The following is a 144,179-nucleotide window of genomic DNA, read 5'->3' as shown; positions in this document are numbered from 1 at the left end:
CAGTTCTGATGTCCTCAATGACTATGGTTCTTTTAAATTTAGAGAGGTCATATTGAACGTTTTTGAGTGTTCACATTTTGCCACATACAAAACCAGGCTGGCAGACAACTTCAAGTCATTTACAAAGAGAGTTCACATTAACCCCAAAGAGAGTTCACATTAACCCCAAAGAGAGTTCACATTAACCCCAAAGAGAGTTCACATTAACCCCAAAGAGAGTTCACATTAACCCCAAAGAGTGCTCACATTAACCCCAAAGAGTGCTCACATTAACCCCAAAGAGTGCTCACATTAACCCCAGAGTGCTCACATTAACCCCAGAGTGCTCACATTAACCCCAGAGTGCTCACATTAACCCCAGAGTGCTCACATTAACCTCAGAGTGCTCACATTAACCTCAGAGTGCTCACATTAACCTCAGAGTGCTCACATTAACCTCAGAGTGCTCACATTAACCTCAGAGTGCTCACATTAACCTCAGAGTGCTCACATTAACCTCAGAGTGCTCACATTAACCTCAGAGTGCTCACATTAACCTCAGAGTGCTCACATTAACCTCAGAGTGCTCACATTAACCTCAGAGTGCTCACATTAACCTCAGAGTGCTCACATTAACCTCAGAGTGCTCACATTAACCTCAGAGTGCTCACATTAACCTCAGAGTGCTCACATTAACCTCAGAGTGCTCACATTAACCTCAGAGTGCTCACATTAACCCCAAAGAGTGCTCTCATTAACCTCAGAGTGCTCACATTAACCCCAAAGAGTGCTCTCATTAACCTCAGAGTGCTCACATTAACCTCAGAGTGCTCACATTAACCTCAGAGTGCTCACATTAACCTCAGAGTGCTCACATTAACCTCAAAGAGTGCTCACATTAACCTCAAAGAGTGCTCACATTAACCTCAAAGAGTGCTCACATTAACCTCAAAGAGTGCTCACATTAACCTCAAAGAGTGCTCACATTAACCTCAAAGAGTGCTCACATTAACCTCAAAGAGTGCTCACATTAACCTCAAAGAGTGCTCACATTAACCTCAAAGAGTGCTCACATTAACCTCAAAGAGTGCTCACATTAACCTCAAAGAGTGCTCACATTAACCTCAAAGAGTGCTCACATTAACCTCAAAGAGTGCTCACATTAACCCCAAAGAGTGCTCACATTAACCCCAAAGAGTGCTCACATTAACCCCAAAGAGTGCTCACATTAACCCCAAAGAGTGCTCACATTAACCCCAAAGAGTGCTCACATTAACCCCAAAGAGTGCTCACATTAACCCCAAAGAGTGCTCACATTAACCCCAAAGAGTGCTCACATTAACCCCAAAGAGTGCTCACATTAACCTCAAAGAGTGCTCACATTAACCCCAAAGAGTGCTCACATTAACCCCAAAGAGTGCTCACATTAACCCCAAAGAGTGCTCACATTAACCCCAAAGAGTGCTCACATTAACCCCAAAGAGTGCTCACATTAACCCCAAAGAGTGCTCACATTAACCCCAAAGAGTGCTCACATTAACCCCAAAGAGTGCTCACATTAACCCCAAAGAGTGCTCACATTAACCTCAAAGAGTGCTCACATTAACCTCAAAGAGTGCTCACATTACCCTCAAAGAGTGCTCACAAACAATTCTAAGGCCCATATATTTTTATTAAGCAAGATATCAGTGTGTATTGATCATTGATGGTATAAAGTTAAGCCCCCTTAACAATCGTTCATTTCATCCTGCAGCCAGGTCTGTCTTGAAGAAGTCAGATATTTTTCGCTTTGACATTTTTTTCTGGCGCGGAAAGGTGACATTCGCTTGCGATCCAGAGTGACGCTGGGCAAATCCAATAGTTTTAAACTTCAACAGAGTAACGTTACCCGCCTTCAAGGAAGTTAACGTTTGTCAGTGGAAGGGGACAGACAGACCTGTACAAATGAATGACGTTAACAAAACAAATGAAGCGATAGGCTGCTGGTTATAAAACATGCACGTAGGATGCACATTTTACAATCAAAGAGAGTAAATTTGTATTGTCGCCAATGGCGACCTTGACAGAAATTTCACTCGCAAATAAATATATTTGGTCGCAAGTGCCACCATTTTAATCGCAGTTTGGAGCCCTGCAATGTGTACATTTTATTTTGTTAAAACAATAAAATGGCCCTTACTTTGCAGGATTATGTCTACTTCTTTCTTGTCTTCTATCTCAGTTGAACTCATCCTCCATGGTTTCCTGCAATCGACCAGACGCACAGACACCCTCTTCAGAACCAGCAGTAAGGTGTTGTCAGGAGACACAAGACCCGGAGGAAGGCTAGCAATGTCCTGGTAATAACAAAAAGACCAAGAGAGACACATTATAATAGATGCTGACAGCACCGCTGTAATAAAGCGCTCAACAGAAGGTGGTCTCTGCTCCTGATAGAGCTGTGCAGAACCAGACCCAGCTGTACCATGTGGTCTTCTGATCTTGAGTAACACTTCTCGGCCTTGGTAGCATAAGGATGTTGTTGAGGCTCCTCAGAGGATCCTGCTGTGTGAAAGAGAACGTCAAAACAGATATCAACTGATGACCTTCTACTGCAAACACAGGGTCTTACAATGGGCATATACACTCACCTAAAGGATTATTAGGAACACCTGTTCAATTTCTCATTAATGCAATTATCTAATCAACCAATCACATGGCAGTTGCATCAATGCATTTAGGGGTGTGGTCCTCGTCAAGACAATCTCCTGAACTCCAAACTGAATGTCAGAATGGGAAAGAAAGGTGATTTAAGCAATTTTGAGCGGGGCATGGTTGTTGGTGCCAGACGGGCCAGTCTGAGTATTTCACAATCTGGTCAGTTACTGGGATTTTCACGCACAACCATTTCTAGGGTATACAAAGAATGGTGTGAAAAGCGAAAAACATCCAGTATGCGGCAGTCCTGTGGGCGAAAATGCCTTGTTGATGCTAGAGGTCAGAGAATGGGCCGACTGATTCAAGCTGATAGAAGAGCAACTTTGACTGAAATAACCACTCGTTACAACCAAGGTATGCAGCAAAGCATTTGTGAAGCCACAACACGCACAACCTTGAGGCGGATGGGCTACAACAGCAAAAGACCCGACCGGGTACCACTCATCTCCACTACAAATGGGAAAAAGAGGCTACAAGTTGCGCGAGCTCACCAAAATTGGACAGTTGAAGACTGGAAGAACATTGCCTGGTCTGATAAGTCTCGATTTCTGCTGAGACATTCAGATGGTAGAGTCAGAATTTGGTGTAAACAGAATGAGAACATGGATCCATCATGCATTGTTACCACTGTGCAGGCTGGTGGTGGTGGTGTAATGGTGTGGGGGGATGTTTTCTTGGCACACTTTAGGCCCCTTAGTACCAATTGGGCATCGTTTAAATGCCACGGCCTACCTGAGCATTGTTTCTGACCATGTCCATCCCTTTATGACCACCATGTACCCATCCTCTTATGGCTACTTCCAGCAGGATAATGCACCATGTCACAAAGCTCGAATCATTTCAAATTGATTTCTTGAACATGACAATGAGTTCACTGTACTGAAATGGCCCCCACAGTCACCAGATCTCAACCCAATAGAGCATCTTTGGGATGTGGTGGAACTTGATTCAGGATAATGGGGAACAAGTCAGCACAAGGAGCAGGCTAAAGCAGAAGGATTAGTTGCCATAGAAATGGACACAGGTAACTGGTAAGCCACCTTCAGCAGTTCAGTTTGAGTTAAATTCAGAATTGACCAAAGTAAGCTCACTAGCACCTTTATCCTGCTACCTAGTACAGCCCTCAGAAGTAAAACAGTTCTGCCCACTTGGGATATTTCAGTTATATTATCCAGCAACCAATGACTAGGCCTCACTTTTGTGTATCCTTTCCCCAGAATTCTCTCATGCTTTTAACCTCCGCATCTGTGTGATACTCTCCAGACTACAGGTAGGCTGAAAGTTCCTTCAGAGGAGCAAGTCAAGTTAAACAACACCTCTCATCTGCGGTGCAAATGTACTGGCTTTTCTCAAGGAACTGACCTCTCCAATCTTCCCAGTGTTATTGTCTGTAAACACCAATGACCTAATAATAAATGAATCAATTGTACCAACAGCAGACTGAGGAAGTTGAATGTCAACACCCGGATGTTTCTTATGGAGAGGGTGTTGACACTGGCCTCTTATGGTGGGCTGTCAGCAGCTGGTAAGACTATTGTCAAGCGGACAATGAGCTTCCAAGCACTGTGGACAGCAGTGCAGGGGGCTTTAGGTGCCACGCGCTATAGAGTACCAGAGCGTGGTTATAAGTTACCTTGGCACTAAAAAAAATATTTGAGTACAGTAACTTTTAGAAAATAGTAATAATTAGGCCAAACACCTGGACTACTTTTAAATTCTGAAAGGATGGTGGTGAAATATATTTTCAACCCTTTCTGTATTTCTTAGAACCCATCTTAGACCGTTTCTATATACAGACCTTTTCAGGATCCTTGAGATACTTTTGACTGCACTTCTGGACTGCTCTTTTCATGTCAGGCACAGGTTCTCAATGGGATTCAAGTACTTAATGTTGCAGTCAATTATACATTTGATTATGGATTTTGATGTGTGCTTGGAATCATTGTGGATAATTGTTCTGCATACATTCTTTTTTTCAATACCAAACCCACTGATGCAAGTTTAGCACTAGTACTTTATTTATGGTTGCTGGTGTAATACTCACCGCTGTCCATTGGATCTTTAGTTTCCTCCTCTATTTCTTCTTCTTTCACGTTTAAAACGTATTCCTCCTGATTCTCTGCAAAAGTATCTTTCTCTTCCTTCATTGTAACAAACGTGATCGCCTCCTCATTCACTTTTGTGTTTCTCAAATCGCCATCCTCCTCTTTCGTTGGGATAGTCCCTCTCCCCTCTTGCAACCGAAACGTGTATTTCTCTTCAACTGTAACATCCTCCATTCTGAAAGCTTGTCCCTTTTCCACTGAGACAACCTTAATCAGCTCTTCCTCTTTCACTTCAAAGTGTACTTTATCTTCTTTCAGTGTGCTACCCGATAATAACTTATCTTTTTTTTCCATTCTGAAACATTCTTCGTGTCCTTTCGCTGTCATATCTTCGTTTTCTCCTTTAATTAAGATGCTCCGCCTAAGAGTTTCTTCCTCCGTCCAGCCCATCTCCCCTTTAGTGGGGTCTAAGTAGCTCACTGAGCTCATGTAGTCACGAATGTTGGCTAGTTAACATTAGCAATTACCCTTTGCTCAGCAATGTGGACATATTTAATAAGCATCTAAAGCTAACGTTTCCTTGCAGTAACGTCCACATACATTTGAGTTGACATTCACAAGACTTTTTTTTACATACACCATTTATCGGTTTTACATTTACCAACAAGCTATCGAGGTGGCTGAATGAAGAAAATGTACATCCAGTCTTAGTTTAGGCAGGTGTCCTTTAAATACGTCACTCTGCTTCCATCCCCACATCAACATACCCACAAAATGGGGAAAACTTCAACGGTCGTCAAAGAATGTCTGTTAGAAACGCTTTATTGAGTATTACACATTGTCTGGAAACATAGCAAGGCATAGCAAACGCGAATCGAACAGCCCAGTACTGCTTCCGTGTATCTTCTACCTTTCGGATTGGGCGCACACCTCGCCAAAACAATCCTCACAGCGCCCCCATAAGGTCGGCGTTTTAGTAGGTACAAATCAGGAGATAAAATTGGGAAGGACATCTACTTAAGGTGTTTTAAATTTTTCAGGTGGACAGATATTTGAGCTATATTCCCACCCCATTCATTGATAAAGATAGGCAAATTTAACAAAACTCAAACTAAATAAACAATGTATACAATTAAAATAAACAGAAAGGCAATCTCCCTACTTGAAAAAAAAAAAAGTACAGCCCAACATTTACATAAAATGACACAAATGAGACAGTCACACCAAAGAAAGGTGGAAATTATTAGAAAATCATTAGAGGAACATTAGAGAGTCAAGCCGTCAGGTAAGATTAGAAAGTTGGTCTGGTTTGGTATTAACCATAGTGGTGTGAGGTACCACAGACTACCTAGATCAAAAGGTCTACCTGTGGCCCCTCAGAAGCGTGATTACTGATGCTCATGAGTCTGGGAGGGGTTACAAAGCCATTTCCAAGCAATTAACATGACATCCACTGTCTGACAAACCACCAACAAATGTAGCAAATTCCAGACCACTGACAGTCTACAAAAGGCAGGTCATCCCACCAAATTGATTGACTGCACAACTACTAGTATATTTGTTTCTGGGCACTATAGACAGCGCTGTAGGGGACTCAGTGTGCCACACGGCATGTCTAAAGGCAACCCACTGAAAGGATCAGAGAAGCTTCGGTATCCATTTGAGTCACTGAGATAGGTGGCATTTGGGCCTTTTGTTGGTAAAAAGGCATTTGGGCCTTTTGTTGGTAAAAAGGCATTTGGGCCTTTTGTTGGTAAAAAGGCATTTGGGCCTTTTGTTGGTAAAAAGGCATTTGGGCCTTTGGCTGGTTTTCAGTCTTCCCTGCTGTGCCTGCTACAACATCTATTTTCATACATTTATTTCATTTACTCGAGGCTACTGAAGGTACCATCAACTTATGTCAATAAAGCAAAACAGGAACTAATCAATAACATTTTCATAGCAGTCTAATATTTAATCAAAAGCTTTGTTCTGAAGTAATCTAGGCTACAGTCTTAATAACTAGAATGGAAACAGTGTCAACAAGAAACCCATATTTTTCAATACTATCTAAGCATCAACACAACCATCCAAGTGGCCTGCTAATGCGCTTTTTGGAACATTCCTAAACTGTAGAATAGAATGTAAACTAACCACTCGGGGCATCATCACAACTAAACTTCACAACTAAATGATTTCTTGCCAGTGTGAATCTTAACATGCCTGGTTAGGTAGAGCTTTTAAATGAAACCTTTACCGCATTCATAACACTGCATTGTTTCTTAATGTAAATCAATATATGTTCAATTCAAGTCATGTGGGTCTTGACTCTTGTGACAGAAACAGCACCCACATTCACAACTTTGTTTCTCTACTGTGAGTCAGCATATGGCGCTTTAGGGCCTGCTTGTAATTGAATGAGTTCCCACACTCTCCACAACGTAGTGGTTTCTCTCCTGTGTGTGTCCGCATATGATCGGTTAGGCTCTCTTTGACTCTGAAGCTTCTCCCACAGTCATCACATTTAAACGGTTTCTCACCTGTGTGAATTAGTTGATGCCTGTTTAAGTTCCGCTTCAGACTGAAGTTCAAACCACAATCATCACAGTGAAAAGGTTTCTCTCCTGTGTGAATAAGTTTATGCCTGGTTAAGTTCTTTGTGACACTAAAGCTTTTACCACAATCTCCACAGCTAAAGGGTTTCTCTCCTGTGTGAGACCTCATGTGCTTAGAAAGATCTCCTTTGTGTTTGAAAGGCTTGCCACAGTATTTGCAGGGGCAAGGTTTCCCACGGTGTAAGAGTCTGACATGGGCCTTCAGTTTAGATGTGGAGTTGTAGCATTTTCTGCAGTAGATGCATTCAATCGGTCTTTCCTTGGGAGCAGTCACTCGCCCCTGCAAGTCAGCTTTCAGTGCAAACATTTTACCTTTGTCATGGTAATGGTTTTTGCTCAACATAATGCTGGTTTGGTCTTCCTGATAACTTACCCTTTTCACACATTTGTCATGAAAGAGCTGTTGAACTGGCTCTACCTCTTGACCGATATGGCGTTCCTCTTTAATTTGTGTGGGCTCTGGGTCCTCCTGCCCCAGACTGGGGCTCCACTCTTGCTTGCAGTGGTGCTGCTCAGGGGTAACCTCTTTAGAGGCAAGAGAGAATTGCATATAATTATAAAAACAGTATTATTATTGTGATCTTATTGAATAGAAATATAGCTGCAGTGGTTATCCAGTATCTTATTAGTAACACAGCTTTTGTTTACACCCTTTTGCAAGACAAAGTTTGTGAACCCTTATGAATTACTTGCCAAAATGGCCAATGTGTGGTCTTTGTTAATCACACTGTATTTTGGTAGGCATTCATACAGGTATGCATGTAATTTGTAAGTGTTCACAAACTATTTTCATTAAAAAGCTGAAATTAAATCATGTCACACCTTTTCTTTTGTTTAATTTTTTCTATAATAACATTGTTTAACCAACCATATTTAAGTGAAGGAAGTCAGGGGAGAATTTGATAGCGTTCAAGCATACATTTTAAGTAGAATGCATTGGCTGAAATTTCAAAAGATCTGTTTGGCGAAAAGAGCACACAGCACCTACTGGTGGCGGATGCATCATGCAAATATTTTGGCACAAGCCCTGCTTTCATCTACCAGACAGCTGAAGTTAAAGAGTCATCTCTCAACATAGCAACAATCCAAAGAACACAGCGAAATCAACCACAGATTGGCTTGCAAAAGGGAAGATTAATGTCCTGAAATTTCCCAGTCCGAGCCCAGACCGTAAATCAATGGACTGACTTGTGGGCTGTGTACAGGAAATCCCCTCAAAATGTATCTGAGCTTAAACTCTTTTGCAAAGACAAGTGGGATAAAATGGCAAAATCCAGCTTGGTAAGGTCTCAATAATTAGAACAGCAGACTTGCTGCTGAAATCCAAGACATAAAGGGTCGCTTGCAAAAGCATTAGTTAAGGCGTGTGAACGCGTACGCCACCAAGACATTGACAGTTTATTTAATTTTGTCTTATTCATCTCAGAAATTATCTGTTTTTCACTTCAATATTGTCAGTTGCAAATTCTTATCAATGGTGAAAAAAGGTTTAACATGATTTATCTTGATTTAAGGCTTACATAAAGCCTTAAATTACATAAAAAAAATGCTATATTTTCAATTAGTGTGTTTAGACATACAAACCTATTCTGCATAGTCTTATCTCTGGTGTGATCCACAGCATTCTCCGTAGCCAGTCATTCTCCCGCTGGTACTCAGTTAACATTTTCTCAACAACCCTGAAAACCCCTCCAGCAGCTTGTGCTTGTGCATTGAAAAGCACACAAAACGACCGTAGTTTAGATATTTTCAGTTGATTGAGAGTTGGGAATTTTTGGCATGGATCCTTCTGATCACAATCATTTTTCACACAGGGAAGAGGGAAAACTAAGTCTTTTGAATCAAAGAATGGCTCTTCATCCTGACCGATCCGCAGTTCCTTCTGTCCCTCTTTAATCTGAGTGGGTTCTGGGTCCTCCTGCCCCAGACTGGAGTTCCACCCCCGCTTACAGTGCTGCTGCTCAGCTGGAACGTCTTTAGAGACAGCGAGAAATAACTGCAGGGCATCTGGATGTATAAATAGTAAAGAATAATAACTGTAACAAATAATACAATTTATAAAGAAACCTTAAAAAAAAAAATTGTGATGCTATCTGCCTAATAGTGTCATTTTCTGTGGAACCCTTTAGTCACTCATCAGACATTGTACATACAAACCTGTCTCACATGGTTTGGTCTCTGGTGTGATCCGCATCAGTCTCCGGAACAGATAATTCTCCTCCTCATACTTTGCTATCCTTTTCTCAACTGCCCCAAAAACCTCAACAGCAGCAGACACAGTTAAATGGTCATTAAAAAGAACACGAAACGACTCTAGCTTAGAGATTTCCAGTCGACTCAGAGTTGGGAAACCTGCTGATATTGGTTCAGACAGAAGGGAATCTTTTTGACGTTCACTTTTCACACAAGGTGGAGCGAATATGAAGTCTTTGGTATCAAAGAGCCCTTGAAGCTGCTCTCTCTCCTGACCGATCCACAGTTCTTTCGGTTCCTCTTTAATCTGTCCGGGCTGGGGGTCCTCCTGCCCCAGACTGGGGCTCCACTCTCGCTTGCAGTGCTGCTGCTCAGATGGAACCTCCTCTTCAGAGACAGTGAGAGAGATCTGCAGGGAGTCTGGAGGGAAGAGGAAGAGCAGAGATTGTGAGAGATTTTTTTTGTCTTTGACCATGTTTAAAGCTATACCAGTTAGGGATGTGCATGAAAAATATTTCCACTATCGATAATTCGTCAGCTTTTGTCATTGAATAGTTGACCCCACCCACTTGTGACAAAAAGGTACTAAATGACAAAAGAATATGTAAATTGTAATGTTACGCAATAAATTAAACGTTTATTTAAAAATGTAGTTAACAACCTAAATAACATTTTAGTATAAACAATTGGGCTAGATATACTTTTACTCAGGAGACATTCATATTCAGAAATGCCATAACAGCAGAAAACAACCTAATGCACGTCTTTAGTATTTTATAACAAGCAAGTACACAGCACCTACTGGTGGCGGATGCATCATGCTTTGGTTCTGTTCTTCAAATGGGGACCAAAGTTCTGGTCAGGATACAAAGGACAACGAATAGCTAAAAAACACCAAATATTTTGGCACAAGCCCTGCTGTCATCTACCAGACAGCTGAAGTTAAAGAGTCTCATCTCTCAACACAGCAACAATCCAAAGCACAAAGCGAAATCAACCACAGATTGGCTTGCAAAAGGGAAGATTAATGTCCTGAAATTTCCCAGTCCGAGCCCAGACCGTAAATCAATGGACTGACTTGTGGGCTGTGTACAGGAAATCCCCTCAAAATGTATCTGAGCTTAAACTCTTTTGCAAAGACAAGTGGGATAAAATGGCAAAATCCAGCTTGGTAAGGTCTCAATAATTAGAACAGCAGACTTGCTGCTGAAATCCAAGACATAAAGGGTCGCTTGCATAAAGCATTAGTTAAGGCGTGTGAACGCGTACGCCACCAAGACATTGACAGTTTATTTAATTTTGTCTTATTCATCTCAGAAATTATCCATTTGATTTTCATTTCAATATTGTCAGTTGCAAATTCTTATCAATGGTGAAAAAAGGTTTAACATGATTTATCTTGATTTAAGGCTTACATAAAGCCTTAAATTACATTAAAAAATGCTATATTTTCAATTAGTGTGTTTAGACATACAAACCTATTCTGCATAGTCTTATCTCTGGTGTGATCCACAGCATTCTCCGTAGCCAGTCATTCTCCCGCTGGTACTCAGTTAACATTTTCTCAACAACCCTGAAAACCCCTTCAGCAGCTTGTGCTTGTGCATTGAAAAGCACACAAAACGACCGTAGTTTAGATATTTTCAGTTGATTGAGAGTTGGGAATTTTTGGCATGGATCCTTCTGATCACAATCATTTTTCACACAGGGAAGAGGGAAAACTAAGTCTTTTGAATCAAAGAATGGCTCTTCATCCTGACCGATCCGCAGTTCCTTCTGTCCCTCTTTAATCTGAGTGGGCTCTGGGTCCTCCTGCCCCAGACTGGAGTTCCACCCCCGCTTACAGTGCTGCTGCTCAGCTGGAACGTCTTTAGAGACAGCGAGAAATAACTGCAGGGCATCTGGATGTATAAATAGTAAAGAATAATAACTGTAACAAATAATACAATTCATAAAGAAACCTTAAAAAAAAAAATGGTGATGCTATCTGCCTAATAGTGTCATTTTCTGTGGAACCCTTTAGTCACTCATCAGACATTGTACATACAAACCTGTCTCACATGGTTTGGTCTCTGGTGTGATCCGCATCAGTCTTCGGAACAGATCATTCTCCTCCTCATACTTTGCTATCCTTTTCTCAATTGCCTCAAAAACCTCAACAGCAGCCGACACAGTTAAATGGTCATTAAAAAGAACACGAAACGACTCTAGCTTAGAGATTTCCAGTCGACGCAGAGTTGGGAAACCTGCTAATATTGGTTCACACAGAAGGGAATCCTTTTGACGTTCACTTTTCACACAAGGTGGAGTGAATATGAAGTCTTCAAAGAGCCCTTGAAGCTGCTCTCTCTCCTGACCAATCCACAGTTCTTTCGGTTCTTCTTTAATCTGTCCGGGCTGGGGGTCCTCCTGCCCCAGACTGGGGCTCCACTCTCGCTTGCAGTGCTGCTGCTCAGATGGAACCTCCTCTTCAGAGACAGTGAGAGAGATCTGCAGGGAGTCTGGAGGGAAGAGGAAGAGCAGAGATTGTGAGAGATTTGTTTTGTCTTTGCCCATGTTTCAAGCTATACCAGTTAGGGATGTGCATGAAAAATATTTCCACTATCGATAATTCCTCAGCTTTTGTCGTTGACCCCACCCACTCGTGACAAAACGGTACTAAATGACAAAGAAATATGTAAATTGTAATGTTACGCAATAAACGTTTTATTTAAAAATGTAGTTAACAACCTAAATAACGTTTTAGTATAAACAATAAGGCAATATATACTTTTACTCAGGAGACATTCATATTCAGAAATGCCGTAACAGCAGCAAACAACCTAATGGACAGGCACGTCAAGTCTTCAGTATTTTATAACAAGCAATTTATTTTTTCTAATTCTTGTTACAGGATTTCCCATTAATTACAATTGCAAACCAACTAAAAACGTCATCAACGCGCCTTCTCTCCAGAGTTACGTTACATTCTGCATTACACCAAACAAACCTACCAATGCCTTCCAGTGAATAAAAATATCCTTTGAAGGAAGCTTAATAGAAATCAATTACATAAAATGAATGAACAAAAACCAAACAAAATCTGTCTAGCCAAACATTTTAAGAATCATTAGGCAAAGTCCATATTATGATAATTTATTCTTGTTTAGAAAAATGTGCATATGCACATGCTCTGGGAGTACACGAGTAGGCTTACTAAGTCTGTTGACCATCAGGCCCGCAGCCGAAAAAAACCTTTCAGCCGGTACAGATGTCGCCAGGATGCACAGGTATGGTTTCGCTAGCCTTGATCATTTCCTGTACTTCGCTGTTGGCCAGATTTGTTTAGTCTATAAGAAATAACCCATTGTTAGTGCCGCCAAGTGAGTCAATTGGTAGTACAGATAAGATTCACTTCTCGATAAATGCCATCCTTGTCGAAATGTCGAGAACTCGACTATTTGTTCTCACCCCTAATACCAGCTGCTCTGTAAAGGAAGTGCTATAGATTGGGCATGTTTGACTTTAACTGGAATTTGCACTGGTTTCTTCATTGGTCATGTGACATTGATCAGGATAAGTGTACAGAAACAAGAAAATGTCTCCAAACTAATTTGTCTAAATCATGTAGCAGGACAATAACGGTCTGAACTGCAGCTCCAGAGCCAATGTATAGTTTCAAATTCAAAGTGCTGGAATACAGAACCAAAGATGGTTTAAGTATAAGGAACTAAATAGCTTCCTATTTTACTGTTATACATATGGGGTAACAAATGAGGTAATCACAGTAATAGGGTTAGAAAACCAATAAGGTTAGGTTTAGGTATGTAACAGAAAATTTAGCTATTTACATTAATGAAAAACCAGCATGAATACATGGAAAAGTTTGGATGTAGCCAGGTAAAATAGAATATGTGCAAATGCGGTTTCTGTCTTAAGTGAGAATGAGGAAGATGCATTGCTAGACTGAAGATTAAGACTTTACAACGAAGTTCAGGTATATGTCATAACCTATGTTGTAATTGTTCCCAGTAATGAGCTGTAAAACTCATTAAAAACTATGCTCACTGAGAAATGCCTCAGAGCAATCACCAATTTCGAATTGACTGCATCTTTCTACTTGCAAGTAATTCACTGATTATTGTGTAGGACTTTGGGACTCTGTCTTGATTATTGAGTTGGGGTATGAGGAAAACCTACATTTCCACCACAGGTATCACACTACTACTGCGAATAAGGTTTGGGTTCTAATTACAATGAAACAACAAACATTTGCCTCACCATGGATTCTAAGTTTCAATCCAACCATTCCCAGTAAACCACAGCTGTGTGTCGTATCCATGCATTACTCAGTGATGCTCCTAAGAATGGATCCTAGCCGTGGAATAATAATAATAATAATAATGTATTATATTTATATAGTGCTTTTCAACGACCCAAAGACGCTTCACAAAATGAACATGGAACAGAAACAAACAAAAGAAAAAGAAAATACAATGAGAAAACAAAGAAGATTGAGAGAATGGGATTGGGCATGGCTAGTGGTAGGCGATATTGAACAGGTGAGTCTCGATGCGTTGCTCGAAGATGGGGATCTCAGAGTCACGGATGGTCAAGGAGGAGATGAGGTCCTGGTCCACACCTGCGGATTACCTGGTTTGGGGGGCCCGTTGCTGTCCCTGTCCTTGTCCATCTGGTCATAATTCTGACCTAGCCTAAAATCAAAAACTCTGGATTTAGCCCAGAGAAATGTATTAATGATTCCAATTGGACTCAATATCTCACCTGGCACAGCCAGAAGAGGACTGGTCACCCCTCTGAGCCTGGGTCCTCTCTAGGGCCGAATTTTCCTAAAATTCTGCCTTCTTAGGAAGTTTTTCCTAGCCACTGAAATTCAACACTACTGTTGATTGTGCCTTGGGGTTTAAGGCCGGGTGTCTCTGTAAAGCACTTTGTGACAACTACTGTTGTAAAAAGGGCTTTATAAATACATTTGATTGATGGTTTTGGGGAGAGAGTTCCAGAGACGAGGAGCAAACCTTGAGAATGCCCTGTCACCAAAGCCTTTGAGCTTGGACTTGAGCTTGGATTATGAGGTAGCCTACAGTACTGGAACGGAGTGTGTAGGTTGATATGGAAGAAGGTCAAAGAGGTAGGCAGGGGCAACTACACTGCTGTCAGAGCGAGAGGATGCAGTCAAAAAATTGTCACTAGGTTTCGGCGGGCTACACTGGAAACGTGAGTGGAACAGCTACACACAACTAAAGCAATAAGAGAGATCCCGCTTTTCTCGAAAACTACAAACTAAAGCAATACATTTTGGCCACTCCTACTCTATGCTCATCTAAGTTGGTAGGCTATATGTTTAGAAACAATATAATAATCATGCTCATTATGAGGCTAAATTATTAATTTAAAAACAAATACATCCTGAAGCCGTTCATTTGTGATTTTGATTATTACAAGAAGATACACACATGTAGTCTCCACATAGGATGCATAGTTTAGAAAGCACATTAAGAATCGCACACTGAGGATAATTGGGTGACAGGAGGATTGCTAAGATGATTGCATGATTGGTGACCCCTGAATGCATAACTGAATTCATTATTGTCTTATTCTGATTGATGACAGCATACGGTTTGCATTGCCAGTTATCATGAACAAACAAGGACTGGTGATGCAAAAGCATGATTGTTTTCATAACACAGCATTCAGGATCAATCCTGTTACTGGAAAAATACATTCCAAAGCATTTAAAGCAGGTGCAGGGGGCAACCTTGTGCTTTTGACCGCACGCCTAAATTCCTTTTCCACAACTGCAGGAAAGCATGCAACTACAATCCATTATTGCGCATTATTCCACCCAATTCACCCACACAGCACATCCAATCCACACCATCTAGCAGAAAATAAAAAAATACCCAATATCTAGAAGGGAAAGTGAGTCAAATTAGAAAATTGCCAAACTCTTGTGAGTGTGGGTATTGTTTCCCCGGCCCACATTAAACACAATGAAACTAATTGAGCCACATTGGAATTCTATTTTCAGTACCAGTCAAAACTTTGGAAACACCTACTCATTCAATTATTTTTCTTATAGTGATACAGGCTTTAGGTGGGTAGGTATTTAAAATGATCCATCCCACGGCCCAAGACTTACACGAGTTGGAATCTGATGATACATTTGCATGCTTCAAAAAGGGTATAGACATGTTCAGCGTAAATTAGTAGAACGCCGATTTTTAAGACAGTACTCACTTGTGTTCGGAGTGTCAGTGCCAATTTCTTCCTCCACCCCAGAGAGGTTGTCCGTGACAGTCATCTCTTCTATTACTGCATCCTCTTCTTTCACTGAAGGGCTCTCTCTCACTGTAACAGCCTCGCCTTCTACTTTCACTAATGTGCCATTCTCCATCCAGCTGAAATCTTTGGCGTGTGAGCAGTTGTTCATGGTCGTAGCTAGCACATTAGCGACTAGGCTATTGCTATTGTTGAAGTGTGACCTACACTTCCCCGAGATGGTTGATGAGAAGAGACCACTAGGAAACCAAGACCATTAATACAAGCAATTACCTTTATTCGCCCTTTACAAGCAGCTCTCTCTCTCTCTAAATATATATAACTAGAGACACTGTGGCACTCAGTCCAACAGAGTCTGAACATTGTACTTTAGCAAGCAGTATTTATACCTGTTCACACTATGTTTGGGTAGCGTTACTCTCCTAGTTTCTGTTTGACTAGTTCAAACTGGTTCTGCTTAACGACTCACAGCCCCTTGTGGTCGGGGTGCGGTCAGCCTAGCTTAGCTCGTTGCCTCCTAGACACTTCCCCTACAGCTATTATTACCCCACTTACAATCCCGTGTTGTTTTGCCATCCTCTGCTTATCTTGTTGCACACCTTCTTCTTTTACTTCTTCTTCTTCTTCTACTTATACTTGTTTCCGGCAGGCTAGACGCATCCATGGCGTATTGCTGCCCTCCACTGGTCTCTGCTCGCTATTAACAACTTAATAAGAAACAATTAGAAATAGCTATATCTTATTATATACTACAATACGTCGCAAGTACTCCATCAGTTTCTTCAATTTGCTCCAACTGTCCAAATTCAATAAAGTGCTTAAAGTAAAAACAGTTTCTCCAGTTGCACCCAGTTCTCTGAACAATTTCTTCCTCTGACAAGAGTACTTCCTGCACTGCACGAACACGCTTCACTGTTTCCTCGTCTCCACATTCACACTTTCCATCAGGATGTTTATTAATCAGAGCCAGCCCACTCCTCAGACCACAATGCCCAAGCCTCAATCTGGATAAAACTACTGCTTCGCTTCTCTTCTCTTACATCTATAAACACATTTTTCTTTTTTCTACCATACCTTGTACTGAATAATAAGTTCTCCCCTTCCTTTCACCATCCCATGAATTTTGCCACATTTCTTTTACTGACCTATTCATTATTTCAGTGTAGTCTGGTAGCCCATACTTCACATTAATTTGAACTCTTTCCTCCTGCACTGCTTTCTTTGCCACCTCATCTGCCTCCTCATTACCCTCCACACCCATGTGTGCTGGAACCCAAAGAAACCCCACCTCATTCCCTGCTTTATGTATTCTATACCTGCAAAATGTCCACAAGCACATCAGGCCTTGACTTAGTTTTGGTACCTTTAATTGCAATTAGGGATGCTGCTGAATCACTACATATGACAGAATGTGTCACGCATGAGGTTGTGGTAAGACACAGGCGCAGAGTCAATATAGTGGAAATAATCCATGTTTAATGCAAAAAAAAAAAAGAAGCCAAGACAAACGCAGCAACCAGTGACGTGGGCTATCCTATAAAGAGACAAAACCAAAATGAACAACAATGGTGTGGCAAAAAAGGGAACAACCAACACCTGCCTCCAATTGGGGAGACTAAAAGGATTGGAGGTGGCCAGAGGCGCCACCTCCTGTCCTATCCTGACTATGCCCCCAGCCCAGCGCAGAGATGGCTAGGGGCATAGCCAGGACGTGACAGTATGTTCCTGCTTGTTATCTTCAACCCACCTTACTGCCCATAAACTGCCACCAACTCTGCATTAGACACAGATAAGTTATCTGGAATCCTACAACCTTTTTTATAGCCGATTTCAGGTATGCTAATACCAAAAGCCACTTTACCACTCTCAGGATCCTTCGACCCGTCAAAATAAATTTGTAGGTAGCCACCCCATATTTGACCCTGCTGAGCTTTTATCTCATCCACTACCTCCTCTGACATCTTTCTTTTGCTTGTTTTCAAAAAATATAAATCAACAATGGGATCTGGAATCAAGCACAAAGGTACATCTGAACGACATATTGGTGGACATACATTTAAATCCCAATACCAATGTCACCTGCCATAGATTAGTGTCTCTACAAAGTTTGTTTTGACCAGTCTTGCTGTTCCCATAAACTCCCAATGCTGACTCAACAGATTTTTTGTTGGTAATTTTCCAGTCTGTCCTTTTAGTTTCATTAAATACTTCAACCCTAGTTTATGTCGTCTTATAGCAAATGGCATCTCCCCTGATTCTATTAATAGCGCTGGTATTGGAGTTGTACGAAATGCCCCACTACACACTCTAAGAGCTTTTGCTTGGACTATATCAAGTTGACCAATCAGTGAAGGGGCTGCTGCCCCATATACCATACAGCCATAATCAATAGTTGATCTTATCATTGCTCTATATATCATCATCATAGTGTCATTATCAGCCCCCCAATCAGAACCAGCCACACACTTTAGAACATTAATCATTTCCCCACTGTAGCGTTTACTACGTCACGGGTGTTCAACAGCAATGTAACGCAGGTAACTAGGTGGGAGGTTCACTTACCTGATTAGAGCACGGGCCAGTCAAGAGTTGAAACGTGGACCAGTAAAATCCGCGTTTCAACTCCAGTACTGAATAAGCACGGGCTATAAGCGGGAGCGAGCATTGGTTTTGACATGTCTCGTCAGGAGAGATGCGCCACCGGTAAGCTGTTGTTTCTCTACATTGAGCTACGTTTTAGGTTTGTTTGTCTGTTGCGCTGCTACTGTGCTGCGGTTATGTATGTGCGGCTTGTATGCTTGATAACTGTTACGTTGGTCACGCTGATAAAACCTTATTTGCGGTCTGATGTTCAACGCTGTCAGCTCGATATATCCGTGACTATATTCTAGTAAATGTTTGAAATTGGAGCGTTTTACTGTCACACGAGTTACTTCCTGGTTGCGGTGCTGAATGGGTAATGTAGTCAATCGCTTTACTTTGGTAATGGATTGCTATGCACAGCAACTACACTCACTGTATTCACTTTAGACCAATATACACCTTTGTGGTTTTGGGCTATTAGTTCAATATGTAACATTGACATTGCTGTACATTTGATGTGTTTTACATTGATGTATATTTCTGTGTTTAGAGAAATGTGCTGTGTTTAGTCATTTTTAAACACTAAGTATATTATAATATTTATAATACTGACTATATTGAAATGTATATTCTATTCATATTAGTATGTTCAGAATTTGGTATATTATGTGGCTAATGTTGTTGTTTATACTATAGCCTTTGTATTTCTACAGGTTTATAACCTGCTATTTGTGGACTAATTAGCTGTTTGTGGAAAATCAATCAGTTTAAATAAAAAACCACAACGAGTCATAACAACGTGTCCTCTCCTGATGCCCCGTTCGGTGGGGAGATTCTTAAAGAACCGAACACCCACACTTAGATGAAACCATCTCAATATGCTTTTTCCATGTCAGCATTTCATCTAACCACATCCCCAAGAATTTAAAATGTTTTACTCAATCAATAGTCGTACTATATATTTGTATCAGCTGTGTTGGCATTTTTTTTCTTATGTCCAAATACCATGCATTTTGGAGATACCTTCTCCAAAGCAGTTTGAATTTGACCAAAAACATAGGACAGGTTCCTCCCTCGCTTCCAGAGGGCCCCATCATCTGCAAATAGTGAAAACCGAAATTCTTTTCCCACTCTACTAAACATACCATTAACTAGCACATTAAAAAGAACCGGGCTAATAACACTACCTTGAGGGGTGCCATTCTCTATCCCAAGCTCCTCTGATAATTCCCCTCCCACCCTTACCTGAATCGTCCTATTACTTAAAAAAGTCTTAATCCAGCTAAACATTCTTCCTCTGATTCTTGCATCATAAAGTGCAATAAGCAACCCCTCCTTCCAAAGCATATCATAAGCTTTTTCAATGTCCAGAAACACTGCAACAACGGCTTCTATATTTGCAATGGCTTTTTTAATGTCAATATCTAAATCTAAAACATCATCCATTGTGGACCGCCCCTGCCTAAATCCACTCTGATATTCCACAAAATATCCACTTTTCTTCAGCTTATCCACAAGTGTGTCTGTAATCATGCGCTCCATAATCTCACATAACACACAGGTTAATGCAATAAGTCTATACGAACTAGGGTTATCTGTTTTTTTCCCTGGTTTTCCAATGGGAATATTTACAGCATGTTTCCACTCCTTAGGAAGACATCCACTCTCCCATACATTATTAATTAGGGCAATAACTTCTTATCCAACCAAATTACCAGAATTTTTCAATAACTGTGATCCCAACCCATCCCTACCAGGCGAGGTATCTTTACCCTGAGTAATAGCTTTTTGTACTTCTTCTACAAAAAAATACATTAATATCATCAGAATTATCACAGTCAGCAATTTAGCCATATTTGTTATTGATATATCTCCTTCTCCTGTTTGCGTCATCTACATTTTTGGAGCTGTGTACTTTTTTGAATTACTTGACCAACATACTTGCTTTCCCTTTATTATTTACAGCTTCATCCCCATCACAGTGGAGGGCAGGAATTTCTGTCAGCTGAAAGATACCTTTCATTCTATGAACTAGGTTCCTCATCTTTTGTAAGGGCGAATCCGGGCCTAATTTATTACAGAGCATCTTCCAGCTTTGCTTCTTTGCTTCCTTAACTACACGTCTGGCCTTAGCTCTAAGCCTCTTATATTCAACAGCCCAATTCTCTAATAGATGTTTCCATAAATTTAAATGTGCCCGATTCCTATCCCGGACCGCCAAATTACATTCTACATACCACGGTACCATTACTCCTCTTACTCATACTTTTTTCTTAGGGATACTCTTTACTGCTGCACCCCACAGCACTTCGCTAAGAGACCTATTCCAATCATCTACTCCTTTTTCACTATCTATCATTGATACTCCCATATTCACTTGATCCTCAAACTTGATCCAGTTAGCTCTTTTGTAATTAAGCCGCAGGGAGCTTTGAACTGGCTCCTCAAGCAGACACCTACCAATTTGACTAATTATTGGCACATGATCACTACCCACTGTATATAGATCCATTGTCTCCCACCTACTGATCGATGCTAACTCTGCCAATACAATCGTAATATCTATGGAAGATGACATTGACCGATTTATACTAAACCATGTTGGACGACCATCATTTAACACAATTAAATTATTTTTATCTATAAAATCTTCTACAATTTGTCTCTCTTCTCACCTCCCCACAATTCACTATGAGCATTAAATTCCCCAACCCAAATCCCCGGTACACAAATCTCATCTACATTTTCCTGAAAGTAACTCTCTTCTAGCTTAATGCACAGATTATATACATTTACAATAGAGATTTTCCCTCGATCAGTCCAAACTTCTGTAATAACACACTCTAACACTGTTTTTATTTCAATTCTTCCATACTGAATCCCATTTCTAATAAATGTAGCACAACCCCCTCCTGTTATATTCTCCCTATCTTTCCTTTCACATTTGTACCCCGGTATTCTAAAATCTAATCTCGGATTCAACCACGTTTCCTCAATACAAATATCAGGTTTTTCTCCAAGACAGTCTATGAAGTGTTTAAACTCTTGCACATTCGCAATAAGACTCCTAGCATGTAAAACATAATACAAAATACACTAATCACCATCATAGTCTTCATGTTTGCTGTCCATTTCCTCTTCCTCATTGTCGACTCTCTGTTGACTCCCATTTGGTCTTGGATCTGCACTGTCCTGAGTTTAAGTAAATTCCCACAATTCCTTTGGATTGATCCACTTAAAACCCAAAAGTTTTTTTGCAGCAGAAGCAATTTCCTGTGCCACATCTGACTTTTTGTTTGCCACCATTTTAACTCTCCACATTGCTTCAACCATGAATGCCAGTAGTCCTTTCTTGCTAATCACAACAGTTGTCAGTAAAAGCATGACCCTTTGCTAGATCTTTTGCTTTGACCTCACCTTGACCTTGATTAACCTCACGCTTACACTCCACCCTTCTCACTGCATCAGCATAAGATATCTTCCCCTCTTTTTTCATTTTCTCCACATTTTCTGCTTTGATATAGTTTTGCCACCCCCTGAAGGAAGCTGGATGTTCACCCCCACAGTTACAACATTTCACAGGTTCATTACAATCTTTCCCATCATGCTCCTTGCTACATTGTCTACATCTTCTCTTTCCATTACACACAGCTGCCACATGCCCATAGCTCTGGCACTGAAAGCATCTCAAAGGGGGTCTGTCATACTCTTTTACTGGGTAGCTCATAAAACCCAACATGACCCTCTTCTGTACCACATCGTCTTTAAAGGACAGAAGGATAGGGATGGTTCCTCTACCATTCTCATTTCTACCAATACGTTTTACAGCTACAACATCACTACCTTTCAAACTAGTCAATATCTCTTGCTCAGAAATGTCCAATGGCACATTATACATCACTCCTTTTACCTCTGTGTTTAGTTTTGGCTTGAACACCTCCACTCCCTTACCAAGCACAGTTTTAATTTTGAGAGCCTTCCCGACTGCCATTCAAGCTCAGGGAATGATGGAGAGCCAAAGCTCATGACATTTGGGGAGCCTCAAATGACAGAGCTCCTTCCACAAACATTGTTGCATTTCTTGAAAGACATGTAAGAATCTTGTCAGACCCAATCTTTGGAGATATTGAGGGTGTAAACCTACTACAAAAGGCTATCGGCTTAAATGCTTCCAACAAGTTTAAACCACAGTCAACGAGCAGAATGAAAGCAAGCAGCAGTTTTGCTACTACAGTAATCCTAATTGAAAACAATGAGAACAAAACTCCAGCAAATTGCCTTAAGAAGGAGAGCTTGTCTTGTCATTGCTATACACGTGCTCATCCTTTAGAGAAATGCCAACAATTTAAAGGTAAGAAGCACATTTTCTAAAGGAAAAAGGCGTTTGTTTTGGATGCTTATGTATTGGACACATACAGGTGCTGTTCATAAAATTAGAATATCATCAAAAAGTTGATTTATTTCAGTAATTCCATTCAAAAAGTGAAACTTGTATTATGTATACATTCATTCCACACATACTGATATATTTTGAGTGTTTATTTCTTTTCATTTTGATGATTATAACTGACAACTAATGAAAACCCAAAATTCATTATCTCAGAAAATTTTTAATATTGTGAATAGGTTCAATATTGAAGACACCTGGTGCCACACTCTAATCAGCTAATTAACCCAAAACACCTGCAAAGGCCTTTAAATGGTCTCTCAGTCTAGTTCTGTAGGCTACACAATCATGGGGAAGACTGCTGACTTGACAGCTGTCCAAAAGACGACCATTGACACCTTGCACAAGGAGGGCAAGACACAAAAGGTCATTGCTAAAGAGGCTGGCTGTTCACAGAGCTCTGTGTCCAAGCACATTAATAGAGAGGCGAAGGGAAGGAAAAGATGTGGCAGAAAAAAGTGTACAAGCAATAGGGATAACCGCACCATGGAGAGTATTGTGAAACAAAACCCATTCAAAAATGTGGGAGAGGTTCACAAACAGTGGACTGCAGCTGGAGTCAGTGCTTCAAGAACCACCACGCACAGACGTATGCAAGACATGGGTTTCAGCTGTCGCATTCCTTGTGTCATGCCACTCTTGAACAAGACACAGCATCAGAAGCGTCTCGCCTTGGCTAAAGACAAAATGGACTGGACTGCTGCTGATTGGTCCAAAGTTATGTTCTCTGATGAAAGTACATTTTGCATTTCCTTTGGAACTCAAGGTCCCTGAGTCTGGAGGAAGAGAGGAGAGGCAAATAATCCACATTGCTTGAAGTCCAGTGTAAAGTTTACACAGTCAATGGTGGTTTGGGGTGCCATGTCATCTGCTGGTGTTAGTCCACTGTGTTTTCTGAGGTCCAAGGTCAACGCAGTCATCTACCAGGAAGTTTTAGAGCACTTCATGCTTCCTGCTGCTGACCAACTTTATGGAGATGCAGATTTCATTTTCCAACAGGACTTGGCACCTGCACACAGTGCCAAAGCTACCAGTACCTGGTTTATGGACCATGGTATCCCTGTTCTTAATTGGCCAGCAAACTCGCCTGACCTTAACCCTGTAGAGAATCTATGGGGTATTGTGAAGAGGAAAATGCGATACGCCAGACCCAAAAATGCAGAAGAGCTGAAGGCCACTATCAGAGCAACCTGGGCTCTCATAACACCTGAGCAGTGCCACAGACTGATCGACTCCATGCCACGCCGCATTGCTGCAGTAATTCAGGCAAAAGGAGCCCCAACTAAGTATTGAGTGCTGTACATGCTCATACTTTTCATGTTCATACTTTTCAGGTGGCCAACATTTCTAAAAATAATTTTTTTGTATTGGTCTTAAGTAATATTCAAATTTTCCTGAGATACTGAATTTTGTGTTTTCATTAGTTGTCAGTTATAATCATCACAATTAAATGAAATAAACACTTGAAATATATCAGTCTGTGTGGAATTCTTGTATACATTATACAAGTTTCACTTTTTGAATGGAATTACTTAAATATATCAACTTTTTGATGATATTCAAATTTTATGACCAGCACCTGTAATTGAAATCATTCCATTCTGCAGAACAGAGGCATGCACTATGTCACCAATCCCTTTTTTTAGTTCATTTGTCAATTTAAGGGGACTGACTGTAGAAAATCCAACCCCTCCTTTTACTTTAATCGGAACTTTAAATCCCTCATCTCTGTTTGGATCAGGCCTTGTTGCTTTAACCTGTGGGTTTTCCATATCACTATCCTGAGAATTATACCCTTGCGGTCTTCTGTGTTTTGTTTTAGGCCTACTCACTGTGCTCCATTCCTCCCCATCCCCACCCCCATCCACTCCCCTGGGCATGGGCTGACTCTGAGTTTGAGGCATCCCCACCCCCATCCACTCCCCTGGGCATGGGCTGACTCTGAGTTTGAGGCATCCCCACCCCCATCCACTCCCCTGGGCATGGGCTGACTCTGAGTTTGAGGCATCCCCACCCCCATCCACTCCCCTGGGCATGGGCTGACTCTGAGTTTGAGGCATCCCCACCCCCATCCACTCCCCTGGGCATGGGCTGACTCTGAGTTTGAGGCATCCCCACCCCCATCCACTCCCCTGGGCATGGGCTGACTCTGAGTTTGAGGCATCCCCACCCCCATCCACTCCCCTGGGCATGGGCTGACTCTGAGTTTAAGGTATCCCCACCTGTGTGAGAATGTAACATTTAAACAAGGTTCACTGAAAGTTTTTCCTTTACAGAAAACTCACCACCCGACTACCTTTCCACTTCGAATCAATCTACTGAGTTTGCTGAGACCTGCTCAGGGATACCGTTCCCAGACCTATACAGGCTGTCGGGGCAATACCCCTTCAAACAGTTCCTCACAAAACCCACACTATCCAATCCAAAATCACAACTAGTCACAAAGTTTCCAACACACAACTCTCCGGTTACCCGGCACATGAGAATGTAACGTAATGTATTCAACAAATTAATACACCAGAAACAAACCAACTCATCTCATCGTGCTGGAAATTCACATATACTGAGACTGGTGTCCACGCAGCGATATCCTGAAACGTTTCGGTGAATGATGTGTGACTTCAATGCTAGTACTCTGTCGTCCCCTTTCTCTTCTCCCACCGAACTTGAAAAGGGCCGTGTTTTTCTTGCACACCATCTTTTACACACATTAATCTTGTAAAATATCTTGCATAGTGCATGCCCCGCTCCCGCTTCCAACCCATAGCATATCTGATGTATCCCATGTACCCCTTCCACACTATGTTACAGCAACATAACGTTAACATGTTATTAAACTGTAGTAACAAGCTGGTATATACGAAATATATTCCGTTCCCAGGCCAGCCGGGAGACATAGTCCCTACAGCGTGTCCGGAACACCTTCCCGTCCCACCGGGAGGAGCATAGTGCAACATTAAAAAAATATATAACAGCTCTCTTCCATTAAATTAATATTTAGGTTTTCACTAGTTTAATTGCTAAGGCAATCAGAATCCTCAGTGTACACTATTTAATTAGTCACTTTGTTTTCAGCTGATTTCATCGAATTTGCATGATCTAACATATTTGTAGTCTACATTTGACACTTGACACGTTTCTTTTTTTTTTTCTTAAGCATTATGAATGAAAAGCCATTTGCCAAAACAAATAAGCCAGCTCCATGAAGAAGACACAGAATGCCTATCACTACAACTCAGGTTTTTTTAATTGATAACACATCACACACAGGGGCCGGATTGCCTAAAGTTATCTGTTATTATCCATTCACACACACAATCACAACTCTCCTGGTATCTTTTTGCAATTTAGTTATCCATAACATCATAGATTTTTATTGACTCCTGGTCCCTATAGGCTCTGTGCACAAGCGTATGGACGAACTTCCGTTTTAGCCAGATGTCGGCATATCATTTTCCGGTTTACATAAGGTGATCACCCACGTCGCCCAAAATTTCAGTTTTTAGTAGATGTCTCCAAGACCTGCCTAAAATAAGCATTAGTGATGTCCATCGAATTGTTGATGCCTGGTCCCCTGCTCCAACTAGCAAGCGGAACAAGGCATTCAAACTACGTATCGAGTTATCTGCACAACTACGAGGGTAAGTAGTCGGCTAAGCTAGTTAGCGACGTGTTCCTTTTTAGTGTAGTATTAGGCAGGACAATAGAACGCATAAAAATTTACTCAAGCCTTAAGAACAGCAAAAGAACGCTGGCTCAGCTGGAACGCTAGCATGTCCCCATAGCAAGTGAATTGAAACGAACCTTCGTTCAGCCTCTTCTAACCTGAATGAAGCTTAAAATTCCATAGCCTCAAAAAAGCACCAAAACAGGTCTCCTCTTTTATTTTACTACTGCAACCTCATTTCACAACGAAACTGAAAAATAACAACTGATATAGGAAGTAAACATCTGGTCCTATATGGTATTAATTGCGCTTAAACCTGCATTACGTGGAAGTATATAAAAAAATCGCCTTTTCTGACTATTTCTAGTCTAGCGTTTGAAGTCATTGAAATGCGCATTTTAATCAGGACATTCTCCTGATTAAAATGATGCCCCACTTGTATCTTGAAACTTAAATGAGTCACGTACGTTATATATATTTTTTCCCGTACAACAGCATCACTCATCTTGTTATGAGTTTAGGTGTTTACTAATGCGGATGAGCATTAGTAAGTAAACCGGAAACTGCAATGCAGAGTCTATTGGTTGAGCACTGCACTACAGACACACAAATATGAAGAAAGCTTAACGAAATGCATGGAATGCATGAAACAACAACTAGGACAATGGTAGGACATGTGATACATACAGTCCATACATTCTGCAAGAAGACATTGTTTGTGTGTGTGTGTCCTTATTCTTTCTCCAAACACGGCGAGTGGAGTTTAGACCAAAAAGCCCTATTTTTGTCTCATCAGACCACATGACCTTCTCCCATTCCTCTGGATCATCCAGATGGTTATTGGCAAACTTCAGACGGGCCTGGACATTCGCTGGCTTGAGCGGGGGGACCTTGCGTGCGCTGCAGGGTTTTATTCCATGACGGCGTAGTGTGTTACTAATGGTTTTCTTTGAGACTGCAAATACCTCTCGTTGGAAGGTTGGCTTGGTGGTTCTCTAGTGCTCTCCCTCCCAAGTCTCACTCTGGTGTGGCTGGACCTGGGATCCTTTCCCTTTTTTCGGTTATCATCTAGCCCTTTGATATTGCTGAATGACGCGAGTAGGTTTGGAAGACAGCCACTTCGGTGACAAAACCTCAATGATGTTTTGTCTTCGTTGCCACTCTCATCTGATATCAGAGACGCAATGGCTGCCTTGAGGTATGCTAGATCTCCAGGGCAGAGGATCTTCTCCCCTATCTTCGCTCTTTTTGTACAGCTGAAACAAAAGTATGCATGGAAATGTTTGGATCAATGTCATATCAAAAAACAGGTCGCAAACTAGCATGTTTGTTCAGTTGAAAGTACAGAAATGGCCATGCCTAATTGCCTATTCGCCGGCTAAAACCTATTTACACCTCAAAAAGCACATATTTGAATGTAAAATCCAGTCATTCCAACGGGAAAAACGGCAAAACCAACTAAACATTTTCTGAAAGCCAGCACATAACTTAGTTGACATACACCATTTGTAGAGGCTAAGCCCAAGCTTTAAGCCCCTGAGGTGCTGTTCCACGGATAGAGTAATTGACGCACTTTTAACCTTTTTTGATCAATGAAAGTCCAAGTCATATATGCAGTTAACACCATTGGTTCCATTTATTTCCATGAGATATTAGTTAGTAGTCCAGACAAATTACTGCTTGTATGTACGCTTGTGTGGTGTGTGTATATGTCCGTGGGTGGTGAGCGCATGTGTATGTGGTCATAAACTGTATGTGCTTCCGGGTTGCACCCTGAGGAACCAAAGATTGGTTCCTATTTATACAAAGGGCACTAATTGGCTCTTACACACCAGCCCCTAATTGGAAATGGCAGGCAGACATTACTATTCAAAACAAACAATAGAAGAGCCACAAGTGCAAAACATTAAAACCCATACATATGTAAATCACCATTAATCAATCTACCCTTCTTTGATTAAGCACTGCTTAGTTATAAGTCTCTCAATAATGTTGGTTTTTGTCTGTAGCTTGACAGAACATACCAGGCCCCTTTTGTCAGGATGAACCTCCAGCACTTTGCCAAGAAGCCAAGATCCACGTGGAGCTGTGGAGTCCATGATGACTACCACATCTCCAGCAACTAGGCTCCTCTTTCTTTGGTTCCACTTTTGTCTTTCCTGTGCAATAGCAGAAACTCCCTGATCTCCTCCAAAACAAATCTGCGAGATATTGTTTCCATCGCCATTTCATGTACATGTCGGAATGTTCAAAAAGACCAGGTGCCAATGCTTGTTTCCCCTTTAGCAGCAGGAGATGATTTGGTGTGAGAGGTTCCAGATCGTTTGGATCGTCAGATAGCCTTGTAATAGAACGATCGTTAAGAATAGCCTCCACTTCACACAGAATAGTGTGGAGTCCATCATCATCCAAGGTCTGCTGGTTCAACAATGATCTGAGAATACGGCGTACCATTCGTATCATGCGCTCCCAAACACCACCATGATGAGATCCCACCGGGGGATTGAAACTCCATTCAAATCCAGCTGGAATGAGAGCTCTTTGAATTTGCTCATGATTGAATGCAGTCAAACCCCTCTCAACTCTCTCTCTTCGCTCCAACAAAGTTGGTCTCGTTGTCCGATTTGATATGGACAACTTGACCCCTCCTGCTGATGAACCGTCGTAATGCATTGATGCAGGCATCTCATGTGAGTTTGCCACCTCTAAATGAACTGCTCTACAAGCCATGTAAATATTACTCCATATCGTTTGCAAGTTGTTCTTCCTTTCTTTATTTCAACCGGAACAAATTAGTCCACTCCAACATTGGTAAATGGAGGTTGATCTGGGACTATTCTCTCCATCGGAAGGTCTGCCATCTTTTGCTCCATAGCTCTCCCATTGTAGCATCTGCAAAAGCTGCATTCAGCTATGATTTTCTTCACTGCCGAGTTTGTTTTAGTTGTTATCCAATATTTCCTTCTCAATGCAGAGAGTGAATGATTTCGACAACTGTGACCCAATAGTTGGTGAATATCCTTTAGATTTCCATGAATCTGCGATCTTCCCTAGACATCTGTCTTCTGAAATCTTTTCATTAAAATCATGATTGTACTGATTGTTCAGCATGAGCTCCAAGTTGGATACTGAAATCCTATTTACCACCACAGAAGGAAGCTCCATGTTGACACTGTTGCCATTTCCATTTAAAGGACCATTGATGACCCATCCCAACATTGTTCTTATAGCCTATGGGCCACCTCCACAGCTGTTGACAATTTCCCATGGTTCCAATAACTTGGGAGTGTTGGTTCCTATCAACATGTCAACATTGGCCTTTAAGATGGGGATATAAACGTTTGACAAATGAGGCCACCTTTTAACATCTGCAGCAGTAACAATGTTGTCTATAGTGACTGGCATTTTCTTCTGTGCAAGGACTTCTGGGAGAACATAAAAGTTGTTTTCCTCCAAGCCAGACACCTCCAATCCATGTACGGAGTATGCTGGAACAACCTTTTCCTGACCCATCGTTTTCAAGAGAAAATCTGTCATCAATCGTTCCACAAGCTCCTCTGAACAGAACGTAGCTGAGCTTCCAGGGTCCAAAAATGCATAGGTCTGTATGAAGTTTTTTTCCTTTAGTGGACTTGACCTGTACCGGAACAATGGAAAGAGTTCGGCTGTCCTTTCCGGCCCCTGTATGTCCACGTCTGAGATGTAATTGATGATTTAACTCTAAGTGGCTCATAAGAATGTTCTGACTCCACATTAGTTTTCCAGATATGGGATGTTGTTTATCACAAACTTCATAGGTCAAGCGATTACCACAATCCTTACTTACAGGTGCTGGTCATAAAATTAGAATATCATCAAAAAGTTGATTTATTTCAGTAATTCCATTCAAAAATTGAAACTTGTATATTATATTAATTTATTACACACAGACTGATCTATTTTAAATGTTTATTTATTTTAATTGTGATGATTAAGTGACAACTAATGAAAATCCCAAATTCAGTATCTCAGAAAAGTAGAATATTACTTAAAGAGCAACGTGCAGGTTGAATTCATAACTGAATTAATACTTAATGTTGTCTGAAGAGGTCTTTTAAAAACACATGAGTAGAAATTGCTGTTACACAAACCCTAAAGCAGAAATTTTGATAAAAGAGTGCCCATTTTAAGCTAGGTTCTGAAATACGCCTTTCCCGCTAGCAACGCGTCATATGACGTAGGCAGAGGTAAACAATAGGTTGTGCTCCCGCTCGGCTTCTCAGTCTACAGAGAGCGAGATATAAAGTTTTAGAGAAGTCAAGTCATAATGGTAAGTTATTGTGTTTGTGCTGGTTGCACAAATTCCAACCTGTCTGGAAATCGTGTACATCATTTTCCTTCTAGGAAAAGAAAGGGCTTTCGTTTTTGGGTGCGTTTTGTGCAGGTGAAGAGAGCAGACTTCACTGCCACGTCTGTCACCACACACTCGGCCGTTTGTGGTGCTCATTTCACTCCGGAGAGTTATAGACCTGGAGATTTATTGGAGTCTCGGATGGGATTTCGGAGTAAGGACCATGTGATGCTGATTACCGATGCTGTTCCCTCGGTGCACTCGATGGAATCAAGTCCACCACCATCAAAGCTTTCACCTGAACCTGGCGCGGCAGGACTGGAGGACCAAGTGCTAGCACTTGCAGAAACACACTGGGAAAAAACTGAAAGCTGCTAAGTCCTGTCTGGTGTGTCTGGCCTCTTACTGTGAGACTCACCTCCAGCCTCACTATGAATCTCCTGCCTTTAAAAGGCACAAGTTGGTCAAAGCCTCCAAACAACTACAGGAGAAGATCAACTGACAAACTACTGGAGATTTACTGTCGTACTGATCAGCAGTGTATTTGTCTATTCTGTACAATGGATGAAAATAAAGGACACGATACAGTCTCAGCTGCATCAGAAAGGACTGAGAAACAAGTTAGATGGGAACTCCACAATATAGGTTCAAACATATATGTTGTGTTTGATAAGAAATAATATTTGGTTTGTGTGTGTGTTTGTTATAGCAATCTCTGCAACTTACCTTAAGTATTCCTTTTTTACCTTAACAATTTTACACCACTAATGTAATCCTCATGCTTTGACTAGAATCAGTAGAATTCGGTAAGAATCTGTTTAAGGAATAAGAGGGTTTGGTGTATTGCAGATGGACATGGGTAAGGGATGCTTTTACAAGCGATGTAATGCAGAGTTGTGTAGAGACTCTAACTAATGTCTGAAATGTCCCTGGTTCTGATCCCCAAACGTCAAGGTGATACTGTATCTATGTCAGTCAGTCCCTGATCAAGACAGTTCATCCTAATTGCTTCTGCCTCCCCTGTAACATTTCCCCAGGTGGTTGATATGAAAGGAACTGGATCATAATCAACCTGCCTGGTTAAACGATGGTTAAAGTAAAGCCTTAATCTGTAGTATATTGGCCCTGTACCACAAACTAGAGGTACTCACAGTTATGTTCAAAATACGACATTCCCACTGTTATCCGTCTAGTTCTAAAATGGTGGCCAAGGATCTGATATCAGAGTGATAATATGTACCAACTATATGTACCGACTATATATGCCAACTGTAAATACTTATTAGTAGTTATTTGGGAGGCATGACTAAATTCAGTAGTTATTAATTAGTTAATTGTTACTTAACACAATAAAAAACTCGATATTACATACTGATTAGTTAACACATGTTCCTTAGTAGTTAATAGTAGTTACTGAAGTGTTCATAGATAAATACTTATTAGTTCTGCAATAATTCCTTATGAACTATGCATTAAGTAAGATACAGTATTCTAAAGTGTTACCGATAAACTAAATAGCTTTCAGCTGTGTTTGATATAATGGGTTAGCAAATTAGTGATTTAGCATGATTACTTAGGTGTTGGCGTGGTGTTGGCGTGATGGCTGCTGGAAATGGCACATGGCTAGATTGAAAATTAGATTTTTTTTTTTTTAGATTTTTTTCACATAGTGATGGGGCTGTTTTTTACAACATTAATGTCCTGACTATACTTTGTGATCAGTTGAATGCCACTTTGGTAAATAAAAGTACCAATTTCCATCAGAAACAGCAAAATCTGTACATTATTCCAGACTTTTGGCCGCCTATATACATATACAGTAGAGTACCGATCAAAGTTTGGACACACCCACTGAATGGATTAGTGTATCTAAACATTTATATTTACTTGCTGTCTGTAATCCTGGTGATAACAGAGTGAATTAACTTATAATGGACCCCCTTCTCTCCCTGTGTCCTAACAGCACTCAGCACAGGCAGCAGTGGAGGACAGTGAGAGGATCTTTACTGAGCTGATCTGCTACATTGAGAAAAGACGCTCTGAGTTGAAGGAGCTGATCAGAGCTCAGGAGAAGACTGAAGTGAGTCGGGCTGAAGGACTCTTGGAACAACTGGAGCAGGAGGTTGCTGAGCTGAGGAGGAGAGATGTTGAGTTGAAGCAGCTCTCACACACAGAGGATCACATCCATTTCCTCCAGGTGATATCACTAACTTACCTTACAATACTCTGTAATGGAGCTCTCTTTACTTCTTTACCAGTGAAATGGACTGGAACATAATTCACTGTCTGTATGTCAAAACCTATTGCTTCTTTCCCTCTCTGTAGAGTTTCCAGTCTCTCTGTGTCTCTCCTGGATCTGAGGTCTTACCCAGTACTGTCTATCCACATATCTCCTTTGAGCATGTCAAGAAATCAGTCTCTGAACTGAAACATCAAATACAGGATGTATGCAAAAAGGAAATGGACAGGATATCTGGGGAAGGTTGGTCAAAATTATTTTCAGCTAATATTATTTTTGGGAGGACATTATGAAATGACATTCATATATGACAGCAACAACACAATATCAGTAGATTATTGTAATATCTGAATTGTCTGTGTGGGTAACAATTAGACTAAACAAAAATGTTCCATAGACAGTACGTTGTAATACAAAAGAGGACTAAAGGACCAAAAGAGGAGGAGCAGAAGGAGAGGAACAGAAGAGTATGAATGACCTCAATATCTTCACTGAATCAATGTAGTTATCAAGTAGAGATCTGTCATCTGTCAACAGTCATTGTCACCATAACATCTTGGTTCTAGTCAGTGACCAAAATCAAAGCCATGACAGACTGGCCTGAACCACTGGAACTCATGTACATTTATATGCAAATATTGAGTTTTTGTCATGATTTTTAATATCCAGAATCAAACATTTTGAAGAAAGATGCAAATCCATAGGGAAAAAGTAGGACAAGCAATGACAATGATGGGAGCATGTGAGTAATATGTAGTTGTAAATAAAATAAAAAACAGTAACTTAATAGATCTTGTACACTTCATTTTCTCATGATGTGTCACTTTTGGATGATTGATTGACAGTTAGCGGAACTTCCGTTTTGGGGAAAGGACTTCCAGTTTGGTAGTCCTTTCCCCAAAACGTCTTCCTGTGTTACTTATACAGGGGTGGGACTTTCGCGGTACTTCCAGTGTGACATGTGTTCCGGGGTGGTACCTCCGGTGTGACGTGTGTTCCGGGGTGGTACCTCCGGTGTGACGTGTGTTCCGGGGTGGTACCTCCGGTGTGACGTGTGTTCCGGGGTGGTACCTCCGGTGTGACGTGTGTTCAGGGGTGGTACCTCCGGTGTGACGTGTGTTCCGGGGTGGTACCTCCGGTGTGACGTGTGTTCCGGGGTGGTACCTCCGGTGTGACGTGTGTTCCGGGGTGGTACCTCCGGTGTGACGTGTGTTCCGGGGTGGTACCTCCGGTGTGACGTGTGTTCCGGGGTGGTACCTCCGGTGTGACGTGTGTTCCGGGGTGGTATGTTAGGGGTTGTAACTTCTTTGATGTTTTGATGTTTAACAATAGGGCACCAGGGTTTGGGGATGTTAAATTATCCAGGCATAAGATGTTACAATATGGAGTGAGATGTTTCCTGTTCATCAAAAGGGCACCAGGGTTCTGGAATGTTTAACCCCACAGGCAATCAGTGTTACAACAAGTTCAACAAAGAGGTGTTTAAACAGGGTTTGACTGATCAAATGACCTTTAGTGCTAGTTTATGGAGCAAAAAATAAAATAAATATTTGGGGCCAAAACAGGGCACACATACAGTGGATATAAAAAGTCTACACACCCCTGATAAAATGCCAGGTTCTTGTGATGTAAAAGAATGAGACAAAGATAAATCATCAGAACTTTTTCCACCTTTTAATGTGACCTATAACGTGAACAATTCAATTGAAAAACAAACTGACATTTTTGAGGGGGAAAAAAATTAAATAAAAACTCACAATAACCTGGTGTTCAGAATTAACCAATCACATTCAAACTCATGTTAAATAGAAGTCATTACACACCTGCCAACAGGTATAGAATAGTTCAACTATTCTAGTAGGATTTTCCTGACATTTTCTTAGTTGCATCTCAGAGCAAAAGCCATGGTCTGCAGAGAGCTTCCAAAGCATCAGAGGGATCTCATTGTTGAAAGATATCAGTCAGGAGAAGGGTACAAAATAATTTCCAAAGCATTAGATATACCATGGAACACATTTAATACGGTCATCATCAAGAGGAGAAAATATGGCACATTACAGAGACATTACCAAGAACTGGATGTCCCTCCAAAATCAATGAAAAGACAAGAAGAAAACTGGTCAGGGAGGCTTCCTAGAGGCCTACAGCAACATTAAAGGAACTGCAGGAATTTCTGTCAAGTACTGGCTGTGTACTACATGTGACAACAATCTCCCGTATTCTTCATATGAATGGGCTATGGGGAGGGTGGCAAGACGGAAGCCTTTTCTTACAAAGAAAAACATCCAAGCCCGGCTGATGTTTGCAGAAACAAATATCAAGTCCCCCAAAAGCACGTTGGAAAATGTGTTATGGTCTGATGAAACCAAGGTTGAACTTTTTGTCCATAATTCCAAAAGGTATGTTTGGTGCAAAAACAACACTGCACATCACCAAAAGAACACCATACCCACAGCGAAGCATGGTGGTGGCAGCATCATGCTTTAGAGCTGATGTTCTTCAGCTGGAACCGGGGCCTTGATTAATGTTCTGACATGATTTATGTTTGTCTCATTCTTTTGCATTACAAAAACCTGGCATTTTGTAGACTTTTTATATCCCTTGTAATACGGTAGATGTGTTGTTTAAAGTCATCCAAGGAATGCATCAGTATGACTGTTAGATTGTAACAATTTCCTGACAATGTCGGTGTGTTAGAGTGTGACTGCGACCGTGCACTGTTCGACTGACGTACAACCCTGAAGCCCTGTCTTAAGCTAACACAGTCCTCAACACAGCATAAGAACGGACAGTCTGCCAGTGACTATCAAGCAGTCGGCTGACTTTACGAAACGTCTCAAGAATACAACCAACCGGAGTTTGAAGAACCCAAGGCTGAGGACTGGCTGGGTGACGCCTTGGATGACAGCGCTGAATCCGGCTATGCTGCCCCAGACCCTGACCCCTCGACTCAAACGTTATACCTACCAAGAAACTACCATTGGCTTGACCGGCTTGGAGCTCTGCTAGGACCTCTTAACCTATCAGACCTATCAGATGCTGACAAGAGTAACCACAAAATGGACAAACGCCTTGCACCAAAAGTTTTAAAGATCATCATAGCAACATCGGGTACGATTCTGGAAAACGTTGTTGCGGCAATTCTCCACAAAGCATGCATCGGATGTGAAGTGGACCACCCGAGCCAGAGAAGACATTCTTGTCTTGATAATTCTTTTTGGGTCTCAAAAATAATTATTGGCAAATGGAAGAAACACAAAAGAACTGTCAATCTCCCTTGGTCTGGGGCACCATGCAAGATCTCACCTCGTGGAGTTGAAATGATCATGAGAACTTTGAGGAATTGGCCCAGGATACATACATACTACACAGGCCTGTAGTTATGAAGTTTCAAATAAATAGAGTTATTCTTCATTATATAAATTCAAAATTTCAGCTGGATGTGGTTGACATGAGTGCTTATAGTGTTGAAAATGATTACATGAAATGTATGTTAACATGTATACAGTGTGGGGGGAAAAGTATTTGAAAAACGTATTTGCTGATTTTGTACGTTTGCCCACTGACAAAGAAATGATCACTCTATAATTTTAATGGTAGTTTTATTTGAACAGTGAGGGACAGAGTAACAAAAAAATTATGTCAAAAATGTTATAAATTGATTTGCATTTCAAAGAGTGAAATAAGTATTTGACCCCTCTGCAAAACATGACTTAGTACTTTGTGGCAAAACCCTTGTTGGCAATCACAGTGGTCAGATGTTTCTTGTAGTTGGCCACCAGGTTTGCACAGGCCATCTCGTGGAACGCAGGTAACGGGATTCATCATGGCAACAGGAAAAAAGATCTCAGACCCTGTACTTCTTCCCAGTGGAGTTGGATATATTAATGAATGCACATGCAGAATGAGTATATATTGAGTATATATTCAAAAAAGTAATAAAGTATCAGCAGCAAAAGAATGTGAGCTAGTGGCAGAAAAATGCTGACAGAGAATATGCGTGATTATTAATTGAAAAAATATTATTCACATCTGGAGTCTTCCACTCTTTATATAATGTGTGTGTGTGTGTGGGTTTAATATGAAGTTCAGAGTTTATTTATCAAATGCACTGAATTACAAAGCGCCATTCTGAACAGTGACATTCTTGTGAGTGACATGACACACATCAACGTAGTAAGAATTAAGAAATATATAAAGCAAAAATATAGCAATAAAACGTTTACATAAAATGTAAACTAGCAACAATTTTAAAGAGAGTAGGATGGGATATGAACAATATGGGTAGAAGTATTGAATATTATAAATATAATGAGTGTAATATGTCTATGAATGGTACATAGAAAATAATATTATAATGTAAATCAAATGTAAATAGAAAGCCATCTGAGCATTAGGATTTTTAATGTGTGATCAGTACGATCATAGATCATTGTTGCTGGTTGAGGAGCCTTATGGCCTGAGGGGAAAAAACAGTCTGGAAGTGCTCCGATGCTCCGGTAGTGTCTACCAGACGGCAGCAGTGGGAGCAGACCATAGCCTGGGTGGCTGTAGTCTTTGATGTTCCGTGCTTTCCAAAGGCATCATGTATGGTAGATGCCTTGTACGGAGTGGATATGGCAGCCGATGACACGCTCCCCAGACTTCACCACCCACTGGAGGGTCTTGCGATGGGGGCGGCTGCCGTATCAGCCAGTTATGCAGCCTGAGAGGATGCTCTCAATGGTGCACCTGTAGAAGTTGGTGAGAGTTTTTACAGACACGCCAAACTTCTTGAGTCTCCTCAGGAAGTTAAGTTGCTTTTGTGCAGTTTTCACTGCTGAGTTTGCTTGTCTGGACCAAGTGAGGTCATCTATTTATGCTGGCTTTCTTCTAATCAAATAAGTGCAATGTATGTTCCGACCTCCTAAAGTGTAGAGAAAATGTTTCGGTGCGAGAGTCACATCTCTGACAGCCGACAGCGACGGTTGCGTTGGACATATGCTCAGTGTCACTGATGTTATACAGAAAACTGCAATACAAAGAATTAGTTCCAAACTGAGAGCATGTCAACAATGTAACATAGGAATCATATGAGGGCTTAGAATATTGTTCAGATAAATGATTGTGCAGAAAAACGGTAATGCTCAAACAGATTATCATTAGAGAATGATTAAACATCCAAGTGGGGTCTGATCACTTTTCCGAAGGAAGACTTCTGCGCAGTATTTGACACATTCGGACAGCGTGTTTCAGTGTAAGTGTAGGACAAACTCATGGTTAGTTGGCTTCACGGAGTCTAATGCCGTATCAACTGAGAAACAATGAACAGGCTCTTTGAAACCGTAAAACCAGAGTTTCCATCAACTCTGAGTCAACTAACTCTAGGTTTTCATTAACCTGCTTTCTGAAATACCCCTGTGTCTTATATTAGTCCATATTCATGTGGGTAATGATATTAAACTAGTTGTTAGTACTTGGTATCTTATAGTCCATATTTAAATGGGTAATGGGATTAAACCAGTTGTTATTACTTGGTATTTCTAATAGTTAATCTCCCCTCCAGTTACCTGTATGTAGATTACTAGTAGATACAGATTATGTGGACCTGTGATATATGAGTCTGTCTGTCTCCATAGTGACTACAGTTCAGATTGGACCACCTGCTGAGCCCAAGACCAGAGAGGATTTCTTAAAATGTGAGGAAATACAATGCCCTTTATGTAAACATACACACAACCATAGACATGCACAAAAACACTTGTTTCTTTGCATGCAATTACAATCTTACAGGGAGAGACAGATACACACACACACACACACACACACACACACACACACACACACACACACACACACACACACACACACACACACACACACACACATACATGCACTCATAGAAACAAAGAGGCTAAGCAGAACCATTTTGGGTTCTTCAGCTTGTCCCCATAGGATAACCCTTTTTGGTTCCTGGTAGAACCGTTTTCTAACAAGAACCCAAAATAAAGGGTTATACCTTGAACTGTCTGTGAAAGGTTCCACCTAGAACCCAGATGAGAGGTTCTACAGAGAACCCTTCTATGGTGTGATGGTTTCCCCCAGAACCCCCTCTGGGGGTTCTGTCCAGAACCTTTTAGCTTCAGAGGGTGCTTACAAGATCCCACCTGAGGGGTTATACCAAGAATAGGGCTGGGTTAAAATAATCTATTCTCAGATTAAAATCGATCTTTGTTTGAGTGGTCTAATATCGATTCCCAAATTCAATCTTTTAATATATGCCTTTTCAAGTGGATGCGTGAAGCTTTAACCCAGTTAACGAGATCTCATGGATAGGCTGAGAATATTCAACATTGCAAAAGTTGCACCACTGAAGGCACCGCCAAGCCTAAAGGCAGAAAAACTATGAAGACAGAGAAGAACTGGACAAATGCAAAGCCATATGTAGAGTCCTATCATTTCCAGTTGCGGAATCCAGACATAAACCCGGAATTCAGACAAATACGGAACTGAAATAATTAAATAAATATTTGTTTAGTTTTTAATGTTTATGCTAATTTGTGATGCACCGCCTGTGATGGCAATTTCATCAATCAGAACTCTTAAAGGAGGTTGTACAGAGACAAAATTCTCTTGGCATAATTAACAGTTTATTTGCAAATAGAGAGACCCGTCAAACGCTTACAAAATAATCATCAGAGGAGTCTCTGCAGTAGATACATGAACAGTCCGTATTTATTACAGTAAAAAGGGGTGTGGCAAGATGCTTCCCATCTGTCTTGTGTCACATAGGTTTTACCCAAAGGGAGGGCTGTCATCTTATCCTTCCTGCCATAATGTTTACTTATGACCTTACTTCCCCCAAGGACCACATTCCTAAGAAACAAAGGACTGTTACCCTTCTTGGTATAGACAGAAGAACAGATGGTCAGAGTACCTAGTAATCTTTTGATATTATGCAGACATGTTTGTCACAATCAAAGTAAAGATTTACGTACCAGGCAATAGAACATAACACGCCACAGAAAAACTGAATATTTTACCAAGCAGAGCACAGTTTACATTCATGCAGTTTACTATTGCACGAGCATCAGAGCAGAGCAACATCCTGCACCCGATGTTTGGAGTATCAAACTAGCAAGTGACATCAGATAAAACGAAACTGACTGTGTCTGTGCATGCATACGTTTGTGTGGAAGAGTCAGTAAGTGGCTGTCACATTCGATATAAAGATGGGAGCCTATCGTCTGAGCCACCTATAGTCTGAGCCACAATTAACCACAAGTAGCTAGCTGTCAAATCTCGATAACTCCAGTCAGCTACAATTGATTTGCATCATGCAGGCAACATTAGAGATTCAGCAGCAACTATTAGACCACGGTTTTCGTATTTTGCCTTCAGAATAAAAGTTTGTGGTGAAACGTTATACATTAGGCAGCAACAATAGGAATTACATTAATCTTATTGTGCCTTCAAAATAAAGGTCTGCGGTGTGTATATATAGGGTGTATTCATTATATTTTCAAATGAAAAACTATTTTGGAAAAATATAATCAAAGCGAAACAAAATGAAATGTAAAAGTGATTATTTTGTGGTGGAAAAACTATTCAGCACCGCAGTGAATGTATTGTATAAAATACTCAGGAGAGTTTGAAAATAAGAGCTCGCTTTGCCAGCTCCTCCTCTTTAAATGAAATGTAATTTAAGTTTACTAGTTACACTGAATTGTACAAGTACCTTTTCTGAAAGCACTTACTGAAATATACTTCAGAATGTCTTTATTTTGTGTTGTTTGTGTATGAACGGAATCACAGAAACATTTATTAGAATTGTCCAAACAATATAATGGATTTTATAGGGCCTTGCATATGTAATATATGCAAAATGCGGGTGAAATATTGTGGAAATACCAGATAGGCCAATGCAGTTTGCAAAAATATCAGATCCGAAGTCATTTGTCAATGTTAAGTAAAAAGTACTCCAACGTAACTTTTTCGGGGTCAATTCTTAATGTATACATTTACCTGATCCATTATAAAAAATATTTGAGGGTTGCTTCTTGCTTGTACAATTTACAGCATAAGTTCTCTGAGAATCTCTTTTATATCCAAGCAAAATTGGTATTGTAACGGAAATATCCCTAACCTAACTGATATCAAATGTGATCGGTAATGTAATCGAATTGGGAGCTTGTGAATCAGAATCAAATCGATTTGGGAAATCTGTGGTGATACCCAGCCCTAGTTAGTAACACCCCCAAAACAGTAAACATGCCATATTCATTGATCTCATGGTTCTTGTCATGAAGTCACAAAGGTCATGCATTCACAAGTCGGACAGTTTGTATTCCCATAATGCAACACATTTTGTAAGTCGGTGACCAGTGTTGATGCACATCTAGAAAATCAGATCCACTCGAACGTGTCCAATGTGTGGACAGAGTCTAGGGGTGTAAACAAATTTGTAATCAAGAGTAGTTATTCGAATTACAGAGACACCAAACTAATCCCTATTGATATGGCACACCTGTTTTGTAGAGGAGGACATGTGATGACCTGAATGTTTCTCTTTGAAACACTTTAGAACACAAAATGACTTGATTGAGGGGATTCCACATCTACATTTTAAACACCCATTTTTTAACACCCATTATTTCAACAATCCTTGAAGAACTCTTTCATCCAAAAAGGGTCTTTGGATTAAAATGGTTCTTAATAAAACCCTTGTCTTACAAAAAACCCTTGAACACTTTCTTCAAAAAAGGGTTTTTAAGAAGCAAATTGTTCTGGGAAGAACCTCAGCCCTTCAAGAAGAACCCTTTTGGAAACCTTGTTTCTAAGAATGTACACAGAGTATGTGACACAGAGAGACAGACAGACAGAGACAGACAGAGAGAGTGAGACACTGTCACTAACTTTGTTTTTCATCTTCTTAGACTCCTGCCAGCTGACATTGGATCCCAATACAGCAAATCAGTACCTGTGTCTGTCTGAGGGGAACAGAAAGTGAAATGGAGTGATGAGGTCCAGTCCTATCCTGACCATCCTGACAGATTTACCTCCTATAAACAGGTGTTGTGTAGAGAGGGTCTGTCTGGAGTCTGTTACTGGGAGGTAGTGAGGAGTGGGAAAGAAGTTGTTGTAGCCGTCTCATATAAAGAGATCAACAGGAAAGGAGATGGTAATGAGTGTTGGTTTGGTAATAATGTTCAGTCCTGGGTGTTATTTTGCTCTACATCCAGATGTTGTTTCAGCCACAACAATACCAGTACTGATATCCCTGTCCCCTGCTCCTCCAGAGTAGGAGTGCATCTGGACCACAGGGCAGAAACTCTGTCCTTCTACAGTGTCTCTGACACAATGACCCTCCTCCACAGAGTCCAGACCACATTCACTCAGCCACTCTATACTGGGTTCTATGTTTTTAATGGATCTGTGAAGATACTGACACCTATTCAGTGATCCATCTATCAGTCTGCTGGTATCAATGTATGAATGATTAACTGTGACTAAAGTTTGATTTAAGATTACAGATATCATATAGAACAGCATGATAAAGTTACACATTTTCATGTACACAGGTTTCAATCATATCAAGTGGAATAACCGGAGCTATTGGTTCCTGAATGAACATGAGCACATAACGAGACATGCACCTTAACAGTGAAGGGAGTTGATTGACAGCTGAAATGAACCAATCATCTTGGAGTTTAGTTTAGTCAGTGTCTAGAACCCTGCTGAACTATTTTAACAGAAGTTTCTTCTTGATACATGGTAAGTGTTTTGATCTGGTTGTTTATCTGTCAACAGTAATATATTTGTACATATACAGTATCTCACAAAAGTGAGTACACCCCTCACATTTTTGCATATATTTGATTATATCTATTCATGTGACAACATTGAGGAAATTACACTTTGCTACAATGTAAAGTAGTGAGTGTACAGCTTGTATAATAGCGTAAATATGCTGTCCTTTCAAAATAACTCACACAGCCATTAATGTCTAAACCACTGGCAACAAATGTGAGTACACCCCTAAGTGAACATTTTCTAATTTAGCAGTGGCAACCTTTGAAGCTCTGGTGAACTCCATGCCCAAGAGGGTTAATTAACATTTACCTTTGGTTCATGTTCAGCATACATCTGTTCAGTATTTTACGTGTGATCATAGATTTGGGAATCTTTCATAACTGTCATTTGTAGACAAAGTTATGCTTTGTAGTATATTCTACCTGTACTGTCGTTTTTCAATTTCAATGAAACTTAATAAAGAATTTGCTGTAACTTTCATCATTATAAAGACCGTTTGATTGCATGTTTAAATGGCCCCTGTATGTCCTCATATGTCCTGTCAGGTGCTCTTGTTGATTGAAGCATTTACCCACAGTTGCTGCACTCTTACAACTTATCTCCTGTGTAAATTCCTGGCTAAGTTTAGTTGATATCAAAATGATCAGTTTCTCTTTTATTACTACTTATAGGTACGTGTTTGAGCAAAATGAAAATGTTTGTTTTATTATATGAACTACTAATCATTACTTCCAAATAAAAATATTGTGATATTTGTATTTGTTTACAACAAATGTTCAAAATAACCAATAGAATTATGCATTGTTTTCAGACCTCCAATAATGCAAAGAAAACTAAATATTCAGTTTAAACAACAAAATACTAAATGTTTTAACTTAAGAATAGTTCAGAAATCATTATTATGTAGAATAACCCTGATTTTTTTATTACATCTTTCATGCGTCTTGGCATGCTTTCCACCTCTCTGTCACATTGCTGTTGGTTGACGTTGTGCCACTCCTGGCACAAAAATTCAAGTAGCTTGGCTGTGCTTGATAACTTGTGACCATCCATCTTCCTCTTGATCAAATTCTGGTGGTCCTCCATCCACACCTTGATTGACCTGGCTGTGTGGCATGGAGCCTTGCCCTATTGGAAAAAACAATTCTCATTGGGGACCATTGTCAGAGCAGAAGGAAGCAGGTGTTCTTCCAGGATAACCTTGTACTTGGCTTGATTCATGTGTCCTTCTCTTTGTAGGTAACTTGATGTCATCCTATGGTTGTTGAGTGACATTCAAATTAGTTGACTGTCATCTCGGTCAGTGGACAGTCGTTTTTGCCCTCTGCCAGTCTGTAGCTTTGTTGTCCCCAATGTCTGTTGATTGACCTTGTTCTTATGAACCGCCATCTTTGAAATTTTCAGGATGGAAGCAACCTGACACTCACTGTATAACCGTTCTTTTCCTCATTCAAAACTTTTCTTTTCAACACTTTTAAATTACCTTTGAGGTACAACTTGCACTGTTTTTGCCGTCCAGCTGGTCCTATTGCAAGAGGATAGTGAGGACCACAGCAGTGGTTTTTATACTTTTCCTTGTTAAATTAGATTTGGTTCAGGCAATCAGGACCTCATTAAGTAAAATGTATGGGAATTTAACAGACACTGGAATGGAATAGCTGCCAGACATGTAGAGATGATGATTTAAGTAAAATTTGGAGTGGTCTTTTAATTTTTGTCGGACTGCATAAGCGTAGCCGGCCTAGAAGAGCGAATGTCTCTTACAGACTGACTGACTGACCTACCTTGTAAAATAACGCAGTGGTTAGAGAAGCGGACCAACAAACTTTAGCTCCCGCGTTTGACTCTCCTCACAGTATACATTTAGATTTGTTCCCGGATAGACAAAAACATTGCTGATTAAAACCTTCAGTATCTACATTATAGTAAGTCTAAAATTAAACTGTTTACAGTTATATTGCGACTGTTTCTGGTAGATTTTTCAAGTACACATCCATGCATTCGTTTTTTGGGTGAGGATACGCAAAAACTTAGCTGGCTACTACATTCAGTGGCTACCTTATAGTAAGCCTAAACTGTTTACGGTTATAAGGTATTGCAACTATTTCTTGGTGATTTTCCAAGTGTGCATCCGTGCATGCTTTTTGGGTCAGGATAGAGAAACATTTTGCTGGCTACATATAATATTCTGTAACTATTTCATAGTAAGCCCAAACAAAAATTGTTTATGGTAATATTGCGACTGTTTCTGCTGGATTTTCAAAAATACGCATCTGTGCATCCTTTTGGGGGTAATTATATAGGGTTTGCTCAAAACACCTTGGGCAGTAAATGAGTTGGGGTTTCCACAATTCTCTCGTCTTTTCACTTGAGTCATTCACGAATTAAAGAAAAATGTATGTTTTTGTGCCATGAAATGAAATAGCTTTGGCAGGGAAAAGTTCATCTTCAGTCTCGTTAGCAATTGCTCAATTCTTATGACTATTCCTAGAAAGTTAGTAGATACTATTGAGCCTATTACTGGCTAATAAGCTGTTAAAACAGCCAGTGGCAAAAGCCATAGTCCATAGATGCTATTTTTGATGGAGGTAAACTTATATCACATATATCAGTTTAACACAATGCTGAATGGTGTCTAGCGACTGGTAAAATGTGTAGTGCCTTGGTGTAGTGGTTGAATACAGTGTCTCTCATATGGGAGACTGGAGTTTGAATCCAGTGAGGACAGCGATATATAAAAATTTTAATTGCGAGCCGCAATAAAACTGTTTACGGTTATAGTGTGACTATTTCTTGTGGATTTTCAAAGTACGCATCTGGGCATGCTTTATAGACAAAAACCTAGCTGGCTACAACATTCAGAAACGATGTTATAGTGAGCCTCAACTAAAACTGTTTACAGTTATACAGTATTGTGACTATTTCTGGTGGATTCCACGATTCTCTCGTCTTTTCATCTATCACCTATATTGATAAATACTGTATCATTCACGAATGGTCCAGATGACCTGGCGGATGGTGTCCAGGGGAATCTCCTCCCAAACCCTTTCACGTCTGTCACATGTGCTCAGTGTGAACCTGCTCATCTGTGTAGAGAACTGGGCGCCAATAGCAGACACGCCAATTCTGGTGTTTTTTGACGAATGCCAATAGAGCTGCGTGGTGCTGGGCTGTGAGCACAGGTCCCACTAGAGGACATCCGACCTTCATGCCACCCTCAGGGAGTCAGTTTCTGACAGTTTGGTCAGAAACATGCACAACAATAGCCTGCTGGAGGTAATTTTGTAGGACTCTGGTAGTGGTCCTCCTGTTCCTTCTCGCACAAAAGGGCAGATACCAGTCGTGCTGCTGGGTTGATTCCCTTCTATAGGCCTGTCCAGCTCTCCTCATGTAATGGCCCATCTCCTGGTATCTCCTCCATGCTTTTGAGAATATACTGGGAGACACAGCAAACCTTTGTGCGACGGCACGTATGGAGGTGCCATCCTGGAGGAGCTGGATTACCTGTGCAAACTGAATGGGCTGCAGGTACCGCCTCATGCTACCAGTAGTAACAAGGACACCAGCAAAATGCTAAACTAGTGAGGAATCAGTCAGGAAGGATAAAGAGAGAGCAATGGTCTGTAGCCACCACCAGCAAAACCATTCCCTCTTTTGGGGTTGTTTTGCTGGTGCCTCTCCAGTGCACCTGTTGTCACTTTCATTTGCACCAAAACAGGTGACATTGATTCACAATTGCTTATGCTTCCTAAGTGGACAGATAAATATCCCTGAAGTTTAATTGATTTGGGGTTATACTGTGATGATTACGTGTTCCCTTAATTTTTGGAGCAGTGTAGTTGTAAGTATGAATATAGACAATAAGATATTAATCTGTTAGTTGAAGGCACAAAAAGTCAATTTCTGCCTAAAATGATGTACCCAAATCTAAATGCTTTTAGCTCATGACCTGAATATAGCAGAAACATTTTCTTGGTACCATTTGAAAGGAGACACTCTTTAGTCTGCAGGAATTATACATTAATGCAGGAAAATTTAACACAATAGATTTGGCAGAAGATAAAACAAACCAAAAACATGCGTTTTTTGTAAAAAACTAAATTCCTCATCATGTTTGAGTTGCAGTGGGGAAGGCCAAACATGGATTAGTAACCTGCAGGAACTTTCCACTTGATCTACTAGATGTCAGCAGGATCTGGGTAAAGTTTCATGGCCATTTGATATAAAATTCAGTGATCTACGTACTCTTTTGTAAAGCAAGGCCAAAGTGTCCTTTCCAGATTGGCCACTTTGTGCCAATTTGGACACTTTGGACACATTTTAAATTTTCAAGTTCATACATACCCAGAACATACAGCAGTGCAAAACTGATTAATATAAGGGTTACACACTCCCAGGAACGTTACACATGATGTAAAATCAGAAGAAGACGGCTCATTGTAAGTACACAATTTACCATCAGACACCAAATTAGCGACCCTGGTGCCATTTTTGTGAATGTTGACTATACTCAAAAACTTGCATAGGAGTCGCCGTAATAGCTACTTTAAATTGTGTACTGCATTTAGATTCACGAGATTCTAAGCTTTCTGCACATATATAATATGCCTATAACAAAACACTTTGCACACTTTGTGGTAAAAACGTTTGGTTTCCCGGCGCCGGGACGTTTGAATTAACAAACTAGTTGTTAGTACATGGTATCTTCTAATAGTCCATCTCTCCTCTAGTTACCTGTATATTAGATTACTAGTGGATATGATTAATGTGGACCTGTGATATATGAGTCTGTCTCCATAGTGACTACAGGTCAGATTGGATCACCTCCTGAGCCCAAGACCAGAGAGGATTTCTTAACATGTGAGGAAATGCAATCACACACACAGATGTGCTCACACATAGTTATTTGCACTTTATGTAAACATACACACACAACCATAGACATGCACATAAAAGCTCGTAACCATACATGGGCGTACATACTGTTTCTTTGCATGTAATTACAATCTTACCCACACACACACAGAGGGAGAGAGATCGAGAGACACCCACTGTCACTAACTTAGTATTTTATCTTCTTAGATTCCTGCCAGCTGACAGTGGATTCCAATACAGCAAATCAGAACCTGTGTCTGTCTGAGGGGAACAGAAAGGTGACATGGAGTGATAAGGTCCAGTCCTATCCTGACCATCCTGACAGATTTACCTACTATAACCAGGTGTTGTGTATAGAGGGTCTGTCTGGAGTCTTTTACTGGGAGGTAGAGTGGAGTGGGGAAGGGGTTGATGTTGCTGTCTCATATAAAGAGATCAGCAGGAAAGGAATTGGTCATGAGTGTTTTGTTTGGTCATAATGATCAGTCCTGGAGGTTATTCTGCTTTACATCCAGCTGTTGTTTCTACCACAATAATACCAGTACTGATATCCGTGTCCCCTGCTCCTCCAGAGTAGGAGTGTATCTGGACCACAGTGCGGGAACTCTGTCCTTCTAAAGTGTCTCTGACACAATCACCCTCCTCTACAGTCCAGACCACATTCACTCAGCCACTCTATCCTGGGTTCTGGGTTCATAAAGGATCTGTGAAGATACTGACACCTATTCAGTGATCCATCTATCAGCCTGTTTGTATCAATGTATGAATGATTAACTGTGGCTAAAGATTGATTTAAGATTACATATTTCAAATACAACAACATGATATAGTTCATTCACTTGAAAGGTCAAGGGAATTACACTGATACACCGATCAGCCATAAAATTTTGACCACTGACAGGTCAAGTGAATAACACTGATACATCGATCAGCCATAACATTATCCACCCCTGTCCTTGCCGCTGCCGTGCTCAGCCGAGGAGGGAGAGACACGGCCCATGGCGGGCGGGTACCGAATGGGATTTCCGAGGGGTGCGATGGGGGATCAGGGGGTTCTCCAGACTCAAAAGAGGAGGGGAGAACTCTACCTTGAGGAACTGGGACAAGAATGGGAGAATTGACATGCATGAACCCAGACTGCAGACTGTTGAAAGGCAGTAGTTCTCAGGATGGAGACACCTAAGTGCTGAACCACAACAGAAATGATCACACAGCATGAACAGTGTGATTCTACTTATGACAGGAAACAAGTGCAGATGTTTACATCATAGCAATGACAGACAGGCTTATAAATGGGTTGGCTATAGTCAGATCCCAGGGGCCTCATTGATCAAGTGTACCTAGAAAGTATCATAAAATTGTACTCACAAAGGGAAATGAGAATGCTCGTACTCACAGAAGAAGTATGATCAATTTAAAAATACTACAAGTATTTTATGTCAGTAGGAAATCTAAATTGGCAAATTTCACTTCTTAGTCTCAGGGCTTGTGCACGACCATGGCTTTTTGCATTTCAACATTCCCCTAATTAACCATCTATTCTATGGTCAAAATCATCCCTTTAAGTCTGTTGGAAAAAGATAATAATGTACATGAAATACAACGATGCCCAAGAATTAAAGACAACTACAGTGGCTCTTCAAGTATTGGCCTCTGATCAACACAAAGAAGTCCATAATGTCCATACCATACCATCTTCTTCCTCTTATCCGGGGCCGGGTCGCGGGGGCAGCAGTCTAAGCAGGGATGCCCAGACTTCCCTCTCCCCAGACACTTCCTCCAGCTCTTCCGGGGGGACACCGAGGTGTTCCCAGGCCAGCCGGGAGACATAGTCCCTCCAGCATGTCCTAGGTCTTCCCCAGGGTCTCCTCCCAGTGGGACGGGACCGGAACACCTTCCCAGGAAGGCGTTCCGGAGGCATCCGAAACAGATGCCCAAGCCACCTCAGCTGACCCCTCTCGATGTGGAGGAGCAGCGGCTCTACTCTGAGCTCCTCCCGGGTGACCGAGCTTCTCACCCTATCTCTAAGGGATCGCCCAGCCACCCTGCGGAGAAAGCTCATTTCGGCCGCCTGTATCCAGGATCTTGTCCTTTCGCTCATGACCATAGGTGAGAGTAGGAACGTAGATTGACCGGTAAATCGAGAGCATCGCCTTGCAGCTCAGCTCTTTCTTCACCACGACAGACCGATACATCAACCGCATTACTGCAGAAGCTGCACCGATCCGTCTGTCAATCTCCCGTTCCTTCCTTCCCTCACTCGTGAACAGGACCCATAGATACTTAAACTCCTCCACTTGAGGCAGGCACTCTCCACCAACCTGAAGTGGGCAAGCCACCCTTTTCCGACTGAGGACCATGGCCTCGGATTTGGAGGTACTGATTTTCCTCCCCACTGCTTCACACTCGGCTGCAAACCGTCCAAGTGCATGCTGAAGGTCCTGGCTTGAAGGGGCCAACACGACAACATCATCCGCAAAGAGCAGAGACGAAATCGTGTGGTCCCCAAACCTGACACCCTCCGGCCCCTGGCTGCGCCTAGAAATTCTGTCCATAAAAATTACGAACAGAACCGGTGACAATGGGCAGCCCTGCCGGAGTCCAACATGCACAGGGATCAAGTCTGACTTACTGCCGGCAATGCGGACCAAGCTCCTGCTTCGGTCGTACAGGGACCTGACAGCCCTTAGCAAGGGACCCAGGACCCCATATTCCCGAAGCACCCTCCACAGGATGCCGCGAGGGACACAGTCGAATGCCTTCTCCAAATCCACAAAACACATGTGGATTGGTTGGGCAAACTCCCATGAACCCTCCATCACCCTGTAGAGGGTATAGAGCTGGTCCAGTGTTCCACGGCCTGGACGAAAACCACACTGTTCCTCCTAAATCCGAGGTTCTACTATCGGCCGTATTCTCCTCTCCAGAACCCTGGCATAGACTTTCCCGGGGAGGCTGAGGAGTGTGATCCCCCTATAGTTGGAACACACCCTCCGGTCCCCCTTCTTAAAAAGAGGGACCACCACCCCGGTCTGCCATCCCAGAGGCACTGTCCCCGACTGCCACGCGATGTTGCACAGGCGTGTCAGCCAAGACAGCCCCACAACATCCAGAGACTTGAGGTACTCAGGGCGGATCTCATCCACCCCCGGTGCCTTGCCACCGAGGAGTTTCTTAACCACCTCTGTGACTTCAGCCCGGGTGATGGACGAGTCCACCTCTGAGCCCTCCTCCTCTGCTTCCTCAATGGAAGACGTGACGGCGGGATTGAGGAGATCCTCGAAGTACTCCTTCCATTGCCCGACGACATCCCCAGTTGAGGTCAACAGCTGCCCAGCTCTACTGTAAACAGCGTTGGTAGGGCACTGTTTCCCTCTCCTGAGGCGCCGGATGGTTTGCCAGAATCTCTTCGAGGCCAGCCGATAGTCCTTCTCCATGGCCTCACCGAACTCCTCCCAGGCCCGAGTTTTTGCCTCCACAACCACCCGGGCTGCAATCCGCTTGGCCTGCCGGTACCCGTCAGCTGCCTCAGGAGTCCCACAAGCCAACCAGGCCTGATAGGACTCCTTCTTCAGCTTGACGGCATCCCTTACTTCCGGTGTCCACCACCGGGTTCGGGGATTGCCGCCTCGACAGGCACCGGAGACCTTACGGCCGTAAGGTCCATAATGTCAAACTGAAAAATAAAACATACAAACCTTTCCAAATAACATTTTAAATAATCAATATCATAAGTATAGTCAGTATTTGATAGAAGCACCTTAAAGCAAAGAAATTAGAGTCATGAGTCCAATGGTTGTTCATGGAGGGTTTGGAGGTCTCACATATGTACAATGTCCTTTTATTTGTACTTGAAAAGGTTGTTTTAACTCAAAAAAGTGCATTTGTAGAAAAGGACTGAACTTTGATGTTGACAGGCCTCGGGCTCAGCAATGGAAACAAAGACTAAATAAATTGTGAGGTAAACCACAACAAAGGACGTCTGCCGCCAAACCAAAATCCTGGCTTGTGTACTTCTGCCTAAGAGAACCAAATCAGAATTTATAGCAGACATATGTACTATTCAAACCCTTGGGTGAGTAGCCAAATACTAGTGGACCTTTAAGTACACCCTTGTCCAAAATGTCACTCCACATATTATAAATTGGATTGTTGTCCGATCTTTGACGGGACAGAAAGTACAGGGTTTTGAATGTACATGAGGAACATTCTACATCTACATTGCCATAATGCGGAATCGGAATTACAGATTTTTTGTCAAATTAAGCTCTGGGGCTATTCATAAAAGATCTGGATGCCCAGGCCTAACGTCGCCACTGGTTAGAAACAGGAAAAATGAGCAAGCGTAAGGATCTGAGTGACTTTGACAAAGGTCAAATTGTGATGGCTAGATGACTGGGTCAGAGCATCCCAAAACTGCAGCCCTTGTGGGGTGTTCCTGGTCTGCTGTGGTCAGTACCTATCAAAAGTGGCCAGAGGAAGGAATAGCAGTGAACCACCAACCGAGTCATGGGCCGCCAAGGCTCATTGATGCACATGGGGAGCGAAGGCTGGTCCGTGTGGTCCGATCCAACATGAGCTACTGTAGCAGTCTAAATGTAGAATGATGGCCTGTTTGCAGGGAGTCAACAGGGAAACACATTAAGGGCATGTTGAGCAAAAAGGTTTTATCATATGAAGCTGTGAATTAGCACAGGTAATCTATATACAGGCATGTATCCCTAGACAAATGATAGGAAGAAAAAATCCCTAGACAAATGATAAACCATATTCCCATCATGGTGGATTTAGAGCTGTATGCAATGTATTTCTAATGGCTTAGAGTGACCCCATTTTCTCCTATCTCAGTTCTGAAGCAAACATCACACAGACATTCTTATTGCATGGTCTTATTGTAAAGCTATCTATGTCCTGAGTATTCTACAAGAGTAATGGAGGCTCTATGTCATGGTCTTATTGTAAAGCTATCTATGCCCTGAGTATTCTACAAGAGTAAAGGAGGCTCTATGTCATGGTCTTATTGTAAAGCTATATATGCCCTGAGTATTCTACAAGAGTAATGGAGGCTCTATGTCATGGTCTTATTGTAAAGCTATCTATGCCCTGAGTATTCTCCAAGTGTACTGGAGGCTTCAGAACTCCCAGGAGAGGGAATATTATTCTGGGACAGGAGGCAAGAATTTACATTGCGGATACATTTTGAAAATAGTTCTACCTCGACTCAATCATCCACGCATCACACAGATTTTGGAGCAGCTCATTTGAGGGGGATTCCTCTCCATATTGTACAAAAAAGGATGGTTTTGCTATGCCACTCCCAACTGAGGCCGTGCCCTCATTTTCCTTGGAAACCCATCTAATCAGAATTCCTGAAAGAGTGAGATCTGCAGAAAATCTACTGGTGTATTAATCTTAGGCTTGAACCCACATCTCACATTCCTTCCCAATATTAATGAAATAGGGTCTGTAATTGAAAAATACATCCTAAAGCCCGAAACATGCTATTCTTAATGTTAACCCTATGTGCAAAAGAAGTGAATGGCATTAGTGCATGTGACAGAACTTCCTCACCTCTCATCTCTGAAGCAAACATTTCACAGACTAGGGGGCTGGGGTAATGGCTTGGGGGAAGTTAAGATAAGTAGAGAAGAAGACTTGAGTTGAGCTTGAAAATCTTTTGCTAGAGTCATTCTGAAAAACCTGAGATGATAATAGACTTTCAAAATATTTGGTCCATACGAGTCATTTTTACCTTTTAATGAATATAAACAAACCAATGATAAAAACGACAGTATATAATCTAGATGAAATGCAAATAATAAAATACTTGAAACTATGTCCAGTTCAGTCTTTTTCTCTCTTCATGTCATTACAAAAAACAGAAGCTTTGAAATAAAATATAAAATTTACATTTCCAGTTCAGTCTTTTTTGTGGAATGTAAAATTGCTGGAAATGGGCCTAATCATCCACCAATTCTGAATCAGCTGCTTCTGCAACAAAGAACATTCCATTTACACTATAGTCAAAAGTAACTTCTTGATCACACTTGATGTCTGTTTTGGCCATGAAAAAGATGAAGTCCTTCTTGATGCCATCAATGGTGAGGGTCTTCAGGACTGATTTGAGGTTTGGGTGTCTCCTGGAGTGATTGATGCGTCTTCCAAAGGTTTCCTTTTCAGGGTGACATGGGCACGGGATAGTCTGTCCATCCATGCAGCAATTCACACCTTTGCTGTTCTTGTAAAAATACAAGCAGCCCATTGCATTCCCTTGCGTGTTTTTCAAAAGCGTCTTACCCTCCTTGAAAGATATAGGAATGCCATGATAGTCACAGACCACCTCTCCTTTGCGAAAGGTTCTCGTAGTCATGACCATTCTTCCTTTCTTTGGGTCCTCAACAATGTGCAGTCCCTTCCACCTCTGTGACAAGACCAGCTTCTGCATGGGCACGCTGTCAAACTCTGCTTTCTCGGTCTCTGCAGGTTTCCACTGTCGACACACACTCTCCGCAGTGACTGTGTTTTTCGTCCAACCCTGTTTCGCATTGTATCTCCGCACCTGTCTTTCAGAAGGCTGTCTGCATTGGAAGTTAGCTGGAAAAACATACACGGATAAGATGAAGGGTTAGAAGTTACAAACACAGCCCCGGAAAAAATGTAAAGACCGCTGCACCATTTTATTTCCTTTCTAAAAAGGAAGCTTTTAAGTGAGGAACAGAAGCATTCAATTTGCAGTGGTCTCTGAATTTTAACCCTTCTGTTCCTCACTCAAAACCTTCCTTTTTGATTTTTTTGGAAAGGAAATAAAAAAGTTGAGTGGTCTATACATTTTTTCTGGACCTGTAAATGAAATGATTAAGGTAGCTTGGGATGATTTCTGTAAATATACAAGGGTTTAAACAATAGTTTTCATAATAATTTATGCTTCTTTATTCAGTATAAAGCCACTTACCAATAACATCATTGATGCGCATCTTTTGTTGTTCATCTCTCCATTTGTCATAGAAGGCTTTGTAGCTGTTTCTGGAGTGCTCAGGTCTGTCTTTCTTCTTGGGGGGGTCTCCATCAAGTGTCACTTCAAAGTCTTCTTTCGGATTTACTCCTTTTGATGACTTTGTCGGCAATGTGGTCCCCGGTTGCCCAGGTCTTTAGAATGAGGAACAATGAGAATACCCGTCAATATGAAGTACATCACCAGATTTAAATGTCATATTGCGTTGTTCTGCATTTTGGAGTAAATACTTACACAGATGGAGCAGCAATCTTCCTGATGATCTCCATTCTCGTTATTGCAGTCCCTGCCATCTTCAGCTGGTTAAGTTTTTCTGGGTTGGCAGATTGTGCCAGGTAGTTTGCAACAAGCCCCTTGTAAGAATCAGTGTAGCCTGACTTTATGCTCATTTCAAAGGCCTGGCGTGCTTTTCGGGTCGTGATACTTGGTAGATTAAATCTGTTGAATAAAAACATAAATAATGATATAGGTTCATGCATTTTTGATAGAATGTAATAATGCATGCTGAGTGTATAATGTAATAATAGATTTGTAGTAACATGTCAAACCTACTTCTGATGCAAGTTCTTGACATCATTTGATGGATTGTGGATCATTTTGCCGGTAGAAGATACAAAGAATGTGTCTGTTGGAGACACTCCTTCATCAACAGACGCCTTTTTACAATTCTGGCCTGACCCGCTGGTAGTAGATGTCAAGCCACTGAACGCAAAAGAAAAAGGTTTACAGCATTTCATTTAAAGTCAATAAAATGTACAATAACTATTGCCTAACAATGAACGTTATACTTACAGCCTCTTCCTTTTCATCCAATGAAATTGTTGCCTCTTGATGTGCCCCGGTCCTGTGATCTTTCACACCAACGACAACGTTTGTGCAAGTGTCCGTTGATACCTTATGCCTGGAGCGCCATTCCTCAACCTGCCATGAGAATTGTCATTAAATCATGGTGCAGGAAGAAACTACGAAATACTATTGTAAGAACAACAAGCTTCGTTACTCACTGTCATGTTCTTCACAACACCACTACACTGCAGATGTTTCAACATCAGCAGAGCCTCCAGGTAGTACAGGACAAGGCGTTGTTCGTCCTTCTTCAGTGGAGTTTCACACATTGCTTTGTCTATGATTTTGAGAAATGATGGCTTGGCTACTGTCAGGACTTCAAGGCATTCAGCGGGAGTTGGCTGTTTTGCAGTCATCTCGGTGTGCCTGCAAAATATTAAAGAATAAGATTCACAATCATTTTCAAAAGTTAACAAATCTTGAAAATAAATGTAGATTGAAATTTAAAATAAAAACATCTGAGGGTGAATGTTAAATATGTACCTATGCCCGGTAACCTTTCTTGCCAGTCTTTGGCTCACATCAGCCTGAATGCCAACCAGGCATTTTCCAAAATGAACGCAGTCCCCATGCAGATCCCTGTTGTCGCGGTGGAGGTTCCTAGACACAGTGATGTACCTCATAAACCTTTTCAGGTTTTTCATGTAATTTGCAACCGTCTGCTGCACCAGTCCATTCTTAACAAGCGTGACAAAAAATGTCCTTGTTCTTTCTATGTCGTTCACAAACTGCAAGGAGGGCTTGGTATTGTCCATGAAATACAGGTACCTGGAGACATTAGCAATCTGCAAATAATAACAAAGCATGTTAGTGATTGTTCAAACACTCTGATGAAACATAGCCTTTATTTTTCAAATGAATAGGAGAAGTAATTATTCATACTTCTTGCTTGTAGTTTTTAACGCCCCTGGGGCCTTTCAGGTATTTAGCAAATCCTGACAACAATCTGTCATCCAATGGATGCTTCTTGTAAAATCCCTTTTCAGTCATAACCATCCGCACCTTCACCATCGATGACATGATTTTTGGTCTGGAAAAAGAAATATTACATATATTATCCAAAATACTTCATTTATCTTGGACATATTGTTTTTATACTAATTCTATTCAACAGTGTTTTGCTTTTACTTACTGTTGGGACCCAGAGGAGTCCTCGGTGGATTCGTCCTCTTCTTCACTTTCCTCTTCTTCTCTTTGCTCAGCGGGGGTTTGTTCCTCTGCACTGAAATACCAAACAAATGAACATTAGTTTAATAATCAGCATCATTTTATTTTACTTGGAAGAAGGTGCAAGTAGCAAAATGACTTACTCTGTGACAACTGGTGATGCTTCTGATTTGTTTGTAATGATGTGCCCAGTTTTCTCCAGGATGGCAACCACTTTCAGAAGAACTTCACAGTTACCAATCTGAGCTTTCAAACTGTTGTAGTCAAGGACCCTCCCATTCCAAAGGAACTCTAACATCTCCTTCTTGGCTTGGACGACCACCTTATTTCTGTGAACCTTGCGTTTGTCCTTCATGCATGACCTTTCAAGATGTTGTGGAAGGGACAGCTGGGATTTCAAGCACAGATTGCAAACTAACGGCATCCTACGTTTCCTGTAACATATCGAAAACACAAATAAATAGATATGTAGTGTAAGGTTCTATCTATGTGAAATACAAATCAGATGGGACTTTCCTTCCAAAAACCAAAGAAATGCATCCAAATAAAGCACAATGAAAATGCTAGCAGAGCTGATATAAATATAAAGCATACTTGGGAATGGTTGCTCTTTTAGGTGCCATTTCTCTGACAAATGAAGACAACTCTCCAAAGCGATGAAATCTATTTTGAGAGAAAAGAAAGATTGTCAGATGTTTCCAGAGTGGTTTTACATGGTCTGCTGTGTGTCAAATGAAGGTGAATCCTCTCCAGTGCTCTGGCTCATACACACAATGGAACTGTGGGGGGTGCTATCCAATAGAGAGGTGTCACCCTGGGCAATTCACACATGTACACCAGCATGAAAAGCACAAGATCATTCTCCTGATTGCTTAGATTAGTGTTTCCTCGAGGAGAAAATCTCTTTGCCTGCATTGGATATTTGAATTAATAACAATAAAAAAAATACAGATTGATCACAGTAGCACAGAAACTATAAATCCACCTGTTTGTATAGACTTCTATAAGACAATAGTACTAAAATCCCAGATAGAGGCTTATATTTTTTAGAAAATACAGATATGGTGTTAGAAATGTCAGTCAGTGTAAATTCCAAGGAGAATGTGAAAGAAAATGAATGGTTATGTGTTAGAGACACTGTTCATTTAGTTCAATTTCAGAAAATCAGACATTTTGTAATATCATATATTAGTCAGAACAACCCTCAGAATGAAGAGCTGGAATCACAGATTAAGGAGATATTTGTCTCAAAGCTCTGGCATGAGGAGATTATATGATATAAGCAGGGCTTGATATTTGTCTGGGGGGTGTAACGCAGTCACACTTACTAGCCACTTTGGCGGGTGGCATTCTATATATCAATATACAGGGTTTTTTCTGCATTCAAAGCTCAATCACAAGAGCCTTCCCAAAATGTTAATAGCTCTAAGTGGACATGGGCAACAGGGCAGATTTAACACTATAATAGTTGTCTTTTGCAAGTTTGTAGCCACATTATATAAAGTATTTCACAGAGGGGTGTCCGGTAGACTGGGATACAACCTTTGCCTAATAGTGACTGAACCAGTGAACAAGACAGGCTAAGATGTAGCACACCATGGTCAAATTTTATCAAATAAAACGTAATTCCCCAACAACAAAATGGTGGCTAGTGAAAATGTTGAGTGGCTAGTAACTTTGGAAAACCACTAGCCACAGTGGCTGGTGAGCAAAAAAGTTAATGTCAAGCGCTGGATATAAGCCAAAAGTGAGGACATGTTGTTCATATTGTCCATATGGCACACACCTATCAAGAACAGATAGAATAGGCCAAACCCCACAAAACTGGTGTTAAATTAAAGATCTTGACTCAGAGATTAAGGAGGAGCTCTGGGATGAGGAGTGTTTGTGATATAAGCCAAAAATAGTGGCAATTTTCTTCAAATTCAGAGGAACAGTCACTTTCTTAAGAAATCGTCCAAAATAGTTTAAAATGTACATTGTAAATTGACAAAGAACATTGGCTCCAGAAGATTACCCCAAGACTTACTTTTATCCACTGGCCCAAAGACCTTGAAGATCTGTGTTGTCGTTGAATATTCACCTGGAGTCAATGAAGTATACTGTGCTGACTTCAGTGCTCCTACTTAAGTGTTACCTGGAATGAAAGGCACGCCCAGGTGTGAATGGCCTTTGTTTCAATGGGTTGGGCCAATCTGGCTAAGCAAAAAATCTTGCCTACCTTCATATCTCTTTAAAACACTTTAATGTAAAATAAGTAACAATGCTAATCTTACTCCTTAGTCCCAAATGGTTAATTAGAACTTTCAATGGACTTTCTACAACATGTAGAAGTTAAAGAACATAAACAATATAGTGTCTGTAGCATGGACTGTGTACAACACCTGGTGTCCATCTTTCTCCACATGAACCTAGGTGTGAATTGTCATTGTTTCAGGGGGTTGGGTTTAATTGGTAAGGGAATATTCTTGGCTACATTCATATCTTTATAAAACACTTCATTTAAAATAAGTAACATTGCTAATCTTACTCATTAGACCCAACTGGTTCATTTGAACTTTCAATGGACTTTCTACAACACGTAGAAGTTAAAGAACATAAAAAAGATAGTGTCTGTAGCATGGACTGTGTACAATGCCTGGTCTCCAACTTCTCCACATTAATCTAGGTGTGAATTGTCATTGTTTCAGGGGGTTGGGTTTAATTGACTAAGGGAATAATCATGGCTACATTCATATCTTTATAAAACACTTCAATTTAAAATAAGTAGCCATGCTACTCTTACATTTTAGTCCCAACTGCATTTTAGACGTTTCAATGAAGTTTCTAAGACATTTAAAAGTTAAAGAACATTAAAAAACTGAAAAATCACATTCATCCATCTCATTTCTGAAGCAAACATCGCACAGACATGGGGTATACCTAAATGTGAAGGGGATTAGAGCCCAACATTACTGAGAAGCCTACTCTCCTCATGTCAATTACATTTTATTGCACCTAACTATTACATGAAGCTCACTTGAAGGAGATTCCCCCTCTACATTGTAAAAAAAAAAAAAAAAAAAAGATTATTCATGCAGTGACACTCCAAACTGAGTCTGTCATAGCAACAATAGTCAGGGCCAAGTTAAGGGCTCCTGTGCCAAGGATAGAGTTGTCTTATGTGGGTCAGAGCTGGGCCCCTCTGTGAGGAGGTCAACTAGCTCTGGCCCCCTGTTTTGTTCCCCATGAACAGAGTGTGTCCTCTTTAGTGTTCCCTGGGATTGGAATTGAAAATTGGAATGGTTTTCCTAGAATACTGATAGAAATTGTAGTGCCCTTTGGGGTGTGGTACTGCGGCTGACAGCTCCAACTGGCAATACGCTTATCCAAATCAAACTAGTATCACCTCACAGAAATGACGCACACACCCCACAGACCTGTGTGTGGTCGGCTTTTAAAGCTGCAAATGCCCTGAGTACTCTGCCAGTGGAATGGAGCTTCTATGTCATTCAGAACCCCCAGGGGAGGGAACGTTAAGGGCAATTTTGAGAGGCAAATGTGACCGACATTTTGAATGACCATGATTTAAGGAAATAGTTCTGTCTCCAGAAAATGAACCACACATCACAGAGATTTGGAAGTATGTTACTGTAAGAAACTGTTTCGTATAGTGGTCAAATAATGTAGAACCCGTATCAAATCGAGGGAGAAGTTCGCTCAAGTTTATTGGAAAATTACAGCACAGATGTCATTCGGTGAACGTTCTATCTTCTTCTCATTGTAATGCTGGTTACAAACTGATAAATACATTGAAGGCGTTTCTAACTAGCAAAGACCATGTTTTTAGAAGTCAACCCCCCATGCCATATGGCCATCGTAAACATTCCTACAGAGAGATGAACAGAGATGTGTCTGTTACAGAGAGATAATCTAAACAGAGAGGTTTCTGTTGTTCTCATCATCTAGACACATGCACCTTCAATGAAACGTACATTCATATGGGAATTATCAATGCTCAGATTCCACATTAACTAAGGGCTGTCGTCAAATTGGAATGGTTTTTCTAGGATATTGGTAGAAATTGTTGTGCCCTTTGAGGAGTGGTACTGTGCCTGACAGCTCCAGATGTCCACTCCAAACTGAGTCTGTACCTTCATTTGCCCAGGGAACCCCTCAAATCAGAATTCCTGAAAGAGTGAAATCTGCAGAAAATTGACTATTGTGTAGAAGCACTTTTTTTTTGGAATTGCCCAAAAACGACAAAAAAGCTAGAGATGATAGCTGCAACCTTTTCTCAATCACTTTGTTTCAACAATTGTCACTGGTCTAAGAAATTCTGAGTGTTGGACGTGACACAATATGAATAGGGACCCTAAACCGTCCAGACATTTGGGAATATTGTTTAAAAATAGTAAACGACATGTGATTACAGTGAGTCCTGCGTTTCCCGTTAGCTAACGTCTCCTCTACCCGGCAGCCTGAGATCTTAGTCCCCTACGTGGAGCAGCAGGCCTGCATGGCACTTTTCTCAAGACGTTTTTGTCTGGGGGGTCAAGAGAAAAAAAAGAGAAATGTGATCAATATATAAAAAAGTGTGATAGACGTGTCCTTCTTGGGTCGGAGGCATAGGGCGGGACCACACCTGTTGAATGCAATGAAGAAATCCTGCTGTTAGAAATCGGCGGTTTCGTATAGTGGTCAAATAATGTAGAACCCGTATCAAATCGAGGGAGAAGTTCGCTCAAGTTTATTGGTAAATTGCAGCACAGATGTCATTCGGTGAACGTTCCATTATCTTCTCACTGTACAGATAGTTGCCAGCTAGCCTATATATTCAGGGAGTTACCTTACACAGATTAGGTTTCCAAGACAGTAACCCCCATGCCAGATTGTCAATGTAAACATTCCTGTGGTTATCAGAGCGCAAACTACAGAGAGAAAATGGAAACAGAGAGGTCTGTGAAAAAAGCAACCAGCTCAGATTTTATGGAGGTCATCTGTTATGTGCACTTTGTCCAACTACGGCACGTGTACTGGAGGCAAGCCAATACTGTGAAAAAGTTAGTAAATCGCCATAAGGCTTCCGTCCCTGTCCGTTTCTGCTCAGGATTGAGAGAGACCAGATTAGGCACATGATACACGTGTCCCGACTCCGCCCCGACCTCAGGAAAAATGTCCCATTTACAATTCTATCAGCCATATTAATAAGTGAGTCAAAAAAGGCGTGTCCTCTATTTCCGCACACAAGCGCAAAGACAAAGTCTACTTTGGAACAAGTTATAAGCGTTGCCTCCGATATGGAAGATATTAGGAGCTCAGTTGCCCCTTTTGCCCCTGTTGCCCCTGATGCCAGGATTAGAGGGGTGTCTGATCACAAGTCGGCTTGTGATGCTAAAATTGAGGGTCTTCTTGTGGTCTTAGCAGAATTACAACAAGAGGTCCAAACCCAGTGTTCTGATGCCAACAGGTAACAAATGCCTCCACATACCAGGCAAGCTGCCCCAGCGCACCTGATGGGAGCTTCCAAAAGTCGAGGCCCAAGTAGTTTATTCCGTAATCATGAGGGAAGGGAAGGGGCTGAAGTTTGTTGGGCCTGCAAGTGTAACCGCCACATGCTATGAAACTGCCCCCACCTACAGGGAAACTAGAGGGGACGTGCACGACAGGCCAGATGAAACTAGAGGTTCTTGACAAGCCAACAGAATGCATGGTGAAACTAGAGGTTCTTGACAAGCCAACAGAATGCATGGTGAAACTAGAGGTTCTTGACAAGCCAACAGAATGCATGGTGAAACTAGAGGTTCTTGACAAGCCAACAGAAGGCATGGTGAAACTAGAGGTTTTTGACAAGCCAACAGAAGGCATGGTGAAACTAGAGGTTCTTGACAAGCCAACAGAAGGCATGGTGAAACCCTCCTCTTCCTTGCTGGATCATTGTGATGTCCTGGTGACACCTGTTGTTTGCCTGGTAAATCAGGGGTTGTGCTGGTTCAAGTGACTGATGAAGCCTGTGTTTTGAAGCAGGGAACGTTAATTGGGACATTATTTACTGAGGTGAATATAGACCGCAGAACTGTGGATTCCCAAGTGCAGGGCGAGGGGAGGTGTTCCTCCATCTTGGAGTGGAGACACCCATATGGAACCATTTGGTTTGACAAATAGGGGTTTTAATCAGGTGGAATCACATTTTATCGGCAAGCTGCTTAACCGTTACACCTTGGTTCTCAGTACTGGAGATACAGACCAAGGGTGAACTCATCTGGCCCTTCATCAGATGGATACTGGGAGTGTAAAACCCATTAAGTAGCCACACATAGGACCCTGCTGCATTTACAGAAGGATGCATTGAACCACATCAAGAAGATGTTGGACCACAGCATCATTAGAGTTCTTGCTTGATTGAGACAAACTGCATTGTGGGATTGTTGACGTGCCTGCTGTTACCTACCTGGCTACCTGCCAAACTTTTTCAAATTTACTAAAAAATTGGTCAAAATTCTATTTTAAGGTAAAACTCTCAAAATTCTATTTTAAGAGTTTTACCAACGCAATATTTTTATCTGTTGACCTCTTACCCAACTTTACTACACCAGGACTTTTTTTGGACATAATTAACGGAACATCTCACCCTTGAACACCCGAAGTACCATTATTATGCCTTATCACTGTAATTGTTGTAGCAACAACACGGAGGAGAACTATCATCTTCAGTTAAAGATAGCAGAGTTAGTGGCTCGGCTTCTGACGCAAATGTCAGGCAAGGATTATGTTAGTGTAGAAATAGAAAAAACTGCGTCAGTGCCACCAGGAAGAAACAACAGTGTTGTTAGCCCCCCGGCACAGCTCCTGCAGCCGGGCTAGAACTTTCTCTTGGTCACTGGGAAGAAATGCCGTCGACCAGTTAAACCTGAATCGTTGCTAAATCCAACTGAGACTTTGAACAGGTTTTCCCCACTGGAGTCGAAGTCAAGGACCGAGCCATCTTCAGAGGGGAATGATCGGCAGGTATTTTCTACCGGTGGCCTTGAAAAACTAAAAACTTTAGTCATCTGCGATTCCATTACACGCAGTATTAGACTACAGAATCAGCCGTCGATCGTACATTGTTTACCGGGGGGCAGAGCCACTGACGTAGCCGCAAATCTGGGGTTGGTGCTAGCGAAGTCTAAAACTGGCAAGTATAGAGAGTACAGAGATGTTGCCCTTGGGCAGCATCATTAGGCCCTCCTGTAGCCCTTGGGCAGCATCATTAGGCCCTCCTGTAGAACTTGGGCAGCATCAATAGGCCCTCCTGTAGACCTTGCGCAGCATCATAAGACCCTCCTGTAGGCCTTGGGCAGCATCATTAGGCCCTCCGGTAGCCCTTGGGCAGCATCATTAGGTAGTGTTAGAAGACCGGTGACGTCGACCGCTGGAGCCTGCCTGCTGCAGGGGGAGGAGAGGCAGCAGAGGGCGCAGTCGTCACACTAATATTCTGACTCCATATTGTTTGTAAAACATACGCAATCATAAATGACTATGATAAGCTGGATGTTCTTAGAAAAGGTGGCACATTTGTTGTCACAAGCCAAACATTAGGTCGTAAGTTTCATGGCCTACGTTAATGCTCCTCATCAGTCAGGTCCAGAAGACAAGGGACGATGTGGCACCCGGAACTCAGAGACGACCAGTCTGGTCACTTCCATTTATACATGTGCCTATATTAGTTACCATAAGCGCCCACAAGGTGCAGGTCGTTCAACACGAACCACACAGTAAAATGGCAAGTGTTCCCGGGTCTAACAGAAAGTTAGTTATAACCAATGACTCAGTGATGATTCGATGGTCATATGTTCCTGGGCCTAAACAAACTGCTTTGAGAATTCCAGGACTTGGGGATACCAAGTCTGGTCGCTTAGTCTTACAGTACTTATGTGTGTGTACTTGAGATGAACGAGGAATGCTGTAGTAATCTATATTCCAAAGTAACACAATTTATTCCAATCAATTAATAAAGTTACAATACGAAACATAGTTACATACCAATACGATTCAATATCCTCCCAACTAGCCAAACGGTCTACTAATTATACCATAAGTATTTCAGACACTATAGCACAAAGTTGTGCTATAGGGGTGTCTGTCATAGACTCCAAGGACCAAGTCAAGCTTCACTATTTATCCCACACAGACAGACTGATTCCAAACTCCCCCATTGCATCTATAATAGGATAACCTCACCTTGGCTAAAACAACGAAAACAAAGAAACATTCATGCATTCACATATATGCAATTAGCACCATCCAAAGCTAGACCCTTGGTCTTGTAGGATTATCCATCTGAAAAACATTTACCTGTAACAAATGATACAACATGTACAGCATTAAAACTTTTAGAGTTCATCCCTTTATGGGACACACATCTAAAAACCCAACATCAGTGCAGTTAATCCAGTGGAAGTCATACTTCTGTTGAGGATGGACAAATACTGTTGATTTGTCCATCCTCACACCTGGTTTGTCTGAGCAGATGGGGCTACCTTGACCCTCACAGTGTATGTCCGTTCCTTACATGATGCAAACAGGCCCATTGGTGTGAGATTACAATGTCCCACAGAGCTGAGATGCCAGACAACATGGCACCTCTTCACAAAACATCCAAAACACATCTTTCACTACACTACAATGTTAAACTTTTCTTATAGCAGGATTTAAGTTTTTAAAGTGTCTTCAACCCTCTCCTGGGGACCCCCCAGCCATCTCACAGTTTAGTTTTTGCCCTGAACTAACTCACCTGATTCAACAGGTAAGGGCTTGTTAATTAGTTAATAAATTGATTCAGGTGTGTTAGCTCTAATAGATGGAATGACTGGGGGAGAAGGTTGAAAACAGATGTTCTACCGTAAAGCAGTTATTTAAATGCTGTTTAATGTAAGGCCTCCAGATAGAGTTTTATTGTCTAAAGATACAGTATTAATGTGGAATGCAGACCAATGTCTGTGAGACTATTGAAGTATCTTTATGGTCACATTCATTATTCTAAAGGCATTTTCATTTGTATGCTTAGCTAAATGTGTTCATATTTAACAGCCAGGATTTGGGTTTGTACAGCTGATGGTGAGATTGTGTGTGTATGTGTGAAATCAGGATTTATGTTTTTTCTTAGAAATAGTATGAAGTCAACTATGATTCAACACAAATGGAACATGTAATGTAAAATATTGGGCTATCAGAATGAGAGAACATAAAAGAGAACTTTGATAAATCTTAAGACGCCTTTCCTATAAACCAGGTGACATGCCTGGTGAGTATGGATCGGAAGAACTCAAGGCCAACCCGTGTATTGATCACATACATAAGATACAGTGTAACCAGTGTATTGGTCATATACATAAGATACAGTGTAACCAGTGTATTGGTCACATTCATAAGATACAGTGTAACCAGTGTATTGGTCATATATATAAGATACAGTGTAACCAGTGTATTGGTCACATTCATAAGATACAGTGTAACCAGATTATTGGTCATATACATCAGATACAGTGTAACCAGTGTATTGGTCACATTCATAAGACACAGTGTAACCAGTGTATTGGTCATATATATAAGATACAGTGTAACCAGTGTATTGGTCACATTCATAAGATACAGTGTAACCAGTGTATTGGTCATATATATAAGATACAGTGTAACCAGTGTATTGGTCACATTCATAAGATACAGTGTAACCAGTGTATTGGTCATATTCATAGGATTCAGTGTAACCTATGTATTAGTCACATGCGTAAGATACAGTATAACCAGTGTATTAGTGGTCATTTACATAAGATACAGTGTAACCAGTGTATTGGTCATATACATAAGAAACAGTGAAACCAGTGTATTGGTCATATACAGTGGGGCAAAAAAGTATTTAGTCAACCACCAATTGTGCAAGTTCTCCCACTTAAAAAAGAAGAGAGAGGCCTGTAATTTTGATCATAGGTACAAAAAAAGTCCAGAAAATCACATTGTAGGATTTTTAATGAATTCCTTGGTAAATTCCTCTGTAAAATAAGTATTTGGTCACCTACAAACAAGCAAGATTTCTGGCTCTCACAGACCTGTAACTTATCAGTATAAAAGACACCTGTCCATAACCTCAAACAGTCACACTCCAAACTCCACTATGGCCAAGACCAAAGAGCTGTCAAAGGACACCAGAAACAAAATTGTAGACCTGCACCAGGCTGGGAAGACTGAATCTGCAACAGGTAAGAAACCAGTGTATTTGTCATATTCATAAGATACAGTGTAACCAGTGTATTAGTCATATTCATAAGATACAGTTTAACCAGTGAATTGGTCATTTACATAAGATACAGTGTTACCATCATATTGGTCATATACATAAGATGCAGTGTAACCAGTGTATTGGTCATAACAAGGAAATAACATTTCTGAGAGTTGTGGCCCATTTACCCCCGAAACTTTTGTTCTCAACCGGAGAGGGTGGAATATCCCATTGGAAGTACATTAACTTATTCTAAGCTGAATGTTTTATTTTAAGTAAATGTTTTTGTTTGGTGTTCTACAATATGTCGTGTTTTAGATTGTTAACTATGTCACAGAGCGAAATTCCAGGTTTTTCAAGCTAGCTTGGATCCTAATATTCTGGAATAACTGAGTCGTATATATTTAGGGGTTATTTTATACTATATATTTGGTTATTCATTGAGCTTATAATTGCTTTATAGTGCCTTCATAAACACTACATTAATTAAGATATAACTTTATTTCCGAATTTGAGGCTGAAGGGCTGTTGGGTTCGGGCTCAGAATAACAATTCTAGTTAATCCCCATCTTGTTTATCTTCAGATTCAATTCACATTGAGGGTCATTACAAGGTGATACAGACACACATCCAGTAAGACATTTCAACAGCTTTTATTTATACAAATGTTTTAGACTTCTTACATTGCTGCTTGAAAGGTGAATGCCAGGAGCAATTCTATATATTTTTTAGTATTTACCATTAAAACTGTATTTAACAGAACTGGCTTTTGTTATCTGAAACAATAGTTTTATAATTAGCAGTTCCATTTGTCAATCAATCAATCAATCAATCAATTTATTTATAAAGCCCTTTTAACATCAGCAGTTGGCACAAAGTGCTTTCACAAAAAACCCAGCCTTTAACCCCAAGGAGCAAACAACAGTAGTGTTTAATTTCAGTGGCTAGAGAAGGCTGAAATTTAGGAAGAAATCTAGAGAGGAACCAGCTCAGAGGGGTGACCAGTCCTCTTCAGGCTGTGCCGGGTGAACATATTAACAGTACAAATTGTAATAATTAATAAATGCATGTGGGCTGAGTACAGAGTCTATTTAAACGGAGTCCAGGTCAGAAGTATGACAACACGGGGGGGTGGTATCAGCAGACTGGCAGCTGGAATCCTCAGGTATTTTCTTGATCTGCAACACAACCAGGATGACTTTGGACAGGGATAGCAATGAGTCTTTCAAGCCTGGTACTCTGGAGGTGTGGGTCAAGACCTCATGTCCTCCTAAGTTTAAAAGTCTACAAAGATCTACAAGAATTTATAGGGGAGAAGGGGAACTGACCCTACTCCCCAGAACAATAACTTAGCAGCGTAAGCCCCACCAAACTCAACCACCCTGAATGAGGGATGAGTATTGCCCTCAGAGTACAGCCCAATTGCACAAGAGCGCAACAGAAAGACAACAAGCCTGTGACTCCGCCCCTGAATGTGATGGGAAAGAGAGCATCCCAGTGGCGATGAGAGCCCACCTGGCAAGACAGCAAGGGTGGACAGTATCAAGCCTTTCTGGTCACCTTCACACCCCAGGGCCAGGCTACACCTAATCATAGACCGTGCTGTAGAGATGAGTCTTTAGTAGACACTTGAAAGTTTGCACTAAGTTTGCATTTCTACCCTTAATTGGCAGATCGTTCCACAGTAGTGGAGCTCTATGAAAGAAAGACCTGCCTCTGGCTGTTCGTTTAGAAATTCTAGGTACAATTAAAAGGCTTGCATCTTGATCGTAGGTTACGTGTAGGTATGTACGGCTGGATCATATCAGCAAGATAAGTAGGAGCAAGTCCATGTATTGGTTTACAGGTTAACAATAAAACCTTAAGATCAGCCCTAACCCTAATAGTCAGCCAGTGTAAAGAGGCTAGTACTGGAGTACTGTGTTAAAACATTTTTTGTTCTAGTAAGGATTCTAGCAGCTGTGTGCTAATTGAAGTGTATGTATTGATTTATCAGGGTAACCGGAAAGAAGACCATTGCAGTAATCTAATCTAGAAGAAACAAAAGCATGGATTTGCATCATTTTTTGATAGAAAGTTTCTGATTTTTGCAATGTTTCGAAGATGAAAATAAGCAACTCTTGAGATATATTTTATATGTTCATCAAAGGAGAGGTCAGGTTTGCTGAGGTTTCTTACAGTTTTTGGGGATACAACCATACAGCCATCAAGGTTCACACTGAGATCAGCTTTGAAGACTGGAGTGTTAATAGGAAATAATGCTTATAAAGTCCCACTGGGAGGAGACCCCGGGGAAGACCTAGGACATGCTGGAGGGACTATGTCTCCCGGCTGGCCTGGGAACGCCTCGTTGTCCCCCCAGAAGAGCTGGAGGAAGTGTCTGGGGAGAGGGAAGTCTGGGCATCCCTGCTTAGACTGTTGCCCCCGCGACCCGGCCCCGGATAAGCGGAAGATGATGCTATGCTATGCTTATAAAGTAAAATAATATTAGTACCATTGCACAATTAAGCGAGCCCCAAACTGTTTGGTTAAATCACAAATATGTTTGTCTTACCACACCAACTTCAGAGATTTAAGGTTGTGGACTTAAATCAGACACCAGAAGATCTGGCATGTACCAGCCCATGTAGTCAACAAGTAGATAGAGCCTAAATGTAATCACAATTACCCTAGTCTTAGGAAGAGACTCATGGTAGAATGCTTTACATGTCCTCAGAGAGTCTACTGTGGGTGTTTATTGGTCTGGGGCTTCCTCACCAAAAACATTGTTGATATGAGACTGTGTGATGTGTTTTCCTCTTCTGACTAGAAATGACTTAATATCTCAATGCCGTAATGAGTTTATTGCTGCAGCCAGGACCCTGTGGTCTTTCACAGTGCAGATGAACCCTCCAGGTCAGACTGATCTACCCACAACAGACTATCTGGGTAGATCAGAGAAGGTAACCAGCTGGTGGTGACTCACTGACCCTGTTAAAAACCTGTGGTTCATCTTCTCCAAGTCATTATGGTTTCGAGGCTGACGTTTGGCAGCTCCCTCCACAGATGTTCTATTGGATTAAGGTCTGGAGACTCCAGGACCTTAATGTGCTTCTTCTTGAGCCACTCTTTTGTTGCCTTGGCCGTGTGTTTTGAGTCATTGTTATGCTGGAATACCCATCCACGACCCATTTTCAATGCCCTGGCTGAGGGAAGATTTGACTGTAAAGATTTGACGGTACATGGCCCCATCTATCGTCCCATTGATGCGGTGAAGTTGTCCTATTCCCTTCAGCTCAATGACAAGATCCTCCGGGACCGAGGGAGACTGAAAGTGCTTTTGTGTTTCTTCCATTTGCGAATAATCGCACCAACTGTTGTCACCTTCTCACCAAGCTGCTTGCCGATGGTCTTGTAGCCCATTCCAGCCTTGTGTAATTCTACAATCTTGTCCCTGACATCCTTGGACAGCTCTTTAGTCTTGGCCATGGTGGAGAGTTTGGAATCTGATTGATTGCTTCTGTGGACAGGTGTCTTTTATACAGGTAACAAACTGAGATCAGGAGCGCTCCCTTTAAGAGCATGCTCCTAATCTTTCTGATTGAGAGGGGATCATACTTATTTACTTATTTCACTCATTAATCTGCAAATCACTAAAAAAAATGTTTGACGTGTTTTTCTGGATTTATTCGTTGTTATTCTGTCTATCACTGTTCAAATAAACCTACCATTAAAATTATAGACTGATCATTTCTTTGTCAGTGGGCAAATATACAAAATCAGCAGGGCATCAAATATTTTTTTCCCTCACTGTAATTAATCCACTAGAGAACTGTCAGAAATGGATGGAGAAAATGTTCATATGCAAATAGCACTTGACTATCCGCGTTTGTCAAGGACAACATTAAACGCAGTTTTAAATGGAACAAAAAAAAAAACATTTATTGAGGGAGTATGTACATTGAATCTGTTTATCGACAACAATACAATTTGTCATTTTAGAATCAGTTTCTCAATTAACGATTTCTGTTTAATGTAAAAACATTTATGGTTCTCTTTTGTACTTCAATTGTTTTTATTTGCTTTGGTCACTAAACGAGAGGTGACTTGACACACACCACCCCACAGATGGCATGAACTAGTGCTGGCAATTATTTATTTTCCTCCTTTCCTTTACATCACTTGGCTCATTGCAAGTTCACAGAGTAAGGTGCACTACTACTACTACTACAACTACTACTACTGGTTGTCCCACCTAGACATTCACAGCATCTGTGAAATTACTTACATGTAAAATATTATGGCTTCTTTCCGGTGTGGATTCTCATGTGACTTTTAAGTGACTGTGATGAAGAATATGCCTTCCCACAATCTGAGCATTGGTAAGGCTTCTCACCGGTGTGTATTCGCTCATGCTTTTTCAGGTTTCCTAACAATGTGAAACTCTTTCTGCATTGGGAGCATTGGTAAGGCTTCTCACCTGTGTGTATTCGCTCATGCCCTTTCAGGTTAGCTAACAAGGTAAAACTCTTCCTGCATTGAGCACAGTGAAAAGGCTTTTCTCCTGTGTGCGTCCTCTCGTGCCTTTTCAAGTTGCCTGACTCTGTAAAACTCTTTGCACAAAGAGAGCAATGGAAAGGCTTCTTTCGCGTTTCCCCTGTGTGTATTATCTCATGCATTTTCAAGGACCCTAACCGGGTAAAACTCTTACCACATTGGGAGCAGTTATAAGATTTCTCTCCTGTGTGTGTCCTCTCATGTCTTTTCAGACTCGCTAACCAGGAAAATGTCCTTCCACAATAGGAACATTTGAAAGGCTTCTCTCCTGAGTGAGTCTTCTTGTGTGACTTCAGTCCCCCTGATGAGGAAAATCTCTTTTCACATTGGAAGCAGTAATAAGGCTTTTTGCCTGTGTGTATTCGCTCATGGGCTTTTAAATTTTCTACCAACGTGAAACACTTGCCACATTGAGAGCAGTTAAAAGGCCTCTCGTCCGTATGTCTCCTCATATGTTTTTTCAGGTTTTCGGAGTCTGAAAAACTCTTCCCACACAAGGAGCAGTGGAAAGGCTTCTCTCCTGTGTGTGTTCTCTCGTGTTTCTCAAGCTGTCTTAACAAAATAAAACTCTTCCCACACTGGGAGCAGAGATGAGGCTTATCTCTAATGTGCGTCCACTGATGTCTTTTCAGTCTAATCAAACAGATAAATCTCTTTGTGCATTGGCTGCAATGGAAAGGCTTCTCCACTGTGTGTATTCGCTCATGTGCTTTTAAATTCTTTAACTTGGTAAAACATTTTCCGCACTGGGGGCAGTTAAATGGGTTTTCCCCTGTGTGTTTTCTCTCTCCTGTGTGTGTTCTCTCATGTTTTCTCAGTTCACTTAACTGGGCAAATCTTTTGCCACACTGGAAACAGTGAAGGGGTTTCCCTCCTGTGTGCCTCCTCTCGTGTCTTTTCAGGGATGCTAAATTGGTAAAACCCTTTGCACACACAGAGCAGTGGAAAGCCTTCTCCCCAGTGTGCATTCTCTCATGCTTTTTTAGGTTCTTTAACTTGGTAAAACTCATTCCACAGTGAGAGCAGTAGTGTGGTTTTGTTGGTTGGGACGTCTCTGGCTGCTCTGAGTCCTGACTCGCTTCTGCCAAAAGAAAACAGAGTAGTTAGTAAATAAGTCACTCTGGCTACGAGCATCTTCTAAATTACTACAGGATAAATACTAAACACGAATAAAGGCCTAGAGTAAGATTGAAGCAAGAAATACACAGGACTTAAACTAGCCAACATCACTTAACTTCACATTCCAGCTTAGGATTCATCCTTTCATTTTTCTATTGTCATGCAAGACAATTTCAGGATGCAATGTTGAGGAATGCCTGGAAATGCCTAAAAACACTCTCTGCACTTCTAGCAGCTTTGTTATCATCAATGACTATAGTTCTGTTGAATTTACAGAGGTCATATAGCAAGGTTTTGAGTGCTCAGATTAGCCACATACAAAAACCAGGTTGGAAGAAAACGTCCAGACATTTAAAGAGTGCTCACATTAACAGTACATAAAAAATTATTATCAACAGAACAGTAGGTGTCTTAAAACAATATTAAGGTATGTTTTGGTATGTATAGCACAGCAGTTTAAATGGATTTTCAAGAATTACATTCATCTTGCACACACTTTTTAAGCTTTATTCAATGAAAATGTGTCTTGTTGTAATTTTGCTGTTTATGTTCATTACAGATGTTTTTGACTTGCCACTACAGAATGCACTCATGACTCTATTCAATGTGCACCAAAATAACAACATGTCTTTAAAATGCCATGTTAAAAGCTAAAATATATCATTTGAGAAATTAGCTTAAATTAGCTTCACTTCTAATCTTGCATTCAGTTGATTCACACCTGATCCAGGTGAGCATTTCTAATGGACTGTTATTAAACGGTGTAAAGTTATATTGTGTTGGTGGTCATGTGGGAAAGATATCACATGTTGGAGATTCCCACAACAGTAGAACATGCAGGAAGTGGGGCGAAACAAAAGACCATCTAGCCAGCTTTTGAGAGACCCTGTCAAGTAGATACCAGCAATACCAGACGATATTCTACCGTCAACTTCCTTTAAACTAGATGCTGAGCATGAAGGTCTCCATGTGAATCCAGGTAAGTAGGATATACAACAATGAATACATCCCCAAATCCCTAACCATACTTTTAAATAGGTTAACATTACATGATGTGTCAAATATAGAATTGTTTTGGGGAGGAAAGGATTCCGTCTACATTTTATGATATCCATTACATTCACAAGTTCATCTTCCTCCTCGGGTAACAGAGACCAATGTGTACATTTTATTTTGTTAAAACAATAAAATGGCCCTTACTTTGCAGGATTATGTCTACTTCTTTCTTGTCTTCTATCTCAGTTGAACTCATCCTCCATGTTTTCCTGCAATCGACCAGCCGCACAGACACCCTCTTCAGAACCAGCAGTAAGGTGTTGTCAGGAGACACAAGACCCGGAGGAAGGCTAGTAATGTCCTGGTAATAACAAAAAGACCAAGAGAGACACATTATGATGGATGCTGACAGCACCGTTGTAATAAAGCGCTCAACAGAAGGTGGTCTCTGCTCCTGATAGAGCTGTGCAGAACCAGACCCAGCTGTACCATGTGGTCTTCTGATCTTGAGTAACACTTCTCTGCCATGGCAGCATAAGGATGTTGTTGAGGCTCTTCAGAGGATCCTGCTGTGTGAAAGAGAACATCAAAACAGATATCAACTGATGACCTCCTACTGCAAACACAAGGTCTTACAATGGGCATATATTTCATCATGGCATTCCAAACAAAGATATGGTGATGAAAATTAAAATGGAATTGATCCTCAAGTTACAGCTCAGACACTTGATTCAGGATAATGGGGAACAAGTCGGCCCATGGAGCAGGCTAAAGCTTAAGGATTAGTTGCCATAGAAATGGACACAGGTAACTGGTAAGGCCAACTTCACCAGTTAATTTTTAGTTAAATTCAGAATTGACCAAAGTAAGCTCACTAGCACCTTAATCCTGCTACCTAGTACAGCCCTCAGGAATTAAACAGCTCTGCCCACTTGGGATATTTCAGTTATATTATCCAGCAACCAATGACTAGGCCTCCCTTCTGTGTATCCTTTCCCCAGAATTCTCTCATGCTTTTAACAGGTTGCTGCATCTGTGTGACTCTCCAGACTACAGGTAGGCTGAAGGTTCCTTCAGAGGAGCAAGTCAAGTTAAACTCCTCTCATCCGAGGTGCAAATGTACTGGCTTTTCTCAAGGAACTGACCTCTCCGACCTTCCCAGTGTTATTGTCTGTAAACACCAATGACCTAATAATAAATGAATCAATTGTACCAACAGCAGACTGAGGAAGTTGAATGTCAACACCCGAATGTTTCTTATGGAGAGGGTGTTGACACTAGTGATGGCCATTCCAGGCTTCATTACCGTTCTTCTAGCAGCAGGACGTTATGCTAGCAGTGCTAACTGAGATTTTCCTTTTCAAAATAAATCCTGCTGCTAAAATAACACTAATGAAGCCTCGAATGGCCATCACTAGTTGACACTGGCCTCTTATGGTGGGCTGTCAGCAGCTGGTAAGACTATTGTCAAGCGGACAGCGAGCTTCCAAGCACTATGGACAGCAGTGCAGGGGGCTTTAGGTGCCACGCGCTGTAGAGTACCAGTGCGTATGGTTATAATTTACCTTGCCACTAAGAAAATATTAGAGTACAGTAACTTTTAGAAAATAGTAATAATTAGGCCAACCTTCTGGACTACTTCAAAATTCTAAAAGGATGGTGGTGAAATATATTTTCAACCCTTTCTGTATTTCTGAGAACCCGTCTTAGACCGTTTCTATATACAGACCTTTTCAGGATCCTTGAGACCCTTTTGCACCACACTTCTGTACTGCTTATGTCAGGCACAAACCCACTGCTGCAGGTTTAGCACTTGTTTTGAATATCTCAGTTAACTCCAGTTAGAATGCCTCGTAAAACATAAACATACATCTGTTTAACTACTACATTATTTATGCTTGCTGGTGTAATACTCACGGCCGTTAATTAGAGTTTCCTCCTCTATTTCTTCTTCCTTCACTTTTAAAACGTATTCCTCCTGATTCTCTGCAAAAGTATCTTTCTCCTCCTTCACTGTAACAAATGTGATTGCCTCCTCATTCACTTTTATTCCCAAATCGCCATCCTCCTCTTTCGTTGGGATAGTCCCTCTCCCCTCTTGCAACCGAAACATGTATTTCTCTTCAACTGTAACATCATCCATTCTGAAAGCTTGTCCCTTTTCCACTGAGAAAACCTTAATCAGCTCTTCCTCTTTCACTTCAAAGTGTACTTTATTCTTCTTTTAGCGTGCTACTCGATAATTACGTTTCCTTTTTCTTTATTCTGAAACATTCTTCGTGTCCTTTCGCTGTCATATCTTCGTATTCTCCTTTAATTAAAATGCTCTGCTTTGAGTTTTTCCTCTCCGTCCAGTGGACCTCCCCTTCTTTATTCGGGCGAAAGTCGCTCACTGAGCTAATGTAGTCGCAAATGTTAGCTAGCTACCATTTGCTCAGTATCAATGTCAACACATTTAATAAGCAACTTACGCTTATGTTTCTTTGAAGTAAAGTCCAAATAACTGTACTAAAATACATTCGCAAGAATGTCTGAAAACCGTTCAATGTTTCGGTTTTAAATTGACCAAAAAGCTTTCGAGGTGGTTGAATGAAGAAAATGCCCATCCAGGTTTCGTTCAGTCCTGTAAAAACGTCAATCTGCATCCAATCTCATATCGCCATACCCACTAAACGAGGAAAAAATGAAGGGTGGTCAAACAATGTTGGTTGGAAACGCTTTATGGAATACAACAAATAGTTTTATAACATAGCAAAGCATAGGAAACCCGTAATAAAGAGACCAGCTTTGCTTCCGTATATCTTCTACCTATCAGCGTCTAGTGAGCAACATTAAAGAAACACTTCCGGGTCACGAAAATCTGGAATTTTTCAAAAAAAAAGAGACTAACGAATTACTTAAAAACTGAGATAAATTGAGTTTATAAATTTTTTGAGAACATGTACCTCTCAAAACATTGGCAACAATTCAAATATGATCATATTTAAGAGTAATTTCGATAAAAAGTGGGTGTTAAAACACGTTCCAAGGGTAAAATTCAGACAATGGCAATGACAGAATATGGAATACATATTGCCTCATAGCTCATAAACTATTGAATATTCCACAGAGAAAGCAGTGTAGGAAATGTCCAGGAGAATGTGTAGAGTAAGACAAACCTGTCTAATCATGGGGAACGGTGTGCTACATCTAGCAACACAATATTTCCACACCCTCTTTTTCCACAATGCAACTTAATGGATATGAAATACATATTGACTCATACAGAAAAAACTATTCTATACGCCACAGGGAATGTATTGTAGGAAATGTTTAGGACACTATATAGAGTGTTTATGTGTAAAAGAATCAAGGGGCACTGTGTATTTGCAATTGTTGCTGGCATTTTACTCCACCCATCCCATGCAACTCAATTGATATTAAATACATATTGCCCTTTACAGAAAAAACTGTTCCATATGCCACAGTGAATGTATTGTAGGAAATGTTCAGGAGAGTTGATATAGTAATTATATTCAAAGAAATCAAGGGGTACTGTGTATTTGCAATTGTTGCTGGTGTTTTACTCCGCCCACCCCGTTGGCCACAATGTAACTCAATGGATATTAAATATATATTGGGCTATAAAAAAAACTGTTCTATATGCCGCAGTGAATGTATTGTAGGAAATGTTCAGGAGACTCTGTACAGTGATTATATGCAAAGAAATCAAGGGGCGCTGTGTATTTGCAATTGTTGCTGGCATTTTACATTCCATTGGCCACAATCCAAATGACTGATTAGCCATCAATTTAGACCTTAAGTCATCCAACATTGTTCATTGCTAGAACAATCTTGCTGTCGTTGCATGACAGTAACGATTTTTGTCTGATCGCCGCTCTTTTGAAGTACATGGACATGCATCTAAGTTGAGAAAATTCCCTAGACTTTTTGTGTCATGATGCTTGTGTAGTTTCACCTTGGTTTGGCCGTTGCCTGTGGAAAGGCTAATTTTGATATGCTAATTTGGGAGTTGTTTCAATATGCTTCCTTCACATGAGCGACCGTGTGGCACAGTTGTTATTTGATTTTCTTTGTGGATGTTTTCATCATTTTCACATTTGATTTTGTTAGATGTTTGGTTTGCGACTTTTATTGACTGACTGTTAGATTTCTCCCAACTGTTGATTTTCTTTTCATGTCTGTCCTGTTATGGTTCTGCTTTCACTTGGAGTCATTTTCCGTTGACTCTGTCGTGAAAGCAGGGGGGGATTGTATGAAATGATTATCTATGATGATAAAGAGTTGAACTTAGAGTTCAAAGCGAATTAAATAAGTACTTAAAGAGTTACATGAAGAATTTAGTTTTTCTGAATATGTATATAAACTCTAACATGGTTATGGTTGAGTAGAATAAATCTTACCATTTTGAAATGGCTTAGCTAAGAAATAACGAATTTGATGGGAGTCTTACTGTTCAGTTTGTTTAATATTTGATTAGAAGTAATCATATTGATCTCATGCATTATGGAATAAGTGGGTAAAAACGTGCAGGGAGCACATTTTGTTATTCCTTACATGTTTGAACTCTCTTAGAAGAGACGCAAACTTACTGGGGACAGTATCAAAATTGGGTTTTCTAATTCAAATGTAATTTCTGTCCTAGTAGGCAATCATTGGAATGTTAATGGTTAACAGATGTTTCTGTGAGGTGAATGATGAGACAAAAATGTTTGTTTACTATTGTCTGGCCTCAAGATAACACCCCTCTGTCCTATGAGATTGGATCTGTTCTTAGGTTAATAGACCATCCCCCACTCCAGGTTGAGCTCTTGGGATAGGGCAAAAAGGGGGGGGGGGTCATGATTTATGACAGGATTACTGAAGTGTCTTTATGTGCTAGGATTATAGGAGACTTGGAGACATTCACACTGAGTTTCATCTTGTAGAGAAATTAGGCTAAATAACTGTTATGTTAGCTGACCTTCAAGATGGTGTGAAATGTTTTGATTTGCAATAAGGTATTTGATCCTTTATGTGAAACAATGGTGAATTTGATTGTAGTTCCGATACAACACAATCAGATGCAAATTATACAGGTGAACTGAGAATTGTTCATGGACTACTATTAGAGAATGGTACTTCAATGTAAGCAAACTATCTTAACTGATGAGTAATTGAAACAGTAATGAGAAATTGTGTTCTTCTGTACTTAGAAAAGAGTGGAATTGTTATTTTGCTACACTAGCAGAACAGAAGCACCAGAAATGTTAATGTTTTAACAATACTGTTACTGATTGCAGCTGTTCTGGTCTGTTTGGACAGGGGAAGTGGAAAGACATAGGAAATATAGGGTTTGAGTGTTTGATAGTGTGTGGTTCTAATGCATCAGCGAGATGCAACAAGATAATGTAATGGACATATTTGTGATGGTTTACTGTGCAGTTGCAACTAATCTTCTCAAGGATAATTCACACTTCAGGTACAGGACACTTGAAAGCGATTCGGCAATAGAGGACTTGTTGGATCCCAGAGAGAGACTGAGTTTGACTTAAAGGACAACTGTGAGGTGGGCTGAGATAAGACGGATCTCATACACACACACACACACACACAGACTGTCCTGTCCTACAGCTACGAGTGGAGTCTACTCTGGGGCGCTGCACGTCTACATGATGCCGGATTCCTGTGAGCTGGACTAATTCTAGTCCTGATGATTCTGCCATGTGATGGAGAAGGCAACCTCCAACCGAGAGGATGGAGGTGAAGGAAAGCTCCAGTTCTGGACAACGTTTACGGGGGCGCAGAAAGACCAACTGCACGACATCATGCTACGCTGGTTGGGTCCATACCAGGTACATCTCATCTGCTGTCCAGGTAGCTGAGAGAGGAACCTGGGGTCGACGACACGCTACATGAGGTGTTTAAAGGTTAGGCACAGTGAATTGAAGTCACTGAGGGAAAAGTGAATTTTCTGGTACTAGTAACCATCACTTCCAATCCAGCCTGCAGCTATAGAGCCTTTAGCTAAAACTGGTCATCTTGGCATTCACAAAGGAGAACACACAGATTCTCCTGACCTGGCTGATAAAGCAGCTAGAATGAAGACAACCAGAGCTGTGTCTGCATTTGAGCTCTGAAGGACAACACCTGGGAATATACATCTGACTTTTACGTTCTGTTACACCGGCCTTCCAAGAAATGGTTCATAACTGACTGTCTGACGTTTGGAGGAGCAGAACATTTGTGATGACTTTGGAAGTACATCTAATTGGAACCATGAGCGGACTTTTCAGTGAATCGAGTAATTGACATGAGAGGACTCCAGACAGACCCTCTCAATTAACCCCACGGGCAAACCATTAGTCCCCCCCAGATGCCTAGAGGGCTGTACCAGGAGAGTAGTGCAACAACTCCATTACAGTATCTTACACAACTGCAGTTGGGAAATATTTTAGACCAACTCATTCATACTTTAGCCTATTCAACTTAATTATGTTTTACGCCTCTGTGTACACATCCATCCCTGAAAAATGAATATGCACTATGGCTCAGCCAATCGGGGCACACCTGTCCCTGTATTACTGAGTGTGCCCTACTCACACCTGTCCCTGTATAACTGAGTGTTCCCTATTTACACCTGTCCCTGTATAACTGAGTGTTCCCTATTTACACCTGTCCCTGTATAACTGAGTGTGCCCTACTCACAGTCTCCAGATAACGTTCTTCAGCCAGAAAACATGTGGGTCTGCAGGGCACAAAGTCTAGTGGACTCGACTCCACTCTTAACTGAGTTACATTCACAGGTTTAATTAAAAGGGACAACAGATTTCATTGAGCTAATTCCAAAGTGTGTTCAAAATTGAGAGCTGTTCAGCTGTCATTCTGCGTCTTCCGGGCCACCCGCAGACTCAGAATGATCTGCCCCCTCCGGCACACCCCGTCGTCAGGCCTGAGCCCATGGAGGTGGGAGGTGCTGCACAGAGGGAGACGGTGCGGTATAGGGAGTGCTCCTTTTGTGGGAGGAAGGGGCACTCTGCCTCCCACTGCTACCAACAGAGAAGGGTTGAGAGGAGGAAGCCTGACACCCCTAAACCGAGTCAGGTGAGTAGACCACACACACTGTCAGGGCTCTCTGTGAATCACATGACTAAGGGCTTCGACAGTAAACCTCTGGGTACTGGATCAGTAGAGAACATCACGGTGCCCCTCACTTTGACTATCCAACACTCCCATACAGAACAGATTGAGTGTCACGTTATTCGTTCTCCTGCTTTTCCGGTGGTTGTCGGGACACGATCCTACCATTTCCTGGTAGCAGAGGGTGTAGACAGGGTGGTATCAGGGGTGTCAGGAGAGGTGTCTGGGTGTTTCCGTTGGTGCGACGTCGGTGGAAAGTCCAGACAATGTCTCTGCAGTGCGCATTCCTCCGGAATATGCCGATTTAGCCTTGGTATTTTTGAAAACCACGGCTAGCCAATTACCACCACATCGGTCCGGGGACTGTGCGATAGACACAGACAGCGGCGGTGGAGAACTATGTGGCCGAATCCCTGCGGCAGGGGCAGATCCGCCGTTCCACCTCTCCCGCCTCCTCAATATTTTTTTTTTGTGCGGAAGAAGGATGGGGGTTTGCGTCCATGCATTGACTACAGGGCGTTAAACAAGATAACGGTCCGGTACTCCCATCCTATTCCCCTGATTTCCCATTACATCGATTCAATGCATGGGGCGCGCTTCTTCACAAAACTGGACCTCAGAAGCGCGTACAATTTGGTGAGAATCCGAGTGAGAGACAAGTGGAAGATGGCCTTCAGCACCACCACGGGTCACTACGAATACCTGGTGATGCCGTATGGGTTGATGAATGCCCCGGCAGTGTTTCAGTCCTTTGTGAACGATGTGTTTAGGGACATGATGGGGCGCGGAGTGGTGGTTTACATTGATGACATCCTAGTGTATGCGTGCTGAACATGTGTCTCTCGTTCGCAGGGTGTTGAGGCGGTTGTTGGAGCATGGTATATGCGCTAAGGCAGAGAAATGCGTGTTCTTCCAGCGAGCCATTTCCTTTCTCGGGTTTCAAATTTCCGCCGGTGGGGTGGAGATGGAGGTTAATCGCGTGTCGGCCGTGCGTAATTGGCTCGTTCCTACCTCGGTTAAGGCAGTACAGCGGTTTATTGGGTTTGCCAATTTCGACCGTAGGTTTATACGGGGCTTCAGCAAGGTGGCAGCTCCTATTACATCCTTGTTGAAGGGTGGGCCGAGCCGGATCACCTGGATGAGGCAGACAAAGCGTTTCGCACTCTGAAGAGAATGTTCCCCTCTGCCACTGTTCTGGCTCACCCCGACCCATCACTGTCGTTCATATTTCACACTTTGGTACGTTTCGGGTACAAAGAATGCCAAGGCAGACGCGCTGTCCCGGCTATGCGATGTGGGTGAGAGGCGGGTGGATGATGCACCGATTCTGCCTGCCTCTTGCATTGTGGCGCCGGTAGTGTGGGACGAGGACGCGGACATTCAGCGTGCAGTAAGCAGCGATCCCGGGCCTCCTCAGTGTCCTGCGGATCGCCAGTACGTGCTGCTGGATGTTCGTGACCGTCTCATCTACTGGGCCCACACGTCCCCTTCCACGGGTCACCCAGGCATAGACCGTACTGTGCGCTGCCTTACCGACAAGTACTGGTGGCCTGGTCTGGCCAAGGATGTGAGAGTGTACGTGTCCTCCTGTTCGGTGTGCGCTCAGTGTAAGGCACCTAGACACCTTCCGGCAGGTAAGTTACATCCTTTGCCCGCTCCACAACGACCATGGTCTCACCTGTCCATTGATTTTTTGACTGATCTTCCCCTCTCGCTTGGCAATACCACGATCCTGGTTGTTGTGGACCAGTTTTTAAAGGCCTGCCAATTCCTCCCTCTCCCCGATCTCCCAACGGCTCTACAGACCGCAGAGGCGCTGTTTACTCACCTCTTCCGGCACTATGTGGTTCCAGAGGACATAGTCTCTGACCGGGGTTCCCAATTTACGTCCAGGTTCTGGAGGGCCTTTATGGGCTGGTTGGGGGTCTCGGTCAGTCTCACCTCCGGGTTTCACCCTGAAGCGAATTGGCAGGTGGAGCGTGGGAACCAAAACCTGGGGAGCTTCCTGAGGTCCTATTGCCAGGACGGGCCGGGGGAGTGGTCGGAGTTCCTGACTTGGATGGAAACTAGACACACTTAGACATTGACTACTGGGAGTGTCAGACTCTGACTGAACCACTGTCTTACTCTGGTGACACTCTGAGGAGACCACCTGACATTCCAGTTTAAAGGTCTCTAGTATTCTCACACAGCTTCTTGATCGGTAGCATTAACATGCACAGCCACATGTCACAAGGATCAGCAAACACTTCCTGGAAGCAGAAAATGTCTCAGTTCTGCCACGTCTCCATACTCACCAGACAGGTCACCCATTGAGCATGTTTGGAATGTTCAGGATCCAACAGTGTTCTAGTTCCAGACAATATCCAGTAACTTGGTTACAGACACTGAAGAGTAGTGAGACAACAATCTACAGGCCACAATAAACAGTCTGATCTACTCTATGAGAACATGTGTTGTGCTGCATCAGGAAAATTAGGCAAATGGTCAGTTCTGATACAGATTGGTTTTCTGATACACCTGTTTTTTGTGATCAACAGATCCACATCAATGTTCCCAGTCATGTGAAATCCATAGATTAGGGCCTAATTCATTTATTTTATGATATCTTCAAAACTGGATTCATAATAACTGTGGGTTTAGCTGATTTGACATTTGACAAGCAGAGTGGTATTGCTTGGTTACTTGTAAATCCAGACATGATTTTCATTAAAATGATTACATTTGTAACTTTAGACCAATTAACTGCATTAGATAGAGTATATTAAATAAAATAATTATTCATTTCATTATTGGTAGACTACATGGTCTGACGTGTGTTTTCAGTTGTATAAAAAATAGGTGTATTTCTTGATATCCCACTACTTTTACCTGGTAGCAGAAAATTAAAAACTATACAGCAGGAAACAGATATATTGAGACAATAGAAAAAGACAACAACTTGACAAAACCACAATTAAAAGGCACATCTCATGAAGAAGTTGCAGGTGTCAGTAAATGTGTTAGTGATTAAGTCTTTAAAAGAGGCAATGTTGACAAAAGTAGATCTCAGATGGGGGAGTGAGGCTGAAGAGGGTTTTGTATAATAAAGCATTAACTAGTGTATCTTCTCTCAGGTATATAGGGATGGACAGTTTATGGTGCTGTACAGAGTCTAGTTATGTCTTTCTAAGGATAGGTCACTAACACTAACAGGTCACTTTAAAAATGTCAGGTCCTTTCACAGGTTTGAGATACAGAGAAAGTTTTAGTAAATATGTGAGATCTCTAATTGTTTGACATGCATTCTCTTTCTGCACTCACAGGCTGTCACTTCTGCTGTTATGCTAATTGTTCTTGAATTGGGAGAAATGATGACCTAGACCTTGAAGGTAACACAGAATTGAGACTATTTACTCTGGCTATGATAGATCAATAATGCCCTCTACTGGCCAGACCTGATATCTGACATCTGAGTTCACCACAGAACCAGGAAGTCACAGAAAACAAACCACTCCTCTGAAAAAAAGCAGTTCAAGGAAAACGAAAGTAATCTCTTGTTCTTTTTTCTCTGTTTATATGTGTGTGAAAAATGGCACAGGCTATAAACTCAATCAGTTGTTCAATCTGTTTAGATCTACTGAAGGATCCAGTAACTATTCCCTGTGGACACAGCTACTGTATGGGCTGTATTAAGGGCTGTTTGGATCAGGAAGATGACAAGGGTATCTACAGCTGCCCCCAGTGCAGACAAACCTTCATACCAAAACCTATTCTAAACAGGAACACCATCCTGGATGAATTGGTGGAGAATCTGAAGAAGACAAGACTCCAAGCTGCTCCTTCTGATCTTTATTATGCTGGACCTGGAGATGTGGAGTGTGATTCCTGCACTGGGAGAAAGCTCAAAGCTGTCAAGTCCTGTCTGGTGTGTCTGGCCTCTTTCTGTGAGACTCACCTCCAGCCTCACTATGAATCTCCTGCCTTTAAAAAGCACAAGTTGGTCCAGGCCTCCACACAACTACAGGAAAAGATCTGTTCTCATCATGACAAACTACTGGAGGTTTACTGTCGTACTGATCAGCAGTGTATTTGTCTGCTCTGTACAATGGATGAACATAAAGGACATGATACAGTCTCAGTTGCAGCAGAAAGGACTGAGAAACAGGTAACTAATGTTTGTAATGTCCTTGGTTCTGATCCCCCAAACATCAAGGAGATACTGTATCTATGTCAGTCAGTTCCTGATCAAGACAGTTCATCCTAATTTCTTCTGCCTCCCCTGTAACATTTCCCCAGGTGGTTGATATGAAAGGAACTGGATCATAATCAACTTGCCTGATTAAATGATGGTTAAAGTAAAGCCTTAATCTGTAGTATATTGGCCCTGTACCACAAACTAGTGGTATTCACAGATATGTTCAAAATACAACATTTTATCTGTTATCCGTCTGATTCAGATACAACGTTCTGTAGTTGACAGTCGGATCAAACATGGTAACCAAGGATCTGAGATCAGAGTGATAATATATATCGACTATATGTACCGACTATATATACTGACTATATATACAGACTATATGTACCGACTATATGTACCTACTATATGTACAGACCATATCCGAAAATATAAGAAAGAACAAAGAATCCTGATTATAATAATAAATATGATATAATTCAAAATCACTACACCATGCTCATTACATTTGTTTATGATGTATTTCTCTGCAGAGACAGTTTGGAAAGAGAATTGGGGAGAGAGAGAAGAAGATTCAGGAGTTGAGACAGACTGTGGACACTCTGAAGGTGAGTGTTGTGGCTGATATAAATACATGTACAGGACCAATCAGAAGTTTGGACACACCCACTGAATGGATTAGTGTATCTAAACTTTGGACTGGCACTGTATATTTACATTTACAATCTGTCTGTAATCTTGGTGATAGCAGAGTGAATTAACTTAAATTAGACCCACTTCCCTCTCTGTGTCCTAACAGCACTCTGCACAGGCAGCAGTGGAGGACAGTGAGAGGATCTTTACTGAGCTGATCTGCTACATTGAGAAAAGACGCTCTGAGTTGAAGGAGCTGATCAGAGCTCAGGAGAAGGCTGAAGTGAGTTGGGCTGATGGACTCTTGGAACAACTGGAGCAGGAGGTTGCTGAGCTGAGGAGGAGAGATGTTGAGTTGAAGCAGCTCTCACACACAGAGGATCACATCCATTTCCTGCAGGTGACATCACTAACTTACCTTACAATACTCTGTAATGGATCCCTCTTGACTTCTTTACGGGTGAAATGGACTGGAACTTAATTCACTGTCTGTCTATGTCAAAACCTATTGCTTCTTTCCCTCTCTGTAGAGTTTCCAGTCTCTCTGTGTCTCTCCTGGATCTGAGGTCTTACCCAGTATCACTGTCTATCCACATATCTCCTTTGAGCATGTCAAGAAATCAGTCTCTGAACTGAAAGATCAAATACAGGATGTATGCAAAAAGGAAATGGACCGGATATCTGGGCAAGGTTGGTCAAAATGATTGTTATAACATTAAACGTTGTGTTTTTACTCATCATAGAAGGATAGAAGGGGAAGGATAAAGGAGCAGAAGAGTATGAATGACCTCAATATCTTCAGTGAATAAATGTAGTTATCAAGTAGAAATCTGGGATCTGTCAACAGTTATTGTTGTTCACACTGATCACATGTGACAGGTGTAAAAGAGTTTCGAGACACCATGGTGATTATTATGCTGCCTGCAACATCATCCAGCATGACCAGTTTGGCGGTGGGTCAGTGATGGTCTGGGGAGGCATATCCTTGGAGGATCACACAGACCTACACATGGTAGCCAACAGTAACCTGACTGCTGTTAGGTACCAGGATGAAATCCTCAGACCCATAGTCAGCCCTGACGCTGGTGCAGTGGGCCCTGGGTTCCTCCTGGTTCAGGACAATGCCCAGCCTCATGTAGACAGAGTGTGTAGGCAGTTCTTGGATGATGAAGGCACTGATGCCATTGACTGGCCCTCACATTCCCCAGATCCAATTGAGAACCTCTGGGACGTTATGTATTGAGAACCTCTGGGACATTATGTATTGAGAACCTCTACGATGTTATGTATTGAGAACTTTTGGGACGTTATGTATTGAGAACCTCTGGGACGTTATGTATTGAGATCCTCTTGGGCGTTATGTATTGAGAACCTCTGGGACGTTATGTATTGAGAACCTCTGGGACTTTATGTATTGAGAACCTCTGGGACGTTATGTATTGAGAACCTCTGGGACGTTATGCACTGAGAACCTCTGGGATGTTATGTATTGAGAACCTCTGGGACGTTATGCACTGAGAACCTCTGGGACGTTACGTATTAAGAACCTCTTGGATGTTATGTATTGAGAACCTCTGGGACGTTACGTATTAAGAACCTCTTGGACGTTATGTATTGAGAACCTCTGGGACGTTACGTATTAAGAACCTCTGGGACGTTATGTATTGAGAACCTCTGGGACGTTATGTATTGAGAACCTCTGGGACGTTATGTATTGAGAACCTCTGGGCTGTTATGTATTGAGAACCTCTGGGACGTTATGTATTGAGATCCTCTTGGACGTTATGTATTGAGAACCTCTGGGACGTTATGTATTGAGAACCTCTGGGACTTTATGTATTGAGAACCTCTGGGACGTTATGTATTGAGAACCTCTGGGACTTTATGTATTGAGAACCTCTGGGACGTTATGTATTGAGAACCTCTGGGACTTTATGTATTGAGAACCTCTGGGACTTTATGTATTGAGAACCTCTGGGACTTTATGTATTGAGAACCTCTGGGACGTTATGCACTGAGAACCTCTGGGACGTTATGTATTGAGAACCTCTGGGACGTTATGCACTGAGAACCTCTGGGACGTTACGTATTAAGAACCTCTTGGACGTTATGTATTGAGAACCTCTGGGACGTTACGTATTAAGAACCTCTTGGACGTTATGTATTGAGAACCTCTGGGACGTTACGTATTAAGAACCTCTGGGACGTTATGTATTGAGAACCTCTGGGACGTTATGTATTGAGAACCTCTGGGACGTTATGTATTGAGATCCTCTTGGACGTTATGTATTGAGAACCTCTGGGACGTTATGTATTGAGAACCTCTGGGACTTTATGTATTGAGAACCTCTGGGACGTTATGTATTGAGAACCTCTGGGACTTTATGTATTGAGAACCTCTGGGACGTTATGTATTGAGAACCTCTGGGACTTTATGTATTGAGAACCTCTGGGACTTTATGTATTGAGAACCTCTGGGCCGTTATGTATTGAGAACCTCTGGGACGTTATGTATTGAAAACCTCTGGGACGTTATGTATTGAGAACCTCTGGGACTTTATGTATTGAGAACCTCTGGGACTTTATTTATTGAGAACCTCTGGGACGTTATGTATTGAGAACCTCTGGGACGTTATGTATTGAGAACCTCTGGGACGTTATGCACTGAGAACCTCTGGGATGTTATGTATTGGTGCTTCCGATGCCACCAAGCAGCACCACAGACTGTCCAGAAGCTCACTGATGCCCTGATCCAGGTCTGGGAGCAGATCCCCCAGGACACCGTCCACCGTCTCATCAGGAGCATGCCCAGATGTTGTTGGGAGTTCATACAGGCACGTGGGGACCAGACACACTACTGAGTCACATTATGAGTTGGAATTGCAGACTGTGATTGCAATTGTTCACTTTGATTTCCAGTGTGTTTAAATCCAGCCCTCAATCGTTTGGTGATTTTGGTTTCCGTTGACCGTTGTGACATCATTTTGTTCTCAATGAATTACACAATGTACAGTGAAGATTAGATTATCTTAAAGTCCATATTCATATTGGTAATAGTTTTAAACTACTTGTTAATACATAGTATCTTATAGTCGATATCCATATGGGCAATGGGATAAAACTAGTTGATAGTACATGGTATCTTCTAATAGTCCATCTCCCCTCTAGTTACCTGTATGTAGATTACTAGTAGACATGATTAATGTGGACCTGTGATATATGAGTCTGTCTGTCTCCATAGTGACTACAGTTCAGATTGGACCACCTGCTGAGCCCAAGACCAGAGAGGATTTCTTAACATGTGAGGAAATACAACCACACACACACACACAGACACACACACACATCGTTGTTTGCACTTCATGTATATGTACACACACAACCTTAGACATGCACACACACACTCATAACCGTACACAGGTGTAAATTCTGTTTCTTTGCATGTAATTACAATCTTACACACACACACACGCAGACACACAAAAAGACACAGATAGAGAAGAAGAGACAGAGACTCAACTGTAAAAAATATGCAACAGACACTCAAATAACCAAAAACTAAACCTTAAATTTAACACCAATTCAACCTCCTCAGAAACATGTTGTACCAGACTAGCCAAACTCAACCCTCAATCTCACTGTCAGCATCCCCTCAAACATACCCACCACATCCACAGATCCCTGTCCTCAAATAAAATGTTTCCTAGTCTTCCAAACAGCTAATTTAGCAACCCCTGACAAAACAATTCAGCAAGACCACCACATCCCGTTTAGTAAAACTATACTTGGGTCCAAATATAAACAACCGAGAACAGAATAACTCACCCAAAACACACTCCCAAACAAGAGGAAACCAAAATACCCACCCCAGCACTAAAATGTGTACCATGACTAAGCACATGCTGCCCCCCCACCACATGCCCCAGTCAACCTCATTAGCTTCATCACTATGTGTCTCCTGTAGGAAAACGACATTACGTTGTTTCTATGTAATCACATCCAATACCCAAGCCCTCTTATTCCAATTCCTCCCTCCATTAATATTAAGAGAACCAACCTTTAACACCTCCATAAATTAAAGAGGGAAAACAGAAGAACACACAGAGAAAACAGAAAATGGGTAAAAGACACCCTGGGATGTATGATATCCATTATTGTTTAGATTTTCTGAACAGCCCGTCATGCATAGAAATCAGAAATCCACAAAGAGAAAAGGATGAATAAATTAAAATGGGCCGCCAAAACTCCACACACACACACACACACACACCACTCCCAGCATGCACAGAGAGAGAGAGGAGACACACACACAATACGCACAGGGGGAGACAGACACACACACACAGAGCAAGGGAGACACTGTCACTGAATTAATTTTTCTTCCTCTTAGATTCCTGCCAGCTGACATTGGATCCAAAAACAGCAAATCAGAACCTGTGTCTGTCTGAGGAGAACAGAAAGTTGACGTGGAGTGATAAGGCCCAGTCCTATCCTGACCATCCTGACAAATTTACCTACTATTACCAGGTGTTGTGTAGAGAGGGTCTGTCTGGAGTCTGTTACTGGGAGGTAGAGTGGAGTGGGGAGTGGGTTGGAGTAGCTGTCTCATATAAAGAGATCAGCAGGAAAGGAGATGGTGATGAGTGTTTGTTTGGTCATAATGATCAGTCCTGGAGGTTATCCTGCTCTACGTCCAGATGCTGTTATATCCACAATAATACCAGGACTGATATCTCTGTCCCCTGCTCCTCCAGAGTAGGAGTGTATCTGGACCACAGGGCAGGAACTCTGTCCTTCTTCAGTGTCTCTGACACAATGACCCTCCTCCACAGAGTCCAGACCACATTCACTCAGCCACTCTATCCTGGGTTCTGGGTTTATAAAGGAAGGTCTATAAAGATACTGACACTTATTCAATGATCCATCTGTCAGTCTGCTTCTATCAATGTAAGACTGATTGACTGTGGCTAAAGATTGATTTCGGGTTAAAGATATCATATAGAACAGCATGATATTGTTAGACATTTGTGTGGAACACTGTGAGCCAGAGCTCTTGTTTCCTGAATGAACATGAACACATAATGAGAGATACACCTCAGTGGTGAATGGAGTTCATTGACAGCTGAAACGAACCAATCATCATAGAGTTTAGTTTAGTCAGTGTCTAAAACCCTGCTGAACTATTTTTACAGAGACGTATCTTCTTAAACTATGGGAAGTAATTTTACTTGGTTGTTTATGTGTCAACCGAAACATATTTATAAATATATACCATGTGTATTTAAAACATTATTCAATGTTGTACAAACTGATTTTATTTTGAAAATAATGTAATAATTGGTTGTGTAGAATGTTTCTGTGTGAGGAGATTTCAAGTAAATGTAGTTTTCATTTGTTGTCATCTAGTGTGATTGATGGGGCAGATAGGAGTTGGTTCACACATTTAATTAACATTTACCTTTGGTTCATGTTCAGCATACATCTATCTGTTCAGTATTTTATGTTTATGTAGTAGTTATTTGTAAACAGTCTCATGCTTTCTAGTAAATTCTACCTGTTCTTGTCTATAATTACTGTCCAATCTAATTGTTACATTTGGGAAACGTTGTAGAGAGGCTAGTTTTTAAATTTCACTGAAACTTAAGGAAGGATTTGCTGTAACTTCCATCATTATAAAGAGAGTTTGATTGTACAGGATCCTTAAATGGATCTTTGAATGGTCCATATATGTCCTCATGTCTTGTCAGGTGCTCTTGTTGATTAAAGCATTTAATCAGAATCAGAATCTGCTTTATTTACCAGGTATTTGGACACATACGAGGAATTTGATTATACAGGCTCATGAAGTGCGTACTTCTAAAAACAAACCAAAACAATAACATAGTAAGACTGAAGAGACAATATACAGAACACATAAATACACATAATAAACCAAAATAATAAGATAGTAGGAGCCCGTGAGGTTGAGAGGTTCCGATTAGAGGTAGTCGGGATCACCTCTACGCACGGCTTGGGCTCTGGAACCACACTCCTTGAGAGAGGATGGACTCTTCACCACTCTGGAGTTGCCCATGGTGAGAGGCGGCGGGCTGGTGTGGGTTTGCTCATAGCTCCCCAGCTCTGCCGCCATGTGTTGGAGTTTACCCCGGTGAACAAGAGGGTCGTTTCCCTGCGCCTACGGGTCGGGGATAGGTCTCTCACTGTTGTTTGTGCCTACGGGCCGAACCGCAGTGCAGAGTACCCGACCTTCTTGGAGTCTCTGGGAGGGGTGCTGGAAAGTGCTCCGACTGGGGACTCTATTGTTCTACTGGGGGACTTCAACGCCCACGTGGGCAACGACAGTGACACCTGGAGGGGCGTGATTGGGAGGAACGGCCCCCCTGATCTGAACCCGAGTGGTGTTCAGTTATTGGACTTCTGTGCTAGTCACAGTTTGTCCATAACGAACACCATGTTCAAGCATAAGGGTGTCCATCAGTGCACGTGGCACCAGGACACCCTAGGCCGCAGGTCGATGATCGACTTTGTTGTCGTCTCATCTGACCTGCGGCCGTATGTCTTGGACACTCGGGTGAAGAGAGGGGCGGAGCTGTCAACTGATCACCACCTGGTGGTGAGTTGGATCCGATGGTGGGGGAGGAAGCTGGACAGACTCGGCAGGCCCAAGCGTACTGTAAGGGTCTGCTGGGAACGTCTGGCCGAGTCTCCTGTCAGAGAGATCTTTAACTCCCACCTCCGGCAGAGCTTCGACTGGATCCCGAGGGAGGTTGGAGATAATGAGTCCGAGTGGACCATGTTCTCCACCGCCATTGTCGAAGCGGCCGCTCGGAGCTGTGGCCGTAAGGTCTCCGGTGCCTGTCGAGGCGGCAATCCCCGAACCCGGTGGTGGACACCGGAAGTAAGGGATGCCGTCAAGCTGAAGAAGGAGTCCTATCAGGCCTGGTTGGCTTGTGGGACTCCTGAGGCAGCTGACGGGTACCGACAGGCCAAGCGGGCTGCAGCCCGGGTGGTTGTGGAGGCAAAAACTCGGGCCTGGGAGGAGTTCGGTGAGGCCATGGAGAAGGACTATCGGCTGGCCTCGAAGAGATTCTGGCAAACCATCCGGCGCCTCAGAAGAGGGAAACAGTGCCCTACCAACGCTGTTTACAGTAGAGGTGGGCAGCTGTTGACCTCAACTGAGGATGTCGTCGGGCGGTGGAAGGAGTACTTCGAGGATCTCCTCAATCCCGCTGACATGTCTTCCATTGAGGAAGCAGAGGATGAGGGCTCAGTGGTGGACTCGTCCATCACCCGGGCTGAAGTCACAGAGGTGGTCAAGAAACTCCTCGGTGGCAAGGCACCGGGGGTGGATGAGATCCGCCCTGAGTACCTCAAGTCTCTGGATGTTGTGGGGCTGTCTTGGTTGACACGCCTGTGCAACATCGCGTGGCGGTCGGGGACAGTGCCTCTGGGATGGCAGACCGGGGTGGTGGTCCCTCTTTTTAAGAAGGGGGACCGGAGGGTGTGTTCCAACTATAGGGGGATCACACTTCTCAGCCTCCCCGGGAAAGTCTATGCCAGGGTTCTGGAGAGGAGAATACGGCCGATAGTAGAACCTCGGATTCAGGAGGAACAGTGTGGTTTTCGTCCGGGCCGTGGAACACTGGACCAGCTCTATACCCTCTACGGGGTGTTGGAGGGTTCATGGGAGTTTGCCCAACCAATCCACATGTGTTTTGTGGATTTGGAGAAGGCATTCGACTGTGTCCCTCGCGGCATCTTGTGGAGGGTGCTTGGGGAATATGGGGTCCTGGGTCCTTTGCTAAGGGCTGTCAGGTCCCTATACAACCGAAGCAGGAGCTTGGTCCGCATTGCCGGCAGTAAGTCAGACTTGTTCCCAGTGCATGTTGGACTCCGGCAGGGCTGCCCTTTGTCACCGGTTCTGTTTGTAATTTTTATGGACAGAATTTCTAGGCGCAGCCAGGGGCCGGAGGGTGTCAGGTTTGGGGACCACACGATTTCGTCTCTGCTCTTTGCAGATGATGTTGTGGTGTTGGCCCCTTCTAACCAGGACCTTCAGCATGCACTGGGACGGTTTGCAGCCGAGTGTGAAGCGGTGGGGATGAAAATCAGTACCTCCAAATCCGAGGCCATGGTCCTCAGTCGGAAAAGGGTGGCTTGCCCACTTCAGGTTGGTGGAGAGTGCCTGCCTCAAGTGGAGGAGTTTAAGTATCTAGGGGTCTTGTTCACGAGTGAGGGAAGGATGGAACGGGAGATTGACAGACGGATCGGTGCAGCTTCTGCAGTAATGCAGTCGATGTATCGGTCTGTCGTGGTGAAGAAAGAGCTGAGCCGCAAGGCGAAGCTCTCGATTTACCAGTCAATCTACGTTCCTACTCTCACCTATGGTCATGAGCTTTGGGTCATGACCGAAAGGACAAGATCCCGGATACAGGCGGCCGAAATGAGTTTTCTCCGCAGGGTGGCTGGGCGATCCCTTAGAGATAGGGTGAGAAGCTCGGTCACCCGGGAGGAGCTCAGAGTAGAGCCGTTGCTCCTCCACATCGAGAGGGGTCAGCTGAGGTGGCTTGGGCATCTTTTTCGGATGCCTCCGGAACGCCTTCCTGGGAAGGTGTTCCGGTCCCATCCCACCGGGAGGAGACCCCGGGGAAGACCTAGGACACGCTGGAGGGACTATGTCTCCCGGCTGGCCTGGGAACGCCTCGGTGTCCCCCCGGAAGAGCTAGAGGAAGTGTCTGGGGAGAGGGAAGTCTGGGCATCCCTGCTTAGACTGCTGCCCCCGCGACCCGGCCCCGGATAAGCGGTAGAAGATGGCTGGATGTACACATAATAAACCAAAATAATAAGATAGTAAGACTGAAGAGACAATATACAGTACACATAAATACACATAATAAACCAAAACAATAACATAGTAAGACTGAAGAGACAATAGTGCAATGAGCAGGGTATAAAGGGTGCTGGAAATATTTTTGTACAGGTATTATTATTAACATAATGGGGGTGGATGTGAATTTTTTTTTTTTATGTGATGGATCAGAACACAATAGTCTAAGTTGGTGAAGTGAAATGAGAAAAAAATATACATAAAACTATTTTTTAGAAAAATAAAAAACGGAAAATATGCATATGTATTCAACCCCTTTGTTATGAAGCCCATAAAAAGCTCTGGTGCAACCAATTACCTTCAGAAGTCACATAATTAGTAAAATGATGTCCACCTGTGTGCAATCAAAGTGTCACATGATCTGTCATTACATATACACACCTTTTTTGAAAGGCCCCAGAGGATGCAACACCTAAGCAAGAGGCACCACTAACCAAACACTGCCATGAAGACCAAGGAACTCTCCAAACAAGTAAGGGACAACGTTGTTGAGAAGTACAAGTCAGGGTTAGGTTATTAAAAAAATATTTTCTGGTATTTTGTCCTATTCGTTGCTTCACAATAAAAAAATTAAAAAACATCTTCAAAGTTGTGGGCATGTTCTGTAAATTAAATAATGCACATCTTCAAACAATCCATGTTAATTCCAGGTTGTGAGGCAACAAAACACGAATAACACGGGATAAACAGTGATCAGAGAGTCCCAAAGCTGCACGTGGGACAGAGCATTAGGCGTCCTTTAATAGCATGTAGCAGTGCTCCAATGTGTTAGATTCCCTGGTGGGTTCTCTTAATATGCTGTCTGTAAGTTCACGGCTGAGGATTGCTCTGTTGATTCCCCAATAATAATAAGCAGGGAGTCTGGGTGTTTTTTCTCCACGTTATCTGATCAGCCAGCTGTAGTAACGCCTTTATTGAGTATTCAGACCCCTCTAGCAACTATTTTTTTAAAACGCGACCAGCAACAAATCTAGTGACTTTTTCTGGTCTTATTGGATAATTTTGGAGACTCTGACATGAAAGCACATGTCATTCGGTCTCTCCCAGCGGTATCTCCCAGCTGCGGTCCCTCCCAGTAGCGGTCCCTCCCAGCTGCGGTCCCTCCCAGTAGCAGTCCCTGTTACTGATTACAACTGTTCTAATCTGTTCTAATGTATCAGCGAGATGCAACAAGCTAACGTAATGGACATATTTGTGATGATGTACTGTGCATTTGGAACTAATCTTTTCAAGGATAATTCACACTTCAGGTACAGGACACTTGAAAGCGATTCGGCAATAGAGGACTTGTTGGAGCCCAGAGAGAGACTGAGCTCTGCTTAAAAGGACAACTGTGAGGTGGCTGATGTGAGATGGATCTCACAGACACACAGACAGACTGTCCTACAGCTGAGAGAGGAGTCTACTCTGGGGCGCTGCACGTCTAGGTGCTGCACGTCTACAGGATGCTGGGTTCCTGTGAGCTGGACTGATTCGAGTCCTGCTGATTCTGCAATGTGATGGAGAAGGCAACCTCCGACCGAGAGGATGGAGGCGAGGAAGCTCCGGTTCTGGAGAACGTTTACAGGGTGCGGAAAAATCTACTGCACGACATCATGCTACGCTGATTGGGTCCATACCAGGTACATCTCATCTGCTGTCCAGGTAGCTGAGAGAGGAAACTGGGGTCGACGACACACGCTACAGGAGGGCTTTGGTGTTTAAAGGTTAGGCACAGTGAATGTCACTGAGGGAAAAGTGAATTTTCTGGTGCTAGTAACCAGTCAATTTCTACCTGGCCTTTAGCTATAGAACCTTTAGCTAAAACTGGTCATCTTGGAATTCACAAGGGAGAACACACAGATTCTCCTGACCTGGCTGATAAAGCAGCTAGAAAGAAGGACAACACCTTGAAATATACATCTGACTTTTACGTTCTGTTACACTGGCCTGCCGAAGAAATGGTTCATAACTGAATGTCTGACATATGGAGGAGCAGAACATTTGTAATGACTTTGGAAGTACATCTAAATGGAACCACAAAACATTGGCATGAGAGGACTTTGTAACAGTGATAAATTGAAGGATGCATTCAGTAATATGTGTTTACACACTCACGTGTCGATGCTGCATATCCCATACTGTCAATATGTCACCTGAAATAATTTCCTTTGACCTACGATTTTAACATAAAATATTTTGTTGTACCATGTTATGATTCTGTATGATGACAATGTGTGATCTTGGAGTTAATACGAAGGTAATCGTCTAGAAGAATGTAAATGAGGATCCAGACATTTCAGATTTGTTCCGTTCTATAATCATTAAGGGTAATGATATTGACTGGGTCATGTTGTTAAAGAGTACTGTTTGTTGCATTCTACATCCTAATGGGTGAACTGTTTAATGATTGATACCAAGGTTTGACATGGTATCAAGAGGATGGAGTGTTATGGAAATTTTGAACTAAGGTGCATTTGAGAAATGTCTGTCTTTCCATTGGCTGATATGTAAATCTGTACTTTGATTGTGACACACGTCTGTATAATATCAGAGGATTATTAGGTATTTGGGCCATGTTCTCCTGCCTAGAAGGATGTATTCTTTGTCGTCCTATACATGTATGAATGAGTTACTAGTTAAAGATGCTGAGAGGGGTCTGGTGTTTGAATAGGAGACATCCTTGACCGGCACGGGTGGATTAGAGGGGTACTCGTAAATCTGTATAACCCTTTAGTGTCTATCTGTTGACTATTCAGACATGGTGTCTCCTCAGGAGTTGAGAAGGATAAGTTGGGGGGACAGCCCGCCCTTTGGGTAAACTCTTGTGACAAGACAGATGGCAGCATCTTACCACACCCCTTTTCTATGTAATGAATACGGATTGTTCATGTATGGAGTTAGAGACTCCTCAGACGATTATGTTGGTAAGCGGTTGACACGTCTCTCATATTTGCATAATAGTTAATTAAACTGTTAGAATGTGCCAAGAGAACTTTGTCTCTGTTTCTTACTCCTTTAAGAGTGTCGATACATGGAATTTCCATCACAGGTGACACCTTTCTCCAAGCATAGAAGAACTTCTCAGTTCGGTTCAGAAAAAGGAGTGTATGCAGGGAGGAATTGTATCATCATCATTCATTCTGACATGGTTTAGTTTAAGGACTCGATCAATTGTTGCCAAACTCACACTGTTTATATTTCTAAATGCTCCCTGATCTGCAATTACTGCTGCCTGGATTTCATGCAGTCTGATTGCTTTGTTTGTCACGACCACATCTACAATGGCTGCCTCCTATTCAACACTAAAGATCTTTCCTCTGCCTCCAGTGTGATAGTCAGTGGATTCTATAAAGTAAATGCAAAAAGCATGTCAAAAATTAACAATATGACATGAATGGGATTCATGAAACAACTGCATTACTGTAGAGACAGTTTCTTCTGCCAGCAGGGCAATACAGTAAAGTTGAAATGCACAGTGGTATACAGTAACATTGTGATTTACATATTCTATTCAATATAGTAAAGTTGAAATGCACAGTGGTATACATTAACATTGTGATTTACCTATTCTCATTCTGAAAAAGCCTGACAGATGCCACAGTGGACCAACTCAGAATGGGCTGGAACCTTCGTCCAGCCTCTCTAAAAGACAAGCCATGATTGATGACGTGGTCAATAACTGTTGCCCCAATTTCATTTGAAACTTGACGTTTTCTCCTCTTTCTGTGACTCCTGCACCAAGCATGCAAACTCCTCTTCCTCGGGCCCCTCTGCCAAGGCCTCTTCCTCTGCTTACAACTCCTCTTCCTCTGGCCCCTCTGCCAAGACCTCTTCTTCTCCTTACATGCTTTTGGCCTCTTTGATCCATGCTTGCAAATAGCAACACAGAGGTAACAGCTTTTATAGATGGATGAGGACTGACTGCTGATTGAAGAGTTGTGCAAAGGAGTTTCACACAGGTGCACTAGAGATTCATAATTATGCAAGTACTTTCCATCATCTGTGAATAGATGTTTTCCTTTTGTTCAACAGAGATAATACAATAGAGTAACTGTTTTGATAATGGTTGTGAAAATATGTGAAACAAATGATAAAGTGTTAACACATATGAGAAGACTTCTACTGCGCTAAGACGGTGATGATGAAGATCATGTGGATCCCAGGTTCATTAAGCATGTCTTGGCAAATGAGAAAAAACTATGAGGTGATTTTAGTTCAACAAAGAATTTATGTTATGTTTATGTGTATTGTATCCAATCAATTGGAAAAGGTTTTAGAGTTTCAAAGAATGTGCATTTTGATCATGAAATAAGAGTTTTGTGTCAAATGTTTTAACATCTAGATTCTCAAATTAATGCAAAAGTGATGGTAAAAAACAGAGTTTTGTGAACTGACATCAAAACAATCTACAGTCAATTGACTTGTTCTCTGTGCTGGATGAAATTGAAACAATTTACGGCCATCCAGTATTGCAAGGAGTTTCTTTCTCAGTGGGATTCAAACCCACAACCTAGCTGTAGGTAGTGAGCCACAAAAGACCACTATGTACAATACAATGCTATCACATACAGGATATGAAAGCCATCCAGAGTAGTAACCACAACTGATAACCATATAACAACAAAACCCATGTGAACACTGGCAATGTCATTCAAAATGGAGCAGGATAGACAGCAAGGCAAAGGAGTAAATCAGATAGCCCCTGGACAGGGTCCAAACTACAAACTGAGCTGCTATGAACCAGGACTTCTATCTCTGTAGAAATTGCAGATATCTAACTGGACAAAACTCAACACAGCATCGGGACAATATCATTAAACAATGAGCAACATTTTTTCAGTATTCTTTCAGGAAAGATGTTGGCCGGATGGGCAATTTACACATTTGTGGTAGATGTCATAAGATGTGATATCACCTGCCCGTACCTTTTCTTCAGAGATGATGGATGATGACCAAGTTTGTTTTTATTTATTTACCGTTTTTCCCAATAAATTTGACACATTACTCCAAACTCAGGTAACTCCTCTCAAAAAGGTTAGCACAGCAAAATAAACACCCTCTTATGTTGGCAAAAAAGGTCAATATTCACTGCATAACAAAGCACTGCATTTTATTCTAGTAATGCATTTATTAAAAATAAACACTAAAACTAAAAGTATGTTCTCTGTTGTGTTAATAACAAATTCAGCTGTAGATACACAAATAAATGAATGAAAATATTGTGGATATAAAAAGACTACACACCCCTGTTAAAAGGCCAGGTTTTTGTGATATGAAACAAAAGATAAATAATGACAGAACTTTTTCCACTTTTAATGTTACCTATAATGTGAATAATTCTATTGAAAAACAAACTGAAATCTTCAAGGGGGAAAAAATCTAAAACTAACAATAACCTGGTTGCATAAGTGTGCACACCCTCTTATAACTGGGGATTTTGTTCAGAATTGACCAATCAAATTCAAACTCATGTTAAATAGAAGTCATTACTGTAACGACCCGTCATGGTGTAGTGTTGGTTAGGAACCAGGCGCAGGCAGTAATCTCGTTTGTGGGTTTTAATACTCAACAAACAGACCAAGCACAAATGGAAAACAATACTAATGACTGAATGAAATAAAAGTGTGCAACATGCGTCTTAACAATAAACATTCAAACAGTACATTAAACAACACTCACCGATTAACTAACAGACAGCAACAGCAACAATGATCCACAATGTGGGGAGCAGAGGGGAAACATATATACACATACAAATGATACAAATTGGGACCTGGTGTGGAAGATTGGAAACATGTGACAGTCCGGGATGTGTTTGTGAGGTATGGGAACTGAGGAACTATGGCACGGTGGCGCTGCTGCTCACGGCACCATGACAATTACACACCTGCCATCATTTAACGTGATTGATTAATTACAAATAAATTCAGCTGTTTTAGTTGCATCTCAAAGCAAAAGCGATCGTTCGCAGAGAGCTTCCAAAGCATCAGAGGGATCTCATTTTTGAAAGATATCAGTCAGGAGAAGGGTACAAAAGAATTTCCAAAGCATTAGATATACCATGGAACACAGTTAAAACAGTCATCATCAAGTGGACAAAATATAGCACAACAGAGACATTACCAAGAACTAAACGTCCCACCAAAATGTATGAAAAGACGAGAAGAAAACTGGTCAGGGAGGCTTCATATGAATGAGCTATGGAGAGGATGGCAAGACGGGAGCCTTTTCTTACAAAGAAAAACATCCAAGCCCGGTTTGAAAAACAAACAATCTAGTATCCCAAAAGCACGTTGGAAAATGTGTTATGATCTGATAAAACCAAGGTTGAACTTTTTGGCCATAATTCCAAAAGGTTTGCCACAAAAACAACACTGCACATCACCCAAAGAACACCTTACCCACAGTGAAGCATGGTGGTGGCAGCATCATGCTTTGGGGCTGTTTTTCTTCAGCTGGGGCCTTAGTCAACCGGGGCCTTAGTCAGGGTGGAGGGAATTATGAACAGTTCCAAATACCAGGCAATTTTGGAACAAAACCATTAGGCATCCGTTAGAAAGCTGAAGATGAAGAGGAAATTCACCTTTCAACACGACAACTACCCAAAGCATACATCCAAATCCACAAAAGCATGGCTTTACCAGAAGAAGATTAACGTTTTGGAATGGCCCAGCCAGAGCCCAGACCTAAATCCAATTGAACATCTGTGGGGTGATCTGAAGAGGGCTGTGCACAGGAGATGTCCTCGTAATCTGACAGATTCTGAGCGCTTTTGCCAAGAAGAGTGGGTAAATATGTGCCATGCTAATAGACTCCTACCCAAAAAGACAGAGTACTGTAATAAAATCAAAAAGTGCTTCAACAAAGTATTAGTTTAAGTGTGTGCACACTTATGCAACCAAGTTATTGTGAGTTTTACATTTTCATTTTTCCCCCTCAAAGATTTCAGTTTGTTTTTCAATTGAATTTGTCATGTTACATGTTACATTAAAGGTGGAAAAAGTTCTGGGCTCTTCCATTGCTTGAAAAACGCTTACCTGGTTGTAAGGATTGCGATCATCTACTTTACACCTCCAAGAGGATAAGAACCCCTCAATTGGATTCATGCAAGGAAAATATGGTGGAAGGAAGACCATCCTGAAATGTGGGTGATGCTCAAACCACTATGGCACCAGTGCTGATCACTGGAGTTGGACATTGTCCCAAACAACTACAAAATTCCGCTCCATTTGCTCCTGATCACCCTGCGGAGAGGATTTTACTGTGGAAGTTCAAAACATTTAGGAGCCTTTCTGTGTTGTATGGCCCCAAGACAGGGTGTGCCACAACACCAGTGGTAGAAATCGAGGCACACAGAGTGATGTTGCCTCCACTTTGTGCAGGGACATTAACTGTGGCATGATGGCCCATCACATTTCTCGTACTCTTTTTGAAGATTGAAACCCGCTTCATCAATGATTGTAAAGTTGATACTACTGTAAACTGTTGCTGAAGTCTGAGTCCCCACTTTGATGCAGCACTATGCAATGAGATGCCTGAATCTTCTCACTTAGATTGGAATAGTATACGAACACATATGTAATATCCAAGAAAAAATATCTTGGTGGGATTGTTGACGTGCTGTACGCTGCCTGCTGTTACCTACCTGGCTACCTGCCAAACTTTTTCGAATTTACTCTATATAACCTAATTGGTCAAAATTCTACTTTGAGAGTTTTACCAACGCCATATTTTTTATCTGTTTACCTCTTACCCAACTTTACAACACCTGGACTCTTTTTGGACATAATTAACGGAACTACTCACCCTTGAACACCCGACGCTAAGTATAATTAAAATGCCTTATCACTGTAATTGTTGTAGCTACAACACGGAGGAGAACTATCGTCTTCATGTAAAAATAGCAGAGTTAGAGGCTGGGCTTCTGACGCAAATGTGAGGCAAGGATTATGTTAGTGTAAAAGTAGAAAAAACTGCGTCAGTGCCACCAGGAATAAACGATAGTCTTGTTAGCCCCCTGGCACAGCTCCTGCAGCCGGGCAAGAACTTTCTCTTGGTCACAAGGAAGAAATGCTGTCGACCAGTTAAACCTGAATCGTTGCTAAATCCAACTGAGACTTTCAACAGGTTTTCCCCGCTGGAGTCGGAGTCAAGGCCCGAGCCGTCTTTGGAGGGGAATGATCAGCAGGCATGTTCTACCGGTGGCCCGGGAAAACTGAAAACATTAGTCATCGGCAATTCCATTACCCGGAGTATTAGACTAAATAATCAGTCGGCGATCGTACACTGTTTACCGGGGGGCAGAGCCACCAAATCTGGGGCTGGTGCTAGCGAAATCTAAAACTGGCAAAAACAGAAAATACAGAGAAATTGTTATTCAGGTTGGTATCAACGACATTAGGATGAAACAGTCAGAGGTTACGAAGCAGAACATAGCATCAGCGTGTAAACTAGCTAGAAAGATGTGTCGGCATTGAGTAATTGTCTCTGGCCCCCTCCCAGCTAGGGGTGGTGACGAGCTCTACAGCAGACTTGCGCAATTCATTCGCTGTCTGAAAACAGCCAGATAACTGGCTCTCTTTTTGGGACTCTCCCAGAAATAGGGCCAGGCCTGATCTGCTGAAGAGCAATGGACTCCATCCTAGCTGGAGTGGTGCTCTTCTTTTATCTAGGAACATTGACAGGAGTCTCACTCCTATAGCCTTAAGATGAGATAGGGTGCAGGTCAGGCCACAGGCTGTTAGCCAGCCTGTTAGCATAGTGAAGCCTGTCGATAGCATAGCCAGAGTAGTTTGAACAGCTTTACCTATTGCCACTGCGACTCGTTCCAGGCTGAGAATAGTTAAACAAGGTAGTGCTAACAATAGCAACCTTATTAAGATAAAGCCTTCCTCCACCTCGTTTACAAATAAAAATGACTGTATCACCTTGCATCTCAAAATGGGACTCTTAATGTTAGATCCCTTGCTCCAAAGGCAGTTGCAGTAAATGAATTAATCTCTGATCATAAATTAGATGTTATTGGTTTATGTGAAACGTGGCTAAAGCCTGATGAATTCTTTGCCTTAAATGAGACCTCTCCTCCTGGTTATACAAGTGATCATATCCCTCGTGCATCCCGAAAAGGAGGGGGTGTTGCTAATATTTATATAATATAAATATAAATTTACTCTCAAACATATCACAGATTTTCATTCTTTTGAAGTTGTACTCATGAAAGTTAACCAGGCCGATAAATCGTTTTACTTAGCTACGATTTATAGACCCCCCCGGGCCATACACAATGTTCCTCAATGATTTTCCCGAATTCTGGTCTAACCTTGTAGTCATGGCAGATAGTATTCAAATTTTTGGCAATTTCAATATTAATATGGAACAGTCCAATGATCCTCTACAAAAAGCCTTTGAAGCCAACTCAATGGGTTGTATCCAACATGTCTCAGGTCCAACACATTGCCACAGTCACACATTAGATTTAGTCCTGTCACGAGAAATAGATATTGTAGATCTAATAATTTACCCCCAAAATCCTGGATTATTGGATCACTGTCTTATTACATTTACCGTTAAAACACAAAATCCACTTGCTCCGCAAACAATGAGTTTCAAAAGCCGTACTACAAATAAATTCCTTGATATTCCTTGATCGTTTACAGATTTATTTACTCTGTCGTTAATGAGCGAACTATCGTGCCCTGGATGTGCATCCCACAAATCTCCATCAACTGCAAGATGCCATCCTATCAATATGGGCCAACATTTCTAAAGAATGCTTTCAGCACCTTGTTGAATCAATGCCACGTAGATTTAAGGCTGTTCTGAAGGCGAAAGGGGGTCAAACACAGAATTAGTATGGTGTTCCTAATAATCCTTTAGGTGAGTGTATATACCAACTATATATACCGACTGTATGTACAGTCTATATATACCGACTATAACCATAATTATAAGAAAGAAGAACGTATCCTGATAACATCAATAAATGTGATATAATTAAAAATTGCTACACTTTGCAAATTAAATATGTTTATGATGTATTTCTCTGCAGAGACAGTTAGGTGAGAAATATTTGGAATCCCAGAAGAGAATTGGGGAGAGAGAGAAGAAGATTCAAGAGTTGAGACAGACTGTGGACACTCTGAAGGTGAGTGTTGTGGCTGATATAAATAAATGTACAGGACCAGTCAGAAGTTTGGACTCACTCATTGAATGGATTAATGTATCCAAACTTTTGACTGTCACTGTATATTTACATTTACAATCTGTCTGTAATCCTGGTGATAACAGAGTGAATTAACTTATAATGGACCCCCTTCTCTCTCTGTGTCCTAACAGCACTCTGCACAGGCAGCAGTGGAGGACAGTGAGAGGATCTTTACTGAGCTGATCTGCTACATTGAGAAAAGACGCTCTGAGTTGAAGGAGATGATCAGAGCTCAGGAGAAATCTGAAGTGAGTCGGGCTGAAGGACTCTTGGAACAACTGGAGCAGGAGGTTGTTGAGCTGAGGAGGAGAGATGTTGAGTTGAAGCAGCTCTCAAACACAGAGGATCACATCCATTTCCTCCAGGTGACATCACTAACTTACCTTACAATACTCTGTAATGGATCCCTCTTGACTTCTTTACGGGTGAAATGGACTGGAACTTGAGGTCTTACCCAGTATCACTGTCTATCCACAAATCTCCTTTGAGCACGTAAAGACATCAGTCTCTGAACTGAAAGATCTAATACAGGATGTATGCAAAAAAGAAATGGACAGGATATCTTGGGAAGGTTGGTCAAAATTATTATTAATATTAATTATTAATATTAAACGTTGTGATTTTTACTAGTCTTAGAACTACATTTAATGTTATAATGCAACCAATATTATTTTGGGGATGACATTATGAATGCAAATACACAATATTAATAGATTATTGTAATATCTGTTTGTCTTGGCGGGTAACAATCAGACAAAACAAAAATGGTCCATATACAAAATATTGTCATCAAAACACTTATTCAAGGAGTGGAGGAGGAGAAGAAATGACAAAAATAGAAGAAGAAGAAAGAGGGAAGCATAAGGACATGAGCAGAAGAGTATGAATGACCTCAATATCTTCAGTGAATCAATGTAGTTATGAAGTAGAGATCTGAGATCTGTCAACAGTCACTGTCCCCATAACATCTTGGTTCTAGTCAGTGAGCCAAATCAAAGCCATGACAGACTGGCCTGAACCACTGGAACTCATGTACAATTATATACAAATATAGTCCATCTATAGTCCATCTCCCCTCTAGTTACCTGTATGTAGATTACTAGTGGACATGATTAATGGATCCAGGTGAACCAGATGATTCAGGATCAGAACAAAAAGGACACCCCTCCTTAACACTTGGATCCAGGTGAACCAGATGATTCAAGATCAGAACAAATAGGACACCCCCCCTTAACACTTGGATCCAGGTGAACCAGATGATTCAGGATCAGAACAAAAAGGACACCCCTCCTTAACACTTGGATCCAGGTGAACCAGATGTCTATTGGTGGCTACAGCCCCATATATAATCCTCCACTGGAGACCTGCTGTCCTCTAATCAATGGACAGTTTATATAAAGACCACCAGCTGCCTTTCAGGGAAACACCTGGACCAAACACACCCACCCACATCGTGGATTTCACCTCTTCTAGGGAGGAAACATGGGACACCTTCACACACACAGTGTACATGGCCTTCTTCCCCACAGCCCTGAACTCCCTCAGCTCAGGGGTTTGAATGAAAGAAGTTCCACATCCTCTTCAAATGTCCCAGCAGCAACACCACATTAAATTCAGGTAAAACGTAATCCAGGCTGTTTATCCACCAATCAGAGAAGGAGATGTCAGTCACAGACCGTTGATGAGATGCTGGCAAGGAATCAGAGCTCAGCCACGACCTTCCTCCCCAAACGATACGACCGGATCCCTGCTCTCTCTCCCAACTCCTCCAATGATCTGCTCTGCATCAGATGCCCCAGCTTCATACACCCCACTCTCCGAAGGCATGAGTGAAGGTTGGCTGAATCCAGAGCATGGGACTGAACCATAGAATTTTTGAAAATTAGGCTCTTCAAACAGCAACATCCTGGGCAGTGTTGATCTTCTGGGACATACAGAACATTCTCCAGGCCTGCATAACAGACTGATGAAAAGGAGTCAGGCCAGACAAATCAACCTCCTCCAACTACAACCTCCTCCAACCTCCAACTCTTGGCCTTATTAGCAGTTTATTTGCAAATAGAGATATGTGTCAAAAGCTTCTAAAAATAAGGAATCTTATGTGAGGAATCTTTGAGGAAAGACATGTTAGATTCTGTCCATTTGTGATCCATGAACAAAATGAATGCAACCGGAAGTCAGGGGAGAGCCTTTATTCAGCATGAGGTTTACGATGATAACCTTCCATAGTTCTTTCCTTGTTCTCTACAAATGCTTACAACGTAAACACAATCATTTATACCAGGACACATGGGAGGTGGTCAGTGTTCATAGCCAACCATTACACAGACTATTATAAGAAATAGTTTGTCCTACAAATTACCCTTGTATGGCGTATTCCAACCAATGACTATGACCCAAGGGTCTATTCAGAGAGTCCTATGACAGTCACATACACAGTTCCTAACAGGTGGTATGGATAGGGTGTTTGGGACCCATCAGTAATGGGACCTCACATTTCCTACCTAGTGTCCTCCATACAGAGATAGTTAGTACTCTCATACATTGTGTCAAGCTTAATTCAATTATTTTCATGCTCAATATCTATCAGTCCCCCCTTCAATCATGTAACAATTAATCATTACATGTTAATAAAACTAGCTAAATAAAAGTACAGTCCAATTCTTAATGAACTGAAAAGGTCCAAACACTTCTGTAAAAAACAATAAAGAAAAATAATTAAAAGGATTATCTGGCCTATGAGGCTTTATTATTCCTTAAATGAAATGAAAATAAGATGCAGTGGACACAGCTTGCCCTGACACATAGCACTGTATGGCACTGCAGTCGTAGTGACCATCGCGATCAATCTTTACCATAAACATAAAGTCCCAGGCTACTATCAGTCTAACCTGTGTACAACAGAAACAGACCTAACATGACAGATTAATGAAATGCATAGTTAATTCCCTTTAAGCCCTTTAAACAATCAAAGTCCCCCCTTGTCCATATCATGATTAATGCATCAACATCATACCAACAACCCAACATATCCTGAACGTAACACAACACTCAACTCCAATGAATGTACTAGTGACAGTTTCTACCTTTGAAAAGGAATATGGCACTAATAAACATATCAGGATAGCTGATGTAATCATGACTATGAAGCAACTTCACAAAAAGACAAGTATCAATTACCAATGTTTGAATAGTGATCATATGTAGTCCTCCACCTGCTTTATGAGGAATGAACATACATACATAAGAGATCAAAATACCAGTCACTTTAGGAAAACTATAGATTGTTAGGAATGACCCTAGAGTCTCAACAAATGTCCTGAAGTTCTAGTCTTCAGTCTTCTCTGTCTTGCACCAGTGATATAAAGTTCCAATATCAGTTATTGCAGTCAGTGTGATGTGGACCCAGCAAATTGCCTGGTTGTCCTAACAAGTCAGTTTAGGTGTGTCGTGGAATAGTGAGTTTCCAACACTTCACTAATTCAAGATTAACACCACAACAGCGTCTTCCACTGTGATGGGACCATGTGACCTTTCCAGTCAACTGGCCCGTGGTACTCTGACCTGTAGTATGTGGAGTCCTCTCATCTTGCTGTCGATGATTCATCTGGAAATGGAATGTGAAGCCAAGTGATCTGACCCTGGCATCGTTCTGCCATGTGAGTGGTCAGGAAGATTTGGAACAGATGTGACCCATGTGGTTGTGGTTGAAATCCTTCTTGAACATGTTGCTGGTACTCACACACTCAGTTGTCTGTGTCCAGTCAGTGATGTGTTGCTGGTACTCAAACACTCAGTTGTCTGTGTCCAGTCAGTGACGTGATGTATCATCAGAAAAGGGGTTGTGTTGTCCTGATCTGTTGAAAGTATAACTACAAAACAACGATTAGTGTGGTTCAACAGTCACTCTTTCATCCACTGGGTATGGTTCTGTCAACTACCAACAATGAAGACAATCGATCAGTCTTGAATACTTGTGGATCTCAGAAGTTCCATCATCCGAGTGAAGCATACACCCTATTCAGACAGGTTTCCATAAAAGTCTATGTCGAAGTTCATTTTTCATCCAGAACTAGCTTGGTTGATTTTTCATTCAATGTGCTATATTTATGCCCGAATAGCACCTGGCAGTGGAATGAGATTCCGTTGTCTGATCAGACTTGACTTTGCCTAACTAAATCAAAAATGGTAAGATCTATGCTATTCCACCATTAAAATGTTAGAATTTACATCAAACAAACAGTTTCCAAATAAACCATTAAAATAAATCCTAAGAACAGAATATGTTAAACATAGCAGATTCCAATGCTCCATTATAACTATGCAAACCGAAAAACCCCAAGAATTATTTTCATTTTTCATGTAACTCCTTTTAAATACCAACTCTATCCAATCCTAATCAGTTATCATATCATACATGCCCCCTGCCTTCCCTTCATTAAGTCAATGGAAAGTGACACCATGAGTGAAAGCAGAATCATGGCGAATACGGCCACAGGAGGCGCCATCCTGAACCCACACTGGCCATCATTTTGGGACGGACATGTAAAATAGAGAATTTGTAATAGGGATGGATCTAGAATCCATTCGATATGGAGTTGCATACTGTAAATTATTTAAAAACAAAATCAAAATGAACATGTTGAAAACAAAATCAAAGACATCAAATGTGTAACATGGTCTATTGTGTGAAGGAATTATAAACCATATAACCAATTGACAAATTTAAAGCTAAACAGCTCTCATTTGGATTACACTTAGGAATCTTTTCTCAGGTCAATGAAATTGGCTATCATGTATTTATAAACTCCTGTAGTTTGGTGGCACACACCAAACTAAATAAACAAATTGCCCTCTATGGGAATGTCTGTTTAACTATTATTGGAAAAAACTCCTGCTCAGGTTGCAGTGGTGTACCTGCTGCAACCACCAGGGTGACTGTATTATCAGCACCTAAATGTAGCATTTGTTTAAAGGTTATGGCTAAACTACCTTATGTTAAACACAAACATAACATCGTAGGGACATTTTCCAACTCTGTTTCATTTTGCAATTTTATTCTTGAATAGTGTCGGTCAGCCAAAACACTAAATTTCAACTTAAATGCACATTTTGACCATGTCTGTTGTAAGACATGTTATTTTTCTTCAACTTAATTGACATTATATGTTAACCAAAAGTGTAAATTCTATCCTATCCAATGCTTTTGAAGTTGCAAAGAGTGCTCCCAGACCTACATAGTAACTTAACGTTATTGTGGAAATTCCAAAAAAATCATAATAATTATGACTAAACTAAAACAGATATGACCACCCAATTAAGCCTGTCATCTTCTAACCCAGGGCAGTGAGTGGGAGACTTGGCCCCTCCCCCCTGCGCTGCTCTTTGAACCCAGGGTGTGACTATTTCTGTCAGTCAACCTTTTCAGAACTGAGACAAGTATCTAACTTGTTCTTCAAAACACATGTCATCTCAGTAACTAGAGAAACACAAAAAACAAACAGTTAAAAGGTTCTTAGTTAACCAAGCCAATTTAGCATTTAAAATAAAATATAACATTTTATTGCAGGGGATAAACTCCATTTTGGCTGTGTTCACCCTATTTGTTATAATTTCACGAGACTGTAATCTCAATCTTTTGACTAAAACCAAATTATAACACACATTAGAATCCAATTTAGTGCACATGAAAACCATGTGTTTTACTTAAGTTCAAAAAATTATTACAATCTGTGTATTGTTTCCCTCTCACAAGTCGTCCTGTCACGAGGCAGAGAGAGAGAGAGAGAGAACACACACATTCCAACTTGGTGGAAACCCTTTGTAAAGGCTTATGGATATTTTGGATTCATATTCACTCCTCATGGGACACAGCGTGTCTTCTTAATTTTAAAGATTATCACTATGTGGATTCTTCATTCAAACACTTATACAATATATAAGGTGAGAGAAAACACAATATTGTAACCTTTTGTAAGAAAAACATGAGACTATTTTACCAGATTAGAAAATAATAATTGCACCAATTTCTAATATATCACTAGGGTTAGATGTACTAGCGAACAGGGCCTGTTCAAGCCTACCCACATTGTAGTAAGGCCCTTGAGACCTTACGATTTTAAACATTATCATCAACGCAATAAATACGTTTTGATTTAAAATGTACATAGTGAACATGACAAAGCACATCAAAACAGGCTATAAAATATGAATACCTTGAATACCTATTAAAACACTCAATATACCATCAAAGTGCTTTCAAATTAATATTCACTTGAAAAAGCATGGTAATTATCAAGGGAAGTGATCAGATTTCCTTGATAAGTTCCAGCTCTACTCAATATTTTAGGTACGATACAGTTTTGGAAACACATTTAAAACTCTTAATCAATGATTATTTAAGTTCACGTCTGTTCCAGGTATCGCCAGGAAATCGTCTGTCTTTGATTCCTGAATTCCATACATGGGAGATCTTTGCTTGCCGCTGCTCGGCATGTGGGCAGAATGTCTTGTGTTCCAACCATCTGTATTTGTCTTTTGGTTCTTCTTCTTCTTGCGACCCTCATTCTGCCAGTGGCCAGGTATTCCACAATAGTGACATGATCTGGTTTCTTTTTCAATGGGCTTTGAGTGTCTTTAGATGTTTTTCCTCCTTTGATTGTGTCCAGTTGCTTTTTCAACTATTCAAGTCCTTTTTTTAACTTGTCCAGTTCAGCCATTTGTTTAGCCGACGCCCGAACACATTCATTCTCCTTCAAAGATCTTTCAAGATAATCTTTGAGGAATTTATCATTCCATTTTTGAATTTCTGTTACCACAATCAACGACCAACGTGTTTTTTGTAATTCATCAGGTATTCTTTGAATTTCTTCCCATATTTTCTGTATATAAAAAAAAAATATCCAAAATTCTTCTGGAACAATGGCATATTTTCGAATTACCTCTTGGTGACAGTCATCTACTTTCAAGCTCTTTTTGATCTCATAGGCCAATGATTTCGCCATTTTCTAAATTACAACGGGAGAGCTGCAGTCCCTGTATTTACCACATTGTTTCTAACTTAAAGATGTCATTTCTTTTCTCCACCTTACTTGTACAAGATTATTATTGCAATTATTACACGTGTCAACCTGTTATCCAATTAACAAGGACTCCTAGATGAATAAAGAAGCTTTCCACTAAACAGTGGCCTATATTAGGACTTCACACATGTGTCACTTACTACTCAATCTAGTAAGTACTTCCCATCACAAGGAAGATTTAGCAAGGACTTCTAGATGACTTAACGAAGATTTATCTTCTTCTGTGGAGTCTCTGGACTAAGACTAAGTACACATCTTTCAGTGTCAACGCAAGTCTTGCATGTCTTTACCACAGGTTTCTTGAGTACTTATTACAGTTAAAAGGGTGTGCTAAGATACTGCCCAACTGGCAACAATACATAGGTTTTACCCAAAGGGCGGGTTGTACCCCCATCTTATCCCAAGGAACTAAGGAAACTGTAGGTTACCTATTCAACTCAGAAGGGACACACACCATCTGGACAAAGAACAGATACACGGATGGTTTAAACAGATGGACAGATTGACAGACTGATGGAGGACCCAGTTATCTACTGATACCATTCAATGATGACCATTTACAAATACCAAATACAAATACAAATACCTCTCCTACATTCCTTTTCTTATCTAAGATGGGGACTCAGTACTTCTAACTAGTAACCCATTCATACATGTATAGGACTAATTATACAGTTCAAGAAATTTCACAACACAGCCTTATCATCAGAGTATGTGCTGTATCCACCCAGCTGGAATAGTCACTGTACAACAGTCTCTGGGCTGCTTGAAGACAGAACACCTTGACTCTAGAAGTAATGTCCACCAGGCCCACCCTCATTCAGTGGTAGATACAGGGCTGCCGCCTTAACCCAGTCCTGTCCAGACCAGTTAAAGTTAACAAGTGTCCTCTGCTGAGTTTTTATCAAGCCCCCAGGCAGCTGTATAACCATGAGTCTGTGCCACAGAGTTGAGGGGGCCAGGTTGTTAGTTACCAGAACCCCTCCCTTATATGACAGCTGGGTTAACAACCATTTCCACCATGACAATCTGGCACACACCTTCTCCACTACACCCTCCCAGATCCTTTCCTGGAATACATTAGAGCCTAGAAAACCCCCTTGAGCCCATCCCTACCCCACTGAAGCCCCCTGGGTAACTGAGGAAGAGACCCCACAGGAAGCTGACCTGCCCAAAATGACTCACTCTTTTCCCAGTTGACCCCTGCAGAGGAAATCCTCTCATAAAACCAGGTGTTCAACACACAGAGGATCACAGGCCTCTGGTTTATTAAGTGAAGAGTAGAAATCCACAGCATGTCGGTGCATCTCAACATCGTCTGTAGTCACTTTCCCATCAGGGAGATGAAGACAGACCATCTCTTTACATGGTGATATTGTTTGGTCCAGGTTAAAGAAAAAAGTGCAGAGTAGCGTTCTGAAACATATAACCTGTCTAACCTTGCTGCACTAATTTGACCATCAGTCATTTTTAACCATGTGTACTGACTAACATTGGCATTTCTCACTCTCCATACATCAGAAAGATCAAACTCAGTCAACACACCAGACAGACAGGACACAGAATTCAGATGAGGTTCCAAACCCGTGTGATCAACAGTAAAATCCACTGTACAGTTCCAGTCCCCCAAAACCAAACATCCCTGTTGATCACATTGTCATAAAGAAACCTTTATCTTATCAAATACAGCAATGCACTGTGTTCCCTCATTTGGAGCATAAACATTCAAAAACTGAAACAGAACTCCCATAACGTCCGCTTTGACCAATAAGACCCAGCCCTTGACAATTTCAGTTATAGATATTACAGTCACCCCCAAACCAGAGGAAAACAAAATGCCCACCCCAGCACTAAAATGTGTACCATGACTAAGCACATGCTGCCCCCCCCACAACATGCCCCAGTCAACCTCATTAGCTTCATCACTATGTGTCTCCTGTAGGAAAACGACATTACGTTGTTTCTATGTAATCACTTCCAATACCCAAGCCCTCTTATTCCAATTCCTCCCCCCATTAATATTAAGAAAACCAACCTTTAACACCTCCATAAAGAAAAGAGGGAAAACAGAAGAATACACAGAGAAAACAGAAAATGGGTAAAAGACACCCTGGGATGCATGATATCCATTATTGTTTAGATTATCTGAACAGCCCCGTCATGCATAGAAATCAGAAATCAACAAAGAGAAAAGGATGAATAAATTGAAAAGGGCCACCAAAACTCCACACTCACTCACACCACTCCCAGCATGCACAGAGAGGAGACACACACACACATAGAGGGAGAGACAGAGACAGACACACACACAGAGGGAGAGACAGACAGACAAAGAAAGACACACACACGCACACACACACAAGGAGAGACAGAGACAGACACACACCCACAGAGGGAGAGAAAGAGACAGACACACACACACACACACACACACACACACACACACACAGAAGGAGAGAAACAGACACACACACAAAGTAAGGGAGAGACATTTTCACTGACTTTGTTTTTCATCCTCTTAGATTCCTGCCTGCTGACATTGGATCCCAATACAACATATCAGAACCTGTGTCTGTCTGAGGGGAACAGAAAGGTGACATGGAGTGGAGAGGTTCAGTACTATCCTGACCATCCTGACAGATTTACCTTCGTAAATCAGGTGTTGTGTAGAGAGGGTCTGTCTGGAGTCTGTTACTGGAAGGTAGAGTGGAGTGGGAAGTGGGTTCGTGTAGCCGTCTCAAATAAAGAGATCAGCAGGAAAGGAAATGGTCGTGAGTGTGTGTTCGGACGTAATGATCAGTCCTGGGTGTTATTCTGCTCTACATCCAGATGTTGTTTCAGCCACAATAATACCAGGACTGATATCCATGTCCCCTGCTCCTCCAGAGTAGGAGTGTATCTGGACCACAGGGCAGGAACTCTGTCCTTCTACAGTGTCTCTGACACAATGACCCTCCTCCACAGAGTCCAGACCACATTCACTCAGCCACTCTATCCTGGGTTCTATGTTTATAATGGATCTGTGAAGATACTGACACCTATTCAGTGATACATCTATCAGTCTGCTTGTATCAATGTATGAATGATTAACTGCGGCTAAAGATTGATTTAAGATTACAGATATCATATAGAACAGCATGATATAGTTACACATTTGCATGTACACAGGTTTCAATATAAAAAAAGTGGAATAGAGTTAGCCAGAGGTCTGAGTTCCTGAATGAACACATAATGAGACATGCCCCCCAATGGTGAAGGGAGTTGATTGACAGCTGAAATGGACCAATCATCATAAGGTTTAGTTTAGTCAGTGTCTACAACCCTGCTGAACTATTTTAACAGAGAAGATTCGTCTTAAACTATGGGATTTGTTTTGAGTTGGTTGTTTATCTGTCAACAGAAATATATTTATAAATATATACCATGTGTATTTAAAGCATTATAAAATGTACAAAACAGATTTTATTTTGACTATAAAGTTTTTTTGAAAATAATGTAATTATTGACTGTGTAGAATGTGAACTGTGAATAAGGAGGCCACATGTTTCTACAATACATGGTGTCAATGTCAAGCATTTATATTAACATAATTTAGCAGAGTCTCTTGTCTTTATGTGACGACATTGACAATGATGTACAGTTGTAGCAGGAAACGTCTTCCCTCAAATAGTTTTCATGCATGTTTTGTTGTGTGCTTCCACTTACGTTTGTTTTAGAGTGTCACGTTAAACCACAAGACATTGCCAGCCACTGCTGGAGTGTAGCAGAAGAAACTGCAGCAACGTTTAATGGACACCTCCTCTCCCGAATACAGGTATAATAAGTGAAGTACCCCAACTGGTTGATCGCTGTATTTAAGTCTTTAAGAAACAAAATGGATGAAGAACACTTCAGGGCACTGATCAACTTAGAAAGCTGGATGGAGTTCAAGCTGGTTGATTTATAAACGTACATGGAAAACATGGCCTTTTCAGTACAGATGGTGAAATTAGGCTTTCTGAAACAATGAGGCTTCCAAATTATCATTAGTCTAGTGGAACCTAGACCCAAATGGGTTGCCTATGTATGAAAGATTTTGTTAAGCATATTTGATATGAGGAGCAAAGCCATGTTAAAAAGCCTATGCAGTGACATCATATTAGTATGTGTGTGCCTGCGTGCACTTGAATGCTATTGTGAGAATAAACGCTCAGAGTGAGTTCATTGTCATTCTTCTCCCGTGAATATTAGCCACTAGGTGCTAGCTAACCACTTCGGTGACTGTAACAACGATCGACTGCTGCAGAAATGTCTAACGCTACAGAGTTTATATCCATTACATCCAGACTGTTTGTCCAACCTCTTGAGTGTTTTTGTCACTTGTGGTTCCCAACTGGTTACTTCTACTAAAGATTAAAGTCCTGCTGCTCAAACTCTCCATCAGGTGGTGTTGTCTGTACACTCTTATCCAAAACCACTAAACACAGCAGATTGGTTTAGTGCAGGGGTTCCCAAACTTGTTTAGCCGACGATCCCATTTCGATATATTTTTTTTTTTGACCCCAACCATGTGAAGAAAAATTTGATAATCGTTATTCATTTATTTGAGGCTATGAGACTCAGTTGTAAAACAATCTCCCCTGACCCCATTTTCATATCAGGTGACCCCACATGGGGTCGCAACCCCTAGTTTGGGAACCTCTGGTTTAGTGCCTTGCTAACCTATACGCAGATTTAGTTTTTACCTTGGTCCAGGGATTCAAACCAGCAAACTCTCAGTTATTGGTCGTACACGCTATTAGAGTACAGAGGTAAGATATTCGTTCTGAGTCTGTTATAATACACAACCTGATGGGTCCAGTTCCAACACCCACTTGTGCCTCCTGTTGGGTTGTTATCTATCAGGATCAGAACCAGCCTAGGCTTGTGGTCAGTTATGATGGTAAATGAGGCCTGGCTCAAGTAGTGCCTGAACTCACCAACCACACAAATACACACAACTCCCAGTCTAATGTGAACCAGCACTTCTCAGTCGCTGCCAGTGTTGGACTGGAGTCAGACAACACTTACTTGACACCATCAATCCTGCACAAGTACTGCCCTGACCGGCTGTAGATAGATGACCATTTATACATGAAGTCTGGTAGTGTATTAAGAAGGAACACAACAGTATGTACTGCAGGTGATTAAAGGAAGTCTGACATTCTGTCAATAGAAGGTTCAGAGGTAGGGCGTTTGTCACGCACTCCACATCCAAATTCTCTTAGTCTGTGTTCGTTCCTGTTTGTGTCCTTGCCTGTTTGGGCACCAGCTCCAGGCTCCTGCAATTCTGTTCCTGGTTTCCTCTACATCTCCACTACTCCTCCTCAAGTCTCCACACCTGCGGTTCATCTCCTCATCAGCTTGCATTTAAATACCCTGGATTCCAGTCCGCTCATCATTGTTGTTCACTACTTGCTAGTAACGATCGGGGCCGCAATGTACTTTTATTCAGAGTAAACCTGTTTAAGTTGTTGTTCTTCCTTGCTAACATTGTTCTCTTCTGTTCAGAGATCCACCATATTCTGCCAACAACCTTGTCTGCCCGCCTGCCCGCCTGCCTGCCTGCCTGCCTACCTGCCTGCCTGCCTGCCTACCCTGCCTGCCTACCTGCCTACCCTGCCTGCCTACCCTGCCTGCCTACCTGCCTGCCTACCTGCCTGCCTACCCTGCCTGCCTACCTGCCTGCCTGCCTACCTGCCTGCCTACCCTGCCTGCCTACCCTGCCTGCCTACCCTGCCTGCCTACCCTGCCTGCCTACCTGCTTGCCTACCTGCCTACCCTGCCTGCCTACCATCCTCTGCTTCCTCCAAGGTACGGTCTTCTCATCCTCCCCATCACCCTGGAGCCTCAGCCAGACACCGTCAGAGACATCAGGCTACATCTACTGCTCCTGTCTCTGCCTCTGTCCCTCCTGAGTGGGAACCTCCCTCTGCTGCGCCCCAGCCCGCCCCAAGACCTGATTCCCAGACTCCGGGTCCCAGTTTCGCCGTCCCATGACCTGCTAAGAAGCCTAGACAAACGTGACTCTTCATCTATAATTTTAAATACAGTTTCTTCAAAACGCTACTCTTATGGTAAAAGTTGTGCTTCTCTACATTCTCAGGCGGTGTCTGAGTCTGTGAACAACCCTTTGCCTTCAGTTAGGGTCTGTTTGGCTCCATTGGTTGCCACTTATTCCACAGATACTTCTCTGCCTCTCCATAGTGTGGTTCCTTTGGATATGAGCAGTAAAGTCTGTGAGTGAGACTCCCCTGACATTTGCTCTGTAGATCGTAGGGACTTGGTCAGATCTATGTGCTCTCGTACCCTCCCTTTGTGAGTAGGGTTGGAGAATGTAAGTATATCTCCTTTTTGTGAGCTACAGAGGCTTCCCAGGATGTTATAAACATAACTATTCCAGCCTCTCTTCCTGCTCGCTCAGGTAGATTAAAACGCCGGGTAGCGTCTTCAGTGATTAGCACGGCACTGCCGCCAGCTTTCCCTGTACTTTGTCTCTGTGACAACAGTTGCCATGACAACGTTTGTGTGATAGCAGCTAAGATCCTGTGTATACAGATGCTGGGTTCCATGCATAGCAGATCCCCGCCTTTTAACAGTATGAGTGCCTCTTCCGTTATGATCCGCTGTGATCTAGCGGGTAGCGTCACCGACTCTCGTTTGGGAGATTGGCGTTTTTGCGTCCTGACTGTCACTCTTTTTCTGCTCCTTTCAGAGATCACAGAGCTCCTGAACGAGGATGCTATCGTTGTGGTCCCGGAGGAATTGAAACACAGCGGATTCTATTCCCCAAAGAAGATGGGCGGTGTCAAACCAATTTTGGATCTGCGCACACTGAACGAGTGTGTGACCAAACAAGTCTTTTGCATGCTCACTACAACTAGCCTATTGGAATCACTGCTCCCGGGGAATTTTTGCATAAGCATAGACCTGAAGGATGCTCACATTAATTTGCCGATCAATCCTCGCCACATCATTTTTTTCCCATTTGTGTTTCAGGGCAGGGCTTACGAGTGCACGAGGGTGCCCTTCGGTCATGCGCTCACTCCGCGCTCCTTCTCCAAATGCGTGCAGACTGCACTGGATCCCTTATGCAGACGAGGAATCTAGCGGAGTAGCGGAGGAGTTCTAGCCAATCTGGACGATCTACTGATTTTAATCCCATCGGCGAATGTGGCGAGGGCTCACACTCTCCAAGTGGTGTCCCTTTTTCAGAAATTGGGACTTCAATATCCATATCCATCAATATCCAGTGGGGAGTCAGGTCTCCTGCCCTCAGCCAGTCGGCTTGTGGCTCTGGGCTCACAGACACCTGCGCTCTCTATCGGCCGTTCACATTCCGGGACGGTTGAATGTGGGGGCGGACCTAATGTCCCGAGAGGGTCTTCATGACGACGAGTGGCGTCTTCATTTTTGCCTTTGTTTTAATGGGGTTTCATTTATTCAAGCTGAATAGACATTTTTCAGATGGTCAAAAATAACAAGAAAATGCATAGATTTCTGTCATAAGGTAAATCATTGCCTGGACTGTACTTGCACCGATCATGCTTACTGCCATGTGTAGTCACCCCCCAAAGGCCCATTCTGAGCCCGGAAAAACCCTGAGTCAGTATCTGGATCAACCCCCTCATGCAGTGTGACATATTCTTTCCATATAGCTGATCAGGCAGTTTATGTGGCATATGAAACGTTTTCCAACTTCTCTTCAGTTGTTCTGAAGTTGCTGGATAAGGACGTGAACTAGGCACACTTATCAACATTGATCCCGAGTTTGCCAAACATGCTCAAAGGGTGACATGCCTGGTGAGTATGGAAGCCTTGGAAGAACACATTCAATACATTTTCATCTTCCAGGAATTGTATGATACTTGTGACATGATGACATACATAGGTGTTCCCTGCTTCTCTGGGTGATGAACAATCCTATAAAGAAAATTGGCCAACTGCTCAACCCACCTAGCTAGCTGTCCTTCCAAACACTGAATATTATTCAACCACCATAGGTTGCACAAAAACACAAAGATCCGTCCTTCTTCCATACCAGAAGAACTGGGGCTGCCCAAGGTCTACAGGAAGGCCTAATGATTCTGCCCAAGGTTACAGGAGGGCCTAATGATGCTGCCCAAGGCCTACAGGAGGGCATAAGGATGCTCCCCAAGGTTAAAGGAGGGCCTAATGATGCTGCCCAAGGCCTACAGGAGGGCCTAATGATGCTGTGGTCCAACATCTTCTTGATGTGGTACAAGGGTCCTATGTGGGGCTACTTAATGGGTTTTACACTCCCAGTGTCCATCTGAATGAATTCACCCTTGGTCAGTATCTCCAGTACTGAGAACCAATGTGTAACGGTTGAGCAGCTTGCCGATAAAATGTGATACCACCTGATTAAAACCCCTATTTGTCAAATCAAATGGTTCTCCACTCCAAGATGGAGGAACACCTCCCCTCGCCCTGCACTTGGGAATTCACAGTACGGCGGCCTATATTCACCTCAGTAAACAATGTCCCAATTAACGTTCCCTGCTTCAAAACACAGGCCTCATCAGTCACATTAACCACGTGAACCAGCACAACCCCCTGATTTACCAGGCAAACAACATCTGAGTTAGCGCTGCTAGCATAATATCCTGCTGCCTCAAATGGTGAGTTTCTGGCCTGTCGTGCACATCCCCTCTAGTTTCCCTGTAGGTAGGGGCAGTTTCATAGCATGTGGCGGTTACACCCAACAAACTTCAGCCCCTTCCCTTCCCTCATGATTACAGAATAAACTACTTGGGCCTCGACTTTTGGAAGCTCCCATCAGGTGCGCTGGGGCAGCCTGCCTGGTATGTGGAAGCATTTGTTACCTGTTGGCATCAAAACACTGGGTTTGGACCTCTTGCTGTAATTTTGCTAACACCCCGAGAAGACCCTCAATTTTAGCATCACAAGCCGACTTGTGATCAGACACCCCTCTTATCCTGGCATCAGGGGCAACAGGGCTCCTAATAGCAACAGGGCTCTGGCATTCCCACTACAAACATACTTAAAAAAAAAACAGGTGAACAAATCTAAAGTAGTACTGCCTGCTATTGAATATGCCCTCTATCAACCGGCACAGGGAATAGCCAAATTCACCAGCCGTTTCATTTTGCAGCCTCCTCCTAGCCAGAAAATGAGTACAGTTCTTAATGAGTTCTTAATTACTGTATGACTATCACATGGGTCCAAACATTACCCCTTAGCAGCCTTGAGCAGATTGGAGTCGCCAATTCATAGGGTACAAGACATATAGAAAACATAATATAACAGGACAGAGTTTAAACCTCAGCTCCCCGTATCTACAAGACCCTCCCTGGGGCTCAATCGGGGCGTTCCCTGTGTTGCGACAGCCTTTACGGACCTGTCTCCTGAGAGGGCCTGGCTGCTGTAGCGAGGACGGACCGAGGAGGTAGTCGCGACCATTCAGGGTGTGAGGGCGGCCTCCACGTTGGCTAGCTATGTTAAGCTATGCTATATCACTTGGTGAAACGGTTTCTGGCCTAGTCCCGCCATCTCAGGCCAGTGGCACGGAGCTCGTTGCCAGAGTGGGATTTGGCTTTGGTTCTGGAGGCGCTATGTGACGCGCCATTTGAACCGATTGATCAGATACCGTTGAAGATGCTGTCCCTTAAAACTGTGCTTTTGTTGGCTACGACCTCTGCTAAGAGGGTCAGTGACCTTTGTGCGCTGTCGATGCAGCCTGGCTGTCTCGCCATCAACGGCGATGGTAGCAGGGCTGTGTTGCTCCCTAACCCGGCTTTTCTGCCCAAGGTGATCAAGGCGTCGTTTCGTTCCATGAAGATGGTGTTGTGGGTGTTTTCTCCCCCTCCCCATGCGGGAGAGAGGGAGATGTTGCATCGTCTGTGCCTGGTGCACGCTTTGGCACAGTATGTGCAGCCCACGGCGGTGGTAAGGACGGCGTCCCAGCTCTTTGTGTGTCATGGTTGCCCCAAGGTGGGCCAGCCGTTGTCGAAACAGAGTGGCCTACAAATCAAGTGGCAATCCTTCGCCTAGGGGGTTTGGGGCCCACTCCACACGGGGGGTGGCAGCATCGGCCGCTCTGTTTAGGGGCGTGGGGGTGGAGGACATCTGTGCTTTTGTCCGGTCTGACTTGCGTGACATGGCTGCGGGCACACTGGCTCACTCTGTGCTCAGTGTGGCTGAGACTGGGGTGTGAGTTGGGTCCGTTGAGCTACTGGGACGGTGCATTTCACATGGTTCCGTCCGATGCTCCGGTGTGCCTGTGCAGTTTTTGGTAAGACGCCCGCATTATATGTGCTTGAGCGTCTGCTTGTGCGCCGAGTCCGGGTCTCAGCGTGTTCTTTTGGCTGTCTAGACTGATTGAGGCGGTACCGGTTGGGTGGATGCCGTGCATGTGTGATGATCACACCCAACAACTGAGGTTCAAATAACAATGAAATAAAAAAAATCGAATATTCAACGTGTCATAATTAATTCGCGCAACTATTCTAGTGTTACAGTTTTGTTGTAATCCGTTACTCCCCAACTCTGCTAGTCTGGTATCCTAGTGATGGGCATTTTGGCTCTTTTTAGCGAGCCGGCTCGTTCAGCTCAGCTCACCAAAAAGAACCGTCTCTTTTGGCTCCCAAATGGCTCTTTAAAAAAATATGTTTTGCTTTTTTGTGGTCAAACAGTTTGCGATAGTTTGACTATGATTGGTGTTAACACAATTCTATTTAGATTATTAAATGAAATCTTAAACTACCTTAACCACAATGTAATTTAAATGCATTGGTTTGTTATGAAAAATAATGCATTTAAAGTATATTTCTTTTATGTATATAAACAAAGTGCATTCAAAATGAATACAATCTGAACAGCGTAATTCAAATGCTTTTGGACCTGTGAACTGTGTGACTAGGTGTCCCATGGACTTGGACGTTAGGGAGCACTTATTGAAATTTAAAGTTTTGCAGTGTATGGTCATTTTATGCATATTTTATTACATTCTACTGTATGCATAATATGCACTCGTTCAGGCATATGTATCAATAAGAATAAAATAGACCGCTGATGAATAACAAACCCATCATTTTCCATGGTGTGTAATTGGTTATAGAAGCATTTTACCCCCCTGCTTTAGATAATTGTCCAACAGCCTGTTCAAATGATGTCCGTGATTGTAGGTGTTATTTACGGAAACTAATTAATTCAAACGTTATTGAACTTTTAAACTACAACTTTGCCTATTTTGTGCCAAATGTTACGATGAAAGGTGTTTTCACAGCTCTCTCTTAACCCTTGTGCGCCCCTCAGGCATTTTTGTACATTTCTCTCAATATTTTTTTTTTATTTGGGTATCATTTTTCTGTATTGTAGATAGGGGCATGATTTTTTGGCAGAACTCGTTACATTTTTGAAATCCAATGTATTTAAACTCTTTCATGTGTTTCATACTCTGTTTATGAATTTTGCACCCTCTTGACACCTTCGTGGACAAAAATGTCCCATTGACTTGCCAAACTTTTTCAAATTTACTCTATATAAACTAATTGGTCAAAATTCTATTTTAAGAGTTTTACCAACGCAATATTTATCTGTTGACCTTTTACCCAACTTTACTACACCAGGACTCTTATTGGACATAATTAACAGAACTACTGAAATAACCACTTGTTACAACCGAGGTATGCAGCAAAGCATTTGTGAAGCCACAACACGCACAACCTTGAGGCGGATGGGCTACAACAGCAGAAGACCCCACCGGGTACCACTCATCTCCACTACAAATAGGAAAAAGAGGCTACAATTTGCACGAGCTCATCAAAATTGGACAGTTGAAGACTGGAAGAATGTTGCCTGGTCTGATGAGTTTCGATTTCTGTTGAGACATTCAGATGGTAGAGTCAGAATTTGGCGTAAACAGAATGAGAAAACATGGATCCATCATGCCTTGTTACCACTGTGCAGGCTGCTGGTGGTGGTGTAATTGTGTGGGGGATGTTTTCTTGGCACACTTTAGGCCCCTTAGTGCCAATTGGGCATCGTTTAAATGCATTGTTTCTGACCATGTCCATCCCTTTATGACCACCATGTACCCATCCTCTGATGGCTACTTCCAGCAGGATAATGCACCATGTCACAAAGCTTGAATCATTTCAAATTGGTTTCTTGAACATGACAATGAGTTCACTGTACTGAAATGGCCCCCACAGTCACCAGATCTCAACCCAATAGAGCATCTTTGGGATGTGGTGGAACGGGAGCTTCGCACCCTGGATGTGCATCCCACAAATCTCCATCAACTACAAGATGCTATCCTATCAATATGGGCCAACATTTCTAAAGAATGCTTTAAGTGTCACTTCCTGGCTGTGCCCCTAGCCATCTCTGCGCTGGGCTCGGGGCATAGCCAGGACAGGACAGGAGGTGGCCTTTAGCCACCTCTACTCCTTTTTTTGGTTTCCCCAATTGGAGGCAGGTGTTAGTTATTGCATCCAATTGGGGACCCTATTTAGGTTTAGTTTGTAGGCCCCGAGGCATGGTTCATTTTGGTTTTGTTTATCCTGTGTAAGGAATACCCACGTCACTGGTTGCTGCCTTTTGTTTTGTTGGAGTCCTTCTTTCATTTTCATTAAACATGGATTACCCTTGTGACCTTCAGTCTGCGCCTGTGTCCTTCAACCACCACAGCCGTGACAGAATGAACCACCAAAAAGGAAACCGCAGGCGATTGGGGGTCTGACTCCCTCTCCTCGGAAGACGAGGAGGTGGTATATGGGAGAGTGGAGGAAGACCCCCTGGAGGCGCAAACCCGGAGGTCGCCCCAAGACCTTTTTGGTGGAGTGCTACGGGGCGTGGACCAGTGGGGAGAAGTCAAGCCCCTCAGCCGGCAGGAGGAGGTAGTCAAGGAGCTCCTACAGGAGATGCAGAGGACGGAGAGGACGGGTCGTAGGAGAGGAGGCCAGAGGAGGAAGCAGCAGCCCGTGCCTCCTACCAGCCACGGGTTGGAAGGAACGAGTGGTCCCCTGTCCAGTCGGCGTGCCCCACTCCCTACTCCGCAGCCTGCTACCACCCCGCGGCCTACCCCGCGGCCTACCCCGCGGCGCCCTGCTTCCCCAGCTGCTGCTCCGCAGTCGGCTTTACGCCCGGTGCCAGGTCCAAGGCGCCTGGTGTTCACAGCGCCCCGTACTGCCTGGAAGCCGCAGCCAGTGCCGCCAACGCCCCCTGCTGCTCGAGAGCCGCAGCCAGCGCCCCCTGCTACCCGGGAGTGGCAGCCAGCGCCCCCTGCTGCCCGGGAGCCACAGGCAGCGCCGCCAGCGCCCCCTGCTACCCGGGAGCCGCAGCCAGCGCTGCCCAGTGGTCTCAGCCGCCAGCTCCTCCCGCTGCCCTGTTTTCGCCGCCGCCAGGACCCGCCGTGGACTGGCCGCCGCCCGGGCCTGCCGTGGACTGGCCGCTGCCGCCCGGGCCTGCCGTGGACTCCGCCGGCTCCCCCGGCTCCTGCTCCTTCACCGGCTGTCGACCCCCCGCCGGCTCCCCCGGCTCCTGCTCCTCCGCCGGCTCCTGCTCCTCCGCTGGTTCCTACTCCTCCCCCGGCTCCTGCTCCTCCGCCGGATGCTGACCCGCCGCCGGCTCCTATTCCTCCGCCGGCTCCCCCGTCTCCTATTCCTCTGCCGGCTCCTATTCCTCCACCGGCTCCTATTCCTCCGCCGGCTCCCCCGGCTCCTACTCCTCCGCCGGCTCTTCCGCCGGCTCCGGGCCCTCCGCCGGCTCCCCCGGCTCCTGCTCCTCCGCCGGCTCCTACTCCTCTGCCGGCTCTTCCGCCGGCTCCTGACCCTCCGCCGGTTTCCCCGTCTCCTACTCCTCCGCCAGCTCTTCCGCTGGCTCCAGGCCCTCCGCCGGCTTCCCCATCTCCTGCACCTCCGCCGGCTCCTATTTCCCCGCCGGCTCCCCAGGCTCCTGCTCCTCCGCCGGTTCCTACTCCTCCGCCGGCTCCTGACCCTCCGCCGGTTTCCCCGTCTCCTGCTCCTCCGCCGGCTCCTGCTCCCCCGCCGGCCGTCAACCCTCCGCCGGCTCCCCCGGCTCCTGCTCCTCCGCCGGCTGCTGACCCGCCGCCGGCTCCTATTCCTCCGCCGGCTCCCCCGTCTCCTATTCCTCTGCTGGCTCCTATTCCTCCGCCGGCTCCCCCGGCTCCTACTCCACCGCCGGCTCTTCCGCCGGCTCCTGACCCTCCGCCCGTTTCCCCGTCTCCTACTCCTCCGCCGGCTCTTCCGCCGGCTCCAGACCCTCCGCCGGCTCCCCCGGCTCCTTCTCCTCCGCCGGCTCCTATTCCCCCGTCGGCTCCCCCGTCTCCTGCTCCTCCGCCGGCTCTTCCGCCGGCTCTTCCGCCGGCTCCTGACCCTCCGCCGGTTTCCCCGTCTCCTACTCCTCCGCCGGCTCTTCCGCTGGCTCCTATTCCCCCGCCGGCTCCCCCGTCTCCTGCTCCTCCGCCTGCTCCTACTCCTCCGCCGGCCCTTCCCGGCCCTCCGCCGGCTCCCTCGGCTCCTGCTCCTCCGCCGGCTGTCGACCCTCCGCCGGCTCCCCCGGCTCCTGCTCCTCCGCCGGTTGTCGACCCACTGCCGGCTCCCCCGGCTCCTGCTCCTCCGCCGGCTCCTATTTCCCCGCCGGCTCCCCCGTCTCCTGCTCCTCCGCCTGCTCCTACTCCTCCGCCGGCCCTTCCCGGCCCTCCGCTGGCTCCCTCGGCTCCTGCTCCTCCGCCGGCTGTCGACCCTCCGCCGGCTCCCCCGGCTCCTGCTCCTCCGCCGGTTGTCGACCCACTGCCGGCTCCCCCGGCTCCTGCTCCTCCGCCGGCTCCTATTTCCCCGCCGGCTCCCCCGTCTCCTGCTCCTCCGCCTGCTCCTACTCCTCCGCCGGCCCTTCCCGGCCCTCCGCTGGCTCCCTCGGCTCCTGCTCCTCCGCCGGCTGTCGACCCTCCGCCGGCTCCCCCGGCTCCTGCTCCTCCGCCGGTTGTCGACCCACTGCCGGCTCCCCCGGCTCCTGCTCCTCCGCCGGCTGTCGACCCGCCGCCGGCTCTCCTGCCGGCTCCTGTCCCTCCGCCGGCTCTCCCGTCTCCTGGCCCTCTGCCTCCCCGGCCTGTCCCTGCGGCTCCGCCTCCCCGGCCTGTGCCGGCAGCTCCGGGCGCTGAGCCTCCGCCAGTCCGGGTGTGGTCGTCCCGGTCTTGCGGTCGGGAGCCTTTTAATTGTACCTAGAATTTCTAAACAAACAGCTGGCGGCAGGGCCTTTTCTCATAGAGCTCCACTCCTGTGGAATGATCTGCCAATTAAGGTTAGAAATGCAAACTCAGTGCAAACTTTCAAGTGTCTACTAAAAACTCATTTCTACAGCACGGTTTATAATTAGGTGTAGCCTGGCCCGGGGGCGTGAAGGTGAGCAGTAGGCTTGATACTGTCCACCCTTGCTGTCTTGCCAGGTGGGCTCTCGTCACCACTGGGATGCCCTCCCTCCAATGCCTTTCGGGGGAAGAGTCACTGGCTTGTTGTTGTCTCTCTGTTGCGCACTTGTGCAACTGGGCTGTACGCTGCTAGCAATACTCGGCCCTCATTCAGGGTGGTTGCGGTTGGTGTATTTATTATTATATGTATTTATTATTCCAATTGGACTTCTAATATCTCACCCGGCACAGCCAGAAGAGGACTGGTCACCCCTCTGAGTCTGGGTCCTCTCTAGATTTCTTCCTAAAATTCGACCTTCTTAGGGAGTTTTTCCTAGCCACTGAAATTCAACACTACTGTTGTTTGCTCCTTGGGGTTTAAGGCCGGGTGTCTCTGTAATGCACTTTGTGACAACTGCTGTTGTAAAAAGGGCTTTATAAATACATTTGATTGATTGATTGATTGACTTCCATTAAAAAAATAGTTTTTTATCTCAATGCCATTAGAGTATAAAACCATGCATTCTGTAATGTAAGCATTTCATTTTGAAGAAATGTTTACTGTATTCTACCACACACTCACACACACACATGCGCACACACGCACGCACGCACGCCCACACGTGCGCGTGAAGACATACATGCATGCACATACCCACACACCCACACACCCACACACATATACAGATGTGCGGACACGTGCAAACGCGCGCGCGCGCACACATACACACAAGTGTGCACACCAAAACTCTTGGGGCACCTTGGTAGTCACATGGCTCAAAAAAATAAAAATACAGTAATTTCATCCATTGGCCTACAATGGGAAAATGGTTGAATCTGGTTGGATCTGGTAGAAGAGTTTTTCTGTGGACATGTGTGTGTGCACCTGTGTGCATGTGCACGTGTGTGTGTGTGATGGAATACAGTCAAAATTTAAAATATCACTTATTTTCTTCAAAATGAAATGCTTACATGACAGAATGCATGGTTTTATACTGTAACGGCAGTGAAAATTATTGAATGTTTGGTTGTTTTGAGCATGTTACAAGTTGTTATGTATAAATATTTTATGTCAGTTTATTGTACGTGTACATTTTTGTCCACAAAGGTGTCCAAAGGGTAGTAAATTTGAGGGGTTAAGTTGCGTATTGGTGCGGTTTATACATGGTACGGCTATAAACGTGGAATTACGGTAGCGTGAGCAGATAGAACGAGTGTGTGCTTGAGCATTTAGGCCTATATTATTTAATTTTTTCGTTCTTTGAATTAGTTAACTCTATCCATTTAAATCGTTTGATTATTCATATCTTAATTTAAAAAATAGATTTGGCTCTTCTGATATGCGAGCCGGCTCCCAGCGTTCACCTACAAGAGCTGGCTCTTAGAGCCGACTTGTTCGCGAACGACCCATCCCTATCTCCACGCATTTCTGGAGAAGGAGCCAGTGTGTAACCGAATGGTATTTGTACGCTGTGCCCTGAAAGGTAAATCGGAAGAACTGCCTGTGTCGATGGATAATCGAAACATGAAAGTAAGCATCCTTTAGGTATATGCTCTGGAAAATCACCTGGGACAATTGATTCTAAAAGTCTTTTCATTGTGAGCGTGCGAAAAGGCCATTTGGTTACACACTCATTCAGAACGCGTATGCCCAAAATTGGCCTTCCACCCCCCGTCCTCTTGGGAACCAGGAAGTAAGTGGAGTAAAAACCTGTCGCTCTGCTTTCCAGAGGAACAACCTCGATCATGGGCCGAGAAACCATTGAGTCCATCTGAACAGTAATGTCTATAACATTCCCCTCAGTAGACACAGATTGGACACCAAGCATTCCACTACTCTTGTTGGTAAAACTCTTTAAGCCTTTAATCTTCCTTGGCTAGCTAGTGGAAGGGACTAGCTCGTTACTTCAAAAGCGAAACAGACTTTTTCGGCCAAACAACTTTTACTTTGTTTGTCTAACACATGAACCGAACCGGACAATTATTTGTCTAGTTAGCTATGGTAGTTTCCATATATGAATGAAACGAGAGAAAAATCCAAAATTACTGGAACTATTATCGTTACAAGACAACCAGCTGATGTACTTGTCTATCAAGGTCATTGTGACAGGTTTGCCATTGTCATCTACAATATATTAGCAACATTTCACAGCATTAAATATGGACAACAACAAACATATATTCACTGTTTATTTGTTACCCCACCTGGACATCATGGTCCCTTTCAAAAAGCAAGGACGTTTCCAAATTTGTATTACCAAACAACACTCAAACAGCCTCTTCTAAAGTAAAAAAGTTATGGTCACTTTGATGCAAGAATTGTGGTAATAAAATAAAACTAACATAAGGTCAAATGACAGCATTCTTTTTTTCTGGTTTCTTATTAATGACAACATCAACTGTAATACAGTAACTGGTCTTCATCTGGTCGATTTTGTGATTTATAATAAGGAAATAAGTCAATTAAAATAAATAAATTAGGCCTTAATCTATGGATTTTCCAAGACTGAGAATACAGATCTATTTTTCTTGGTAATAGACACCAAAATATTGTAGGGTCATAAATGAGGAAACCAGTCAGTATCTGGAGAAACCACCTTTTTCCCCATGCAGTGTGACATATCCTTTCCATAAAGTTTATCAGGCCATTTATGTGGCAAATGAAATGTTTTCCAACTCCAAGTTGTTGCGCAAAGTTGCTGGATGAGGATGGAAACTAGACACACTTAGACATTGATTCTGAGTTTCCCCAAACATTATCAATGGATGACATGCCTGGTGAGTATACAGGCTTTGGAAGAACTCAGTCAAGACATTTTCATTTTCTAGGAATTGTATAGGGATACATTGTTTTGCTGAAACATGAGGTGAAGGCAGCAGATGAATGGCACATCAATGGGCATCAGTATCCCATCACTGTATCTTTACCTTTACCAGAACCCATGTTCCACTATGTTTCCAACATTGACATCATCACATCACTCGCCCACACAACACCATACACACTGTCTCTCGTCTGCCCAGTTAAATCCAGGATTGATCTGAGATGAGCACACTTCTTTAACGTAAAACATGGGTGCAACATCACATATTTCATTTATTTTCCTTTGTGTACATATTGTTGGTTGAAATGACATTGACAAACAACTAAACACCATATTTCTTTCACCGGAAAAGACCATTGACAAAACCTAGTAGCCTGCTCTACTCAGTCTTCATCCACCACAGTCTTTGTTCAGGGGATGTCCGTGCAGGGCTGGGACAGACATATAGACATCAGCACTAATAAAGGAGCAATCTGAACTTGAGTCCACTAACATTGATACCACAGTCCATTCAAATACAGCTCTGACATTGGAGGAGTGTTGGTCAACTCTCTCACCTGTACTGTCTATCTGATTGGATGGTTAAGATGAAACCTGGGCTCAACATCAGTTACATCTCATATAACAACCTGCTCCTTCTCTCACACAGATGTTCTGCATCCTCCATTTGGTGAGAGAAAACACACCTCCCTGACTCCTCCCTGTAGTCGGAGTCTCTCCCTGGTATTGGGCTCCTTGGACCTGGTGACCTTTGAGTAGGAGGAGGTACACCCGTCCATCAGTAGGAGTCTGGAGGCTGGACCACAACCCCCTGTCAGATCCACATCCAGTTACAGGTATAGAACCATCCTCAGGACTTAAGACATTGATTCTCTTCCTCCATGGGTCTCATGTTCATTCACATGCTTTTCATTTCCTCACTGAGCCCGTCCACAGCTCTGTAGAGACCATAACTGGGAGTGTCAGACACTGACTGAACCACTGTCATACTCTGGTCACAGACTGAGATGACCACCAGACAGTCCAGTCTAAAAGACTCTCTAGTATTCTCACACAGACTTGAGCCAATCAACGCCTTTTCTTGATTGGTTCCATTAAAATACACTGTAAACACTTCCTGGAAGCAGAACATTTCCCAGTTCTTCCATGTCTCCATAATCACCAGACATGTGACCCATTGAGCATGTTTGGAATGTTCTGGATTCACATGTACAACAGTGTTCCAGTTCCAGACAATATCCAGATACTTGTTACAGACATTAAAGAGTAGTGAAACAACATTCTACTGGCCTCAATAAACAATCTGATCAAGTCTATGAGAACATGTGTTGTGCTGCAGGAGAAAAATAAGACAGCCCTGATGCTGACTGATTTCTGATACACCTGTTTTATGATCAACAGATCCACAACAATATTCCCAGTCATGTGCAATCTATAGATTAGGGCCTAATTCATTTATTTTATGTTATCGTAAAAACTGGATTCATAATAACTGTGGGTTTAGCTGATTTGGCATTTGACAAGCAGAGTGGTATTGCTTGGTAACTTGTAAATCCAGACATGATCTTTATTAAAATGATTACATGTGTAGCTTTATACCACTGAACTGCATTAGATAGAGTATATTGAATAAAATAATTATTCATTTCATTACTGGTAGACTACATGGTCTGAGGTGTGTTTTCAGTAATATAAGAAAATATGTATTTCTGGATCTCCCACTTTTTTTACCTGGTAGCTGACAATATAAAAACAATACAGCAGGACACAGATATATTTAGACCACAAACAAAGACAACAACTTGACAAAACTACAATTAACCGGCACATCTCATGAAGTGTCAATAGATGTGTTAGTGATTAAGCCTTTAAAAGAGGCAATGGTGACAAAAGTAGATCTCAGATGGGGGAGTGAGGCTGAAGAGGGTTTTGTATAATAAAGCATTAACTAGTGTATCTTGTCTCAGGTATATAGTGATGGATGTTTTTTTGTAAATATTTGAGATCTATATTTGTTTGACATGCACTCTCTGCACTCACAGGCTGTCACTTCTGCTGTTCTGCTAATTGTCCTGGAATTGGGAGAAATTATGAACTTGACTTTGAAGATCACAGAGAACTGAGAATATTTACTCTGGCTATGATAGATCACAAATGCCCTCTACTGGCCAGACCTGATATCTGACATCTGAGTTCACCACAGAACCAGGAAGTCACAGAAAACAAACCACTCCTCTGAAAAAAACAGTTAAAGGAAAACGAAAGTAATCTCTTGTTCTTTTTTCTCTGTTTCTATGTGTGTGAAAAATGGCGGAGGCCATAAGCTCAATTAGTTGTTCAATCTGTTTAGATCTACTGAATGATCCAGTGACTATTCCCTGTGGACACAGTTACTGTATGGGCTGTATTAAGGGCTGTTTGGATCAGGAAGATGACAAGGGTATCTACAGCTGCCCCCAGTGCAGACAGACCTTCATACCAAGACCTGTTCTAAACAGGAACACCATGTTTTCTGAATTGGTGGAGAATCTGAAGAAGACAAGACTCCAAGCTGCTCCTCCTGATCATTATTATGCTGGACCTGGAGATGTGGAGTGTGATTTCTGCACTGGAAGAAAACTCAAAGCTGTCAAGTCCTGTCTGGTGTGTCTGGCCTCTTACTGTGAGACTCACCTCCTGCCTCACTATGAATCTCCCATAACATCCACCTTGACCAATAAGACCCGGCCCTTGACAATATCAGTTATAGATATTACAGTCACCCCCCAAACCAGAGGAAAACAAAATAGCCACTCCAGGATGAAAATGTATACCATGACTAAGCACATGCTGCCCCCCCACCACCACATGCCCCAGTCAACCTCATTAGCTTCATCACTATGTGTCTCCTGTAGGAAAACGACATTACGTTGTTTCTATGTAATCACTTCCAATACCCAAGCCCTCTTATTCCAATTCCTCCCTCCATTAATATTAAGAGAGCCAACCTTTAACACCTCCATAAAGAAAAGAGGGAAAACAGAAGAATACACAGAGAAAACCGAAAATGGGTAAAAGACACCCTGGGATGTATGATATCCATTATTGTTTAGATTTTCTGAACAGCCCCGTCATGCATAGAAATCAGAAATCCACCAAGAGAAAAGGATGAATAAATTGAAAAGGGCCACCAAAACACTCACACCACTCCCAGCATGCACAAGGATAGGAGACACACAAACACACACACACACACACACACACACACAGAGACAGACAGACAGACAGACAGACACACACAGAGGGAGAGACAGAGACAATCAATCAAATATATTTATAAAGCCCTTTTTACAACAGTAGTTGTAACAAAGTGCTTTTATATAAACACCCAGCCTTAAACCCCAAGCAGCAAACAACAGTAGTGTTGAATTTCAGTGGCTAGGAAGAACACCCTAAGAAGGCCGAAATTTAGGAAGAAAGGAAGAGAGAACCCAAGACAGACACAAACACACACACACACACACAGAGGGAGAGACAGAGACAGACAGACACACAGAGAGCGAGAGGCAAAGACAAGAGAGACAGACACAGACCCACACACACACAGATTAAGGGAGTGAGACTGTCACTGATGTTGTTTTTCATCCTCTTAGATTCCTGCCAGCTGACATTGGATCCCAATACAGCATATCAGAACCTGTGTCTGTCTGAGGGGAACAGAAAGGTGACATGTAGTAATGAGGTCCAGTCCTATCCTGACCATCCTGACAGATTTACCTTCCATAACCAGGTGTTGTGTAGAGAGGGTCTGTCTGGAGTCTGTTACTGGGAGGTAGAGTGGAGTGGGGGAGGGGTTGGTGTAGCCGTCTCATATAAAGAGATCAGCAGGAAAGGAAATGGTAATAAGTGTTTGTTTGGTCATAATGATCAGTCCTGGATGTTATTCTGCTCTACATCCAGATGTTATTTCTACCACAATACTAACAGGACTGATATCCATGTCCCCTGCTCCTCCAGAGTAGGAGTGTATCTGGACCACAGGGCAGGAACTCTGTCCTTCTACAGTGTCTCTGACACAATGACCCTCCTCCACAGAGTCCAGACCACATTCACTCAGCCACTCTATCCTGGGTTCTATGTTCATTATGGAAGGTCTGTAAAGATACTGACACCTATTTAGTGATACAGTCTGCTGGTATCAATGTATGATTGATTGACTGTGGATAAAGATTGATTTAAGATAATATATAGAACAGCATGATATTTTTAGACATTTATGTGGAACAGAGTGAGCCAGATGTCTTGGTTCCTGAATGACCGTGAACATATGATGAGAGATGCACCTCAATGGTGAAGGGAGTTGATTGACTGCTGGAATGGACCAATCATTACAGAGTTTAGTTTAGTCAGTGTCTAGAACCCTGCTGAACTATTTTTCGTTTGTTGTTTATCTGTTAACAGAAATATATTTATAAATATATACCATGTGTATTTAAAGCATTATTAAATGTTGTACAAAACAGATTTAATTTTGATTATAAAATGTTTTGAAAATTATTGACTGTATAGAATGTTTCTGTGTGAGGTGATTTCAGGTAAACAGAGTAACCTCTTATCTGTTGTCATCTAGTGTGATTGATGGGGCAGATAGGAGTTGATTCACACATTTAATTAACATTTACCTTTGGTTCATTTTCAGCAAACATCTCTTCAGTATTTTATGTGTGATCATAGATTTGGGAATCTTTCAGTAACAGTACTTGTACATGTACTTGTCTATAATTACTAATTATGTTACATTTGGGACACGTTTTAGAGGGACTAGTTTTTACATTTCAATGAAACTTAAGGAAGGATTTGCTATAACTTACATCATTATAAAGAGAGTTTGATTACACAGGATATTTAAATGGTCCCTGTATGTCCTCATGTCCTGTCAGGTGCTCTTGTTGATTAAAGCATTTAACACAGTTGTTTGACTCATACAACTTATATCCTGTATTAATTCCTGGCTAAGTTACGTTGATATCATTAGTTGGTCTCTGTTGTCATTTAAAACTGCTTGTTATTGTAAATAGTTTTTCATACAATCTATGTGTGGTTTACCTTCAGTGGCAGAATTTTGTTTCAGATAAAACTAGGTTCTAAAGCATTTTCAGAAACTATGGTTTTTCTCCCCTGTGTTCACCCTTATATGTATTCCCCAGGCTGAGGGGAAGATAACCAAAAAAGTTGTTAACATCATTTAGCAGAGTCTCTTGTCTTTATGTGATGACATTGACAATGATGTACAGGTTTAGCAGGAAACGTCTTCCCTCAAATAGTTTTCATGCATGTTTTGTTGTGTGCTTCCACTTACATTTGTTTTGGAGTGTCACGTTAAACCACAGGACATTGCCAGCCACTGCTGGAGTGTAGCAGAAGAAACTGCAGCAACTTTTAATGGACACCTCCTCTCCAGAATGCAGGTATAACAAGTGATGTAGTCCAACTGGTTGATCGCTGAAGGAAGCATGTATTTAAGTCTTTAAGAAACAACATGGAGGAAGAACACTTCAGGGGCACTGACCAACTAAAAAACAATTTATTACAGTACATGGAAAACATGGCCTTTTCAGTACTTATGGTGAAAATAGGTTTTCTGAAACATTGAGGCTTCCAGACAATTCTATCCTACATCACTTGAATCCTCATTAAACACAATGGAGTCTAGTGACACCTGCTGGAAAAAATAATTTACTGCCAAATCATGACAGATCACGTGCCACCTGTCGTAGTGCAGAAACAATACTGGCATGTAGCCATCTCTATGGTAGTAGCACATTGTACTAACATTACCGAATGTTACCAATTTAGGATTCCCCTTATTTAAATGTATTACATATTCATAACCTATAGTTATAATTATCATTAGGCTAGTGGAACTTCTTCCACACTAGACCCAAAATGGATGGCCTACGTATGAAAGAGTTTATATCCATTACATCCAGACTGTTTGTCCAACCTCTGTGTGTTTTTAGTCACTATTGTGGTTCCTAACTGGTTACTTCTACTAAAGTTTAGAGACCTGCTGCCCAAACTCTCCTTCAGGTGGTGTTGTCTGTATTTTATGACACTCTGATCCAAAGCCACTAAACACAGCAGATTGGGTTAGTGCCTTGCTAACCTTTACGCATATTTAGTTTTTACCTTGTTGGTCCAGGGATTCAAACCAGCAACCTCTCAGTTATTGGCCATACACACTTTAACTATTAGAGTATCATAAAAAGAGGTCTGAGGTAAGATATAAGGTCTGAGTCTGTAATAATACTTAACCTGAGGGGCTCAGAGGACAGAGGTCAGATATAAGGTCTGAGTCTATTATAATGTTATAGGCTGAAACCACCTTCTCCATATAACTGTCCCACTCACCCCATAGTAAAGCTTAGCCGACTGGTCAACTGGAGTTCTGTTACAACATTCAAACATCCCATCTAACCATGGGGTTGTATGAGGTGATGAGTGTCAGATTAACCCCCAGCAGCTAAGACAACATCTGAATTATTTTTATCACATTCCCATTTACATTTGTAAATCCTTCCTCATTGGGTCCAGTTCCAACACCCACTGGTGCCTCCCAACTGTTGTACTAACGGCTGTTATCTATCAGTTTTTGGGTGGAAATGGGCCACAACCCTGAGAAATGTCATTTCTTCTATGAATTGGCTACAAACAAATGAGAAAATATTGGCATCAAATAGCCTCTATCTCTAGTAGGATCAGATAGTGTAAATTCAATCTGCTACAGATGACATGAGGGAATACACTGGGTACACTGGATCTGATGTATATGACCAATACACTGGTTACACTGTATCTTACTATATGTCCAATTCACTGGTTACACTGTATCTGATGTATATGACCAATACACTGGTCACACTGTATCTGATGTATATGACTGTCAGGGTTTTGGACATATCTCTGGCCACTAGGGGCCCCATTGTATCTCTTTTTGGTTTTCAGTCTCTGTCATTATGTCCTATTGTTGTCACCTGTGCCTTGTTGCATGTTGTCTATGTAAGTCACCCTTCTCCTGAGTAATTTGCTCAATGTTTCCAGTGCCATGACCAAGTCTAGGTCTATCCTTTGCTGTGCCTCATCTGGATTCTATAGCTACCTTGTGAAACTGGTATGGTTCTTTTTGTTTTTTCTTGACTTTGAGCTTTGACATTTCTTAAACATTTTTGGAGTTTACATTTTGGATATTTCCTATGACAGTTTGGACATTCCTTTTCATCCAATAAAATATTTGCAGACATTGCACAGAACTGTCATCTGGTTTTCTGCATTTGGGTTCACCATTTTGATCTGTTCCAGTTCTCACACTGGTTCTAACCCTGTGTTTCTGACAGAAACACTGAGCCAGAAATGAACCCAGCAGATTTATCTCAAGCACAGGATCTTCGTGGGGTGGTTGCTCGTCAGGAGGCTGCTTTAGCCCAACATGAGACCTTGATGACAAAACACGATGGCCTGCTATCTGACATTCTCACATCCCTTCAAGAGCTTTTTCGGAGACTGCCAGCCGATACTGCTCCAACTCCAGCTCCAGCGCCTCCACCATTGCCTCCTAACCCAAGCCTCTTATCTGAGCCCCGGCTACCCCCGCCTCAACACTTTACAGGAGATCCTAATGCCTGCAATGGCTTCTTGATGCAGTGTGCTCTTACCTTTGAGTTACAGCCATCATCCTTCCCTTCAGATAGGGCTAAGATAGCTTATATTATCACCCTTCTCTCTGGAAGAGCCCTGTCTTGGGCCACGGCCATCTGGGAGGCTAACAATCCTGTCTGTACCAGTTACCCTGACTTTGTGGATGAGTTCAAACAGGTCTTTAATCATCCTCTCCGAGGTCGGCAGGCATCAAGGAGGCTGTTATCCATCCAGCAAGGTAAACGCAGTGTGGCAGACTATGCCATCCAGTTCAGCACTGTTGCTGCAGCTAGTGGCTGGGATCATGAGGCCCTCATTGTTTGTTTCCAGAACAGCCTCTCAGAGGACATCCAGGATGAGCTTGCTACCAGAGACCCAGTTGGCACTCTTGAGGCTCTAATTGAAGTGGCCATCCGCTTAGACAATAGACTTAGAGAGAGAGAACATTCCCGTAAGTCTTCCGTCCCCATTCCGGTACACCTCACAACTCAAGCTTTCCAAGAAACTCCAGAGCCCATGCAATTGGGAGGTACCAGATTGTCACCCACTGTGCGTGATCGGTGCATGAAAGAGGGCCGCTGTCTTTACTGTGGCCAGTCTGGACATTTCAGAGTCTCCTGTCCAGAACTCTCGGGAAAAGCTTTGTCCTGTGGGGGAGGTCTGTGACGGGAGTTACTCAAATCTCTTCCCTAACCGACACTGGTCTTCTTCTTCCGGTTACTATCTCCTGGGGCAATGAAATACATTCTCTACAGGCTTGGGTGGATTCCGGTGCAGCTGGAAACTTTATGGACATTTCCTTGGCTAGGAAGTTGAGCCTTCCCTCTGAGTCCCTTTTGTCTCCCCTGGTTGTTACTGCCCTGGATGGGCGACCTCTGGGCCATGGAGAAATCATTCATCAAACACTCCCACTACGTCTCTCCATTTTTCAACATCAAGAGGAGATATCTTTCCATCTTATCCAGTCTTCTGCTTTCCCTGTAATCCTGGGCTATCCTTGGCTTCTTCGGCACAACCCCCATATTGACTGGTCCACCAGCACCATCCTTGAGTGGGGACCCACCTGTCATGCCACTTGCATCTTCTCGAGCCCCTCACATGCTTCTCCTCAGTCCCAAGAACTCCATGACCTCTCCCAAGTGCCCCCCCGTGTATCATTCTTACCAGGAGGTTTTCAGTTAAAGCAGGGCCACCTCGTTGCCCCCTCATTGGCCCTATGATTGTGCAATTGATCTGCTTCCAGGCACAATTCCCCCTAGAGGCCGTATTTTTTCACTATCCCCTCCAGAGCGTGCAGCTATGGACAGCTATATTAACGAATCCCTTGCTGCAGGGTCTATCCGGCCCTCTACCTCCCCAGCTGGGGCAGGTTTTTTCTTTGTGAGCAAGAAAGATGGCGGCCTTCGCCCGTGCATTGATTATAGAGGCCTTAAAAATATCACAATCCGAAATCGCTACCCCTTGCCAATCATGTCCACTGCCTTTGAGTTGCTTCAAGGAGCCTCCATTTTCACCAAACTTGACCTACGCAACGCATACCATCTCATGCGCATAAGGCAAGGGGACGAGTGGAAAACGGCATTCAACACCCCTACGGGGCATTGTTATGCCTTTTGGACTCACTAATGCTCCCGCTGTTTTCCAGGCCCTAATCAATGATGTCCTCCGGGACATGTTGAACCAGTTTGTATTCGTTTATCTAGATGACATTCTGATTTTCTCTGGATCCTTGCAAGAACACACAAAGCATGTTCAAAGAGTCCTCCGCCGCCTCCTGGATAACCATTTGTACATTAAGCCAGAGAAATGTGAGTTCCATGTTTCGGAAGTGCAGTTCCTAGGATTCGTTATTACCCCAGGTAACATCCAGATGGATCCTAGAAAAGTCCAGGCTGTCACCAATTGGCCTACCCCCAACAATGTGAAGGAGGTTCAACGTTTTTTGGGGTTTGCTAATTTCTATCGCAAGTTTGTGCGGAACTTCAGCGCAGTAGCAGCACCTCTTGCTGCCCTTACTAAAGGGAAACACTCTAAATTTCTGTGGAGCTCTGAGGCCGAAGAGGCTTTCAAGGAACTCAAGAGCCGCTTCACCTCTGCTCCTATTCTGACCCTCCCTGATTCTGAGAAGCCATTTGTGGTTGAGGTAGATGCCTCGGATGTGGGTATAGGAGCTATTCTCTCACAGCGAGGAGTGGACAACAAACTTCATCCTTGTGCCTTCCTGTCCCATCGCTTAACACCTGCTGAGAGAAATTGTGATGTGGGAGATAGGGAACTGTTGGCGGTCAAGCTCACATTAGAAGAGTGGAGGCACTGGCTTGAGGGGGCTCAACACCAGTTCCTAGTCCTCAAGGATCACAAGAATTTGGAGTACATCCAACAGGCTAAGCGGCTCAATCCTCGCCAGGCCCGGTGGTCACTTTTTTTTTTTTTAACCGTTTCCAGTTCACTTTGTCCTATCGACCAGGATCCAAGAATTTGAAACCGGATTCCCTGTCTCGAGTTCACTCCCCCGCTGGTCATGAGGAGCCAGCAGGAATCATCATTCCGAGCTCTGAGGTGGTGGCTCCAGTCAGATGGGATGTTGAGGCATCAGTAATGAGGGCCCAGGCTCAAGACCCGGATCCCGGAGGGGGACCCACAAATTGTCTATTTGTCCCAAGCATTGTCCGTTCCCAGGTTCTCCAGTGGGGTCACAGTTCTCGCCTTACCTGCCATCCTGGTGCGGCTCGGACCCTGGATTTCCTTTTGAGAAAGTTTTGGTGGCCTACCATTAAGGAAGACACTCAGGCATTTGTGGCTGCATGCCCGTCTTGCAACCAGGGGAAGGTGCCCCATCAAACACCTCAAGGATTGCTGCACCCCCTTCCCATTCCCCAACGGCCCTGGTCTCACCTTTCGATGGACTTCATCACCGGGCTCCCTCCATCCCAAGGTAATACCACCATTCTTGTGGTGGTCGACCGATTCTCTAAGGCATGCAGATTTATCCCCTTGCCCAAGTTACCTTCTGCTAAGAAAACTGCAGAGATCGTTATTGAACATGTGTTCAGAGTCTTTGGGATTCCACAGGATATTGTCACGGATAGAGGACCTCAGTTTACATCACGCTTCTGGCATGCCTTCTGTCGACTTCTGGGGACAGCAGTGAGTCTGTCTTCTGGTTTCCACCCAGAATCTAACGGACAAACTGAGAGACTGAACCAGGACCTAGAGACCACACTAAGATGCATGACGGCAAACAACCCAACGTCCTGGGCATCTTTTGTCATCTGGGCAGAGTATGCCCATAACACTCTGCGTTCCTCAGCAACTGGCATGTCCCCCTTTGAGTGTCAGTTCGGATTCACGCCCCCGTTATTCCCTGACCAAGAGGCTGAGGTTGGAGTCCCATCTGCCCTGCGCTTTGTTCGACGTTGCCGGCTAACCTGGAGGAAGGCCAGGCTCAAGCTTCTGCAGGCATCTCAGCAGTATCAGCGCCATGCCAATCGTTGTCGTCGAGCTGCTCCTGCCTTGCGTCCTGGCCGATGGGTGTGGCTATCTACTAGGAACCTGCCTCTCCGTGTGGAGTCCCGCAAACTGGCTCAACGGTTCATCGGTCCTTTCCGCATTTCAAGGAGAGTAAATAGCGTTACCTACCGTTTATTCTTACCTAGATCGCTAAAGATAAATCCCACCTTCCATGTCTCTTTACTGAAACCTGTTGTTTCTTCTCCCTTTACCCCCGCAGTCAGACCTCCCCCTCCACCCCGGATCGTTGGAGGCCAGCCTGCTTACACAGTCCATCGGATTCTGGACTCTCGCCGAGTACGGAGATCCCTTCAGTATCTGGTGGACTGGGCGGGCTATGGTCCAGAGGAGCGCTCCTGGGTGCCCTCCCAGGACATCCTTGACCCCTAGTTGATCAGGGAATTTCACGTTCGTCGGCCTGATCGTCCTGGGAGGAACGTCAGGAGCCGTTCCTAGAGGGGGGGTTCCTGTCAGGGTTTTGGACATATCTCTGGCCACTAGGGGCCCCATTGTATCTCTTTTTTGGTTTTCAGTCTCTGTCATTATGTCCTATTGTTGTCACCTGTGCCTTGTTGCATGTTGTCTATGTAAGTCACCCTTCTCCTGAGTAATTTGCTCAGTGTTTCCAGTGCCATGACCAGGTCTAGGTCTATCCTTTGCTGTGCCTCATCTGGATTCTATAGCTACCTTGTGAAACTGGTATGGTTCTTTTTGTTTTTTCTTGACTTTGAGCTTTGACATTTCTTAAACATTTTTGGAGTTTACATTTTGGATATTTCCTATGACCGTTTGGACATTCCTTTTCATCCAATAAAATATTTGCAGACATTGCACAGAACTGTCATCTGGTTTTCTGCATTTGGGTTCACCATTTTGATCTGTTCCAGTTCTCACACTGGTTCTAACCCTGTGTTTCTGACATATGACCAATACACTGGTTACACTGTATCTGATGAATATGACCAATACACTGGTTACTCTGTATCTTATGCATAGGACCAATACACATTTGTGCTCATAAGTATTGCGTACCCTGGCAGAAATTGTGACATTTTGCCTTTATTTTTTTATGATTGATCATGCAAAAAATATTTTAAGGATAGTGATCCTATTAAGCCATTTTATCACATAGTTGTTTGGAGCCTTTTTAAATCATAATGATAACAGAAATCCCCCAAATGGCCCTGATCTAATGTTAACATACCCTTGAATGTTTGGCCTTGTTACATACCCACAAGGTGACACACACAGGTTACAATGGCAATTAAAGTTTCATTTCCCACACCTGTGCCTTTTTAAATTGCAATTAGTGTCTGTGTATAAATAGTCAAAATAACTTTGTGAGCTCTCACGTGGATGCACTGAGAAGGCTAGATAATGAGCCATGGGAAGCAGGATAGAACTGTCAAAAGACCTGCGTAACAAGGTAATGGAATGTTGTAAAGGATTGGAAAAGGATTAAAAAAAGATATCCAAAGCCTTCCAAATGCCAGTCAGTGCTGTTCAATCACTCATTAAGAAGTGGAAAATTGATCTCTTGATACCAAGCCAAGGTTAGGGAGACCAAGAAATATTTCAGACAAAACAGCAAGAAGAATTGCAAAGAAAAACCCACAGGTAACCTCAGGAGAAATACAGGCTGCTCTGGAAAAAGACGGTGTGGTTGTTTCTAGGAGCACAATACGACGATACTTGAACAAAAATTAGCTGCTTGGTCTACTTGCCAGAAAGAAGCCTTTACTGCCCGAAAACACTTTGACACATCTCACAGCTTTTGGCACAATGTCATTTGGAGTGATGAGACCAAAATAGAGCTTTATGGTCACAAGACTCACAACCATAAGCGCTATGTTTTGGAGAGGGGTCAACAAGGCCTATAGTGAACAAAATACCATCCCCACTGTGAAGCATGGTGGTGGCTCACTGATGTTTGTGGGGTGTGTGAGCTCTAAAGGCACGCGGAATCTTGTGAAAATTGATGGCAAGATGAATGCTGCACGTTATCAGAAAATACTGAAAAATGGCATTCTTCTGCACAAAAGCTGTGCATGGGACACTCTCGGACTTTCCAGCACAACAATGACCCTTAGCACAAGGCCAAGTTGACCCTCCACAGGTTACAGCAGAAAATGTTGAAGGTTATGGAGTGGTTATTACAGTCTCCTGACCTTTATATCATCTTTGGTCGTCTTGCATGAACTGAACATTTGAATCCCTCTGGGGAGATTTCAAACATGCAGTTCATGCCAGACAACTAAAGACTTTGCATGACCTGAAAGCATTCTGCCAAAACAAATGGGCAGCTATACCACCTGCAATAATTCAGGGCCTCATAGACAACTATTAGAAACAACTACACGCTGTCATTGATGCTAAAGAGGGCAATATACAGTATTAAGAATTAAGGGTATGCAGACTTTTGAACAGGGGTCAGTTCATTTATGTCTTTGTTGCCATGCTGTGTTTTATAATTGAGCTTTTCTGTTATGACCTACAGTTAAATGTGAATCCCATAAGAAATAAAAGACGTGTTCTGTCTGCTCACTCATGTTTTCTTTACAAATGGTACATTTATTATCAATTCGCCAAGGGTATGCAAATGTTTGAGCACAACTTTACATGAATCCAGTAATGATATAGTCATATTTTTTTTAATAAAAAGTAAGGAGTGACATTGAACAATGGGGCTTGAGCGTTTTAGAGGTGGTTCCCCGATAGTGGTCTCTTACTGATGCCACTTTTCCCACAACAGGAACACTGAGGGTAAATAAGTTGGAGGTGTGTTGAGAGATACTATAACGTAGAGAAGCAGCAGGGAAAGTGAAAACCACATAACAGACAGTGGACTCATTTTCGAAAGTGGGAACAAGAAGCTGCTTCACAAGCAGCAAAAGAGGCAAAATTAACATTAATTAATGCTTATTAAGGCACCTGGAGACAGAGTCCAGAGGAGTGATGAGAAGGGAACCAGAGGTAGGAGGACAGTTAAGAAAAGCAGGGAAAGGTTGCTCCAGACACCT

The 144,179-nt window shown here is 42.6% G+C and overlaps 6 protein-coding genes and 1 long non-coding RNA gene across 23 annotated transcripts in view; 4 read left to right on the top strand and 3 right to left on the bottom strand.

The window, feature by feature from the left end:
• LOC105007653 (zinc finger protein 2) overlaps nt 1-16,706 on the bottom strand; it is a 24,818-nt gene extending 8,112 nt beyond the window's left edge. Inside the window, exons 1-8 of one of the 14 annotated variants that reach the window (XM_020044652.3) lie at nt 15,749-16,704; nt 11,560-12,009; nt 10,987-11,409; nt 9,473-9,928; nt 8,900-9,322; nt 7,689-7,840; nt 2,444-2,523; nt 2,193-2,315 (exon numbers count right to left, since the gene is read on the bottom strand). In XM_020044652.3, the coding sequence (XP_019900211.2) occupies nt 2,255-2,315; nt 2,444-2,523; nt 7,689-7,840; nt 8,900-9,322; nt 9,473-9,928; nt 10,987-11,409; nt 11,560-12,009; nt 15,749-15,941 (2,238 nt within the window). In that variant the 5' untranslated portion in view covers nt 15,942-16,704 and the 3' untranslated portion in view covers nt 2,193-2,254. Of the gene's footprint in view, nt 1-2,158; nt 2,316-2,443; nt 2,524-4,720; nt 7,841-8,899; nt 9,323-9,472; nt 9,929-10,986; nt 11,410-11,559; nt 12,010-12,704; nt 13,059-15,748 lie in introns of those variants that run through there. The other 13 variants (XM_020044654.3, XM_029119606.2, XM_029119607.2 and 10 more) reach the window with 13 other exon arrangements.
• A 1,582-nt stretch (nt 16,707-18,288) lies between these two features.
• LOC105007652 lies at nt 18,289-43,495 on the top strand. Of its 2 annotated transcripts, none has more exons than XR_003781812.2 (5): nt 18,289-18,493; nt 32,781-33,014; nt 33,143-33,299; nt 38,675-38,734; nt 41,972-43,495. It is a non-coding gene; the product is annotated as an uncharacterized LOC105007652 (long non-coding RNA). The 2 variants fall into 2 exon arrangements; XR_004575745.1 differs by lacking the exon at nt 18,289-18,493 and adding an exon at nt 30,069-30,088.
• Nucleotides 43,496-53,682: 10,187 nt separating this feature from the next.
• LOC109615411 lies at nt 53,683-55,349 on the bottom strand. The gene is made up of 4 exons (XM_020044641.1): nt 55,288-55,349; nt 54,970-55,173; nt 54,676-54,869; nt 53,683-54,317 (listed from the first exon to the last, which is right to left on the bottom strand). The coding sequence occupies exons 1-4, from the start codon at nt 55,329-55,331 to the stop codon at nt 53,683-53,685; spliced, it is 1,077 nt and encodes a 358-aa protein (XP_019900200.1). The 5' UTR covers nt 55,332-55,349.
• Nucleotides 55,350-70,756: 15,407 nt separating this feature from the next.
• LOC105007651 (gastrula zinc finger protein XlCGF26.1-like) lies at nt 70,757-76,432 on the bottom strand. Of its 2 annotated transcripts, none has more exons than XM_010866649.4 (4): nt 75,554-76,432; nt 74,126-74,205; nt 73,841-73,997; nt 70,757-72,602 (listed from the first exon to the last, which is right to left on the bottom strand). In XM_010866649.4, the coding sequence occupies exons 1-4, from the start codon at nt 75,777-75,779 to the stop codon at nt 71,263-71,265; spliced, it is 1,803 nt and encodes a 600-aa protein (XP_010864951.3). In that variant the 5' UTR covers nt 75,780-76,432; the 3' UTR covers nt 70,757-71,262. The 2 variants fall into 2 exon arrangements, with proteins under 2 accessions (XP_010864951.3, XP_010864953.3); XM_010866651.4 differs by having other exon boundaries at nt 74,126-74,202.
• A 7,754-nt stretch (nt 76,433-84,186) lies between these two features.
• Nucleotides 84,187-134,166, top strand: LOC117594493 (tripartite motif-containing protein 16-like). Of its 2 annotated transcripts, none has more exons than XM_034292140.1 (6): nt 84,187-84,902; nt 85,466-85,540; nt 85,732-85,965; nt 86,096-86,255; nt 88,807-88,866; nt 89,956-91,309. In XM_034292140.1, exons 1-6 carry the CDS (start codon nt 84,327-84,329, stop codon nt 90,483-90,485), a joined length of 1,635 nt encoding a protein of 544 aa, XP_034148031.1. In that variant the 5' UTR covers nt 84,187-84,326; the 3' UTR covers nt 90,486-91,309. The 2 variants fall into 2 exon arrangements, with proteins under 2 accessions (XP_034148031.1, XP_034148032.1); XM_034292141.1 differs by lacking the exon at nt 89,956-91,309 and adding an exon at nt 133,608-134,166 and having other exon boundaries at nt 84,220-84,902.
• LOC117594513 (stonustoxin subunit beta-like) lies at nt 94,898-114,886 on the top strand. The gene is made up of 5 exons (XM_034292351.1): nt 94,898-94,924; nt 104,483-104,578; nt 104,770-105,003; nt 111,213-111,219; nt 114,243-114,886. The coding sequence occupies exons 1-5, from the start codon at nt 94,898-94,900 to the stop codon at nt 114,767-114,769; spliced, it is 891 nt and encodes a 296-aa protein (XP_034148242.1). The 3' UTR covers nt 114,770-114,886.
• Nucleotides 116,639-131,353, top strand: LOC117594506 (basic proline-rich protein-like). The gene is made up of 7 exons (XM_034292213.1): nt 116,639-116,661; nt 117,250-117,761; nt 118,454-118,582; nt 124,483-124,671; nt 124,785-125,012; nt 125,203-126,725; nt 131,315-131,353. Exons 1-7 carry the CDS (start codon nt 116,639-116,641, stop codon nt 131,351-131,353), a joined length of 2,643 nt encoding a protein of 880 aa, XP_034148104.1.
• Nucleotides 134,167-144,179: the final 10,013 nt, after the last annotated feature.

The sequence above is a fragment of the Esox lucius genome, chromosome 5, assembly GCF_011004845.1.
Source record: "Esox lucius isolate fEsoLuc1 chromosome 5, fEsoLuc1.pri, whole genome shotgun sequence".
In the NCBI taxonomy this organism is placed as follows: Eukaryota; Metazoa; Chordata; class Actinopteri; order Esociformes; family Esocidae; genus Esox; species Esox lucius.
The sequence above is the reverse complement of the archived record's forward strand: the minus strand, read 5'-3'. Positions and strand labels throughout refer to the sequence as shown.

Excerpts from the sequence above, each read along its gene's own strand:
- LOC109615411 (XM_020044641.1), bottom strand. The coding sequence starts at position 55,331 with ATGATCCACAATCCATCAAATGATGTCAAGAACTTGCATCAGAA. Across the intron at positions 54,870-54,969 it reads AAGATTGCTGCTCCATCTGT|ACCTGGGCAACCGGGGACCA; the intron begins GTAAGTATTTAC and ends CTCATTCTAAAG. Across the intron at positions 54,318-54,675 it reads GCGCATCAATGATGTTATTG|CTAACTTCCAATGCAGACAG; the intron begins GTAAGTGGCTTT and ends ATGTTTTTCCAG.
- LOC105007651 (XM_010866649.4), bottom strand. The coding sequence starts at position 75,779 with ATGGATGATGTTACAGTTGAAGAGAAATACATGTTTCGGTTGCAAGAG. Across the intron at positions 73,998-74,125 it reads CAAGATCAGAAGACCACATG|GACATTACTAGCCTTCCTCC; the intron begins GTACAGCTGGGT and ends TGTTATTACCAG. Across the intron at positions 72,603-73,840 it reads AGTAGACATAATCCTGCAAA|AAGCGAGTCAGGACTCAGAG; the intron begins GTAAGGGCCATT and ends TTCTTTTGGCAG.
- LOC117594493 (XM_034292140.1), top strand. The coding sequence starts at position 84,327 with ATGGCACAGGCTATAAACTCAATCAGTTGTTCAATCTGTTTAGATCTA. Across the intron at positions 84,903-85,465 it reads CAGAAAGGACTGAGAAACAG|AGACAGTTTGGAAAGAGAAT; the intron begins GTAACTAATGTT and ends ATTTCTCTGCAG. Across the intron at positions 88,867-89,955 it reads CAGAGAGGATTTCTTAACAT|ATTCCTGCCAGCTGACATTG; the intron begins GTGAGGAAATAC and ends TCTTCCTCTTAG.
- LOC117594513 (XM_034292351.1), top strand. The coding sequence starts at position 94,898 with ATGAAGACCAAGGAACTCTCCAAACAA. Across the intron at positions 94,925-104,482 it reads CCAAGGAACTCTCCAAACAA|AGACAGTTAGGTGAGAAATA; the intron begins GTAAGGGACAAC and ends ATTTCTCTGCAG. Across the intron at positions 104,579-104,769 it reads AGACTGTGGACACTCTGAAG|CACTCTGCACAGGCAGCAGT; the intron begins GTGAGTGTTGTG and ends GTGTCCTAACAG.
- LOC117594506 (XM_034292213.1), top strand. The coding sequence starts at position 116,639 with ATGGTAAATGAGGCCTGGCTCAA. Across the intron at positions 124,672-124,784 it reads GAGGACGGAGAGGACGGGTC|CCTGCTACCACCCCGCGGCC; the intron begins GTAGGAGAGGAG and ends CCTACTCCGCAG. Across the intron at positions 125,013-125,202 it reads GGCAGCCAGCGCCCCCTGCT|CGCCGGCTCCCCCGGCTCCT; the intron begins GCCCGGGAGCCA and ends TGCCGTGGACTC.